Source organism: Gigantopelta aegis, chromosome 12, assembly GCF_016097555.1.
Source record: "Gigantopelta aegis isolate Gae_Host chromosome 12, Gae_host_genome, whole genome shotgun sequence".
Classification (NCBI taxonomy): domain Eukaryota; kingdom Metazoa; phylum Mollusca; class Gastropoda; order Neomphalida; family Peltospiridae; genus Gigantopelta; species Gigantopelta aegis.
The window spans coordinates 41,775,833-41,906,250 of record NC_054710.1 but is presented as its reverse complement, the minus strand read 5'-3'; the positions used below and the strand labels follow the sequence as shown (position 1 = coordinate 41,906,250).

General features: G+C 36.6%; 1 protein-coding gene across 1 annotated transcript; it reads left to right on the top strand.

The window, feature by feature from the left end:
• The first annotated feature begins 25,834 nt into the window (after positions 1-25,834).
• Positions 25,835-94,185, top strand: LOC121386055 (deleted in malignant brain tumors 1 protein-like). Its single transcript, XM_041516854.1, has 27 exons — positions 25,835-25,947; positions 36,591-36,747; positions 37,184-37,353; positions 37,892-38,036; positions 38,971-39,140; positions 45,240-45,384; positions 45,773-45,942; positions 49,478-49,634; positions 50,118-50,287; positions 53,819-53,963; positions 60,185-60,354; positions 68,083-68,227; positions 69,575-69,744; positions 76,826-76,982; positions 78,329-78,501; positions 79,417-79,677; positions 81,182-81,442; positions 86,993-87,253; positions 87,678-87,956; positions 88,939-89,244; positions 89,335-89,634; positions 89,926-90,048; positions 90,609-90,642; positions 91,410-91,468; positions 91,987-92,094; positions 92,662-92,780; positions 93,775-94,185. The coding sequence occupies exons 1-26, from the start codon at positions 25,866-25,868 to the stop codon at positions 92,751-92,753; spliced, it is 4,410 nt and encodes a 1,469-aa protein (XP_041372788.1). The 5' UTR covers positions 25,835-25,865; the 3' UTR covers positions 92,754-92,780; positions 93,775-94,185.
• Positions 94,186-130,418: the final 36,233 nt, after the last annotated feature.

The window sequence follows — 130,418 nt, the reverse complement described above, 5'->3', positions numbered from 1 at the left end:
GCGGTCACTTATAACAGGGAAAATGTTTTCCATATTTTGTCAGTGAGAAATATTCTGCATTGGTCTAACGAACAATACTAATGGACAATTTGACGCTTACAAACCAATGAGCTTGTCTGTACTAATATGATGTCATCACGATTTGGCAAACACAGAAAATGACGTCATGTAGTTTAAAGAGTTTGCATTTAGGCCTACAGCTCTCTGTTTTTGGTGTTAAACTTACAAAAAAAAGTAATTTTAATGCAATTCATTATAGATTTTGTAGCAGAATAGAAAAAAACTTTTGCTTTTGAAAATTATCTATGGACGTGATTAAATTACAAAGATATAGCAATTCTCAGAACTGTGCATAAATGGTTTGCATCGTTTCTATACAGGTTGGCCTTCGTGCATGTGAGTAACAAAATAAAGGCTTTTAAAGAAAACACAGCTGTGGTAATAAATGGAATAACAAACTCGGTACCAGTTAAAAGCTAAAGCTCGTGACAACTGAAAATTGTTTTACTCGGGACATACATTTGATATTAACTGGCAACTCGTTTATTATCCTCTATGTATGACGTAATATGTTTTTTCTTTCCCTTGACATGACGTCACTGACATAGGACCGAAGCAAAGGCAAATTTATTAGTAGGCCCTATTGTAGCCTTTGTTTTGAACATATTTTATTGTAATACAGGATACAATAAAAATAAAAAATAAATTGTTTGCTGTTAATTGTTGTTGCAAAACGTATGCATATGATTGACCGTTATAATTGTGAAGTGGTGTTTCAACCTCATATTTAATTATTTCGAGGAATTCGTCAGGATTAATTTTGGCCAAGAGCCACATTGATGGAGTAGGTCTACAACTTTTACTAACATATTTTCAATTATTGTTTTTATAAATACATAACATAATAATTTTTACAAAATGGTAAGCATTATTTTCGAGAGTTTTTCAAAATGTTGCGATATTTTAAAGCAGTTAATGTTGTTTAAAACTGCGTTTACAAAATCGATAGTCATTTTAATTTTATCTTCTTTATCAATTTTATTGTTCCAAAAAGTATGTTCTCAACAAAAATGGTGTACTTCAGATTGTGATACAACTATTTCTGCTGAACCTGTGTGTACCATTTTGGGAACACAGACTAGAATAGCAGAGAATAAGACACATGATTGAACTGACTGCTGCGATCGTTCAGGGACCGGACCTTACTCGGGGAGGGTGGGTTTTCATTGCTGCTAACGAAGTGTTAAAAATTATAATGGCACGAAATAATAATAAAATAAGAACACTAACATAATTTTGATCCGAAGTTGTTAATATTTTTGAAAATTATTTATGACAACGTTACAATATAATGGAAGGCGCGGAATTAATATACTAACGAAAACACCACACATGAGGCCAAGTGTCACCATATCAGACGGGTTTTTGGAATTTTGAATCATGGTTGCCCATGACAGCGTACATCTATCGTCCGATTTATCACGAAAATTAACCAATGGCAAAAAGGCTTATATGAGTTGTATTAGAATTCTGATTAGGGGTGTTCCGATAATCGATTATAATCGAAGATTGATCGGTTGGGGCTCGAATGATGTGATGATCGATTTTGAAATTCATAATCGATTGTCGCGGAAAATGTTAACCACAGTAAATATTTCCTTGCTCGTTGTCAGAAGTTGTATTCATCAAATCCAGTATTTGTGGGCTATTATTGTGTACGTGCCTTGATTTCTAAGCTTTTGAGGCTATGCCGCTATGTACTGGTAAATTCGTGTGTTCATTGCCATTTATTTTATTTATTTTCACATTTGCCATAAAGAATAAAACAAACACTGATTTAAAAAAAAAAAAAACATTTTTCTTTTTTTTTCATTAAATGTTTTTTATATATATATATATATATATATCTATTACATTCAAAACTTCTTATCATTCATTCACAAATGGGACCAAGAAAATATAAATTATTAGGCCTATCTAAGTACGAAACAAAAACTGGCTTGATTAAAGAGCAATGCCTACCACATACGGTGACAGCGAACTAAATCAAAACATGTCGAGCAGAATAAAATCGAAAAACGGATAAGTTGTCCACGGAGATTCTTGTTCGGTAAACCCTTATATTAACTGCTGATGGATCGAACACGTCCAGAGTCGACTATAAGCCTTCGCTCGAACTACATTATCGGTTCCATCGATTTTAATAACTATATTTCCCTCGAATTGGTGGTTATCCATCAAATATTAAAGGGTAAACCACCAAACAGGACCAGAAATTGCTGCACTTGCGCAGTTGCTTATTACAACCTTCGGATTAATTATATAGGCAGAACAAGTACAGATGAGTCGGGGAATCGCAACAATAGCCATGCAATCGTTTTGTTACCATACGTGTCATGTTGTTTCTTAAGCGGCTATCGGTAATGATATTTCAAGTACAGCTAGTGTTATGGTACCTGTGAGATGAACCGTGATACCAATCACGCAATTAGTGCACAATCAGGCCTTAGCAAAAAGCGTTACTTAAAACACGACTACATTTCTGGAAAGTGAACATTGCTGGGGGGTTTTGTTGTTGAAATGTTCAAATTGTTAGGTAATAAATTCATTTAAATACAGGTTACGAATTTGTCATTCATTTCATTCATTTAATTCATTTCAGTGCAATTACATGTATTACATAATCTGTACCTAATTCAACTTTCTAAATGATGCTACGGAAATGTCCGATGTTGACCGGGATTCAACTGTTAGTTTTACTTTAAGCAATTTCCTATGTTTTTCCTTGCATTTTGTTTCAGTTGTTCCTAACACAACTGTTGGTGAGAACATCATGTTATTTTTGATAGCACATAGTTGTTTACACAAGTACGTGTGTTAAACAATTTCAAGACATACGACTGGCTGCTCCTAGGTGATGACCAGGTCACCAATGTCACACGTCCAATAATAATTTAAAAATATATATAAAAACCGCGATGGAAATCAATTACACAGTGACGTATAGTTAACGTGACAATAATGTGTCTGTGACGCGTAAATCAGCTACAAGTGCATCGGCTGTAAATAACGTTTTAGTCGAAAAATATGTAAAAATTTGCTTAAAGGGACATACCCTAGTTTTTAAACACTAAGGTATATATTTTATACTATTAGAGCCGTTTTTGAAAACTGAAATTATAGTTTACTTATATTTTATTGTTTAGGTTATCCATTTCCGTACATTCGAAGTGTTTTTGGTCGTCCTGGTGTTCTTAATATCACAAAATGCATTTCTCATATTTTTAAAAACGCACGCGCATCTGAGAAGTAACAGTTATGGAGGGTATTTCACCATTTCAAAGTCTCAGACTCATGTTCCACTCACTTATAACTTTATACAAATGTGTTACAGGTTTGTAGATTAACTAAACTTAGTGTTAATTTTTACGGGTTGAAACTAGGGTATGTCTCTTTAAAACCTGTTTTTGGGTTGTTGTTGTTAGGATATGTAAGAAATAGAATAATACATTTGTGTCCGTTAGATACCATTTATCTCACAATTTGCTGTTTAAAAACGTATTAGTATCGCTTTCGCTCGTTAGATACATTCGTTATGAGATAAATGGTATCTAACGGCTACTCATGTATTGTTATCTATATAACAAACTACTTCAACAAAGTATCACTATAAAATGCTTAAGTGTAGCTTTTCAGTTGCTTACGGATATGGACCTATACTGACGAAATAAATCCATTATTCTATTTGAACTCTATATTTATGTTTTTGCTATATTGGTACCCAAAATATTCAACAAACCTGCAACAAAATTCACATCTGATGTAAAAGATATCTGTTTGGGAAATGTAACAACATTTAAAACTAAAAATTACTATTTCAGACATTTTAGATGATCATGATGATGAAATGTAAAGTAAAAGTAAAGTTTGTTTTATTTAACGACGCCGCTAGATCACATTGATTTTTTTTTTTTTAATCTTATCATCGGCTATTGGACGACAAACATATGGTCATTCTGACACTGTTTTTAGAGGAAACCCGCTGTCGCCACATAGGCTGCTGTTTTACTACAGACAACAAGGGATCTTTTATTATGGATCACTGGTCGGTGCAAGTGGTTTACTCCTACCGATTGAGCCTTGCGGAGTACTCACTCAGGGTTTGGTGTCGGTATCTGGATTAAAACTCCCATGGCTCGACGGATCCGAACCCAGTACCTACCAGCCTGTAGACCGATGACCTAACCACGACGCCACCGATGCCGGTTAAATGATGAAATATATACATATATATTGTAAAAATAGGTGCACAGTTCCGAATTTGTCCAATCCTCTCCAAGTTCCTATACATTCTAACTGATTGTATAATCGAAAGTCGATCGATTAGTACTAACCGATTACAACCGGTGATCGATGATGCAATTGCAACCGATTCCCAACACTAATTCTGATAAAGCAGGAATGTACAAGTCGTATGGGTGTTATTATGTAATAAAACAATTATTGACCATATCTTGGACAATATCAGGTTTTATGAACCGAAGAAATTGATAATGACCTCAGCCGTTGGCCTCGGTCAATATCAACTTTCTATTTCATGAGGTTTTACGAATACGAATACGATAGCTCCACCATTGTTTTAGAGCAAATTGCATAAATTGTGTTCAACGGTGCTGCGTTTGCACGTGCATACTCTAATATCTGTCATGTTTGATTCTGCCAACGCCAGGCCGGGAAGTGTTAGAATCCAGTCTCAGAGTGAACAACTTTCCGGAGTTTTCATCCCGTACTCGGAATTCCGGAATTGATGCTAAATATCCTGATTTTTTTTTTTTTAAATTCACTATAATTCTTATTACATTTTAAATTCTCAGAATTAAATATATGCAAAGGTTAAACATGATATTTTTCGCGCTGTTTAAATTATGTTTATGAAAATGGCGTTTTGGGGCGCTTTAAATTATTGATTTGAAAAGGGAGTCCACGCGCTTAAGCGCTTAAACGTGAAAATATCTAAAAATTCCGGAAAAATAGTTCTATTAGGTTGTCGCCCTGCGATCCGAGCTGAATGTTTTGCTCATTTGGAATTCCGATTAGGCCTATTCTGATTTTTAGAATTGCCCAAGTAGCGTACTCACTGTGTCCAAAACATGTGGTGTTGTAATTTTTGAAATAACAGTAATCTGATTTACAATAAATAAATAAATAAATTAATTCATTTTAAAAAACGAGATAACCAGGTTTTTAAAGTGTTTATCGTGCATTTCGCTTTGTTGTTGGGGAGCCTGTTTTGATATATGCAACGACTGTCCGACATCGTTGAAATTTACGGGCCTCGGTGGCATCGTGGTTAGGCCATCGGTCTACAGGCTGGTAGGTAATGGGTTCGGATCCCAGTCGAGGCATGGGATCCAGATACCGACTCCAAACCCTGAGTGAGTGCTCCGCAAGGCTCAATGGGTAGGTGTAAACCACTTGCACCGACCAGTGATCCATAACTGGTTCAACAAAGGCCATGGTTTGTGCTATCCTGCCTGTGGGAAGCGCAAATAAAAGATCCCTTGCTGCTAATCGGAAAGAGTAGCCCAGGTAGTGGCGACAGCGGGTTTCCTCTCACAATCTGTGTGGCCGTTAACCATATGTCTGACGCCATATAACCGTAAATAAAATGTGTTGAGTGCGTCGTTAAATAAAACATTTCAATTTCGTTGAAAATTGCATGGGGAAAGTAAATATTCGTCTTTCACATTCATAGGGACGACACTTTAGCAAGTCTATCTCAGGTCCGTATGAAGGATATCTGAAGTGTGTTTGTGTGTGTATATCTGAGAGGGGGGGGGGGGGGGTGCGCATTTTCTCTAGTGGGAGGCACAGGCAACATCTTAATCTTTATATGGAGTAGGGTGAAGACGGATCCCCCTTCCTCAGCCACCCCGGTTTCTATGGGCTTGTATATACACTTTGCGTGTTTTATAGATAAACTACTAAAGTGTCATGTTTGTCTGGGTTTTTTAATGGACACATTCATAGACGTCCTAAAAATTAAGCAAATAAATCAATATTGAACTCATAACACTGGGTTAACTAGGGGGGGGGGGGGCATGAAACCACCCCCATCTCCGATCACACCTTATTCCCACCTCACCTTTTATATTTGCCCGTCGACCCAAAACAAGACTCGAAGTTAGATGCTCCACCCATCCGCCCCCACTCCACCACACCCTATAAAATACTGGCTACGCCACTGACTCACAAACAAGGATTATTTGTTAATACCCTTTTTTTCTGTGATTTTAAAAGACTATAAACTGGAAATAAACTTCAAATTAAAGTTGTACTATTATCTGGTTATTGACATTACATGACTGTAATACTTTCTGGCAAAACTGTCTTCACATATACCGGTACTTGCCAAAAATGTATAGTCGTTATATGATTTAACGTACACGTCTTGGATGGAGTTTGTTTGTATAGTCATTAAAAGTATGACTGTATCTTATATTTCTTAACAATCAATTTTACCATTATGGCCATTCATTTACAAGAAAACTAATAAGACATGAACATATATACTAGTATATGCATGTTCCAAAAATTGTAATCCGTTAGCACTGCTTGTCGAGGACGCCATTTTGTAAACTGCCTTAAATTATCTTTAGCATTTTTATAAATAAGCACAACTAGCAAACATAAAAACCTATATGTTTTGATAAAACACTTAACAGTTTTTTTTTTTTTTATAAAGTTCTGGTTGTAATTATGTTGAGTTACCGAAATTTGTGACTTTGCTACTATTTATGGCTGATGCAACAATTCTTGACGTTTAAGCGTGAAACTTGTCTACAGTATTTTTTCGTGCTGGGGTGTCGTTAAACATTCATTCATTCGTTCATTCATTGCTACAGTATAGGCAATTTAGTACTCATTTGAAGGGTAGAAATAAAAATAAAAGCTAGCTATTTGCATAACAACTACCTCTTTATATACATTGATACACTTTAGAACCAAATTGCGTGTGCCCATTAAAGCCGAGTGTGCCAAGTACAATACATTAAATACATTGTGCACCACAGACCATACTGAAACATGCTTGTACTGCTTCTTCCTTACAAATGTGTGCATTGTTCTGGAGGTGCTGATAAAACAATACCTAATTGGTTGACCTGGAATATTAAACGTCACTTCTGTTTTAGATGCTATCCTAGTTCCTTGCCTTTTCTATAATTATATACCCGACTTTGACCAAGTACGTTTTCTAATTATTGTGTAGAATATCTACATTTTACATGTTATTGCATCTTTATAAAGCAGCGTAGACAGCCCTCTACATTAACTTTTCTGCCCAGGAACCAGATGGTGCCTACTTCTTGTTTTAGGCGTCAAATAGAAACATTAGGAGTAATTTTTTTATATACCGACAGCGTGTATATATATGTACGTATGTATGTATGTATGTATGTACAGGGCTGGCCATATCCAAACATTTTTAATTGCCCACCGGGCAAGTAACTAATATTTTACTTGCCCACAAAAACACATTAACTCGTCCTAAAATTTAAGCAGTTTAAATCAAAATTTAAACCGTATTAGTAAAAGAATTTCATATCATACAAAACATTTGTACGCTCTGTATTACTAAATATATGTTTATTTACCTTATTTTAGAATCATCATCGAAAATATGCTACTTTGTTTGTTTTGTTGTTGTTTTTGTTTGTTTGTTTGTTTGTTTTTGTTTTTGTTGTTTTGTTTTTTGTTTTGTTTGTTTTGTTTTGGGTCTTTTGTTTGTTTTTGTTTTGTTTTGTGTTGGGTTCTTTTTTTTTTTCTTTTTTTTTTCTTTTTTGGGGGGGGGGGGGGTTGGGGAGAGGTCATAACGGACGAGTGTACCAAAGAGATCTTTTATTTTTACATATTAAAAACAAAACAAAATCATGATGAATTTTACTTGTAGAATTCAGGGCATTGCCTGCTGCAGACTACGGAATTACAAAAATGGCAAGTGTAGGCAGTTCGTGTTCAGAAATGTTGGTGAAAATTTCGTGAAACACCTTTACAGTGACATATGAGACTGTAACGATGTCATCAATATCGACTCGCTGAGATTGCATAGGTTAAAATACCTGCAGTTTTCTGCCGTCTAATTTTTTGCTCATTTATGGAATACTCTTCAAAAGGGTTGGGTCGATATGACGTAATCTAACAACGTCATGGTATGCGTTAATTTTAATGCACTCATCATGACATCAGATTAATTACGTCACATATTTAGGTGGCTTCCGCCCCTCTTGAAGAGTATTCCATAAACAAGCAAAATGGCAGACGGCAGAAAACAGCATTGTTTTGCCCTATGCAATCTCAAATAAGTTGATATCGGTGACATCGTTACAGTCTTGTATCACTGTAATGTTTTTTGTAGGGTTTTTTCACTATCTGTGTTTGAACAAAGTGTAGGGACACTCTAACAGTAATTAAAGGTAGGAGAGTAATTTTAAATTTATCGTAGTCGTTAACTATTTGGTTCGGACTTTGGGGGCTAACACCCTATGACGTCATGCACCAAACTCGTTTTAGGGAGAAACACGTTATAGTAGCAGCAAACTCAGAACGCCCTCCTTAACTCACCTAAACAAACATCAATGTTTATCAGAAGCGCTAAAAGAATTAATTTGTTCCCGTATAATTCGGAGACCCACTTCAAGAACGACGCCATAACTCAAACAAGCAACAGGCAAGCTAAGGGACACAACTCTAAACGGATTATAGTCATTTTCTTGTCATCGATTTCGACCCATACTGGCGACAGATCACCAATACTTGGGACCGACACTCGATATTGGTACTGTCGTAACGACAAATCTTGCTAGCACTAGTAATGAAAATATACTCTGTTAAAAAAGAAACGCATAGGTGATAGGGAAAGAAGAAAAGTGTTTGCTTTTACAAAATATCGGGGGTTTTTTGGGGGGTTTTTTTGTGGGGGGGGAGGGGGGGGGGCGTTGTTTTTGGGGGGTGTTTTTGTTTTTTTGGGGGAGGGGGGTTGTACAACGTTGCTGAATGACCATGTTTGTTAATGTTCCTGGAATGGGACAGCATGCACAAATGCACCCTAAAACAAATTTAACGCACATTGCGTCACGTCCCTGATTTTTGCGCAATGTCCTGTAATAATATCCATCCCAGAACAGGGCCCGTATCATTTATATTGATGGGGCATTAATTGGGAACTTGCCCCTGAGCCACCCCGTGTTTGATGTGTGTTGGTTGGATGTGCACTACCGAATATTTGTTTATCATATGATAGACATTCTATGTTTAATTTCAGAATTGTGAGTCAAATCTGAATATTGTGCTCATCTCCGAATTTCGACATTAAATGGGGAGTCACGTTCAGATAGAATCTTGAGCCACCTCAGACTGTTCACATTTCCATAGAATATGCACAATAGGACGGATCAGTAGAATTTCATACACTTGCTCTGTTTAGTTTCAGAATTGTGTGACTACAAACGAGGGTGATGTAGTTATACTGTGTACGATATATGTGAATGGGGCGTTATCATGAAAGTTGCCCCTGAGCCACCCCGTGTTTGATATATATATATATATATATATATATATATATATATATATATGGGATAATTGTGCACTGCTGAACACCTCTTTATCATATGATAAAAATGTTTAGTTTCAGAATTGTGGTTAACTTTATTTTGCACTGTGTATCATTTATATTGATGGGACGTTACTTGGGAAGTTGACCCTGAGCCACCCCGTGTTTGATATGTGTTGGTTGGAGGTGCGCTACTGAAAACTTGGTTATCAAATGATAAACATTCGATGTTTAGTTTCATAACTGTGGGTCTAATCTGAATATTGTGCTCATCTTCGAATTTTGACATTTAACGGGGCGTTACGTTCAGATATAATCTTCAGCCACCCTAGACTCTTCACATTTCCATAGAACATGCAATAGAGGACGGATCTGTAGAACTTCATAAACTGTCTATGTTTAATTTCAGAATTGTGTGACTGTAAACGAGCGTGGTGTAGTTATACAGTGTACCATATATGTGGATGGGGCGTTACCGTGAAAGTTGCCCCTGAGATACCCGTGTTTGTTATATATGGGTTGAATGTGCACTGCTGAACACCTCTTTATCATAAGATACACATTCTATGTTTAGTTTCAGAATTTTGGTTACTTTTATTTATTACCATATATATTGTTCTGGTGTTACTTGGGAAGTTGCCCCTGAGCCACCCCGTGTTTATTATGTGTGGGTTGCATGTGCACTATTGAACACTTGTTTGTCACGTGATAAACATTCTATGTTTAATTTCAGAATGGTGGGTCTAATCTGAATATTGTTCTCATCTCCGAATTTCGACATTTAACGGGGCATCACATTCAGATATAATCTTGAACCATCCTAGACTCTTCATATTTCGATAGAACATGCACTAGAGGACGGATCTGCAGAATTTCATACACTTTCTACGTTTAGTTTCAGAATTGTGTGACTGTAAACGAACGTCGTGTAGTTATAATATGTACTATATATATATATATATATATATATATATATATATATGGATGGGGCGTTACCGTGAAAGATGACCCTGAGCCACCCTGTGTTTGTTATATATGGGTTGAATGTGCACTGCTCAACACTCGTTTATCATATGATAAACATTCTATTTTTAGTTTCAGAATTGTGGGTCTAATCTGAATATGGAGCTGATCTTCGAATTTCGACCTTTAACGGGGCGTCACGTCCCGACAGAGTCTTGAGCCACCCTAGACTCTTCACATTACCAAATAACGTGCACTATAGTATGGATCTGTAGAATTTCATGAACTTTCTATGTTTAGTTTCAGATCTGCGTGACTGGAAACGAGTATGGTGTTGTTATACTGTGTATCATATATATGGATGGAACGTTACCTCGGAAGTTGTCCCTAAGTCACCCCGTGTTTCTTATATATGGGTTGGATGTGCACTGCTGAACACTTGTTTATCATATGATAAACTTTCTATGTTTAGTTTCAGAATTGTTGGTAGCTTGATTTTACACTGTGTACCATATACAGTGATGGAGCGTTACTTGAGAAGTTGACCCTGAGCCACCCCGTGTTTGTTATATATGGGTTGGATGTGCACTACTGAACACTCGTTTATCATATGATACACATTCTATGTTTAGTTTCAGAATTGTGGGTATAATCTGAATATTGAGCTGATCTTCGAATTTCGACCTTTAACGGGGCGTCACGTTCTAATAGAGTCTTGAGCCACCCCGTGTTTGTTATATATGGGTTGAATGGGCACTGCTGGACACCTCTTTATCACATAATAGACATTCTTTGTTTAGTTTCAGAATTGTGGATAGCATTATTTTACACTGTGTACCATATATATTGATGGGGCGTTACGTTGGAAGTTACCACTAACCCGCCCCGTGTTTGCTATTTCTGGGTTGGACGTGTACTAGTGAACAGTTGTTTATCATACGATAAACATTTTATGTTTAGTTTGAGAATTGTGGATCTAATCTGAATATTCAGTTGGTCACCGAATTTCAATATTTAACGGTGCGTCAAGTTCATATAGTGTCATGAGCCACCTAGACTCTTCACATTTCTATAGAACATGCCATGTAGAATGTATATGCGGAATTCCATACAATTTCCATGTTTAGTGTCAGAATTGTGTGACTGTAAACGAGTGTTGTGTAGTTATTATGGGATGGGGCGTTACCTTGAACTTTGCCCCTGAGCCACCCCGTGTTTTTTTATTTATGCGTTGAATGGGCACTGCTGAACACTTCTTTATCATATAATAAATAGTCTATGTTTAGTTTGAGAATTGTGGGTCTAATCTGAATATTGAGCTGATCTGCGAATTTCAACATTTAACCGGGCGTTACGTCCAGATAATGTTTTGAGCCATCGTAGACTCTTCATATTTCCATACAACTGTCACTTGTGGATTGATCTGTAGAATTTCATAAACTTTCTATGTTTAGTTTCAGAATTGTATGACTGTAAACGAGTGTGGTGTAGTTATACAGTGTATCATACCTTGAAATTTGCCCCAGTGTTTGTTATACATGGGTTAAATGGGCACTTCTGAACACCTCTTTATCACATAATAAATATTCTATGTTTTGTTTCAGATTTTACACTGTGTCTTCCTACCCTCTTCTTCTATCTTTCCCATCAAATGCTAGTCCGGTTCCATCACAAGTAAACCATCAGCGAGTAGTTTTGGATTGGGGGGGGGGGGGGGGGGGGGGGGGTCATAGCAATTGTGTACTTGGAGCCGGTATTCTTTTGTCCGACTCCTTATTAAGTATGTGGTGCTGGGCATCCTCTTTAATAGTAATGTGTGTTTTATGAGCGTGCTGTATGAGTGTTGATCCTTACTTAATGTTTAGGTTGTACCTATTGTTCTAAGTCCCTGATCGTAAATCATCAACATACCTCAAAGAAAAAAACCTCCCCCACCCCCTTCTCTTGGATTTAAAGAAATACAAGGAGAGGGGGAGAATTTTACTAACCTAGCTAGCTACACGTGAAGGGTTTTACCCCTTGTATTTAAAAAAGGCTTCACTAAAAACGAAATGTGTTACTTTGAACCATGTGTATTGGTTAAGTATTAGCAATTGTATGCAATAGTGTCTATTACGTTTTTGAATTTTGTGCCCACTCCCAAAAAAGTTCCAAACGAATATACTAAATACTAGTCTGTCATATCTCTTGTACACGGGATACTCTATATCACGGAACACTGAGAAAAGGAGCATAAGAGAGAGAGAGAGAGAGAGAGAGAGAGAGAGAGAGAGAGAGAGAGAGAGAGAGAGAGAGAGAGAGAGAGAGAGAGAGAGAGCGTGTGTGGATAGACGTACTTTTATATTATTTTAGCCGTAGATATCTTGTTGATTGTAGATACACGGTTCGTTCATATTATGACAAGACTCAACTTTAGATTGCTGTAATGTGTGTGTATATATATATATATATATATATATATATATATATATATGTATGTATAGTTCTCCCTCCACTCTCTCTCTCCGTCCGTCCGTCCGTCCGTCCGTCCGTCCCTCCCTCCCTCCCTCCCTCCCTCCTCTCTCTCTCTCTCTCTCTCTCTCTCTCTCTCTCTCTCTCTCTCTCTCTCTCTCTCTCTCTCTCTCTCTCTCTCTCTCTATATATATATATATATATATATAATTATATATATAGCATGTTACAATGGCAGCAAACTCAGGATACATCTATATAATTCTAATTAGAGTAACAAAAGCTCTGTATGTTCGAGTTAACTTGGGTTTTTTTTTAGATATTTTGCTGTGGGTATTTTCACCCTTGCTGTTGTCCAGGTGTCAGGATGAACACAGGGTAACGGTTACTGTAGCACACCAATCTCACTAATCTCGAATATCCGCACCCAAAGACGGTCAAAGACGGTAAATTTTCCTTTGTTGAAGATCACTTTCTTCTGAACCTATGTATGTGTTTAATTAATATTTTATTTAGAACGTTCATATACAAGGCAGTGTTCTTTGTCTTATTTAGGTGGCTTGCTGCTGGTTTCATTGTTAGTATCCGAGGATTGTCCATGGGAGTTTACAGGTTCAAGTTCTGTTGACTCACACGTCTAGAATCCGTTTCACCTGTTGGAAGACAGTATCTTTGTCCTATTTAGGGGAATTTTCGGTGTTTTCATTGTTAGTTTTCTTGGGCTGTCCACGTAGGTTTCCAGTTTCCAGTTCATTTGGATTTCCACTGACACGTTTAGCATGCTGCTTAGCCTATTGGAAGAAGGAGATATATTGGTGCGATAGTAGTTTCTGCAATTACTGTTAAATATAAGGTTTACACGACTGGTTTTAAATCTAATTTGTTTAACAGTGGTCAGATTCAAGTGCTTCTGAACCAAATAAATGGCAATACTATAGGTAATGTAAACATTGCATTTAATTTACAATGTAAGACATGCTGTGCTTTTACAACCATGACCAAGTTATTTTTACCTTGTGCTTTCATCAAACACTGATGTTGCTTACTTCTTCTTTTTGCCTTGCAGCGTAAATATGATAATTAAGTGAGATTGTTGGAATAATTTTTGGCAAAGACAGCACTCAGATATTGTGTAACTCTTCTCAAAACAATTTTGTTTTATATTTGGCTATGAATCAATTTATTTTGTATTCTTAGACAATACATTTCAAACGCTAACGAAATTAATTTTTCATGTTTATTTTGTGCTGGATGATCTGTATTTTTGTGTTGGGGTGTCGTTCATTCTACCATTTAAAACAGCCAAGTTCAAATGCTTTACCATGAAACACACATCAATAGAAGGTGTTTTGTCATACAAACACAGTTAACATCAAGTGTTTTATGATGAGACTATCCGCAAATATACGTGTATTGTAACAACTATTTAAATGAGAGTTGTATACAAAATACTAGAGCTCTAACTTAAGAATTGTCACAGACAGCTTTAAAATGTTCTCAGCATTTCTGTCATAGATACAGCTCTCATATATTGCAATGTTTAGGCTAGCTACAGGAATTATAAATCAACTAATTAAGTAGTCAGACTGTAGAAAAGACAGTACAAATATGAACCCAACTAGTGATAATTCCATAAAGTCTACTTTCTGCTAATAATGTGTGCTCAAATGCTGAGTCACCTTACTATAGCAGTACTAATACACATTTTACCTTCTGTTAATATTACAAATCTTGATATATCTTGTGACTGTACAGCAAACACCGATTCACTGTTTACTGATATTACAAACATACATATTCATCAAAACTGACACTACTCTTCCAGATAAGAAGACATACAACAACCTTTGTTTTGGGGTCTTTTACCAATCAAGAATAGAACGTTTGGTAAATACTCAGGTCAGGTTATACTTTCTTTTTGAATAACCGAAAAAAAAATGAATTGTATACAATAGATTTCAGTTTTACAATTAATTACGAATATATGTCTTGGTTTAGGACACTTAGACACATTGTACATGATTAAATGAATGCCTAACAGTCGGTGCAGTATACATTCCACCTATCAGGTCCCCATATTGCAAACAAGACACATTTCACATTATGGATAAAAACAGATTACTAATTACACAGAAAAAACAGCCCATTATTACTACTAGGTGATTTCAGTGCTAAAATAAAATGTTCGCCTGATTACACTGTAATTAGTATAGACACAGATATGCTAAACAACATAGAAAATGATATGTTATATTCGTAATGACATATTCAAACATATAATCATATAGAATCATATAATGTACCTGTAGAGCAAACAAGCCGTGATTTAGGCAACGTAATAGTCAAAGAATTAAGCTTCTGGACCTACTGAAATCAAATAATATATATATATATATATATATATATATATATATATATATATATATATATATATATATATGGACTGGCAGATTGGGTAATGAGAAATATGTGTGAAAAGTCATTTACAAAGACAGTAGTGTGGTTGATTATGTTATTGGTACTCATCGTATATTTAAAATAAGAAAACATTTTCAAGTGTGTGAATTTCACCCACGGTTTTCAGATGTGTACTGTGGCATTATACTAAGCATAAACGTAAATAAACATGCTAATAGTAATTCTGATAATCAAATATCTCCCAAATATCTCCCACTAATAAGAAGCCAGGTGAATGGAAAGCCAAAAAGTCTACTGAATAAAAAAAAATAAAAAAATATCAGTCACAACTCACTTACAAACGTATCAACAACTCCGTCTCTTGACGTTTAAGCACGTGTCGATAATGCATGACAAGCAATGAAGCATCTAATTTAAGACTAGGCCATGCACTAACTCGCACAATCAACCGGCCTGTAAAACACAAAGGTATTCGAGCATTGTTCGAAATAGGTCGCATAGGTGTAGAGCTATCCCCGGAAAGTAAGATGAAGAGGGTGGGGTAGTGGGTGGGAGATGTAACTCGTATACAACTATATAAAAAAAATAAACTAAGACTATTATACACAACAAAAATGTTATAAGAAAACAGGCTGCCAAAAAGTTATATTGAAAAGCAAATGTATTATCTAAGAACAAACGATCCAAAAGCTTTTTATTAACTTCTTAAAGGACCAAACGAAGACAATAAAAACTTACCACCGTTAGACGATTTCTATATCTTTTTACAAAAGCTAAACAAAGGAGAATCAGATCAAAATGAAACAGAAATAAATTTAGATAACACAGATTTAGACAGAGAAATTGTTTTATACAAGAATAGAAGAAGGAGAAATAATAAAGGTTATAAAACAGTTGCAAAATGGAAAGGACACCTGGAATGGAGACACTGTGTCGCCTGTTCTCCTCCCTCTCTCTCTCTCTCTCTCTCTCTCTCTCTCTCTCTCTCTCTCTCTCTCTCTCTCTCTCTCTCTCTCTCTCTCTCTCTCTCTCTCTCTCTCTCTCTCTCTCTCTCTCTCTCTCTCTCTCTCTCTCTCTCTCTCTCTCTTTAAATGATTGAGAAATCCACTTGAACAAATCCATAACTGTAATGGAGTATCTCTGGCTACGGATGGCATAGAAACTTTTTTTGTGAAATGGCTCTGTACTTTGTATGTCTTTTATATGCCGACGATACTTCGCTTCTTGCAACAAATGTCTGCGATTTACAACAATCTCTAAATAATTACCTTTGCCCTGTATTGTAACAATGAAAACTTAAAGTCAATGCAAATCAAACTAAAAATATGTTTTAATGGAAGCGGAAATAGCTACAAGAAAAAGTTAAAGTTTTTTTTGTCTAACGACACCACTAGAGCACGTTCATTATTTAGTCATCGGCTATTAGATCGCAAATATTAGGTAATTCTGACACGTAGTCATCGGAGGAAACCCGCTATATTTTTCTTAATGCAGCAAGGGATCTTTTAAACGCACTTTCTCAAAGACAGGAAAGCACATACCACAGCCTTTGAACAATTGTTGTGCACTGGTTGGAACGAGAAACCCAATCAGTTGAATGGCCCACATTATATTAGCCAAACGTACGAAATCCTCGTTTTATTATATCAAGTAATGTTACATAACTCTTTTCTAAGTAGATATAATTATAAATGGATGCAACACGTGGAAGATATATTCAGTCACCTAGGTATGACTGATATATGGCTGTCAATGAGCTTGTCTTCAATAAATCAGCTTCTTAACCGTGTTAAATGAAGACAAATAATCAGTATTTACAAAATGAATCTTCATGCATCTGCATCATCAATAAGTAGAACATACGCTATACTTAAAGATAACCTTAATTTGGAAAACTATCTTATTTTATTGGCACAAAAATCGTTGATAACTTTACTCAAATTCAGAACATCCAATCATTGCCAACCAAATAAAGCAGGACGCTGGGACAACATTCCATTGGAATATGGAATAGACATGCTATGCAACGATATTATATTATTTTATGAAAAAACTTACATCACTACAAATATCACAAAACATTTATTGCCTATCTACGCATTTGTGGAATATATACACATAGAAAGTATCACCCTAAATAAACTCCTAATGCCAATGTACTAACGGCAATTTAACGGAATAAAACTATTTGAAAAACAAAACAAAACCGCACCAACATAAAGACGATGTTAGATCATCTGGTGTTAACGAAATTTCACCCCCGGTGTAAATGAAATATGTTCCTCGTATATGTGCGTGGCTACAGTCACTTGATTGAATCCGAATGAACAAAGCCGTATTCTATGAATATTTGAAACAAGAAAAAAACTAATCAATTGAATGGCTTCACCGAGGTGGTTCACTCGTACGACGGGAGCATCTCTCGCGAGCACTCAACTGACTGGGCTAAATCCAGTCTGTGAAAGTTATCAGTGATTCAGACTGATTTGTATTCGAATTATACAGCTTTACACAGATATCGTTCACTGTTTTAGTTGCCACCTCGCTATATAATCCAACTGCTTACTTACAGTGGAACACTTAGTATATATCAAAATTGCAGTAATGCATGTTGGACAAAGAAACATCTTGATGACATTTGAAGTTACTTGAAGAATTGTGCTTACAAACGTAAACACGTTTTTGACATATTTGAAAACGCCAAAACTTGGTCTAAAATGAACATCTCATTTATGATCATAGAAACGTGTCAGATCTGCCAGTATCCTGAAATACGACCATTAACTAAAGACGATGTCATCTTTGAAACAAGCCGCGAGATGACCAATGTGGTAAATATAGAATATTAAACGAGCTTGCCTGTCATACCTTTTTTATGAAATGAGTGAACAGGTTTGGTATCTGACGAACGAAAGCGAGTCGGATACCAACACTGTTCACGAGCTTCATAAAAATGGTATGTCTGGCAAGCTAGTTTAGTATTTTATTTATTACAAACCAACTGCAAACAATCCGCAACGCAGATGTAAGCAGATGTCGGTACCTACTACACGTTACTTTTCGGCGAAGCAAGTGATCTACGTCACACGCGCGTCCAGCCAATATTACACTAGTTAGATATTGAGTGATTGTTATGGCATGAGCAATATCTTACACTGGTGTGCAATAAAAAGGAATAGAGTGATCATTGCGCAAACAAAGAGTCCAACGATTGACAATATTGTGACTATTAAACTCAGATACACAGACTCATGCCCAAACAAGGTCGGGGGAGGGGGTGGGGGGGGGGGAGTAAAGTCTGAAGTAGACCTAAATGCGAATCTTGTGAAAACAACATACGGTACTGCAGTTTTCTAAATCCCAATATTTAACAGCTACGTTTCTTTTCTTTACTTTCATCCAAAGCAGATTTTTAATTTACACAGAACAATCAAAATAGTTTGCACATATTATTTAGCGAAAGAACGTAGGCATGGGTCCTTTTAACATGCATGATATTCATTTTATCATAACTTACAATTTGTGATTATATTTTCACTGAATTTGTTGCTACTAGTAATTTGGACTTTTGATTTTATAACGAGAAAGGTACAAAACACTCACATAGAACGTGCTTAACATCCACAGCCATTATTAAACATATATGTATAAATAGGGTGTATCGTCTGGGTTCAGTGTAAGTAAGTTAATGTAGCTGACAATAATCACCAAAACATCTAGGTCAGATATAGTTACTCGTGTGACTTTTCCTTTAGCATGATCAACATTATATGTAATTCTTCTATAGAAACACACACACACACACACACACACACACACACACACACACACACGCACGCAAACATACGCACACACGCACACACACATTTTATTTTATGTTATTGTATCAATGCGCAAATTGTAAAAAGGAAAACTCGTCTGCTATCTTTGTATTTTGGGTGCGGGACATAGCCCAGTGGTAAAGCGCTTGCTTGATGCGTGGTCTGTCTAGAATCGATCCCCGTCGATAGCCCATTGGGCTATTTCTCGGTCCACCCAGTGCACCACGACCGTGGCCAAGATATGTGTTATCCTGTCTGTGGGATGGTGCATATAAAATATCAATTGCTGCTAATGGGGCAATGTAGCGGGTTTCCTCTCTATGATTATATATCAGATTACCAAATATTTGACATCTAGTAGCCGATGATTAATAAATCAATGTGATTTAGTGGTGTCGTTAAACTTGTAAAACGATCTATTAACCAAGCTCACAAAAAGTCGGGCAAGCGTAATACCATGTCGCTCAAACATTTTATGCAAAAGAGTTTTTCAAAACTTCAGTGTTTGATATAAAATAAGCCTGAGTACTCTGCCGTTCGAAAGCGTTACGGCCATTTAAACGGTCATAATCGATCCCCGTCGGTGGGCCTATTGGCTATTTCTTGTTCCAGCCAGTTCACCAAGACTGGTATATCAAAGGCCGTGGTATGTACTACCCTGTCTGTGGGATGGTGCATATAAAAGATCCCTTGCTGCTAATCGAAAATAGTAGCCTATGAAGTGGCGACAGCGGGTTTCCTCTCTCATTATCTGTGTGGTCCTTAACCATATGTTTGACGCCATATAATTGTAAATAAAATGTGTTGAGTGCGTCGTTAAATAACAGACATTTCTTTCGATCTCAGTCGGAGATAACTCTGTAAAAAAAGCACCGGCTAGTCAAAGATCCCCGCTCTATCAATAGCCCTATGTTTGACGTTAAATACCATTACATTGACTATGTGAGAGTTCACCAATAACAAATATTTCACATGCTAACTATTAATAAACACACTGCAGGAAGAAACCCATCAGCACCCCTTTCAAGAATGTTCCGGTTAAATACGTCGGCGTTGAGGGGTTCCTTCCTGTAGTGTAATGTATTTCACGTCAAACATAGGATTGTTGTTGTATTAGAGCGCGAACATTTGTCTACCCAGTAGTAGGCAGATGCAGATATTCCGTATTTTTGTTATAAGAGTTATTCTCGCCCTGATAGCGATTACGACCCTCACAATGTCCACCCGATCCGCCTAATGTTAGCTGCTACTGCTAGCTCTCGAACAGCAGAGTACTCTGGCTAATATAAACGCAGCCGGTATATAGCGATACCGATCACAAGCCAATGAGTTGCGGTCACGATTGTGAAAAGTTATATTTTTAAATGTTATGGATATGAATATACCCAATGGTCTAGCAAATAAAGTTGAAGGACTTACAAGTGGAGTTAAGGACATGGAATAAATGACAAACATATAATGTCGAAGTACAAATGGATCGCGAGGCTGGTTTATGATACGGTGTGAAAACCAAACGAGAAATTACTCAAATCCACCGTGACGACATTCATCTTCATTTCAACTTATTTTCGTGCTTATATCCAATTAATGTTCAAGCTCACTTTCCTAGGCACACACCGTTGTTATCTGGGCTGTATGTCCATGCCAGTAGGTTAGTTGTTAGTGGTTAGTGAGAGAAAAGAGGGTGTAGTAGTCTTACACCTATCCATTGAGTCGTTAAAACTCACCCTGGGTGGGAGCCGGTATCGGACTGCGAACCATGTACCTACCAGCCTTATGTCCGATGGCTTAACCACGTCAACAAAGAATCGTACTCTGTTTTTGTGTCCGAGCAACCGGACTCACCTCCTAGTCCAGTGGCATCGTTCATCATGTATATTTTCAAGCTATAGCAGAGGGAATTTAAAAACAGATCCGTGACCAATTTACCGGGAGAAAGGTTTCAAGTTGTTTTTCATATTTTCAATGCCTTCTGAATAAAAGCAGTTGAGGTGAACCTCTCAAAAGAGTGGGATATCTACGCTAGGTGGCAACATCCAAAATGGCCGCTTGTCGTATTGAAATGCTTCTGATGCCCAAATGTATGTTTGCATGGTTTAAACATTCCATTTTACACACTAAAACAGTTCGAGATAATAAATGTAATTATTTCAGATTCTTCTGATGTCCAAAGATATGTTTTCAGAATCAAAGAATTCGATTTTACACACTAGGAGAGTGTGAGATAATAAATGGAATCATTTCAGATGATGATCCAAAATAGTTGCCGAATGGTGTGTTGTTTTGGGTTTTTTTTTTAATTTGTATACAACTGATCTGAAAAAGTTTTATTTCAGATGATAATCCAAAATAGTTGCCGAATGGTGTTATTTTTTTTATTTTTATTTTTTCCGTTATACATCTGATCTGAAAAAAGTTTCATATTCAGTTGCTCTGTTATTGTTATTTGTTTTCGACCTGATTTGAAGAGAAGGGAAAAGTGATGAAAATGAAACTTATCTAATAAATACTTAAGTCAATACATGGGCGTCGATCGGTGGGGTGCAGGGAGGACGCGTCCCCTCATCTATCAACGCCGGGGGACAATCTGTATAAGTGTCCCCTCCCCCACTTTTTCGTTTAGCAAAAGCAACAGCAACAACACCACCAACAAAAACAACAACAACAAAACAAATTTTATTTTTATTTTTTTAAATTAAACGTTTTACTACTAATGTGTAGCTTTAGGATTTTCATTGACATTCCTTTATATATATATATATATATATATATATATATATCACACACACACGCACACGCACACGCACACAAATACGTCCCCCCACTTTTAAAGCCGGATTGAAGCCCATGAGTCAATAAGTTAAATAATTAATCAAATACTTAATACTCAATACTTAAATAAGTCAGGATGACACTGTTCCTCTCGAGCTCTGAATGAATTGGACTAGCTTTCTTATTCTGCATCCTGTACCTTATAACGTGTTTCTCCTAAAACCACAGGTATTTAAACCAAAGACAAAACATGCATTAAAGATATTGTCCTGTGTTTGCTGCCATTGTAACATATTTTCGACTAACAGAGTATTTTTAGCAAATAAAATAACCTATTAAACATATATTCCTGCTTTAAATGACAATGTCTGTATATACAATGTGTCTTTTATTATCTTAAAGTGTATAGGTATCCCTGGCTATATTTTAACTCCAATAATGTTGTACGTATTACAAGACTTAGTTCAAAGTATGGAATTGCATCATCCATAATTTTTGTCAGTGATGCATTGTATTTAGAAAATATAGCCTCCACATGTCTATCATATATCTTTCTAATGCCCACAGGAGTCACTAGCCATGATCATCCTCATGGAACAACTTCTGTGCCAGAACGATATGGCGTTGTTTAAAATCGTCATACAAAAAGCATGCCTTAAGGTATCTTAGAAGTTGTGATATCAACATAGTGTAGCTTTTCCTTGTTTTGTTTAAATGAATAACAGAAGTCACAAGTTGGTTTCTAGGTGGTAATGTTTAACTCCAACATGTAATAATAATTTATGACTATAACAAAACTCTCTCTCGGATCTTCCAGTAGAATTTGTGCTTTGTTAGAGAATTTCAAGGCATGTGCATAGAAGCTGTTCTCCCCGAGTCTATATTTCATGGGTAAATTATCCTTATTTATAACACACATACTAAACACGTATCCATGCAATAATATATAGTTGTCATGGAGTACTCGTTCAGACTCCTGCAACACATATGCATATACATAATATACATACACATGCACATACACATACACATACACATACATACACATACACATATGTATCTAGTGTATTGTGTTATGGTTATCAGATATGGGGACTTCAAAAAGCAGAGGTAATTAAGACCATCAACTTGTCCCTCGACAAGTGTTATTGTGATGGATAATGCTAGTTATCATAATGTGCGTGAACCTGGATGCAACATGCCTACCATTACCAGCCGTAAGGCACAAATGCAGGATTATCTCACTTCATGTGATGCACCTTACAAGTCAACTGAAACTAAAGCGTAGCTCATGTAGAACATAAGGCAAAATAAAAAATCCATATCTAGTACAAAACGGACAGTATTGCTGCTAGGAATGGCCACGTTGTGTTACGTACACCAGTTAGGCACTGTTGCAACCCCTATTAAAATAATGAAATAAAAACGTTGATTACAGTAGGGGTTGCGATTGCACTGCAAGTGCAACGTTTATTGTAATCTGCACTAGCCGGTTACAATAGGGGTTGAAATTACAATAGGGGTTGCAACAAAGCACTCCGAGTTGATTCCTATCGAACTCATTTGGGGCAACTGCAAAGTATTCATTGCCAGTAACAATACTACATTAAAACTCTCGAATGTGAAGCAGTTAGTCTAGGCATCCTTGCTAGGATCACCCGAGCGGAATGACAAAAAGCTGAGGATCATGTTCTGTGGATTGAATCAGAATATCATCAGTGCCATGATATGCAACATGACAAAACGCAAAGGATCATGTTCTGTGGATTGAATCAGAATATCATCAGTGCCATTATGTGCAACCTCGCTAAAGTAGCACCAGAATTGAAAATGGTGGATTTTAGCAAACGTTTGAGACGATCCCTCACATATTGTAACAGCAATGAAATTGATACATATCGATCAAAATCTGATATAGTCTCTTCCAATAAAGTGCACAAATCACCTGTTTACTGACATATTTCTTTTAATTTTAAGAGTAAACACACCATGTGCATCAATACGAGCCCAAACAAGTAAATGCTAAATCAGGTAGGATATCATAAAATAGTTATTTACAAAATATTTACTTGTCAGTTTAATATGAAAGAAATAATCGACGAAAATAATTTTTATTCTATTTCCAACACTACTTTAGCAACGACCGTTCCGCTACGTAGTTAGCTTAAGTTAAAGTGACAGACCCTAGATTTTAAAAACTACGACATATTTTGCACTGTTAGAGCCATTTTTGATAATTCAAACTATGATATTACTTGTATTTTATTGTTTAGATTATCCATGTCCACACCTTCAAAGTGTTTCTGGTTATCATGGTGTTTGTATTACCACGAAATGCATTGTTTTTATATAATTCTAAAAATGCACGTACTTCTGAGAAGTAACAGTATTTCACCGTTTTAAAGTTACAGACTCTTTGTTGCACTCTATTGTAACTTTATCCAGGTGTGTTACAAATGTGTAGATGGACCAAACATAAAGTCCTTTTTCACAGGTTGAAACTAGGGTTTACGACTTTAAAGAGCGAAAATTTGATAAAAGATGTAATAATATGAAGTTCATTTAAAGACAAGCTACCCCATGCCACTATTTGCCCACAATTAAAACAAAAGCGACTAGACATAGTACTGAGTTCTTAATCGAGCATTTGGATGTCAGACTTAACACAAATTGACACATAATTATCTGCACACGCGCCTTACTCTAGCCGTATTGTCGCATATAAACATAAATATCTGCACACGCGCCTTACTCTAGCCGTATTGTCGCATATAAACATAATTATCTGCACACGCGCCTTACTCTAGCTGTATTGTCGCATATAAACATAATTATCTGCACACGCGCCTTACTCTAGCCGTATTGTCGCATATAAACATAATTATCTGCACACGCGCCTTACTCTAGCCGTATTGTCGCATATAAACATAATTATCTGCACACGCGCCTTACTCTAGCCGTATTGTCGCATATAAACATAAATATCTGCACACGCGCCTTACTCTAGCCGTATTGTCGCATATAAACATAATTATCTGCACACGCTTCTTACTCTAGCTGTATTGTCGCATATAAACATAATTATCTGCACACGCTTCTTACTCTAGCTGTATTGTCGCATATAAACATGAATTATCTGCACACGCTTCTTACTCTAGCCGTAGTGTCGCATATAAACATAAATATCTGCACACGCCCCTTACTCTAGCCGTAGTGTCGCATATAAATATATTTCTCTGCACACGTGCATTACTCTAGCCATATTGTCACATATAAACCTAATTATCTGCACACGCGCCTTACTCTAGTACTGTGGCATATAAACATAACACGGATGTAGCAGTGGCGCAGCTTGGTCTAAACTGGGGGGAGGTTGTACTTGGACACCTATATGGATAGCCTAATACTATACTGTAAAAGAAAACAAAAACAAAAACAAAAACCACCACCAACAACAACAAAACACAACAGCCTGGGTTCACATTCTCGGCACCGGCTCATACCCAGAGTGAGTTTGACGAATCGATAGGTATGTGTAAGACAACTACACTGATTTCTCTCGTACTAAACAGTAACCCAGTGTCGTGGACAGATAGCCCAGATACCTGGTATGTTCGCCCAAAACAGCGTGCTTGAACTTCAAATGTATATAAGCACGAAAATAACTATAAATGAAAACAAACACCGTAACCCCTAACCTCCGACCCGTCCCTGCGCCCCTGTAGAGAACACTCGAGCTGCGCAACACCAACAAGGAAGTAAAGGCAGAGAGACAGGAGTGTAACAGACTGGTTTAAAGGTCTAAACATCTCTTGTAACATGCGGCCAAAATGAATGTCGTATGTGGGGTACATCGACGGCAATATATGTATGTATGGACGTGTCTTCTAGTGGTATTGCCACTTAAAACAGGTAAGATAAAACCAATATATCTGGATGTTCAAAGTCTGTTTTACCACACAGCATACATATACTGCAAAGAACATGGGGGTTTTTTTTCTGTGTTTTTTTCTTTTTCCCTTCAGAATTGCTTATGTTTTTTATCACATAAATACAGACTGCACCATGCAGCGGCAGTGTACGTATCACCTTTCAGTCTCACTGTAAATCATTCCTAAACTTAATCAAGTGCGCAGGAAATAAGGCCGGAGAGGCAAGCATTAATACATATAGATGGTTTTCTCATGACGTCACCCAATTACCCCCGTTCCAACGGCAACATTGTAGCGTGTACTATACCAAATAAAATCCCATAGGCGACCATGTTAACGTTTGTGTTTAAAAACACTATATGCGTTATATCAACCAAACTATGACCCATAAATATCATTACTACAACCCATACCTCAAAGTATTAACTGAAGACAATGGCACCTTTCGTGGCTATTGTTTAGTATAAACAGATGTTTTTACAGCATCCCTAGTTTCGAACAAAATGTGTGTACGTTTTGTTACAGGTACCTCATACATATTTCAAGCACAAGGCTACTTAACACAGTGGTACTAGATGAAATCAAATTGCACAAAGTAATTTTTTTTCTCAAATGTAACTCTTTTTTTGTATGTGTTACAACAAACACTCTAAGACGATCCATTTAGCTTATACAAACGTAAATAATCACCCCCTCCATTACAGGCCTTCTAGGAACTTTGGCAGCCTAACATGATCTCATTCAAAATCAGATGTTGGAATTGTAGTCTTTCTCTAGATGTTAGTGGTGGTGTGTTTGTAACATGTACTTTGATACACAGAATATTAAGAAGTGGATTAAACATGCATTCTACGGTTATACTTAAAGACGTATTATGTCTTAAAAAGTAAGTATACTATATTAAAGGGACATTCCTGAGTTTGCTACAATTTGAAAGACGTTATCGACTAACAGAGACTTTTTAATTATAAACATAATTATCTGCAACGCGCATAACTCTAGCCGTATTGTCACATATAAACATAATTCTCTGCACACGCGCCTTATTCTAGCCGTATTGTCACATATAAACTTAATTCTAGCTGTATTGCCACATATAAACAAAACACGGATGGGGCAGGGGCGTAAGGTGGTCAGAGCCGGTGGGAGGGGTTCCTTTGGCACCTATATCAATAGCTTAATACTCCACCCCCTCCACATACACACACAACACAAAACCCCACACAAAAAACAAAAACAAACAAACAACTGGTTTAACATCCCAGTACCAGCAATCTGATTAAAATTAGCTCTACTGATCTACCAGTAGATCTAACAGCATTGCGTGGACTCCCATGTCCGGGTGACATTTCATCTATAAATAACAATTTAAATATCGACCAATTACACTTCGCCTTTTATAGTGTTATTCGGGAGCATACAAATTCTAAACAATATCGGCGGAGATTATTTATGCAATAGGCGAACTTGTTGGTCTATTTCAACATTGAAAAAACGGGGAAAAGTGAAGTAATAAACTCTGGATTGTATAGTAATATAAACTGATTTTATGGCTATACCATCACGGGTTTGTTGTTGGGTTTTTTGTCTCGAAACGCATTTTATATAAAATTTTATATTGAAATTAGTTTCCAGCATACTTCGTAATTCACCCGAATCAGTTCGTATATCCTCGGCGTAATCCCGAATGTTTTCATATTCTTTTCAAATCACTGGCATGATTTTGCAAGTAATGTTTTGATTGGTCGAATGAAAGGTCAACTGGACATGAGCTCCAACGGGCTGCTGTTAGATCCACATGTAATAGTGGAGCTAATTTTAATTAGATTGTGGTACCAGTTCTCTCACAAAGCGAGTTTTAACGACTCAGTGAGTAAGTGTAAGATCACTACACCGATTTCTCTCTCACTAACCATTGACAACTAACCATTAACCCACTGTCATGGATAGACCGCCCAGATAGTTGGTGTGTGTGTGCCCCAAAACAGCGTGCTTGAACTTTAAATGGATATAAGCACGAAAATAACCGTAGGCCCTAAATGAAAACAACCTCACACCACCACCTCCACCCCCACCCCCGACACCCCACCCCTACTTTCGTCCCTGTAGAGAATACTCGAGCAACACGGAAGTAAAGGCAGAGAGACAGGAGTGTAACAGATTGGTTTGAAGGTCTAAACATCTCTGGTAACATGCGGCCAAAATGAATGTCGTATGTGGGGTACATCGACGGCAATATCGGCCTCGGTGGCGTCGTGGTTAGGCCATCGGTCTACAGGCTGGTAGGTACTGGGTTCGGATCCCAGTCGAGGCATGGGATTTTTAATCCAGATACCGAATTCCAAACCCTGAGTGAGTGCTCCGCAAGGCTCAATGGATAGGTGTAAATCACTTGCACCGACCAGTGATCCATAACTGGTTCAACAAAGGCCATGGTTTGTGCTATCCTGCCTGTGGGAAGAGCAAATAAAAGATCCCGTGCTGCTAATCGGAAAGAGTAGCCCATGTAGTGGCTACAGCGGGTTTCCTTTCAAAAACTGTGTGGTCCTTAACCATATGTCTTACGTCATATAACCGTCAATAAAATGTGTTGAGTGCGTCGTTAAATAAAACATTTCTTTCTTTCTTTCTTTCGACGGCAATATGTGTATGTATGGACGTGTCTTCTTGTGGTATTGTCACTTAAAACAGGTAAGATAAAACCAAGATACTTGGCTTTTCAAAGTGGTTTACCACACTGCTTACATATACTGCGTCGAATGAAAATGTATTAGGCCAAACAAAATAAATGTCGATTTTGTTCCTTGCGAGTCAACGTGTTTTGGTTATTTTTGTTTCAGCGGTAGGACGTCGAATTTTGCCAGGGTTTTCTTTTTATAATGTAAAACCACATTTGGAGCCAAAGTGTCATCGCGCGTGAATTAGGACGTACATTCTGATTTCAATTTAAATGTGCACTTGTTTCGGTATTAAATATAACCACCATTTTTGTGCAATCCATGTTTAAAAAAGAAAAAAAAGAAACAAACAAACAAAGCCGCGTCATTTCTGGAACTCTGGTTTGGACAGAGACCAACTCCCCCCCCCCCCCCCCCCCACCCCCCACCCCCTCATTTTTTGCCTTACATTGGGCATGAATATAACAATGTATTTACTTCATATGTAACTATTTTATGAACACATTAAAAAGGCTTAAGAACCATATTACTAGTAACAAACAATAACAACTTTCAAGAAATCACTTTCTTACTTCTTTTTCCTTCTTCAAAAGCTGCTGTATGTACTGTCCTAACTATGGGAGAGTGCATATAAAAGATCTTCTGTTACATTATTTATAGAAATAGCCAGAGAAATAGCGAGAGAGAGAGAGAGAGAGAGAGAGAGAGAGAGAGAGAGAGAGAGAGAGAGAGAGAGAGAGAGAGAGAGAGAGAGAGAGAGAGAGAGAGAGAGAGAGAGGTTATTATTACCGGAGTGTTTTTCGGTATCGTCAATATCATATATTAGGAATAAAAATTGTATTATGCGAGCCTCTGGCGAGCATAATACATGTTTTTATTTGATGACTATGAATGCATATGTCAATTATCGAGTGTCACCCTAGTACTTTAGCTTAAATGTCAATAAACCTAGTACCGTGACCTCGATTAATTTACATCTAATTTGCAAATCTAAAAATATCACATACTATGATTACACTGAAAATATCACATATTATATGAGAGAGAGAAAGAGAGAGAGAGAGAGAGAGAGAGAGAGAGAGAGAGAGAGAGAGAGAGAGAGAGAGAGAGAGAGAGAGAGAGAGAGAGAGAGAGAGAGAGAGAGAGAGAGAGAGAGAGAGAGAGAGAGAGAGAGAGAGAATAATAAACGAGTTACCATTTATTATAAAATTTATGTCCCGAGTGAAATAATGTTCACTCGTCACGAACTTTAGTGACAAGTGAAACATATTTCACGAGGGACATAAATTTGATAGATAGATATATAGATGGATGGATGGATGGATGGATGGATGGATGGACAGATGGATGAATGAAAAATGCATGGGTGGACAGTAGAACGGATGGATGACTGAGTGGTAAATGGAGGGATCAGGGGCGTTCGGATTAGTACCAGTCGATGGAACACCGATGCGCTCTACGCTATATAGCCGATGTTCATCTCTCTCTCTCTCTCTCTCTCTCTCTCTCTCTCTCTCTCTCTCTCTCTCTCTCTCTCTCTCTCTCTCTCTCTAAATGAACACAAGCCATATAGTGTAGCGCGCATCGGTGTTCCATCGACTGGTACTAACCATACACCTATAACCACAGACCAGGACCCGAACGCCCGTGGGATGGACGGGCAGCGATATTGATGGATGGATGAATAGAGGGGCGGACAGGATATGCACGGACGGAGAGAGATGGAGGGGCAGGATGGAAGGATGGATGAATGGAAGAATGGATGGATGGATGGATGGATGGACGGAGAACGGCTGAATGAGTGATTACGTTTTGGGTTAAATGCAGTATCTACATTGGTTGTTTCCGATGTTAGTGTGGACCATTTCCGTCAATCACCAACCGGAAAGTGAGCACACACACGTCTTCAGTGTGGAGGAATCGTGCGTCGAGAGTTGTCCCATTGTTCTACGTAACCTATAGGAAGCAGCGCATCTCACTCACACTTTATTCAATCCGGTTTAAAATTGCATATCCATTCAAAATATTGTTGATGCAATATGTTCCCCGTTTCGGGGATGGTGTTGATTGCGTGCAACAATTGTGTGTGTGTCTCTGTGTTGGTGTTAATGCCACTAGAGACTGTGTCTCTTCCACTAGAGATTGTATTCCTCCAGATATTCCTATCTATCTATCCATCCATCTATGTATGTATGTATGTATGTATGTATGTATGTATGTATGTATGTATGTATGTATGTATGTATGTATATATATATATATATATATATATATATATATACACTTGTATCTATCTATCTATCTATCTATATATCTATATCTATATCTATATCTATATCTATATCTATATCTATATATAGTCAAACCTGTATATAACAGCCACCCAAGGGACATGACAAAAGTGGCCGTTATAGACAGGTGACCCTTATATACAGGTTCAAAATTAGAACCCATATATTAAAACATATCACAACTGTCGCATTTTTAAACTATTCCCACACTAGCTTGTTTATGTCATCATTGCCTGTTGTTTTCTTCTGCCTTGTTCTTTCAGCTGAAACATTATTGTCAAAATCGGCCAGAGCACCAGCTGTCCTTTTTAAAATAGAATTATCTGAGAACGCCCTACACCAAAATGATCGGCGATCTCTCGCACACTTAAATTGCCTTTCTCAGATTTGTTAATAACGTCGATTCTCTGTTCTAACTTTAAAGCAGTACGATTTTTCGGTGGCATTTTGCATGCAAACGTATTGGTTAATACATTTCGCAAAACATTGACATTGACTTGCTGCTGCTGCTGCTGATGATGATAACTAGTTTAACGTGCCCATATACCACTAGGGTTTCGAACACGCCCATCCCGAGTCCGACCTCCGATAAGATCGGTGGCCTGACTCGGGATGGGGGGGGGGGGGGGGGGGGGGCAGAATTTTGAAAATAGCTCGTGCAGTGTGCACAAGCGAAACAAACACGTCTTACCGCGTGGAGCCCCAGACTGGGAATCCATTGACTTGCAGAAAATATTGTGTTTAATTGAAGGTTATTACCCATGTGGCATGTTTAACTCATTTGTTTGTTTCATGTCACCGCTAATCCTTCAGTGGAGTATAACCGTTGATTACAGATGAATAAGATCATGAGTCATTAAATAATCCTAACACGTGGCATTTTTAATGACCGCCGCCTTCAGACACCTAACATAACACCTCATTTATTTTGTTTCTCAGAACAGAACAGAACTTTATTTCTCGCAGGCCGTTACACAACGGCATATGGGGAATATGAAATAACAATATTTCACAGTGACAAGATGGGTTTTACAGGAGATAATATATATGTATACAGTACAATGCATATATGTAATAAATTCACAATGTAATATGCAATGGTATTAACACAGCTATGTATGGTGTGGGACAATCATCATACTGCACATGCACAAAAATATACGCAAACACTCATACATATATACGTATACACATACACATACATATATATACATACACACACATACATATACATACATATACGCATACAAACACACACATACATGTACATATACCCACACACACATACATATTCGTAAACAAATAGATAATGGCAATAATGGATAGTGTATATATTTTCATTTGTAGGCAGCTGTAGTTTTAGGGTTTATGGAATTTGTTGATAATTTCTTAATATGTAAGTTTAATCGTAGAAATATTTTATTAGTCGGAAACATCTTACAATGCAGCAAACTCGGGAATGTCCCTTTAAGGGCACTTATTTTTTATTATTAGTCATCAAACGCTTATATTTCAGTATACTGGGTTTAATATAATAGTATGGCATTAACAATTAGTGACGTACATTTACGAAAAATGTGCAGGTGAATAAATAATGACATTCATCTCCTATGTCATTTGTATTACATAAGATGCATGTTCTGTGTTTCACTGGGGTGTTGTTCTAGCGCCCTGTTTCAATAGGCATATAATGGTTGGAGGTTCTAAATTTTAGTAAAGTAGTCCAGGACTTTTGTAGTAATAGGATTAGATATTTCTCTAAACTAAGGTTTTCTTTAAATATAGCGTACGTTTTACCTCTTGATGATGTAGATATATCACTATTCCATTGTTGTAGATATTGATAATTTTGTCTTAGCTTTACGTGGTCAAGAAGCAGCTTTATAGAAGAAAATTTCTGTGTCAGCCAAATATCGGTCATACCCAAGTTATTGAATATATCTTCCATATATTCCATCCATTTATAGTTATATCCATTTAGAATTGAGTCGTGTGACATTAATTCGTGCAGCAGAAATGTTGATTTCGTACGTTTACCTGATACAATTCGGGCCGAGAAACTTATAATTCTTTGTTGAGGTTAAGGGGTTTTCTTCCTAATTCTCCACATAGCATGAAAAGTGGGGTACCTTTTTGTAATATGAACATTTTCGACAATATCAGTATTTTCATAACCCCATATTTCGCATCCATATAAAAGAATCGGAAGTACAATTGAGTTAACTAGTTTTAGTTTACATTCCACTGAAAAGTTGTTATCTTTAGATTTTGATAGAACAAAGTACATTGCTTTTATTGCCTTTTGTTTTAGTATTTTTTTGGTTATATTAAATTTGTTTAGTTTTGTAAAAGTTAAGCCTAAGTATTTGTATTCTTTTACGTTTTCAAGTTCATGGTTTCCAAGTGTAAATACCTTCTTGTAATCGTTTCCATTACCATTAAACATAATTAGTTTAGTTTTATTTGCATTGACTTTTAGTTTCCATTTGTTACAATACGTGGAAAATACATTTAGTGATTGCTGCAAGTCAGAGGCATTAGTTGCGAGAAGCGCGGTATCGTGAGCATATAATAGGCATAAGAAGTGCAGGGTCAGATCACAAAAAGTTTCCATACCATATTTGTCTAAGGATACTCCATTACAATTTTGAAATTTTAATAAGTTTTCTAGATCATTTAAATAGAGAGAGAATAGGACTGGCGACAAATTTTCTCCTTGACGGACTCCGATGTTGCAAGGGAACTGTTCTGAGGTTCAAATGACTGTACAAATACATGATTTTATTCCTTGGTACATTTTTATTTTTTATTTTAAAGAATTTTCCATTTATGTTATTGTGTAATAGTTTTTGCCACAGACATGTTCTAGAAATTAAATCAAAGGCAATTTGGAAGTCAACAAAAGCACAGAATAGTTTCTTTTTTCTTTTCTTTAAAATTTCTGTCAGTGAATGTATATTAAATAGATGGTCTGTGTTGGAATAACCTTGTCGAAAAGCAGTTTGGGCTTCGTTCAATATGTCGTTTTCTTCAATAAATTTGTTTAATCGGTTATTTAAAATTGTTGTAAATAGTTTCGAAATGCAACATGGTAACGTTATTGGCCTATAGTTTTCTGGTAATAAGCGACTGCCTTTATTTTTGAAAATGGGCTTAATAACTCCAATTAGCCATTCGCTAGGATAAACTCCGTTTTCCAGGATTGTGTTGAACAAATTTACATAGACTGGCAACATCATGTCCGCAGTCGTTTTAACATATACATTGATGATGTTATCAATTCCTGGTGCCTTTCCATTTTTCAACTGTTTTATAGCCTTTATTATTTCTCCTTCTATCCTTTGATTTTAAAAAAAATTCTCCGTCTAAGTCTATACTATCTACATTTATTTATATTAATATATTAATTTAATATATAAAAATTATCTAGAGGTGGTACGTTTTTTCTTCGTTTGCTCGTTTGAGTAGTTTATAAAAGGCTTTAGGGTCGGTTGTTCTTAGTTGACGCATTTGGTTTTCTATATTAAATGTTTGGACTGACTGTTCTCTCAAAAGGAACTTTTTGTATGATTTACTTGCATTTATTAGTCTTATCTTATTTTCTACAGTTTTATACAAGTTATACGTTTTTTTTTGGCTTCATGGTACTTTCCGCATAGCGTACATATAATAGATTGTTCAGCTTCTGTGTTGTTTTATCGACACGTGCTTGGACGTCAACAGACTGATTACCAAGGATTGTTAATATGTTTGCAAGTGAGTCCCCATTGATTTTATTTTTGAATTCAGTAGACATTTCTGGCTTCGTTTTTGTAGGAGATGTTATAATTCCAACTGTATCATTATAGCATGTTTGTTTATTTATGTCTATGCTCAGTATTAGGCCGCAGTGAACATCTGAGAAAAGTGGGTCAAATGCACACACTTGAAAAACATTTTTTATTTTAAATATATGATGAGCGGCAATGGCATAATCTACAACACTACAGTCTTTACAAGTAACTTTCCCCACATGTTTATCATCACCCAATCTGCCATTCACTATATATAGATTGTGTGATTGACATAAATTCAATAGGTTAATACCATAACTATTTACTTTGCCTGAATCCTGGCTTGATCTCTCTATAGGTACATTATATGATTCTAATTTAAAGATGTCATTAAACAAATCCAACAAGTCATTTTCTATATTATTTAGCATGTCTGTGTCTGTGTCAATTATAGTGTAATCAGGAAATTTTTTTTGTTCTAGCATTAAAATCACCTAGTAGTAGTAATGGTCTATTTTTTTCTGTGTAGTTGGTAATTTCATTGTCTATGATGTCAAATGTATTTTCTTTATAGTATGGAGATCTTTTATAAGCACCATCCCACAGACAGGGTAATACATACCACGGCCTTTGATATACCAGTCGTGGTGCTCTGGCTGGAGCGAGAAATAGCCCAATGGGCCCACCGACGGGGATCGATCCCACACCGACCGCGCATCGAGGAGAAGGGGTGGGGTGGATATCATATGATGTCATCATGAGGTTAGGTTTGAAGTTACGTACTTATATGTAAACAAAAACCCCACCCAAATACAACAAGAAGAAGAAACCAACTATATATAATTTTTATTCATAAAATAAAACAGCCAGTGTTGCCATTTTATTTCTAAAACCTTTTTCTTCTTCTATATACAAGCATTTATTACCAAATGAAATAGATCAAAGATACAGACCCATAGCATATAGCCTATATAAGCCTTTGGAATAGGAACGATATAGGAACGATATCTGGAGTGTTGATGGGTGTTTGTACAGCCTCTAGTGGGGTGGCACAGGCTAGATGTTTTTTAAACAAAAACATCTGCTATTGCCAAACATTTGTTAATTTTGATATTTAATCTTTGAGAGAAAACCAACTACATGTTTCATTAGTAGCACATACCACGTCCTTTGCTATACCACTCGTGGTGCACCGACTTGAATGAACAATAGTACAATGAGCTCACCGACTGGGATCGATCCTAAAGGTACCACGCATCAGACGGGTGTTTCACCACTGAGCTACGGCCCACTCTAGACACCAGGGTCATTTAAATAGTATGTAACGTTCGAGGGGTGATGGGTGTATGTCCAAATGTTTGTAGCGTTACAGGGGGTGTATGTACTGAACAGCGTTACGTAAAACACTTTTTTATTACTAAAATATTTTGCTCGTTTTAATTATTATTATTATTATTATTATTATTATTATTATTATTATTATTATTTCATAAATGCTCAGCGACAGTGTTTAACATATTAACGTAGGTAGTAATAGGCTAATAGCTAGATGAAAACACACAATAATTATAAATACCTGTGTTAGTAAATCTAGCTTAACACGTATGTCCCAAATGCAATACACTGTATAATGTAATGTAATGTAATGTAATGTAATGTAATGTAATGTAAGTGTAATGTAATGTGATGTAATGTATAATGTAATGTAATGCAATGCAATGCAATATACTGTATAATGTAATGTAATGTAATGCAATGTAATATATAATGTAATGTAATGCAATGCAATGTAATGTATAATGTAATGTGATGTGATGTGATGTGATGTGATGCGATGCGATGCAATGCAATGCAATGTAATGCATTTGTTTTGATTTATAGCAGCTACATATTGGTCGCCAGTTCGTTTGGTAAATGGTACGACCAATTATCAAGGAAGAGTTGAAATCTACCACGAAGGTCAGTGGGGTTCAATATGTGATGATGATTTTGATACAAAAGATGCTCAGGTTGTCTGTCGCAGCTTAGGGTTCTTTAGGTATGTAATGTCATGTTGGTTTCTGTCTGTCTGCCAGTCGTTTCATTCACTGACTCAATCTCTCTCTCTATAGCTCTAGTTCTAAAACAATACACACAAGAAAACATACAGAAACAAACAAAAACCACAAACAAACCCCACCCAATAAAGACACAAACAATAAATAGGCTACCCCTCCCGCACACACACACCCGAACCCAACCACAAAACAATATCATTACCTTTAAAACAATTTAAACATAAACGAGTTGGGAAGTTTTTCTCTCTGTCAGATCAATGTGACAATGTCTCAGAGTTGGGAGTTAGTGAGCCCCTCTCCCTTTTTCCCCTACCTACCTGCTTCCGACGTGTTCGGAAATATCGATATTGACTGACATGCATACAGAAGTGGATGCTGGTGTGCAACCTTTGTTTATCGCTGTATGTTTGTTTTCAGCCCTCACGTCAGAGCTTACAGCAGTGCATACTTTGGACAAGGGAAAGACCCGATATGGTTGGATAACGTCAACTGTACGGGCAGCGAGCTCTACCTAGATCAATGCACCTCTAACGGCTGGGGCAAACACAACTGTGGCCACGGGGAGGACGTGGGTGTCAGCTGTCAATGTACGTGATTTGGTGTAGCTCAACAATTAGCTAACGATTCAGGGCCGTACCTATCGGAGTTGTGGTGGCAGACCCTCACACACTCAACAATCAAAATTTGCCCCTTTTTTTCTAGCCCGAGTACCCTGGCTGAAGATAGTTAGACGGACATTTGGACAGTTATTGACGCCAATGTATATAAATCTGCCCAATCGCTGCCTACCAAACGGTAGTCAAAGATTCCCACTCTAATACAACGACAATCCTATGTTTGACGTTAAATACCATGACACTGCTTATTTTCGAGTTCACTGATGGAAGGTTCTTCACATATTAATCACTAATACACACACTACAGCACCCAATTTCAATAATGTTCCGGTTAAATACGTATTTGTTAACAGGTTTCATCCTGTAGTGTGTGTGTGTGTGTGTGTGTGTGTGTGTGTGTGTGTGTGTGTGTGTGTGTGTGTTGTTTTAACAAAAAATTAAGTTGCAGTCATGTACAATGCTATGTAGATGATCTACTGCAACATCATATTACATTTATTAATTACAGTATTTGTGAGGTTAGTGGATGGATCAGGAATTCCAACACAGGGTCGAGTTGAGGTTCAGATCAATGGGACGTGGGGAACTGTGTGTGATGATGGATTCGACGAGAAGGACGCTGGGGTGGTCTGTGCCATGATGGGATTCAGTCGGTAAAACTGATTTAATTCATTGGATTCATACAGTAAAACGTTTTGCTGGGATTCAGTCAGTGAAACCGATTTAATTGTTATTCAGGCGGTAAAACTCATTGATGAACTTCAATCGTTAAAACTGATTTAACTGATTGGATTCGGGCAGTAAAACGTGTTGATGAGATTCAGTCGCTAAAGCCGATTTATGTGATATTTAAGCGGTAAAATCCATTGATCATTTAACTGAATGGATCCAATCGGTAAAACGTATAAATAAGTTAAATTTAACTCATTGGATTCAGGCGGTTTTGATGGGTCACTTAGTAAAACTGACTTGATTGATATTCAGGTAATAAAATTCATTTATGGGATTTAATCGGTAAAACTGATTTAATTAATTGGATTCAGACAGAAACATTGGTATTAAAAAGTAAAATGGATCTAATTGATATTTAGAAGGTAAACCTCTTTGATGGGATTCAGACGGTTAAACGCTTTGAGGGATTCAGTCAGATTTAGCTGATAGTAGTGTCCTTTTTTTCGAATTTTGTTTATTTGTTTTATAAAAAAAATAAAAAAAATAAAGTATTATTATTATTATTATTATTATTATTATTATATTAATTATTTTATTTCATTTTATTTTATTTTTTAAATATAATTACTGTGCAGATTATGATTAACATTCCTAAACATCACTTGCAAGAGGAATTAATGCATCTGAACGACAACACCGTAATACGTGATCATGGCCGTATCCCTGCACAATGCAGAGTCGAATGGGCATTTGTCAGAATAGTGGATGATTCCATAAATTGTCAATATGTAGTTCTTGTCTATAGGAGAACAGCCACTCATGAGGAGATCCGTTACTGGAGATTATTGACCCCTTTAATTGTTGGTATCTCTGGACTTGATGAAATTATGTCTGTATTACAAAGTTACATTGCAGTATTCAAGCTACTGTCTATGGGAGTGCACACTTTGGACAAGGCGCGGATCCAGTATGGATGGATGATCTCAAGTGTAGGGGAGACGAGCAGTACCTTGACCAGTGCTCTTTCCCTGGCTGGAAGGTAGAAAACTGTGGTCACTCGGAGGATGCCGGTGTCAGCTGTCAACGTATGTTACTTAGTCCTCAGTTTTGTTTCTTATACTCCGTACCAGCATTCACTAAATACTTTGTGTTTTAGCAAAATAGTGGTTTGTCCATGATTCTCTATCTAATGCGTCGTCTATAGGAACAGCCACTCCAGAGGAGATCCTTTACTGGAGATGTCTTTCCTCTTGCACAGCCACAATGAAGATTGCCACTTGCAGATTTGTTTACTAAAAAATAGCACCGGACAGATCCCATTGGAATAAGTACAGTTCAGACGATATGCACAAATGAATCACTGTCATAATACGCGTTCGCGAACGGTGAGAATATCCTGCCCCACCGGTGGCATCCATTATGAGCACTGCCATCTCAGTTGGCACATTAATATATGACTCACACCAGCTTGGAGAAAGTGCACTCCAGAGCTGCTACGTAGTAAGAGGAAGATTAAAGAGTGAATGAATGAATGAATGTTTAACGACAACCCAGAACGAAAAATACATCGGCTATTGGGTGTTAAACTATGGTAATGTAAATAAATAAAGTGATGATCAACATCAGTATAAAAATTCAACAGTTACATTAAAACACAGTGTAAATAAATGTGAAATAATACAAATAGATCAAATTCAAATTAAAATTTAGAGTGTAAAGAACTGTGCAATAATACAAATATCACAAATAGATCAAATTAATATTTAGAGTAAAAATTGTAGAACAAATTCTGGATGGAATTGAAATGATTCCATCACATTTCTCTGACCAAATATATCTGTTCGAGTTTCTTATAGATGCTTACATGCCACCAAAATGTGGCGCACCATCAAAGTACACTGACCGTGCTCACATTGAGGTAAATGATCTTTCTTTAAGATAAATGAATGGGTCAAATATGTATGACCGATGCGAGCACGACACAAAACTATTTCAACCTTCCTGCCCTGTCTATAGGAGGACTGCCACTCTCCCAAGACTGGCTTGATAGCACGAAGCTTGTTTGCAACCGCACCGTCCCAATCATGTTGCCAAGTCAAAAAGATACATTGGTTAATACTGTATTTAAAATCAGTATATGGCACACCAACCCTGGCATGAGACAAATCCAAAGCAGACTTGGCAGCTGAATCTGCCTTTTCATTAACCCTGATGCCAACATGACTGGGCTCCCAACAAAATACAATTTCTTTATTTGGCAATGGATAAAAAGACACACTTTCGTATCACCACCCAATTAAAGGATGGTCCAGCTTCATATTGCATAAAGCTTGGAGACACGAAAGTAAGTCGGTAAAAATAATAAATTTGGATCCAAGCGAATCTTTGATTTCATCTAAGGCTGCAATGACTGACCAAACTTCAGCACTAAAAACTGATGCTGAGTCAGGCAATATCATGAAAAGTATTGTGTCTGATGGAAAAACTGTAGCACAAACCACAGAATTCCCATCCCGTGATCCGTCTGTGTACACAGGAATGTAATCACGGTACTTGTTTTGAATTTCCATGAAAAATTGTTTGTACACAATAGCATCTGTACGATCGTTCTTCAGATGCACAATATCAAACACAATTTTAGGTGGTGTAATACACCAAGGTGGTAAAGCTAAACATGAAGGAGTTTCTAACGTGTCAGTTGTTGGAATGTTGGAAAGTGACCCCCCCCCCCCAAAAAAAAAAAACAAAAAAAACAAAAACAAACAACAACAACAAACAAAAAAAAAACAAAAACAAACCAACAACAACAACAACAACAACAAAAAAAAACCCAAAACAACCCAACAACAAACAAACAAACAAACAAAAACAAACAAACAAACAAATCGCTGAAGCGAAGACTAAATGTACAAATGCATCAAACAACTTCATATATTTGTTGTGAAACACTGCATCATGTGTAGGGTGCATACTGCAGAGAACGTTTTGCACGTCTAGCACCCAAACAAGGTTCGTGTGCATCAACGTACAAGCTCTCTACAGGAGATGTTCTAAATGCACCAAGACAAAGCCTAAGTCCCTGGTTGTGTAGATGATCTAGCATCTGCAAGTAAGACTTGCGTGCCGACTCATAAACAATGCATCTATAATCAAGTTTAGACCTCACAAGAAATCTATACAGACGGATCAGAACCTTTTTGTCTGCTCCCCATTCCGTATTACCAATAACTTTTAAAATATTAAGATCTTATAGGCCCTTCTTTTTAACATATTTAAGATGGGGCACAAAAGATAGCTTCCTGTCAAAGATAACCCCCAGAAATTTGGTCTCCTCCACAACTGGAACTGCATGTTTGTCCAAAAGTGGAGACGTCTTTTCTGGCAGATATGCATACACAACGTTTTTGCTTTTGAGAATCTAAAGCCATTGTCAGTTGCCCATTGATGAAGTTTATTCAAACAAAGCTGCAACTTACGTTCAATGATATTCATAATGGACGATCTATAACAAATCTGAAAATCATTGACATATAACCAGCAATCCACACCAGGTATTAAACACTGGGTGATGCAGTTAATTTTCACAGCAAATACAGTTACTGACAGGATACTACCATGAGGCACACCCATCTCCTGTGGGTGAATGTCAGACAAAGTCGACCCCACCCGGACTTTAAAAGATCTATCTTTAAAAATTGAGAAATAAAAACTGGAAGTCGACCTCTAAGGCCCATGCCATGGAGGTCTTTTAAAATCCCATACTTCCACGTGGTATTGTAAGCTTTCTCCAAATAAAAAAACACTGAAACCAAGTGCTGATTATGGATGAAAGCTTCCCTACAAAACGTTTCAAATCTAACAAGATCATCAACTGTGCCACGTCTAGATCTGAACCCACAATGCACGTTAGTAAGCAATTTGTGGGATTCAAAATACCAGACAAGTCTACGATTGAGCATTCGTTCCATGGTTTTACAAATGCAACTTGTCAAAGCGATAGGGCGATAACTAGCAGGATTGGTTGGATCTTTACCTGGCTTGGGAATAGGAATAATAATTGCTTTCCTCCAATCAGAAGGAAGTCACCAGAAACCCAGATGTTATTAAAAATATTCAAAAGAACCATCAAAGATGATGCAGGTAAATGTTTTAATAACTGATAATGAATTTCATCTGATCCTACTGAAGTATCATGGGCTCTACGAAGAGTATCCTGCAATTTCTCCATAGACAAATGCCTGTTGTATACTTCAGCATTTTCACATGAAAAAATTATGAACTGCCTTTCAGCTTTAGTTCTGACAGACGTAAAAGCATCTGTACTGAAAGCAGAAGATGAATTATGAGAAAAGGTGTCTGCCAATGCATTAGCAATGTCACGATGCGATGTAACATCCGTATCATTGACAGACAAATGATGCTATGTATTACCGGATTCTTTACCTTTGATTTTACGGATCCTATTCCAGACAGATTTCACTGATGTTTGTGAATTCAACTTGGAGACAAAGGTTATCCAAGATGTTTTCTTACTGTGTCTAATCTCTCTGCGAGCCTTAGCCTTAGCAATATGATAAGCATCCAGGTTATCTCCATAACGTTCACGTTTGAACCTCTCAAGGAACCTGTCTCGCTCTTTAAGTGCATCCTTGCACGTATCAGTAAACCATAGTTTATTGATAGGTTTTGGCACTGCAGTCGATCTACCTGAAGGATTCTGTAAATCCAAAGACACTTGGGTCATTGCGGTAGTTGTCATGTGTTTCTGAATAGCTTCTTGTTGTTTTTGAGCTGCCTTGTCAGCATGTTTTGCAGCTTTTTCAATATCTGAAAGCTTTTTATATTTTGCTTCATCATATCGCCACGTTCGGTCAGTATTGACAGCATATCGTGTGGAGACCTTGACTGCCACAGCATAGGACTTCCCTACTACGACAGATACTTCTGTCTCTACCAATTTCCTAGCCTCAGGAAATGACAAGTGTTTCTCAACTTTGACATGCTGCACCTTTTTTTTCCAATTTCCATTTTGCACATTCTCGCGAATATGCAAAATGGTTTCCCTTAGAGTTTACACAGACAATGTCCTTGGTACATGTCTTACTGTCGTGGTCAAATTGACCACAACGATCACATGTCAACTTGTTTTGACATGTAGTTTGGCCATGACCAATCTTTTGACAGTTAAAACATCGTAACGGATTTGGAACAAAAGGCACAACAGGTGTATGCAGATATCCAGCCTTAACAGACTCTGGAAGGGTAGGCTTCTCAAAGGTTAAAATCAAAGTCTTCGTCAGAACAAGTTCATTATTTCGGCGAATCCTGATTCTCCTCACTGTTGTCACACCCTGTGGTGTCAAGTTGTCAGTTATTTCCTCTTCACTGACGTCTTCCAAATATTTCGACCGAATATCTCCCTTAGAAGATTTCAGGGAGGAATGTGGCGATACGCTAATTGGTACATCACACAAGACTCTCGACTTAAGAAGACATCGAGAGTGGGTCCAAGTCGAACATTCTATCAGCAATGATCCATTTTTCATCTTTTAGCAGTCTTTGACTCGCCAGCTAAGACCCTTCTGAACAGCAAACGGTGACACTTTGCTCAACGATCCATCAACAGAGAAACTGATGACCAGGATTCAGAAGTTATTACTTTGGACTTCTTTGAAGTAACAATAGCCCTAGTTTCCTCATCAGAAGAGGAATCCGCAACCCCGGTGTGGACCCGTTTCAGGGGTTCCATCTGAAGTTTGGGAGTTATTTGTACCCATATTGTGAGTCATAAAGATTCATCATACATGCCCCCACCCACCACGGAGTACAACAAGAGGACATGAAGCTGCAGATAACCAGCAGACACTCATGCCAGGGATACATGGTTGATAATACTCAGGCAAAAAAAAAAATTATCACCCGATTGACCCCAGCCACCGCCCCAAGAGCAACAAATACAAATTATATATAAACTATGTTTGTTCTTGACAAAATTAACAAAACAAAGGTTGTTTACTCTAGAGCTTGGCATGCCCAGCCGATTAATCAGGTCGAGCCTCCCTGACCACCCGTCTGGCTGAACTCCAGACCAAAGTGGTGTGTTGCCAGAAAACATACCCGTAGATATGTCCCCAACTCAACCACCAGGATCCCATTATCCAGTATTACGGGATGCACCTCACGGCCGAAAACGTGCCCCAAAAGGGGAGCTGTGCTGTATTGGCCATTCTCAAAGAGAATGTTACACTTCTGCACCACGGTGAGGTCACAGCACGCGCAGGGGATTAAAGCGTGTTTAATTCAGGTGCGAACAATGTTGTATATGTGTTATTGCTATTTGTATTCAGTATTATAAAATCCGAATTCAAAACTTTAAAAGTCTACACTCAGAACTCTGATAACAACTTGAACCTTTAACGCCTACATATTTTATGAGTGTGACGTGTAAATACTCTTTTGTTATAAATGTTTGGAACGGACCACCTGATGTCACGTGACAGCTGTTAATGTTGAATCGGTTAATTTTTATAGAGAAAAATCAACAACTAAAGAAAAAATGTGACGGATAAAGCAGAACCACAAAATACGGATTTCCCCTATACCGTCTATTTTTTTTTTTATTTTTTTTTAAAGAGAGTTCGATTGTTATTACATAGTATTTTCTGTTAATGCAATTATTATTCGCTTGGAATTCTAGACATTGAACAGGATAATATCACGGTAACGCGCTAAGCCGTTCACACAGTGTAAGTGGGTCTGTCTTTCATTATTTACATGAACGTTAAACACATAATTACGTTCAATTCATAAATGAGTATAATTACAAACATTCCGCGTCATACGATTTACTCTATTCGAACGACGACGATGTCACTAAAAAACTGAATGTTATCCTTCGATAAGCACAAAACCGAAAAACAGGGCAAGACAAAAAAAAAACAGAAATTGATTTATTTATATATATGTTTAACTAAATAAGTCGTGTAGTTTGTAATTATAAGAATTCTTTGCCATTTTTGTGAGTGATCGCTTGCTAAACTGGTTAGAACGTTAGATAAATGCGATATGCTAGATAACACAGGAATGAATAGTCTAAAGTTCAATCAGTAGAACTGATACGTATGTACCCTGTTTTGGCATAACTGCATGCATATATCATTAATATGCAGATGTATTTATTTCAGTGCCTATACGATTAGTAAACGACGATGGAATTCCAACAAAAGGTCGAGTTGAAGTTAAAATGAATGGAACATGGGGGACTATCTGTGATGACGAATTTGATGACAAAGAAGCCAAAGTCATATGTGCCATGTTGGGGTTTAGTCGGTAAGCTAATATGTTGTTAAAACTGTTTTGCTTCTCTCAAAATCCCTTAATATACATCACATCCACCCCACCCTCGAAAAACAAACGAACAATAAAAAGCACAGCAAAATACCCCCCCCCCCCCCTCAAAAAAAAAGAGCAACAACCCACCACTAACAACGAAAGAACGAATATAAAAAACACAAACAAAACGACAAAAACAAAACATAAAAAAAACGAAAAAACAAAACAAACAAAACAAACAAAAAAACATTAAAAAAATACACCATCAAACAAACAAACAAACAAATAAAAACGTAACGTAAACAAACTTTTATTTTTTAAATTTTATTTTTGTCAGCAGCCGTGGAATTCTGTCTTTTAAATTGAGTATTACCTCTGTTTCTAGGTACAGTGCGAGTGCGCGTAACGGGACGTATTTCCATAGTGGGACGGGACCTATCTGGCTCGATGACCTGTCTTGTACCGGGACTGAGACCAGTTTAACAAAGTGCGGGCACAACGGCTGGGGCAAACACAACTGCGGCCACAAAGAAGACGCTGGTGTTATATGCGGAGGTACTATCTATAGCGTTGTTGTTCCTAATCGTCCAGTTTTAAAGGAATATATATATATATATATATATATATATATATATATATATATATATATATATATATATATATATTGGCGCAGCCAATTGTACCATCCCAGTATGTGTTGCTGGTCTGGGTATACATCTTTCCAACACATAAGGCTCATGTTTGAGTTTACTTCCCCTTTAACTGTTTATGTGGACCCACATTCTATTATTAGTAGTACCATACCTGTCCAACCGAAGGGGACTATAGGTTTCATATATGTCCTTCTGTCTGTCTGCCTGTCCGTCCGTCTGTCCCACATATAGTTTTCCGGATGTTTTTGTTTTTTTAGAATTCTTTGAGATATTGAGCTGAAAGTGTGTGTATAGATTTACTATGTACTGTTACAGATCAACTTTGATTTTCATGGCGATTTATTCACTTTTCACTGAGGTATGGACCTTGAATTTAGGATATACAAAAGAATTGTTAGGCCTGGTAGGGGACATGTGTTGCTTTTGCCTTAGAATACTTGTTTATTGTTTAGAAAGCCTATAGGAATAGGGGTTGGGGTCATTGGTGTTCGAACCAGTCATTTCGTATACTAATTGTGACGACCAGTCATTCCGCGTAATGCTAAAACAAAAATCTCCATTGATATATTTACATATCGTGAACTTGAAACTGTGGTCACCCCAAGATGATAGTTTTATTGAATATGTAACTGCATAAAAAGTATGATGTCTGTAATTTTCATATTTCGCACTACACAGATATTTGCCACATTCATTGGCAATTGTAGGCCCATATAATAGGTCAAATATTGTTAAAATAGATAGACGTTCAAAGTAGTAAGGAAAAAAAGATACGCCACTCCAAAAGCTACTTATTTATCTATCATTGTTTACGGCATGGCAGTTTTTACTAAAGAACCAAATAACAGAAACGTCAAGAAATAGCGTTGCAAGAAATCAGAAAATTGATTTCCTCCATAAAAAACAACATTTAAGGGCAATCTGTAAGTAAACGAAAGTAGATAAAGTGTCACTTAAAGTTACAGTGTCTGGTTACCATATAATAAAAGCATGCACAAATATGAAATACTAGTTCAACTGCACTTTTAAAAAATCCGTGCGTGTTCGCTATGAACAGAGAACGTCAAAAGTATAGGCTCGATTCGTCGCCTGTGCGGCCATTGCTCGGCAAACCACAAAAGACAGCCTGTTGTCAATTTCAGTTAACAGGTGCGTTTGCGGATTTGAAATTGTAGGGTTCATCTCAAAAAATGAAATAAGAATTCTTGCGCTGTAGGCCTACAAAGAACGTTCGGTTGAGGATACGTACTATTCTTTCGTTAAAACAGGTTTTGATCTTGACAACGTACTATCATTCGTATCTTTCTATTTAACTTTTGGAACTGTTTTTTTTTACCTTACAATGTTGAATCTGTTGCCATTTTAACAATATTTGGTCTACAATTTTCAATGAATGTGGCAATTGTTCACACAGTCAAATATTAAAATTACTGTCCCCACACTTTTTACACTGTTCCATATCATTTATCGTTTTTTGTTTCGTTTTTTGTGTGTTGTTTTTTTTTGCGGGGGAGAGGGCCGTTCTAGGTTTGTTTGTTGTTGTTGTTTGTCTGTTTTGTTGGGGGTTTTTTGGGGGGTGGGGGGGGGGGGGGGCGGAATTTAGCTTTTGACGTCGTAATTTCTTTTTTACTTACAATTTTGAGTACGTTGCTATTTTAACAGTATGTGGCCCATGGGTTTTAAATTTGTACCAAAAGTGGGAAATGTCCATATAATGATGAGTGTGAAATATCATCAATTACAGTCCAGATACTTTAAAATAATTATCGTGGGTTTTTGGGTTGGGTTGTTTTTCAATGGGCCACCTGATATCTAAACATACATACATACATCGAAACATATATCGATACATACGTACATCGATACATACATCGATACATACACACATACATACATACATACATACATACATACATACATACATACATACATACATACATACATACATACATACACACATACATACATACATACATACACACACATACATAAACCACCAAGAAGACTGCCTGTCCCAGACTAGTTTACTAAAACTAGCACCGGACAGAACTCATTAGAATAAGTACAGCTCTGATGACATGCACTCAAGAATAACTGTCGTAACAGTGATGAAATCAGGTGCTCCCGAAAGGTGAGTATATACCGGTGGCACTCTTCATGAGTACTTGTACCACCAAATATGTCGTCTGTCACTTCATCTAAAAACAGTGAAACAATAAGAAAAGTACAAGAGTTTCACCGGAGAGACGAAAACGTATGCACACTCATGAGACCAACTAAAAAGTCCGGTTTTAAGGTGTTTCCAGTTTAGAAAGGTATGTCTGGCACTAATCAGGGCCATAGCTGGCATGGGGTCAAGGAGGCAGTTCCCCCCCCCCCCCCCGAAAAAAATTCGGAAAGCATTATAGAAACTTAAAGAAAAGGAGTTTTAGATTATTAACTACTCAGTTGTGTCCCCCCCCCCCCCCCCCCCCCCCACACCCCCCCCCCCCCCCCCCACCCCCCCCCCCCCCCCCCCCCCCCCCCCCCCCCACCCACCCCCCCCCACCCCCACCCCCCCCCCCCCCCAACACAAAATCCTAGCTACGGCCCTGCTAATATTTATAAAAGGCACAATGAGAAACATTTTAGAAACCATCAGCATTGATAATAAATACATAGACAATAACTTACCAGTTACGAGGAATTACGGATTATCTGTCCTGGGTGAAATTAATATTGTCAGTCACGAGTTTTAGCGAGTGACTGACAACATTAATTTCACGAGGGATAGATAATCCGTAATTCCGAGTATCGAGTGGGTTATTGTATTTATTACCCATAGTGTAAATAGTTAGAAACTTGAACTTTAAAATTCTTACATGACACAAACTATATAATATACAAGACGTGATTCAAGTCTAAGGAAACTGAGGACGTCAAAGTACACAAATCAAATGTAAGCAAGAGAGATCACATTCGTAATGAACTGATGTTTCTTGTGGGAAGTGAATGAACAACAAAGAAATTAGTTTTCAGCATGTTTTACTGTTAACAAGAACAAATTGTTTAAACGATTTCGAGAAAAACTGAACACTGGTTCTAAATGTTTTGTAAAATTTCATCAACGACAGACGAGTCAAGGAAACCGATGATGTCACCAAACTAACGTCATGACGTCAGCGGGGAAAGATAGAAGCTATCGGAAAGATAGAAACTATATTCACCCGCATCTATCTGCCCATATGGGTAATAAATTACTATAAACGTCCCACTTATTAATTCAGTGTGGAGTATGTCGTAAGAGCATAATCCACCTGCAACAATCAAACGCCCTCCACAAATAAGTGGTGCCTTAAGAATTATATCTTTGGCTGGGAAAAAATGCTCAGTTATATACTTAAACCCTAGAACGCTTATGTACGAGTACCATTATTACTTTCGTGTTTAAATTACAGGATCAATAACTAAATCACCTTTGCGTTTGGTAAATGGCACCACCAGCTACGAAGGAAGAGTTGAAATATACCACAGTGGAAAATGGGGATCTATCTGTGATGACGACTTTGGCACGAAGGAAGCTCAGGTCGTCTGTCGCAGCTTAGGTTTTATCAGGTATGTAATAGTTTTTAACGTAAACGTTTTCCGTTCGAAGATCGTCGGCTTATTCGTCATATCTACATATACCCTCATCAATGAAAGTATGCTAGTTTTATATCAAATGTGTCATTGTTTTCCAGTTGGGTATCCCTAGTCCTGGAGAAGTCGATGTCCTAACTCTCACAAACCCCTAAGAACTAATATAACCGTGTATTAATAATCCTGTACAGACAGTTCAATTAGTCGAGTCGTGTGCCTGGGCGGCGTGTTTGATTAGGTACAAATCTGAAAACCAAAACTGTAAAATATGATCAGGGCCGTATCTCTGCAAAATGCAAAGTCGAATGTTCATTTGGCAACATAGTGCATGATTCCATGAATCTCTATCTAGAGCCTCATCCATGGGAGGACAGCCACTCTTAAACCACAGATCATACCTGAAAACCAATTCGCAATTGTCAGCTTTGGGTTGAGTTATCGTTGTTGTTTGTGTTATAGTTTCCAAGCGACATCGTATCACTCAGCCCAATTTGGAAAAGGCAAAGATCCGATTTGGCTTGATGACGTGGATTGCGATGGCGATGAGAAGTACCTCGACCAGTGTTCCAAAAACAGCTGGGGAAACAACAACTGCGGTCACAACGAGGATGTTGGCGTCAGTTGTCACCGTAAGACAACTTTTTCACTCTTTGTGAAAATGAGAGTAGTCCACAAATACCTCCCCCCCCCACCCATCTCTACATTTCTCTGTTCTGCTACCTCTTTCTACATTGCTATCTTCTCCTCTCTCTTCCTCTCTGCCTCTGTCTTTGTATCCCTCCCTCTCAATGTCTGGCTCTGGCTCTTCCCTCTTTTTTTTACTGTCTATCTCTTTCTCCCACGCTGCTCCCCCCCCTCCCTCTCTCTCTCTCTCTCTCTCTCTCTCTCTCTCTCTCTCTCTCTCTCTCTCTCTCTCTCTCTCTCTCTCTCTCTCTCTCTCTCTCTCTCTCTCTCTCTCTCTATATATATATATATATATATATATCCCTCTCTTTCTATTTCTTTGTATCGCTATCCAGTGCACCACGACTGGTATATCAAAGGCCGTGGTATGTGCTATCCTGTCAGTGGGATGGTGCATATAAAAGAGCATTTGCTACTAATGGAAAAATGTGGCAGATTTTCTCTTAGATTATATGTAAAAATTCTCTCTCTCTCTCTCTCTCTCTCTCTCTCTCTCTCTCTCTCTCTCTCTCTCTCTCTCTCTCTCTGTGTGTGTGTGTGTGTGTGTGTGTGTGTGTGTGTGTGTGTGTGTGAATATGCATGCACTAGAAAGAGAAAAAAGAAAGCACTATGCCAGTATGGTAGATATCCACTTCAGCCTATTTTTATGTGTAGAATTCTTAAATATTTATGTAAACCCATCCAGCTTCCACATTCCAGACTAAATTTTCAAACTGTCATATTCTAAAATCCCTGGATGATGGTGGTAACCGAAGGTAAACAAATGTTATTAAAACTTTAGAGTTTGCGTGGATAAGCCAGGATGTGCGTGATATCAATATTTTGTATGTATTTATTTATGCAAATAATGCTTGGCAATAATGGACACCTTGCATAAGTAGAAAATATATCTGAAATTAAAAAAGCGGAATGATTTTGACTCAGGACTAAATATGAAAACAATTAGTCGCGCGCGCGCACGCGCACACACACACACACACACACACACACACACACACACACACACCACACACACACACACACACACACACACACACACTGTTACAGACTTATAACAGAAAGGAGTAACACTAGCAAATATAGTTAGTTTTGGTCTTACGAGCGCCACCCAGTAAGACTGGGAATTAGATAAATGTAAAGTATAACAATCGATCACTTTTATCTTTCAATAAAGTCAAAACAAACAAGTATCAACATGTAACAATATTATTTAATTATAATAGTTAATAGTCACACACGTGACATTGCATCTCGGTGCAATTACATATTATATACCATAGCCTCTTTGGTAACACTTACATGTATTGGATATTTCGATTCAAAGTTCATTTCTTGGATAATTCACGTTTTCATCGTCACAGGCTCAAATCCCCTGGATACTGTCCTGTTATAGGGTTTGAATGTTCAATCAGACAGATTCATCTCTTCAACGACTTTCTTTAATCTCTTAGCATATCACTATTTTTGACGCCTGCATCTTGCAGCTCATCTCTAAAATCTGCAATCAGTATAGGTTGCAGAACAATATTCTTTCTCTCAGCTTTTAGCTGATAACGGCACTTGACGTCGGCTACACGGAGTGTCATCATCTGACGCATACTTGAAACACCTTCATCTTTATACTTTTAAACAGATGGTAGTAATGAATGTCTCTAGAGGACACATACTTTGGTAAGCCTTATCAATGCCATTTATCGGCTCTCGGGACCGCACTGCATTTCTCTACCGAAGTACTTGACACACGCTTGCTAATTGGTACATCCGGACCGTCCAAACTTCACTCATCGATGTTACATAATAGTGTTATCACTAGTTCACAGCATACCAGTATAATGTGTTACAAGGATGCTTAATAAAATACATTTTAAATATGTACAGTATACAAGGGCTACAAAGAGGCTTTATAATCAGACTAGTTATAGAAGAATATACGAATTATAGTTTTATTGCCATTATTAGTCAGACATACATCACACGCATACACACACACACACACACGCACACACACATACGTCTGTGCGCGCACACAAACACACACGCACATTCAAAACAACATCATTAAAAAATCAAAACAATAATGAAACAAAACAAAACAAAGCAAATTATCAATAAAACAAAACAAAGCAAAGCAAAACAAAACATAGCAAAACAGCCATATAGCAAACAAAAAAGAAGAAGAAAAGGACAGTGAGAAAGATATTTTATTTAAGTCTCAGCGTATGCACACAATGATAAAATGTAATATAAAATACAATATAAGCCATTCGTTATAGAACACATAAAAGGAAACATATAAATTAAATATACATATCCAAGTTAACAGTGCAATAGTGCCCAATGACGAATTAACATTAACAACAAGGCAGGATTAAAAACTAGATTCTTACTGGACCCTAAAAAACAAATACAAAACAATATTATTTAAAACATCATATTCTTTGTTAAAAAAAAGCTAAACATGTTTCATTAAAATGTAAGTGAGTGTACATTAACACACGATTTTATCTTAAACACAGTTATTGCTGCACATAGGACAGATTAGCTGCTAAACAGGAAGGTTTTCATATTGATAATGTCCCCTTTCGACACTTATCGGGGAAACCCCGATACTATATTTGAAGTAGGCATTTCTGTACTTATTTAACATGTTTACATTAACATAATGGTCTGTGCCATATCCCAAGCAATAACGTTACAACAGTATTGGAAATAGTATTAGCCCAAGAAATATATAGATCATTAGCATATCTATTTAAAACATTGGTAACAAATGAAATAGGTATTGGACTATTTACATCAAACGAATGACCTACGTTGTGATCCTTGAGGAAAAAAGATATTTGGTGTAATTTTGAGTTTTTACAATGACATGGTTGTCTGTTTTTCATTCCCTATAGACACGTTTCTATTCAACCAGTCATGATTCATATTAATGCCATTGCATGAGTGTAACGTCAGTGCGTGCATTCCCAAACCCAGAGAATACATGCAAGCTTTATTTTAAACTTTACTAATTACACTATACTACCTAGTTCCCCATATTGCAGCTCTGTATGTAATATTTAATATGAATAACTGTTTCATTATAAACCTGAAAGCTGCCTCTGGAATACCGTCCATTTCTTTACATTTGGTTAACTTATAACAAATTCCAATTCTTGTTTCTATGATAGAATTATGTGTTGTGGGGTGGTCAATAGTATCCTTCCTCTTATGAATCCATTGTTCTCAGACCACCAAGTAAGCCTGTTACTTAAAATATTACAGTACAGACAAACTGGACACAGACAAAACAACAACACAACAACAACAACAAATAAGCAACAACAACAAATAAACCCCGGTGAAACGAAAAAAGAAAGAAAGAAGCAAAACAGCAATGAAACAAACAAATAAATAAATTTAAAAAAAAAAAAAAGACTGTAATTACATGGTCTTGTATTAAATTACACCAAGGACTGATTATTGTATTTCAGTGCCCGTGCGATTAGTTAATGGATTAGGAATTCCCACACAGGGCCGAGTTGAGGTGCAATACAACGGAACATGGGGGACTGTCTGTGATGATGGTTTTGACGAGAAAGACGCTGCTGTAGTTTGCGGAATGATGGGGTTTAGTCGGTAAATATATAAATATCATGTTTAAATATTTATAAAAGAATATATGTTTTCGTTATTTCTAAAATTATTTATTTGTCACTTAATTATTTATTTTTGTATTAACTTATTTATTTATTTATGTATTTATTTATATATATTTAAATATTATTTTATTTATATATTTATGTATTTATTTATTTATTTATTTATTCACTCAGATTTATTTTTCTTGATTTCTCAATTGATTGATTCATCAACCTATTTTTTTCATTTATTTAGTATTTTATTTCTCAGAACGTAATTATTTTTGTGTTTGTTTGTTTGTGGTTTTGTTTTGTTTTCTTCACAAAAAAGTGTACATTTTTATATCTAGTTTGGTTAAGTCAATATATCCTGCAATCACTATATCTATCAAAATATGACTACACAAAATTATAGCTATTTGGGTCAGACCTATATTAACACTAGTTGTGATCAGCAAAGGAATGTTGTATTGTTCAAAGTGACTTACTAATGTATTTCCAGTTGGTAATTTTGAAGACAATTTTCGGTTAAATTTGTTTGAAAGAAATAAGTTATCATTTCAGAACTATTGTGTTTTAGTGTAAATATATTGTAGAGACAGGCTCTAACACATGGACCTATGGAAAGCAGTAAAGTTGTGATATAAACAGTTAATTGCAATAATGGTACTTTGTCAAATTGAATATAATGCATTTACATTGTATACATTTAACTGGTGGCTAGATGTTTTACCTGCAATACTGTTATCATCCTGTTTCATCTCTGTTGTAGGTATAATATATATATTATACAAAGTACATTCACACACCACACATATCTACATTTCATTCATAATGGTATGTGGATGTACTTTGTCAAATTGAATATAATGCATTTACATTGTATATATTTAAGCGGTGGTTAGACGTTTTAACTGCAATAATGTTATCATCCTCTTTCATCTCTGTAGGTATAATATTTATTTATTTATTTTATTTATACAAAAATAATCATACAATGAATAATATTAGTGAATAGACTCCACTTGTTTAGACTAAGGCAGATGATCTGTTGGTAGCTGTTTTTTATCTGTGTATTATTCATATGATGCATTTTGATATGGGCAGGTATATTAACACCAAGCTGTATTAATACCAAACTGTTAATCGGGGATTGAGTGGTTAACGTTGCGGACAGTCAATTGTTCTGCGAATCGATACAGTAAGTTCGAATCCTGCAAATTGCCTGTTTCTTAATATTTTGTTTCAAGACGTTGAGGTGTTTAAAATTGATCTTGATGTTTGTAAAACGCGTATTTTGTGTGTTTGACAGACTGAAAAAACAAGGCATGAACATTTTAACTGCAGCGGTTGCAAAATGAAGTACTAAGAGGCGGTGGAACTGTCAGAGTAGGAGTTGGGGGGTGGGGGGTGGGGGGGGGTATCGAGAGCTACAGGCACTCAGTAATGGGGGCACGGGGGGGGGGGGGCTCTATGGGCCGGAATCGGTTACTCCAGAAGTGTGCAATGTAGTCCACTAATAATGCATATAGTTGGTGAAATTGTTGGCCCAAGATTGGAAGTATGACTCACATTTCTATCCTTGAATGTGATTGGTCAGTGCAGGAATAAGCGATATCCACCTGTTACAAGCGTTCCATGTACATGGCGTTCTACCTTTATTTTTTTTAATTAACTTGCCGTGGGACCAGTGGATTTGAAAATTTACTGTTAATGGTGAAAAATTCACTTGCCCAATTTTAACTGTTTATAAAACAAAAAAACCCATTACATTGAAATAATTAACTTTTTAATATACATTTTGCATACTAAGATCATGTTCAATTTGTCAATTTACACAACATGCTCATTGGGCATATTTTATGGTATGTTTAGAAAAACATGAAAACAATTTTCATCAGTTTAGAATAAAGTTACTTATTAATATTTAAAAATAATTATTTCCACTAATACCACCTAAGTTATAAAAACTATCCATGTTACCTATTAGAACAATTAACGGCATTAAAAACAAATTAAAGGGACATTCCTGAGTTTGCTCCATTGTAAGATGTTTCCGACTAATAAAATATTTCTACGATTAAACTTATATATTAAATATATTTTCTTGTTTAGGATATCAGTGTTTGTATATTCAATGTGTTTCTGGTCGTCTTAATATTTCTAAGAAGCCCAAACTGGATTTTGTCTTCAAATAATTTCGTACGTACGACAAAAACAATATTTTAGAAAATAAAATGAAATTTAACCTAGTACCAATCTTAGAACGATAAGACGTACCTTTAATATACAGCCACTAATATTTTATGCAGAAAAATATATTTGATATGCAATTACAATCATTAAAAAGTATATGTTAGTCGATAACATCTTAAAAATTGCAGCAAACTCAGGAATGTCCCTTTAATATTTCAACTCTTATAAATGTGTACATATTTATTTACTTGTAAATGGGAATCAGTTTGTGATAGGGCTCACTGATACAACCATCATATTTAAACATTATTATACTAAATGTTTCCTAAACGAACTTAGGATTGATAATTCGAGTAGTGCTACATTTAAGACTAAGACCACTATGCTATCTGAAGAAGAAATATGCTGATCACGCGAATCTGTCCTTCGGACATTTGACTTGAGCTTAAAATCCGAAGACATGTAAATTCCTCTTATATATTAGATTCCAATACGTCATAAGAATTCACACAAGGAGAACTACATCGCGGAGTCCAGCAAATACACGACCAAATACTTGTCTCAAATACTGACAACTATCAAGGATGGCCCTTTTAGGTATTGCCAAAATGTCTTCGAGACAAGAAGTACTAATAACTTGTGTATTCTCGAGAGTTCCAAAGATTTACTTGAAATCATTCACACTCAGTCCAGATCAAGTTCACTAATATTAAATCATTTGACTTTTGAATATTATACACAACACTCTCCTTTGATAAACTGAAGGAAAATTTCCATTCCTTAATCAGCGGAACATTTCTTACAAAGAACGGTGAACGCAGATACATGTCCATTCTAATCTTCCATGGATCTGGACAGTTCGTAAAGACCGAGAGTGAATCCAGACTACAGTATACTCAGGCAGACATAAAACGTATAACTTTACTCTTCGCTACATTGACGATCTTATATCATTCAATAATCGCAGAATTACAGAGTGTTGCAAATAAAAACTAACACCTGAGGGTATTAGATAATTATATCAGTTTCACACCTCGATATATGCACAGAGATTCAAAGAGACATGGGTCTCCAAACTAAGCTGTATGAAAAAAGGGATGACTCAACTTTCCAAGTCAATTATCCCTTTTATGTCGAGCACTATACCTTCTGCTCCAGCTTTATGGTACCTACATACAACAAATTCCAAGATACCTTAGAACTTACTCATTGAATGCAGATATGAAACAATGCCATATCATTCTGGTATTAAAGTTGTTGTATCAGAGTTATGATGTCCAGGAACCTCTGAGGGCATCCAGTAAGGTTTATGGTAGACATTTGGAGGCTATCTCTCTACTAATTACGATACATCACTGACTAAAATTATTGCTGATGCTATTCCATATTTTGAACTTGTGCATACTAGTTCATCTCTTTGGTCAAACTCTGGCATTTTTGCATCGTTTTAGATGAAGTGACGGACTTAAATTTTAGGAGAGATGGAGGATTCGTCACGAGTATTTTTTAATATGGAAAATATCAACCGAGTCTATGTTAATTTGTATTTGTCGAGGCTCTGCCGAGACAAATGCCTATAAACTAGACGAGGTTGATATATTTAGTGAATTCCATTTATCCTATAACACTTCTAAAATAGTATTGTAATTCTATTTTTAGCAAATCACAGTACTAAAGTCGCCTCCATCGATAATATGACGTCATCATGTTTGGCACAAATTATTTTGACGTCACGCATTTTAATTAAATCTTATGAAAATTTTACGCTCAGGATACAGGTCTTGTTGACTTGTAAACAAATGTTATTATTATTATTATTATTATTATTATTATTTTCGTCGTCATTATTATTTTGATTGAAAACATATTTTATTTCATAAACAACAAAAGGATTGGGCACAACTTTGCCAATATACTAGGCCCTCTCCTATATAATACAGGGGTCGTGTTAAGAGGCGTCCATGCGTCCCTGAACGTATGGAAAGCAGGCTTGGACGCCTGCTCGTCACCGCACGTGATAATAAAACCGTCCCAGTTTATTTTCAAAGACACATTCCAGACGCATATTTATTTCATTATTTCATCATCACCACGTCCTTAGTGATCTGGACGCATGGAATCAGTTACTAAAGTCAAACTGTCCGTCACTCATAATCCCGACATGATCTCCGCTATCGTTCCCACTATAAACCTATTGTAAAAATGAATGAAAATCACTTTCTTCTCCTGATCGTTTGGTGGAATTGTGGGAATTGGAAGACGAGTCAATATTTTGAAAGGCATACAGGACGCTTCGGTTAATTATGGTATATTCTCTCAGGCCGAAACGCCATTGGAAATCCTCGTGTAGCCAATGTACGTCTCAATCAATGGGGTTTCCGTAAGCAGAACACGGGCTACGTTACTAACACTGTTAACAGTCGACGTGTACCCTACTATAGTGGAAAGATGACATGTCACAATAACTTAATAATTGCGGTCACTATACCAGCAAACTACATCATTATATCACTAAGCGTCTGAATATTGATATAGTTTAGGCATTGTGTGGAGTTGTTTAATTATTTATTTAAACCATTAACGCGACTATCGAAATTAAAGTCTACAAAATGACGTCATTATGACTTAGATTGGCCACACATATATTGGGCAATCGGAAATCCTCGTACCTTCTGTCGAAACAGAACCGAGTGTAGCTATACAGTATATTAACTTGTTTGAATATTCCTACAAGCGGAGATATTTTCCCTTACAAACAAAACAATCTAAATTAGATATGCATCATTAATTGTTTATTTTGACAACAAATAACTCAAGTATAGGCTAACAACATAATATCAATAAGATAACCAAGAGAGTAACAAGTATCGCATTCATATTTGGAAATTGGACTTGCCCGACATAAGATCTAGAAACAATCATGACCGCAAGTCTTTGGATGCACATTGAAATTTAGCTAAACTTGATAATAATGGCCATTGGCTGTCAAAAGCAAGAGGCAGTGAGCCACTTACATATGGCACCCACGTGTTTGGAGTGGCCCTATGGTGAATACTATGTACTGTGTACAGTTAATAGAAATATAGTGATGTAACTCAAGACTCAAAATAAGCGATTCATAACCTTTTTTTTTTTTTTTCAAAAATAAACATATCGTGTTCAGTACCAAAATAAAGGGTATTATATAAAAATATGGACTCATAGATTTTGATAATTGACTCGTGGAAATGAGCCACTTCAGGAGCAAATGAGTCAACTGGAAAAAAATGGACACCTGGGAAAAAATCCTTAATGCTACCCTTGTTATATGCATACAATACAATGGCCGCAATTACTTAATTATAATATAATAGTAATGTATAAAATTTGTATACAAATGTATTTTAATAGCAATCAAATTGAGGAAATTAGGGTATTTTGTAAATTTATTGGTTGTGCATATTGTAACGAATTACAAAGGACCTGCCTCTGTTGCTCATATGTTGTACATTAAAAAACAAATTAGTGAATAGTCCTTATAGTTGTTACCGGACTCGGTGGCGTCGTGGTACAGGCTGGTAGGTACTGGGTTCGGATCCCAGTTGAGGCATGGGATTTTAAATCCAGATACCGACTCCAAACCCTGAATGTGTGTTCCGCAAGGATCAATGGGTAGGTGTAAATCATTTGCACCGAGCAGTGATCCATAACTGGTTCAACAAAGGTCATGGTTTGTGCTATCCTGCCTGTGGGAAGTGCAAATAAAAGATCCCTTGCTGCTAATCAGAAAGAGTAGCCGATGTAGTGGGGACAGCGGGTTTCCTCACAAAATCTGTGTGGTCCTTAAGCATATGTCTGACGCCATATAAGTGTAAATAAAATGTGTTGAGTGCGTCGTTAAATAAAACATTTCTTTCTTTCTTTTTATTCTTGTTGTTACTATTATTAATTAATTAATTTACTTAGCCAATCTGTTCTATGTATCTGACTGCCTATATGTGTATCTGTATCCTGTTATTAAATTCATGTATTTATTCTGTACAGCTTTCAAGCAAGGTCTTACGGTAGTGCTAAATTTGGACAAGGCGCAGGACGCACGTGGATGGACAACATGAACTGTAAAGGGAATGAACTCTATCTCGACCAGTGCAAATTTAATGGTTGGGGGGATGAAAACTGTGGACATGGTGAAGATGTCGGTGTTAGTTGTAAATGTACGTTTATAGGCAAACATAAAACGTTACAAGTAGAATGTAATACATATATACATTCATACACATGTGTGTTTGTCTCTCCGTCTGTTTGCATTGCCTGTCTGCTTGTCTCTTGTTCTGTCTATCTGTCTATTTCCCTATACCCCTCTCTATCTATGTGTGTATGTATGTTATTTATCTATCTATCTATCTATCTATCTACATATCTATCTGTCTGTCCGTATGCATCTGTATCTGTATATCTCTATCTCTATCTCTCTATCTGTCTATGTGTATATAGTGTTCTAGTTAGGATTTGAGGAGGGCAGGGTGCTCACATATTATTAGGGCACTTTCTGCGGGAATAATTTGTTATCAAGGCAGTAATTTATATATCATAACTGACCCCCCCCCCCCCCCTCAAAAAACAAACAAACAAACAAACAAAACTAAACCTAACAAAATATGAAAATTATGGATTTAATGTTAATTAATAATATAGAGTTTATAAATAATGCAACAGTTGTATGGATACACTGCTGGACATACACTGACCAGTTTCATATTTAACATCTTTGGGCTTTTACATACACAATTAATTAACAAAATTATGGGGTATTTATATAAAAATTAGCACCATGCAACATCAATAGGGACAAACAACTGATCAGTTTATTTCAAAGATTGCAACATCTTCTGTTTTTTTACAGATAGGAACTTCTATGTTGTCGAATTTAGCAGTGTTTCAATGTGAATGAATTTCCAGTTAAGTTTTAATTTGGAGTAACTTGCTTACAGTTGGAACATTCAGTTTGCTCATTCTGTCTGTTTTTATCATTTTCATCTGAGAAATCACGCTTTCACACTTAGCACTGCTCAAAGGCAGAATCAATGCTACTGACACCAACTTGGCTAGCAGTGGATACATTGCCTGTAGTCTACTTTTATCAGGGCCCAAAAGCACTTTTCCAATCCCTGGGAGAGTCTTATCAAATGCGCTGGATGACATCAAGGAAAGAAAATTTGTCCACTCCATTAGAAGGTTCTCTTCAGGCATGTTGAAGTGAACAGCAAGAGCTTCCATCTCCATTTCCCCAAACAATGCAGGAACATCCTCATTCAGTGCAGACATCCAATATTGTCATAGAATTGACTGTATCGCTATTCTAAAATCTGAGAAAATAATACAAAATATTTACAACTTACAATACATGTTCAATTGAACTTATTTTTTTTTCTCTTTCATTTTAATGGAAACTTATAAAAAAAAAAAAGTTTTATGAAACCATAAAATAATTTGGCATGAAACAAAATAACGTAAAAACATACAGACCTTTTTGTTTGGAAGTATCTACTTAATAATAATGCAACACAATCTTTCTAAACTGGTGTTAACCAGGTTGGTCAATGAAGGGATCCTGACAGTGTTTGTCCACTATATATCATGATGCAGGTCACATCTGTCAGTCACTGTGTTCATTTTTCTGGTCCATGGCCCATCAGTTTCTTTCAGGTGCAGCATTATCTGCAGGGTGATGTCAGCTTTGCTCTTCATTGATCCTGTAAATATTAAAGTTAACATTAGACAAAATGAATTTGATTGGAATACAGAAGCTAAACGGTTACAAGGACTACTAAGAAAAAAAGTTTAATCAGTAATAATGGTATATTCAAATAAAATTACTTAAAGCAACTCACCAAGTCAAATGGAACATGGTTAATAATATAAGTCAATATAATAAAATACATTATAAATTACCAAAATTGACAACATGTTTCTGGAACAGCAGAGACAGTGAAGACAAATGCGGCATGACATCAGCCAACATGAGAAGTGTTCTAATAACCAAGGTGCTCGAGAAGTTCTTTATCAAAGCAGTAGCAGGAGCATCTTTCTTTGTCTCAACATGATTCTCCAGGTCTGCTACAATGAATCTAAAATTGCGTGCTACAGTGGATCTAAAATTACAAAGCTCAATTAAATATATGTAAATAGAGTTTAAACCAGAATGCATGTATGATTCAGATGATTGGCTTATTTAATTAGTGTTATCACAGGTATTAACAGGTAATAACAATGCAACTGTAAAGGCAGGAAAGGCAAGAAAGAAAGCAGACTATCAGATAATACTATAAAAACAAAACAAAGTACCTACTATTGCTTAAGAGAACGTAGTTGTTTTTAAAGTGTTGCTTTACATGTAGTGTTCTAGCTAGCAGTTATTTATTAGGAAGGCAAATTACTATATCAATATTGCTATAAAGAAATAGTACAATGTATTTTAGATTAAAATCATATAGTTAAATCAATTTACCTATAACATCTGACAATGGAAGCAACAGCTTGATCATGTGAAAGCCAACGGTGATGTTTTGCCTGCTTGAATTTTAAAGGTGGATCCTTGAAGCCTTCTTGAACAACTCTCAGTGATTCATTGTGTAATCAATTGTACTTGTAGTACTTGTGAACTGCTTCCAAACATTCATCCACTTTGTCTGAACTGAACTTTATTTACACTCAGGCCGTAGTCTACGGCATATGAGGATATATATACATACAGCAGAAGGACACGAGCTTTCTTAGAGTTCAATAATTTATAAAAATTATATATATTTGGTTTAGACTGACAGAAAGATGGTATAGGTAGTACTAAACCAAATAACTTCCGGCTGGGTCAAAGTTCGAGGTGTACCCAACATTTTATAGAGAGGTGAACACCACAAGTCCTGTGCATGGTTATAAATGTGAGTGTGTTGGTTGTAAAAAATAATGGTTTCATCTGGGTAAAAATCATATGCAATTTTATTTCATCTAGTACCAATATGTCAAGTAGCCTTGTGCTTGAAACGTATGGGGTACCTGTAAAAAAGTACTCGAATTTTGTGTGGAACTAGGGTAGTCATAGACGCTACCCGTTATCTCAGAAACGAGCAGCTTGACCCCCAATTTTTTCTGATTCACTTTAAGTGTGAGGGGTGGTAGTATTTATATCCGTGGCGTTTATGTCGATTGATATGCTGCAGGTAGGAGGTTTGGCCACATATGCTACTGTTGTCGTCTATGGGATTTGATTTGGTAGTATACACCCTAAATAACGCTTTCTTTCATTCTTGAAACATGTAAATATATAATGAAACTCATCTCCGATATCGTAATTATTACACATATTCTATTTTCTAGAGGTACATTTTTCCATCTGCCCGTTTCAATTGGAAGATTATGGTTTGATAATCTCAAGTGTAATGATGGACACCAATGTTTTCTCTCTATAATTGTGATGTATGTCTCAAATTCAACAGTATTTTAAAATAATTTATAATTTGAAGCTTTGGATGAATTATCAATATAAATATACCATGATTGTAAGTATTGATCCGAAAGGTTTGTATTAATATCCGTTTTCAACATGGAAGCACTAGTAATAGCTTTGCATTGTGATAACCATATATATGTACAACCAATACCATCTAAAACATATTTAACATACATAATCCATTTGTGATTATAAAAGTTATTATTAACATCATTCAGTAATAATGTGTACACCAATAATGACGACTTGGACTGTTTTCCAGTAATTAGTCGATACCAGAAAATGACCATTCTTATTTTTATGGTAATATATACCGGGTTCTCCATATAATATATGCATTGGTGTAGATTTTCTTACAGGTAATAACAATTTTATAAACTGGTTACATAATATTTCAGTTAATGAAAATTTTTCAAAACCCCATATTTCGCTGCCATATAATAGGACTGGTAAAACCATTCAGTCAAATAATTTTAGTTGGCACTGGATAGAAATATTATGACATCTGCCTTGTCGTACAATAAAAAAAAACCCATAGCATTTTGTGCTTGTGTATATAACATGTTTCTTGCCTTAGTAAATCTATTCGATTTGTGAAATATAATACCAAGATATTTATAACTTTCTACGTTATCAAGCTTTGATTTTCCAAGGTAAAACACCTTTTTGTAATCTTTCTTGTTCCCACTAAAGATTAAGACCTTTGTCTTGTTACAATTTACTGTTATTTTCCATTTCGTGCAATACGAATCAGAGAGTTTTGCATATCTTGGTAATGATCTGCAATGAGTACAGTGTCATCAGCATAGAGTAAAACAAAAAGAACAACTGACGTATGGATTAAAGAATCACTGAATAATTCGCCTATGCCTATGTCATGGCAGTCATTCATTTTACATGTATCTTCAATATCATTGAGAAACAAGGAAAATAACAAAGGGGATAATTTTTCACCTTGTCTTACACCAACACAGCAGGGAAAATAATCTGTCATAGAAGTATGTTCGCTGAGACAAGATTTGATATTCTGATACTTGAAAACATTTAGCATTTATACCATTTTTAAGTAATTTATCCCAAAAATCCAATTCTCCAAACTGAATGAAAAGCTTTGTTATAATCTTGTTAAAAAGTACAAAAAGTGTTTTCTTCCGTGCTTTCATCAGTTCTATTAGTCCATATAGTGTGAAGGCATGATCATTTGTTGAATAATCTTTCCTGAATCCTGCTGGAACTTCATTCGTTTCTATATACACTTTTAGTCTATTATTTAACACGGCAGTAAACAGTTTTCCAAGACAACTAAGTAGTGTAATAGGTCTATAATTTTCAGGATTATCTTTATCTCCACTTTTATAAATTGGCTTGATTATACCAACTAAACATGAGTCAGGGAAGATACCGTTTTCAAATACTAAATTAAAACGTTTGACATATACAGGACTCATACAGTCAATAGTTTGCTTAATATATTCATTAATTATGTTGTTGAGACCCGAAGCTTTGTTATTCTTAAGTTTTTTTAACAAATGTAAGTATTTCTTCTTGTAATATAGGGCTATCTAAGATACAGTTACTTTCTAAATCTTTAATAAAGTCTGGTTCGAGAGTTGTGTCAACATTGCTGTTTACTTCTTTAAAGTATTGGTAAAGTGTTTCTGCTGGCTTTAAGAGATTTGAAACTGTCACGAACCGCAAGAGCCAATATGTGATCTTTGCAGTGATTAGCTATCAATTCAGAGTTCAGCTACCTGAGGCGGGCTCCTACTCCCATTTTGTCCCTTTGCAAACTGATGCACCATCTGATGTCGGCGTGGACATCTGTTTTACCGAAATTCCTTTCGTTTTCAGGTCAGATTCAGTTATAGTTTCTCTTGTTCCATTTGGGATCTTTAAGTCATTTAAAAATGCTACTTTTGTTTGTCCTTCATCCACAATCTGGACACACATACCCAAGTGTTTTGAAACTGACACATCACATGCTTCAGCACACATTAAACCAAATGTAGGACTCTTTTTATCTTTTCAGTGACAATATATTTTAGAGATTCACTCATGATTGTAAAAAATTCCGAAACACTATCAGCACTAGTGTACTTTGCATTACCGGTGGCATTAAAAATGTCCAAAGTTTCCCCATCAGTCTTCTTAAACAGTTAATTCACCAAACAAGTTCAAAGATAAATTGTGGTGAATAATTAAAAGTAAGATAGTGAGTTAAGACTTTATTGATGCATGAAGTTTGGAATCCATCTTTTAGTGCCATCTTCCATGTCCAGTTGTTCAAAACGCTTTTTCCCATGAGATATCATAACAGGTTTTATGTTTTGATGAGTGTTTTTAAAAATTATTATTATTATTATTATTATTATTATTATTATTATTATTGTTATATTAATGTATTAATTTTCTTAAAGTGCAAATTCTATTCATAACTAAATCTATTGAAAGTTTAGAGAGATTTTTAGAATATATATTTTCTTTTGTTATGATGAATGCGTCTATCATTCTATAAAAGTAAATAAGTGCAATATAGTTATGTAGACCGGGAGGTCAGCCATGTTGAAACAACAACAAAACAAACACCCAACAATACTAACATTTAATTTTTAATAACAGTCTGTTTGCATCAAATATTTAAGAAAATGATTATTGTATGGTATATCGATCAGGAAGTCATATATTTCTGTAACTATACAAATATTAATTCAGCATTGGATGCCAACAGTCGGGGCAGGGCGGCACAAAATACGGGCAGGGCGCGCCGACCTCTTATTCACTGCTAGCTAGAACACATATAACATATATATGTATGTATGTATGTATGTGTGTATGTGTGTGTGTATGTCTGTATGTATGTATTTATGTATGATAATCATGATACTGTATGCATGTCTGTATATATATATATATATGTGTGTGTTTATTTTGTATATATATATATATACAAAACGCGATATATCCATTTTTAATTTTCAATAAAAATGGGGTTTTCAATTGGCGTATATCGCATTTTGATAAAAAAAAACGGGATTTACCCAATACAATTTCATAAGGATCAATCACGTTTTACAGCAAATCAGCGGGCCTACGATTAGCCCTTACTGACATACAATAATGGCTTTAACTAAAAAGTAGAAAGAAAATGGTTTATATCGCGTTTTGCGCCTGAACTCTTCAATTATATATATATATATATATATATATATATATGTCTGTCTACCTCTCTCTATCCATCCATATATATATATATATATATATATATATATATATATATATATATATATATATATATATATATATATATATATTTATATATTGTGCCCACGAAAGGCGTGCGCTACAACAGCTTGTTCTGAATGTGCACGTGAAGCCCTATGACCATAGCCATGACCACCCCGTTCACTTTAGATGAAAGTAAACTAGCAAGCTAACGCTCAACAAAACAACATAAGTATGTGATGTTTGTTTTGGAAGTAATTTTCAGATAACAAATTTTATTATATTAATTGACCATTGCAAGATACATATAGTTTTAACTGGTATAACCTGTCATTATAAATACAACATTAATTGTATCCTTATAATATGGCACTAAGCAAACTTGCAACACTGGTTATACTTTTGCACAGCTCTTTACACTATTTTAACGAACTTAATTTTAGATGTTTTTATATTGATGTTGATCATCAATTCATGTACCGGTCTCGGTGGCGTCGTGGTAGGCCATCGGTCTACAGGCTGGTAGGTACTGGGTTCGGATCCCAGTCGAGGCATGAAATTTTTAATCCACATACCGACTCCAAACCCTGAGTGAGTGCACCGCAAGGCTCAATGGGTAGGTGTAAACCACTTGCACCGACCAGTGATCCATAACTGGTTCAACAAAGGTCATGGTTTGTGCTATCCTGCCTGTGGGAAGCGCAAATAAAAGATCCCTTGCTGCTAATCTGAAGAGTAGCCCATGTAGTGGCGACAGCGGGTTTCCTCTCAAAATCTGTGTGGTCCTTAACTATATGTCTGACGCTATATAACAGTAAATAAAATGTGTTGAGTGCGTCGTTAAATAAAACATTTCTTTCTTTTTCTTTCTTTCAATTCATTTATATATTTATTATTGTTAAACAGCCAATAGCCGATAAATGTTTTGCGCTGGGGTGTCCTTAAGCATTCATTCATTCATTTATTCATTCACACACACACACACACACACACACACACACACGCACACGCGCGCACACACACACACACAGACACAAACACACACACACACACACACACACAAACACACACACATGTACATACAGTTGGCTGTTTTTCGATCTTTAAGTTTATCTGTCTGTCTGTATGTATGTTCATTAGTCTGCTCGTCTGCCTCTCTAGAGTGTGTTTTGCTCAATGTCAGAATAAATTCTGTTTTGTCATATTATTCTAGTGCCTGTACGACTCGTCGATGTACTAGGAATACCAACACAAGGTCGACTTGAGGTTAAAATGAACGGAACATGGGGAACTGTCTGTGATGATTCCTTTGATACGAAGGACGCTGGAGTCGTATGCGCAATGTTGGGGTTCAGTCGGTAAAAACCTACATATCAGTTTACTTCTGTTTGTTTCCGTTGAACTTCTAGATTATAAGTAAGTTCACATTCCCAATATTTGTCACATTCTGATCGATAAACCTCTACGTAAAACTTCGAAAATAGAGTAACAGAATTGGTTATGACGAAGAAATACTACATAACCTACTAATCGGTTATGCTGACTACAGCCTATCTTGAAGCTCAGGAAGATGTACCATCCGGGCAGCAATTGCTGATGGCAAGAAGCAAATATCTTAAGTCAAACTAATGAAGTAGATAAATGAAATAAAAAGCATAGTTCAACATGCATAATTTATGTCCTCTTATTTCCTTTACAGATCTATGTAGGTTTTGACAATTGATTTTTGTAGGACTTTTTAATATGATAATGGCGTGCGTGTGCAGGGATGGGGTCGTTAATGTTATTTAGTTTGGTGGTGTTAAAAAAACAAGACCTGTACTCCTTAGAAACCCAGTGTACGAAATACTGCGGTATGTATTATTCTGTCTGTGGGATGCTGCATATAAAATATCTGTTGTTGCTAATCATATCGGTTTCCTCTCTCTGTGTCTCTGTGGTCGTAACCCTATGTCAGATGACGTATAACCAAATTAAAAATTTGTTGTGCTTCGTTATATAAAAATTCCTTCCTTATGAAACGCGCCTTTATTTTCAACTCGTTTTCGATGTTGAAACCACGTTAGTGTGCCCACTGTGTTTAAGGTAGCTTGTGTTTACAATACTCCCACATGAACGATATGTAAAGGGTTTGTGGGATAGAGTATGCTGTATTGGGAGGGGTGGGGGGGGGGGGGGGGGACACACATTGTGGGTTTTTTAAGTTTATAGTAGGACTAAAAACAAGTTAAATATTTTGTAGCTCAGGTGAGGGACAAATTGCCCCGATTCCATCGGCAGGCATTCTGCCTTAAACTTATTTCAGATTACGTTGTAAAAATAAAACAGCCCCTACGTCTCTCCACTATATGGTTGTTGGTTTGAAATCGTTTGCATTTGCACACTCATTTCATGTAATTTATCACATTTTAAACAGCATCTGTCTCATAGTCTTACATAAATTTCTAAAATCGTTTCCCAAGATTTTAGGGCACCTAATTGTACCCTTCATAACCTCTGGCAGAAACCCTGTACAGGCCAGGAAACGTTGTATTTTACATTTTGCCTCATATTTATCTTTTTTATTTTATTTTATTTTATTTTATTTTATTTTATTTTTTTTTTATTTATTTATTTTATTTTATTTTATTTTATTTCATTTTATTTATTTATTATTATTATTATTATCATTATTATTATTAATATTATTTTTATTTATTTTTTAGTGTCGGTGCGTTATTGCGTAATGTTACTCGCTTTTCAAAAGGGACTGGACCAATATGGTTGGATGATGTAGCTTGTGTAGGACACGAAACCAGTATAACACAGTGCGGCCATCTTGGTTGGGGTAAACACAACTGCGGCCACGGAGAAGACATTGGCATCATATGTAAAGGTAGTATTGCCTGGCACATCCCTTCGAGTGCTGGTCCCGAACATATAAACTTGTTACAAAATCTCTTTAATTGTGTGACTGCATACATTTACAATGCTTAAACACCTGTTTAACAAAAACATGCTTCGCAAATTCGGCTTTTAGAGTCTAGACTCGGGACTAATATAGTCTGAGACTTTAACATCATGGCATCGCCATTCACATTTCATCTTTTTAACATTTTGAAATGGTTTTACCTAATCTGCTAGATAAATGCGTGTGACGTGATTGGAGATTTGTTTTTAGCTTTGAATCTGTTGTGTTATAAGCAACGGCCTTGTTCCCCAGTGTTGAGTTTTCCCACGAGAATGGCGAATACAGCACCAAATCATCAGTGTCTCTTGAACATTTTAAAATAAATTCCATAAGTGTTGATCTGGGATAGTAACAGACATATTTTCCATTCTATATAAGTGTTGTTAATTATTATTGATATCGTTTTTTTGTCTAATATGACCGGCCTCTGTGGCGTCGTGGTTAGGCCATCGGTCTACAGGCTGGTAGGCACTGGGTTCGGATCCCAGTCGAGTCATGGGATTTGTAATCCAGATACCGACTCCAAACCCTGAGTGAGTGCTCCGCAAGGCTCAATGGGTAGGTGTAAACCACTTGCACCGACCAGTGATCCATAACTGGTTCAACAAAGGCCATGGTTTGTGCTATCCTGCCTGTGGGAAGCGCAAATAAAAGATCCCTTGCTGCCTGTCGTAAAAGAGTAGCCTATGTGGCGATAGCGGTTTTTTTCCAAAAAAACCAGTGTCAGAATGACCATATGTTTGACGTCGAATAGCCGATGATAAGATTAAAAATCAATGTGCTCTAGTGGTGTCGTTAAATAAAACAAACTTTACTCTCTTTTTTTGTCTAATATATTCCACTTTCCATTACATAGTTATGCATAAAATCATTATCATCTAAAAAGTCTCACTGATTAATGTATTTCTATATCGATCCATCTTTTGCCAGTGAAGAGGTTTTATAATTAAACTCCATTTATTGGAATAACTATTGCATGGTCTTTAAAAAGAACATGCGACACATATTGAGGTTCTGTTTTGTATTTGCACATAGGCAAAATTTGTAACAGTCTTCTCACCAGTAACATGTTATAAATACCAGTAATCTTGGAAATCCTCAGGAATCGAAGCCAAAGATTATGTTAATTGGGTTTACGGAAATATCTGTGGAGCTGCTTGTCATGGGTACTGAAACAGGTCCTTTCTTGTGGGTGGCAGGTTGTCCTTGTGTGAGTATTCAGATTCATTAGCAGTTGCATGGAACCCGGGACCTCTTTTGTCGCACAAAATACTTAAATCCTATGTCTTTTTATCTTCGGAAATAGGTCACAATTAACATACTCCAACTGATGGGTACTAGACTTATTGAAGGCATAAGTGGTGTCGGAGCCTGAAAATGTATAGAACATTGGTAATGTTGTGGTCTCCCGCCATCATCGCTGATAATATACCACCAATATATTTTCTCCATGCGGGTAAAGGGTCACTATCTAGGTTCTGTGTGAATATAATTTAAAAACCCAACAAAAATTATATATGAATGAGATCCGAACCTGCAATTCACACATCATTTAAAAATAACATACCATTTTAATAAACATTTCGACAATATCCAAAAAGAATGAAGATATATTTAGTGATCTCAAAGTTTTATTATTATTATTTCTATCTTCCTTAAGGGAAATAACCACATCTGTACCTAATCACTAGCCGATGAAAGTAGTTGCGTTTTTGTTGTTTTATTTTGTTTCTGTTTTGTTTTGTTTGGGTTTGTGTTTTGAGGTTATTTTTGTTTTTTTATAAACGTGGTGTAAATATTATTTATAAGTCTGAACCACATTGTTAACAACTACGATAAATTACTCTCCTGCCTTTAATTACCGTTATATTTTCCATGCGATTTGTGCAGACATAGATTGTAAGATTGTGATATTGTAACCATGTCACCTTTATTGACTACGCTGAGTTCTCCTAGGACAATTATCATGTTACTATTCAAGAGGGGTGAAACGATATAACATAATCTAGCAACGTCATGACATGCGCTAAACCTAAGTTAAGCGAGGAATTGCGTGTTGTACTGGCTTTATGAAATGACTGTCGTTAAATTAGTATGTCTCACGCAAACGTAATAATGTCTTTATTATCCATATTATCCATATTAACCATATTATTATGATTGTGATTATTATTATTATTAAGATGATAATTATTATTATTATTATTATTATTTGTGTTTCACAATTTCTGCCTGGACAAAATGTAGGGGAAATGAAACTGTAATAAAGGTAGGAAAGTAAATATAATCTGGATCTAACACATGCGAGATAAATTAGCGCTACCAGTAACACAAAGCTGTTTCAAGTATCGGTGGTGATGAACAAAAGTCGACTTTACAGTGCAAACTAGTTGTATTCAAGGACACTAGTAACTCATTTAGGATTACGTATAATGCAGTTATAGATAAAATATTAGGGAACGGCCACACATAGTGTTTTTTTTGTTTTTTTTTAATATGAAGCAGCAGCAGCCCGCCATTTTGTTCGATTCCTGACAGTTTCCCACTGTTTTCTAAAAAAACAAATGTTTAGCTTTTGTAACGCCACATACATAACAATATTTTAAATCATGGTATAGGATGTTCAAATGAGCGATATGGAAGGTACACAACTTTTAAAATAACATTTAATAGAAATAGTTCAAACAAAGAATATATGACAGATTTTTTTCTTTATTTAATTTCTATGACTTTTTACTTTTGATGTCACCTAATTAAACCACATTAGTATTGCGGAGTCAACTGGGCAAATATTATTAGGTTCCCAAAGCGTTTCGGCTGGGAACCTATTGTTTCTGTTGGAATTATTATTACTACTATTTTTAAGTTGCCTATTATGTAATTTTATCAGAAAAATTATGGACTGATTCCGTGGACATTTTGTAGGTTATTAGATCCATAGGGGAACTGGATGTGTGTGTGTGTGTGTGTGTGTATATATATATATATATATGTGTGTGTGTGTGTGTGTGTGTGTCTGTGTGTGTGTGTGTGTATATATATATATATATGTGTGTGTGTGTGTGTGTGTATGTGTGTTTGTGTGTATGTGTGTGTGTGTGTGTGTGTGTGTGTGTGTGTGTGTGTGAGTGAAATTATTTATTAAAAACAATTCTTCAGCCATCTCTTTTGTTATTTTGTGATAAACTTTCTGGGCCCATACAGCTGAAATTTGGTAGGTAGTTAGGCCCACCAGAGGGATTAATTCTATTAAAATAGTTTTTATATATTATGTATATTGGCCTCTATCGCGACTTTTGCATTGTATGTAAGTTTTTGTGAAATTTACTGATAAACACTCGAAATTCTTGATTTAATTTCTGCTGCCCATCTGTATAAAAGTGTTAAAATATCGAATTAACCTGCTGCTTGCTTCTGTGGGAGCTGGAATTTCTAATGTTAAATGTGGCCCCTGTCACGAAGGTGGGTTTTTGTTTTCATTTGTAAAACACGAAAAGCAGTGTAAGTCCAGAAGTGTTTAAGTTACACAAATATTCTTTTAACTGTTGTAATACACGTAAAAACTCTTGAAATTCTAGATTTAATTTTTACTGCCAATCTACAGCAAAATGTCAAAATATTGAACTAATCTGCTTTTTGTTTCCAAAGGAATTGGGATTTCAAATGTTAAGTCCGGCCCCTTTGAGGCAGGGTTTTTAAATTTTATTTTTAAAACGCGAAAATTGGTGTAAGTCTAGAACTGAAGTAGTCATGTTATACCAATAATATGTTCTTCAGAGTGTAACAAACTATCTATTTACATTTTGTCTTTTTATTTTAATTTGTAAGATAGATTTTGCAAATAAAATGTGCACATATTTGAGCAGTTTGTATCTTTAAATCTATGAACTTATCATTTATAAATGTGGAAAATATGAACCAAGTGCAATGTTATTTGCTAATATGGCAAGACAAAATAAAATGGCCTAACCAAAATACATTATGCACGCGTGGCTACTTCAGTCAACTGGTCGAATACTGTTCAACACAGAGGTAGTGAACAATACACTTTTGTGTGTTAAGAGGTCAGCCATCGACATCTGGTTCTTTTCTTAAAGCAGCCGTATCATGTTGTATGTGTGGGTTTTGTAAAAAAAAAAGAAAGAAGAGTATTATTGTTGTTTGTAAATTAAATTCTGGACCGAATTTGCTGAAATTTAGGAGTTGGTTAGGTGACAGTGCGTGCTTGTATGTGGCTGGGGTGGGGGGTAATTATTGCTGTAATTACATAAAAGCAATTCTGAGTAACAAGTGGCAGTGTGTGTGTGTGTGTGTGTGTGTGTGTGTGTGTGTGTGTGTGTGTGTGTGTCACTTGGGGGAATTATTGTTATAACTACTGTATAATACTTTATTTTCGCGGGATCAAATTTTCGCGATTTAATGAAAATGAGTCAATTCGCGAACATTTATTTTCGCGAATCCCCCAACCCCTAAAAAAAAGAAAGAAAAAAGAAAAAGAAAAAAAATAGAAGTAGTAGTACTGATATCAATAATTTTGATTTGAAAACGGAACTTAGTTTTGCCGGTTCACCGGTCGTGAGGCTAATCTGTAGAACAAACCCCATAATATGCACACACGAGTAGGCCTACTGTACACAGTAGAGATCTGCTGTAATGAGTAACACCATAAAACAACAGTTTTCCTACTTGAACCAATCAAGACTTTTATTGTTTACAAGCTTATAAACTTAGAGAAGGTGCTGACCGTAGTTTTTCCTTAATTATCATAATTGTTGTAAAAACCGAAACCGAAAACAAAACGAAACGAAATTTGAAGGCACAAGCTACTAGTGCTCAGTAACTGAGTTTGATTGGTAACAATACTAGTAATAAATTGCCGTCAAAATAATAATTAAAAACGATTTGTGATTGGCTAACAGGCAAAATCTTTAGTGTAAAGTGCATTATGAATGTAGCGCTTACATTCATTTCGAAAATGTATCTGCATTGGTAAAGTTCTAAAATGTCGTTGTTAAAGTGGCTGAATATAGTTCAGAAACCAAAATTATCGGGTTTACCAAATCCTAAAGAATGTTTGTCTGCAGAACAAGCGATATCTTTTGAAGCTGCCAATAATGCCACCGAACAGGCAGAAACTAGTAGTAAAGTAAACCCAAGAAAACGTAAACGCGGCGATTACGGTCTATATGACGAACAAACCCGTGCTAAGATTGCCCGTTACGCAATCGACCACGGAGCAACAAGAGCGGCTCGCAAATTTACTGTTGATCTCGGTAAAAAAACTGAATGAAAGTACTATTAGAAGTTTAAAGGCATCTTACTTAAAAACGACACGGATTACTAGTACTAATGATGGCAGTTCGTTAAAGTCATTCCCGAAAGGTCAACGTGGACAGCCTCTTATGATTGGAAAGTACGACGAACTGGTGAAGGAGTAGGTGAGAAGTGTTAGGATGCACGGAGGTGTAATTAACACTGCCACCGTGACCGGCGCCGCGATCGGCATTGTGAAGAAACTTGAACCATCAAAGTTGCGTGAGTTCGGTGGGCCACTACAAATTACAAACACTTGGTCGAAATCGTGTTTATCCCGGATGGGCTATGTCAGGCGGAAAGGGACGAAAGGAGTAAAAAAAAGTGCCCGGTGATTTCGAAACGTTGAAATAACAATTCATCGAACGTGTGGAAAATGCTAAAAGTGAAAATAATATCCCTGATGAACTGATCATCAACTGGGACCAGACCGGCGTCAACCTTGTGCCTGGCGGTGACTGGACATTTGAGGAAAAAGGTGACCATCAGTGGGAAAGATGACAAGCGCCAGATTACCGTCCTACTGGCTGTCTCGATGGCTGGAGAACTCCTCCCACCACAAGTGATATATGGCGGAAAAACTGACAAGTGTCACCCAGTATAGAATTCCCGGAAGAATGGAATGTTACACACACAGAATCACACTGGAGTAATGAAAATTCCATGTTGGAATTCTCTGAGGAAATTGTAATTCCATACATGAACAAAATGAGAAAAAATCTCAAGATGGCAAATGATCAACGATGTATTGCTATCTTTGACGTGTACAAGGCACACCAGTGTAAGGCATTGCTCGACAAACTGAAAAAAGCACACATTCAGGTAGTGTTCGTTCCGGCTGCGTGCACCGATCAGCTACAACCTCTGGACTTGACATTCAACAAAAACTATAAGATGGAACTAAAAAGATGTTTCCAGGAGTGGTTCTCGGCTGAAATAGTGTCCCAGATGGAAGAACAGGAGGATAGCGGTTCAGAATCCTCAGTGGACAAAGTACACGTTGACTTACGTCTGAGTACGATTAAACCCATTCATGCCCAGTGGCTTATTCGAGCACATGATGCTATGAAAGGAAAAACGGATTTAATACGAACAGGCTTCAGACTTGCAGGCCTTTGTGACAAATAAAAATAACATTTTGAATCTGAACATCTATCAATAATATTTGTGATAAGCCTAGTCCGGATTTTTTCAATTCCACATTTTAACATGTGTAACTGTGTAACTTCCGTCGTTCAACACGTGTAGTCACTATCTGATGAACTGATCGCTACAACTTGTCAACTTGAAAACGGCATAAAGCTTTTTAATGTTAGTATTGTTTTATTATCATGTATGTATCGTGTTCTTGATTTAAAGTTTTAAGCAGATTTTGTGTTTTGTGTTGTTTTTTTCCGTGACAGGAGGGATATTGCATTGTTACCATTAGCCTCGATAATTAGAAACTAATGAGTTATAGTTGAACGAGACTATATTTGTTTAGTCGGCCTTTATTTTCACGTAGAATATATTTTCATGAATTTCATTAGTAGTAGTAGTAGTAGTAGTACTAGTTGTAGTTGTAGTTGTAGTTGTAGTTGTAGTTGTAGTTGTTGTTGTTGTTGTTGTTGTTGTTGTTGTTGTAGTATGAATGATTATGATTATTATGATTATTATGATCATTATTATTATTATTATTATTATTATTATATAGCAGATGGTATCATGTCACCAGTGCGGTTGGTTAGTGGATCCACCAAGTATGCAGGGCGAGTTGAAATATTCCATGAAGGTCGATGGGGTACTATCTGCGACGACAACTTTAATGCAACAGATGCTCGCGTTGTTTGTCGCAGTTTAGGATTCCTAAGGTTTGCACTGATATATTTCATTCATTTTATAGGAACCGCCCCAACCAGTATGTCATGACCAGTACAAATAAATTATCCCTTCATGCTTTTTCTTTACAAGTAACAGATGTCGCAGCAGCTGGTTTCCTCGCTTCAACTGTATCAACCACATGTCAAAATAAGCATTTGTTGACCATCAAATAGCCATGCTGAGGTGGTGAACAATTATCCCTTTCATTTTCTTTATAGAGTTAAAAAAAGAAGAAGTGTATTTGTTTGTTTAACGACACCACGAAAGCACATTGATTTATAAATCATTGGTTATTGGATGTCAAAGATTGCTAATTGTGGCATATATTCTGAGAGAACAAATCCACTACATTTTTTCATTTGACGCAAGGGATCTTTTATATGCACCATTCCACAGACAGGATGACACATACCAAGGCCTTTGGTATAACCAATGGGCCCACCGATAGGGATTGATCCTAAACCGACTGTGCATCATTCGAGTGATTTACCGGCCTCGGTGGCGTCGTGGTTAGGCCATCGGTCTACAGGCTGATAGCTACTGGGTTCGGATGCCAGTCGAGGCATGATATTTTTAATCCAGATACTGACTCCAAATCCTGAGTGAGTGCTCCGCAAGGCTCAATGGGTAGGTGTAAACCACTTGCACCGACCAGTGATCCATAACTGGTTCAACAAAGGCCATGGTTTGTGCTATCCTGCCTGTGGGAAGCGCAAATAAAAGATCCTTGCTGCCTGTCGTAAAAAGAGTAGCCTATGTGGCGACAGCGGGTTTCCTCTAAAAAAAGTGTCAACATGACCATATGTTTGACGTCCAATAGCCGATGATAAGATAAAAAATCAATGTGCTCTAGTGGCGTCGTTAAATAAAACAAACTTTACTTTTTAATTCGAGTGATTTACCACTGAGCTATGTCCCACCCTTATTATTATTATTATTATTGTTATTGTTGTTATAATCATCATCATCATCATCATCATCATTTTTCTCCTCCTACTACTACCAGTATTACTACTACTACTACTACTACTACTACTACTACTACTACTACTACTACTACTACTACTACTACTACTATTACTACTATTACTACCATTGTTATTAGTTCACAATAATCTGCACCATCATCAGTATTTTTTTATAATGTCCTCATTATTATTATTATTATTATTATTATTATTATTATTTTGTTCTTATTTTGTTATTATTATTAGTATTATTATTATTATTATTATTAGTAGTAGTAGTAGTAGTAGTAGTAGTAGTAGTAGTAGTAGTAGTAGTAGTAGTAGTAGTAGTAGTATGTTATTTTTTATTTTTTTCATTCGACTGATAGTTCTGGAGCCAGATCGTATGACGGATCCCATTTTGGACAAGGCGCAGAACCGACATGGCTCGACGACCTTGATTGTTTGGGAGATGAACACGGACTAGAACAGTGCTTGTATTATCGTAATTGGGGTCAAGAAAACTGCGGACATTCAGAAGATGTCGGCGTTGGTTGTCAAGGCAACGTCTTTTCATTAAAATACATTATTCTATAAAAGCTGCAGCCCGAAATTTACTGAGTCAAATTAAAAACTTGAATTTCTATTATTTAACATCTGCACTGAAGCTTCATTTGCATATATACGTTTTCCGTGCATGCATTTCGTGAATCTACACATCTGTGTCCGTGTGTTGATCGTTGTTGTATACCTGCAATACCCATGCACATACAACTATCAATGAAAGCATATTGACTGAAATGAATGTCCAAAGGACATGCTAAAACAAGATCAGTTTAGATTGTTGCCCATGTTGATGAACATACTTTCTTGCATATGACGTCATTTTATGTGGGATTTCATGCATCAAGGATGCGTGAAGTGATATGGCAGTTTGAACTGCTCGAAAAGTGATCCCAAATTCGCATACACTGAGCATGCATGGTTCGCCAATAGCATTGAAGCAGACACGGTAGACACATTATTTCGATAATTCGCGGATTGACGTATTCTCGGAAAACGTATATGTGGAAAACATAGTAACTTACCACATTATTCTGAATGAAAATGTCATTGGCGGGTGCACAGAGGTGTTACAGGAGTCCTAAAATGCTTCCAACTCCCAACTAAAGTGACCATTTACTTAATTTTTATTTTGTTTTTTCATACATCAGCCACTATATGTTACCCACAATTGCCCGAAAAACGCATCTCTGAGCATCTGTATTTCAGCATTTTCCATGGCTCATTCCCTCAATCCCCTGACAAATCTTGCTGTCTTTGAAAACACTGTTTATGTGCTTTCGACAAACTGAAACTGCTGTTTCCATAATTTTGTGACATCCCCTTTACAAAATCTGTCACTAAATTTGGCCCCCCTTCCCCGCAAGATACAGCCTCAAATTTGAAATGAAGAGAAGTTACCTTCTTTTTGTAGATGGACCTGCCTCTGTCACATTGAGCCCACAGCCGCCTAGTACTATAAAGGAAGGAGCTAGTATTAGCGTTAACTGTGGTGGTGAATGTTATCCGTCATGCTCGTTTTCCTGGAAGCGAGGCAATCAGCTGCTCTCATCATCATCTTCATTAACACTGAGAAACATCCACAGGAATCAGACTGGGAATGCATACACGTGCACTGTGACGAACTCTGCTATATCGAAATCTAGAAGTAAACAGTTCACGCTAAGAGTGCACCGTGAGTATGAGGCCTGCTATGTTGATTTGGATCACAGTTCTTGGTGCGTCAATGGGGGGGGGGGGGGGGGGGGGGGGGGGGGGGGGGGGGGGGGGGAGAGCATAAGCCATATTTTATCTTTATTATATGGAATATGACTAAAAACACGTTTATTTTGTTCTGGTGGTTGCCACAGCCTACAGGCTGGAAAAGCTTTGAATATGGTATATTATTTTGCTTGCCATTTTTTTTAATGGGACCTTTTCTTTTTTTGTGTTTGTGTCTAATTACGCTGGTAGTATCAGTAAAGATTCTTAGGAGTATGTATGCGTTACTGGATGGGTGAAGATATTTTATTATTACCGCTATGCACTCAAATATACGGGATCATATTTTCCCCCCATAATTTCACATTGTCCTTCTACAGCCACTTATTGTCCAGCGTAATAATTACGACGTTTGGTTGGTTGTTCGCCATGGCCGAAACTTCACTTTCATTCATTTAATGTTTCCATTCATGAGTTATATTACACATACGTTATACGATCTACAAAGATTTATAGAAATATTTTTAGTCCTTTGTTCAAAACATGAAATTGTATATTTGCATAAAAGCGATTTTAATAGTATAGGTAAATAATTATTTTCTAATGCAACCACAGTCGTATTAATTTATAGTGTAAACATTAGGCAGTAAAGTGAGCACCTTTATGCCATGACACCACTTAAATAATAAAATAAAGTGTGTAAAGTTATATGGCGTAATGCCTGGTGGCTTTGTGTAGACATCAGACAGGGGCGTAGGCTGGGGGGATCGGGGGATTCGGACGAACCCACCCTCCCCCGCTGAAGCAAATGGTCTACTTTCAGAGCTAAAACATACAGGTTTATACATATGCAGTTTCTAGCGGTGCAAAAACAAAATAGAAAAAGGGTCCACTTGGTTCATATTCATATTCAGGTCCAGATCACGCTACGGCTCTGTCAGAGGATTTTGTTTATAAAACCAGTGAAACGTAACAATGGGTAATAAAGAGAATAACCAACTCACTATGAGTAGTTACAAATTCCGTAATTCCTTGTAGCTCGTCAATTATTTTCTGAATCATTGTCTTTGAACTGGGTTTGTGATTTATAAGTCGTACGTCCACAGGTAAATATCTTTCCCTCGTAACATCTATTTCTTCAGATTCAACACCATTTAGTTTGGCATTATCTTTTAATCTTTCAAAATGTTTTTGAAAACAATAAACTTTCACGCATCGCCATTAAGCACTGCATTGATTATGGGTGCTTCATTCATCCACGACATCGCAACAGTTCAACTGATTGGTGTAGACTGTAGACAAATCCATGCAGGTTGGCTGTGTATGTAATTTGTGGGACGATTATTGTTTTAGTCCAATCGAGTCCTATGATGTGCTCACATTATTCACTTAAACAATCGGGAAATCATCAATGTAATAATCCACGGTTACCAGCGGGCTTTACATTTTGTATAATTTGCACAATGTGCTTTATTTAGATGGTCCGGATGCCATTACTTTAACTCCGCCCTCGGCTAACAATATTAAAGAAGGACAGAGATTGACTGTGAACTGTTTGGCTGTGTGTAGTCCAGCTTGTTCCTACGCCTGGACGTTAGGGACCCAGCGCATCACGGCAAGCTCAAAGTTGACACTGACCAACGTGAGCAGGAGTCAGAACGGGAATACGTACACATGCACAGCGAACAACACAGCTTTATCCAGATCTAGAAGTAAACAATTCCGTCTCAGAGTATACCGTGAGTACCATGTCTAATTGATTAGAAGATAGGTGGTATTATTTATATTAAATAAATCAGTCAGCCGATCAGTTAAGTGATCTCCAAATAGACGTCTAGCTAAATACAACTACAGATGGATATAGCTTATAACAGGAGACTGTAATTAATGTGAGTAACACCGCTTTAATTCAAATCTACAAGTAGACAGTTCCGTCTAGGAGTATACTGTGAGTACTATGTCTAATTGATTAGGAGATACGGTGTATTATGTATATAACATAAATCAATCAGCCAATCAGTTAAATGATCTCCAAATAGACTTCTAGCTAAATATAACGATGGATGGACATAGCTTATAATAGGTGAATGTAATTAATATGTGTAATCAGCGGTCAAATGCTGTAAGCGGACGCTTTTTTCTCTCCCAAACAGATTTTATTGTAAATGTACTCGAAATAACCGGTCACTCGTCTAATAGGGCCAGCAGCCACCTCACTTTGATACCAAATCACTAAAATAAATGTAGTAGTATTAAGCGGCCACAGTAAAAATAAGAGATAGTTTACCAACAGTGACACGGTGCAGCAAATAACAAATATTCAAACAATGAATAACTATATGATTTTCACACATTACGAGTTGACATAAAAATTATGAATTGACATAAAAATCATATTTAGAAAAACACACCACAAAGTGGTCTATTTATTATATACATCTTTCCCAATTTTCGCTTTTTATTAATATATTTCGGATATTTTATTCAAAATACATTACTATTAATATTTATGCAATGTCCCGGTGAAATATTTGCAGACAGTGTACTTGACCATGGAATTTCAAAAATAAATGTGAATCAAAATTGATTTTTATTTAATGACAATTAAATTAATAATTATTTAATACTACTGTGAAAGCATACCTAATTGTTAAAAGAAACCCCCTAAAAACAGGAAAACATGAATTAAACTTAAAAGTTAACTTACGTTCAATGACAGGACATTGTGTAACCATTATTCGATTTAGTACACAATCAGTTTTAGATATTTTACCGTCATTGCACTTCTTATGCATTGCTATTCATGTATTTGTTTAAATTACATATTTTTAGTTTTCAAATATTATCTAAACTAAATAATAATAACAATAATAATAATAATAATAATAATAAGATGATGAAGTGATACTGGCCTCAATAATAAAATAGTAATCGTTTCTATATTTTCACTAACTAAAATACAGTGACTATATGACTTTTCAATGAATACACGGTATTATGCTTTCTGTATATCTATATATTCCATAAATATGTCCATATGGAATATATATACAGTGAAACCCCTCTAAACCGGACACCCACGGGACCTAATAAAATGTCCAGTCTTCAGAGATGTCTAGTTTGCGGTGGACGCGTCGTTCATGATGATATCACCAACAGTTGATTTTCCTACACAAAAGTTTTCACTTAGTGACCTTAATATTGGCTTTGATAAGCTTTCAAGATTTTTTAATGATGTTGAGATAATCATCGAATGATAGTTAAACACAACAATGTTTCGCTGGACATTCCAACATCTTGGAAATGAAATGCCACTAACATCTATTCAACCACGCAAAGCCAGTTTCTCTTTATCTTGCTAAATAAATGTTTCTAAAAGAAAACAAAATTCAAACAATATGATGACAGTGGGTTACATCCATTGTTGTTCTGTCGATCTTTGAAGCAAACCATGAGATATGTTTGTCACGTCTACACCCTCTTCTCTCTCACTCACCCCTAACCGCTAACAACTAAGCCACTGTCCTGGACAGACAGCCCAGAAAGCTATGGTGTGTCTATGATAGCGTGCTTGAAACTTAATTGAATATAAGCACGAAAATAAGTTGAAATTGTTAAGGAACATATTTGTCAAGAGCTTTCAATGACAATCGACCGGCCTCTCTGGCGTCGTGGTTAGGCCATCGGTCTACAGGCTGGTAGGTACTGGGTTCGGATCCTAGTCGAGGCATGGGATTTTTAATCCAGATACCGACTCCAAACCCTGAGTGAGTGCTCAATGGGTAGGTGCAAACCACTTGCACCGACCAGTGATCCATAACTGGTTCAACAAAGGCCATGGTTTGTGCTATCCTGTCTGTGGCAAGCACAAATAAAAGATCCCTTTCTGCTAATCGGGAAGAGTAGCCCATGTAGTGGCGACAGCGGGTTACCTATCAAAATCTGTGTGGTCCAATGACATTCGTAATTTACAAACACATAACCCAAACCCAAACTCTACTAAATTAACATAGCCTCAAATAAACACAACTCATATCCTTAAATATGAAAGCTGTCAACAGATCTTTAATTGTTTAATTGTTATTTGCCAACTGTGCCCAGCCACGTGTAACGGTAATAACCTTCTGCTGGCTGCATTCCCAGTCTGGAGCTCGACGCGGTAAGACGTGTTTGTTTCGTTTGTGCACACAGCTCGTGCTTTCTTGTGCTCGACTTGGGGATCCTTCATTTCGTTGTTTTTGTCAGCGAAATGAAGTCTTCTACTAGGATGTATGCGGCCATTGAAACTGATTTAACGCTGGAACGTTTTCAGTTTCGACAACCTGCACCACCAGGTTGGATTCTTTTTTAGCGAGATTCCTTGCCTCCACGTCATTTCTCCGGCTGACTATGTCGACTTGTTTTTTCGTGACTCGTATGACGGCCATTCTGCAGAACTGCACGGTTGTTCACGTTTAGTCTCTACATGTCCGAGCCTGTCCTAGCAACACTGGAGGATTGACCGCCCCACTCTAAGAAGAAATAGGAAGCGGGGTCGGTCCCTACTACTCTTTTCTAGACTTTACTTTGCTTTATAGTGATACCATCACGTATCCTCCGGAGTCGGGCCCGTCCGCACCACTATACCAACCCATTACAACTGGACTAAACCCTAGTCTGAAACTCTCTCGTTTAGACGGATCCAGCTTCTCAAGATCTGTATTTCAGCACAGCACTACACCTTCAACGTCTAATGACTGTCAATCTAGGGGTTTTCTTGACAGGATGCAACCCATCTAATCCCTATAAGCTGTGCACCCAAATGACTTTAACGAGGCCACTCACGTGGACATATAGATCGGACTTTAAACGTTTAGATTTGCATTCAAAATTTTATGTCGAAATTACTTTCTTTTTTTAATATTATTAAATAGTCTGATCCTCTCTTCTTTGTCTTATTTATTTTTAGACTGTCCTTCTAAAATGCTCCAAATTATATAAATATTCGGCCGAGTAGTCAATTCTTTTTATTTTTGGCTTGTAACTTTTTATTTTTATTAATTTATTTTAATTCTCTCTTTTTTACTGATTGCTATTTTCAAAATTCTGCCCATTTTCAACTCTACCCTTGCCCCTCCCCCCATCCCGAGTCAGGCCATCGATCTTATCGGAAGTCGGACTCTGGATGGGCGTGTTTGAAACCCTTGTACTTTGTGGTATATGAGCACGTTAAAGTAGTTATCAATCAATCTGTTGGCTGACCCAAACATTTGCATATTACACTAGTGAAGTTCGTAGTCAGGTAAGTCCGTGTTTCAGAGCTACAATTTACACTAAAGGAACACTTTAGGACTGAATTATTCATCTGGTGTTCAGTTTAGAGAGGCTTTTGGCTTAGAGAGTTAAACTTTAGTGTTACAAGATGCGAAACTCATGGGATCGTGGAAAATGTCCGGTGTTCACCATTCCGTTCACTGTTTTATTATTATTTTTATTATTATTATTATTATTATTATTATTATTATTAGTGGTAGTAGTTGTTGTTGTTGTTGTTTTTGTTATTATTACTGTTATTATTGTTTTATTATTATTGCTATTGTTGTTTTTATTATTGTTATTATTATTTAAAACAATTATTAACCATAAATCTGTCTTATTGATGGTCCAGACCATATAACATTCCGTCCACCATCACCAGGGAATGCCAAAGAAGGAGATAATCTGACAATAAACTGTCTTGCGACTTGTAACCCACCGTGTTCCTTCTCCTGGACACGAGGAAATCAACTTATCAGTAAAACGTCACGGCTGTCTCTGACAAATATCAGTAGGAGTCAGAAAGGGTTTGATTACTCGTGCACGGCTGTTAGCAGTTTAACAAATACATCTAGACGTGACCAGTATCACATAGCAGTTTATTGTGAGTACTCTATTTAATTGTCTGCGTATTTGTTATATCATCCGTGTTGATGACAAATTAGGCACATATTGATTCATTAGCGGATTGGAAAAGTATTAGCACCTTTTCATAGCTTAATATGAATAACAGAACGGTTATCCATGATCAAAGCCATATCTCTGCACAATGCAGTCGAATGGGTTTTTTACAAAATAGTTGTTGATTCCACCTATTGCCTTGTCAGTAGAACAGACACTCCCGAGAAGATCCTTTACAGGGAAATGCAGCTTTCCTGCAACGCTCAGAGAGGACTGCTACTCTCAGACTAATCTACTAAATCAAAGCTATTACTGGACAGCAGCTCATTAGAATAAATAGTGTATTGGTGTATTTATGTATTTATATATTTTCCTGATGTAATTTATGAGCTAAAGTCAATAGAGAATGAATGAATAGGACTGCCATCACAGCTGTGAAACCTGTCATTTCATCACAAAAGGTGGAAGAGTTTCACCAAAGAGATGAAGAAGTTCAAAATACTATCCACCAATGTAAATTAAATGAAATGAAATAATTAAAAGAAATCTATAAGTTATCAAAAATAATGAAAGAATTATTAGTATTAAATTTGAAAAATAAATAAAGGAACAAACAAGTAAATAAATACATTCACATATAAATATAATCGGTTACAATCGGACAACTTCATTTAATTTCTGACTCTTTAAAAATGGCTATTATTAAAGGTCAAGGTATAGACATTGATAGTGAAGACTGCTTTTCAATAAAAATGTTTACGACTGGCTGCCCACCTGACTGCAGGTATAACGACTAACAAAACAAAAGAAAACACATGTCACTGTATTGTTGTCTGACTTTCACACCAAAGACTAAACATAAATGTATAGTCAAACGTTTCTTACTTAGAAATTCAGACCCGTGATAACACTGTACACGTTTTGAGAGGAAAGTAAGATTTTAATTTTAATATTTTTGCTTGGCACAGAATTAGGGAAGGGTGGCGATTACCATGGGTAGGGCGTCAATAAATGTGACATGGTGGCACAAAACGAGGGCAGGGTGCAGCGCCCATCAATTTATTGCTAGCTAGAACACAGTAGTATTGCTGTTATTAATAAAATAGTATTGTACTAATAATTATCAACATTTTGATCCTCATCCTCATCCTCATCCTCATTTTCTTTGTTAATTAATTATGACTATTCATATAATGTTTACTGCAATATATTATTATTATTATTATTATTATTATTATTATTATTGTGTTGTTGTTGTTGTTTTTGTTGTTGTTTATGTTTACTGATATTGTTATTATTAATGTTTTATTTGATATTGATTAGTATTATCATTTTGTTCGATTTGCTGTTAATTGCTGATTTAATGTTTTTAGATGGTCCAGATATGGTAAATGTAAATCAAAGTTCTCCAATAAAAATCCAGAAAGGCCATGACGTAGTAGTGTCATGTGACGCAGTTTGTAACCCACCTTGTAATTACAAGTGGATGTTTAAATCTCAGTTAAAATCAGGAAGTTCTCTGCTATCCTTGAAAGGAATACAGAGGTCAGACTCAGGTATCTACACCTGTACTGCTGTTAACACTCTCAATGCAATGAAGTCCGCAAGAAAGACAATCACTCTAGATGTGCATTGTGAGTAAACCAACAACAAACAAACAAACAAAGAAACAACACTCACACACACACACACACACACACACACACACACACACACACACACACACACACACACACACACACACACACACATAGACACACACACACACACATTCATATATGTAAACCTGATGTATATTCATTTGTCTGCTAATTTGTATTTGTTAATTTTTACATTAGTTTCATCTACTTATACATCTTATTTTTTATTTTATTATTATTATTATTATTATTATTATTATTATTATTATTGTATTGTTGTTGATGATTGTTCAGCTTGTAATCTCGAACATCATTGTACTACTGGTCGTTTACAATTATTAAAATGTTCAAGCACTGTCGTGAAAATATTGATAATTGAGAGTGGTATTTCATTTTTAAAATATATTTTACTTTCCAGACCATGCATCAATTACATCAGTGACTTTGAACTCGCAGGCTACGAATGTAACAGTAGATGAGTTAACCACTATGACTCTGAGATGTGAAGTTGACAGTAGCCCAGGATCTGACATCAAACTGTTGAACAACTCACATACTTTGCGTGAAGTGACACACTCTAAACAGGCTGAGTACACGTGGAACGAGGCCGGGTGTTTGGATACAGGGCTCTACACGTGTAAAGCTGGAAACAGCATCGATTCGTCAGTATCTAAAGATGTTGAGCTAGTAGTCCGATGTAAGATAGACATTAGATAATATTTTTAAAAATCAATTAAATGCAGCAGTATCATCAGTACCTCGCACGGCTTTTACAAGCCTGTGGGTGTTTATATCTTACTCTATGTAAAGATCAAAATCTGGCTTATATCCTCACTCGCCATAGACTGTGTCCTCCACTTTATCATGCCTATGGGGTCAATTCTATCCAGATTATTACCGCACATCAGTGTGTCATTCAACCAGACAAAAGACCCAATATCCAGTGTGTAGAAAATGAACAGGATGGACATCTTTCTTGTTAGCGGGGAAGATATGATTTACATTGACTGTGGGTACCCTTTTCTAACATTACACTCACTCCCTATAAATAAAATCCTCTAGCCACCCCTGTAAATATTGTGTTTTAATGAAAACATGTTACAATATAGCATAATCAACGTAGACGAGTCTGAACTGATCTTAATTACCATATCTCAAACGTCTAAAATATTTCAGACTTACCAAGCATAAATACAATGTCTTAGTTTCACCAAGCATAAATAAAATATTTCAGACTCACTAAGGGTAAATAAAATAGTTCAGGCTTAGCAGCAGTTAAAAGTTTCTTTTCTGTAATGACACCTCTATAGCACATTGATTTTTAATCATCTGCTATTGAATGTGAAACATTTGGTAATGTTTACAGTCTTTAGAGAAAAAACCTGCTATATTTTCCCTTTACTTGCAAGGATCTTTAATACGCACCATCCCACATACAGGATAGCACATACCACGGTCTTTGATATGCCAGTCGTGGTGCACTAGCTGGGACGATTCAGGCTCAGCAAGAGCATATAAAATATTTTAGGCTCACCAAGGATAAATAAAATAGTTTAGGCTCACCAAGCGTAAATACAATATTTCGGGCTCTAAATGAGTAAATAAATATCTTAGGCATATAAGCATGCAAAAGCATGTAAAATATTCTTGGCTCAACAAGTGTAAATAAAACTTTGCAGGTTCACCAAGGGTAGACCACCGTGTACCATTCCAGAAACAATTTGCCACAACAACTGGCAGCAATGTGACTCTGAACCTAGCCGTCATCACCAACCCGGTGGCAACATTCGCCTGGTACAAGCTGGAGGATGTTATGACAAGTAGACTTGGGTCTAGTAGTTCCGTCAATGCAACTGACGTATCTGCTGTAGGATATTTCACGCTGAATAATGTCCAGATGGAAGATTTTGGAATATATCAAGTGATCGTGTCGAACGGAGCACCAAGGACAGAGCTTCTAATAAGCTTCACCCTTACTGCAGCAGGTATTGGTATTTGTGTTCTGTTATACATCAAATAGTCATAGTTTAAAATATGCTCAGGTATTGAACAAACATTTATTTCATTTTCCTAAGGTCCCCCGAACATTCCCTCTGACATCACAACATGGAGCCGAGATTCAACATCAGTGGCAGTGTCCTGGATAGAAGCATTTAATGGAGGGTTTCCACAGACGTTTCTTGTACAATACCGACCAAATACAACATCCGAGTGGTCGAATTTCACCAGACAGGTTCCAGAGAGAGGTTTCCATGCAAACCACACCGCCGTATTATCAGACTTGCAACCCGGTACAAGTTATCTCGTGCGAGTTTTGGCCTCGAATATGGACGGTCACAAAGACTTCTCTCCTATGCTGAACATAACCACTGGTGGTATGTACACTACTTCTCCTATATCCATATAAGCAAACTAGCGACCCTTTCTCTGATTTGGTTTGCTTTTCTCATCCCAACAAGTGCCACATGACTGGTCTATCAAAGGCCACTGTATGTGTTGTCCTGCCTGAAAGTGAACGTATAAGATCCCTTGCTGCTAATGAGAAAATGTAGAGTTTCCATGAAGATTATTCCTCAGAATTACCAAATGTTTTACATCCAGTAGCCGAGTATTAATTAATATGCTCTAGAGGTGTTAAACAAAAGAAACTTTACTTTTATTTTCAGGAGTCACTGCTAAAAAGCACAGCTCGTTCAAGGTGGTGCTACACGGTATACTAATAGGGGTGTCAGCTGGCTTTTCTCTCCTTGTTGCTATCAGCATTTTGGTCTATTGCAAGAGAAATAAAGGTATGAGAGTTTGCAATATAATCACATAAATGTAAGCAAAACATTTAACAGGTTAATATGCAGTCTTCATTCATGGTGTGAGAGAGAGTCAACAACAGATTTTAGCCCCCCCCCCCCCCCCCCCCCCCCCACCCCCACCCCTCGCCGTCTATGACCTTCAAACAAGAAAGTACCATATTTCTCCGCCTATTGATCTATCACAGCTATTGGTAGAGTTCCTGATTTAAAGCCCTGAAAGTACTACTCAAAACAAGTTAAGAGTTATGCTCCTGTAGAAAATATATTGAAAAAAGAAGAAGATATGTTTGAGTGCGAGGGTGTGGGGAGGTCGAACCCCGAAACTCTCCTCTCCTGCACGTGTGCCTGTAACATATGATATTACATTATGAAAACCTATGGAAACAATTGTTTAGTATGGTATATGACAGCAGGCTGATCAGTTCACTTTAACTTTCGCTCCAATATATATGAGCTATAGAAGATGTACGATGTTGCCAATATGAAGATATCCAAGTATATCCCTAATGAAGTTTTGTCCATCCTGATATTTTATTTTCCAGCGCAAGCTAAACGAGAATGTTCAACTATTTCGAGGTAATAAATGCCATTATATTTAAGTGTACATTGACCATTGGCTCTAATTATCATCTCAATTCACCATTCCCCATCATAATCATTCACCCATCTCCATCATCACTACCATAGTCACTACTCACTAAGCACAACCATAATATTCACAATCGTCATGAACATCACCACTCATGAAGCACCATCATCGTTTTCGTCATCATGTCCATTCGCTGATCATCACCATCAATGGTTTCAGCAATTTAAAAATGAGACAATGATAAATTCAAATTACTTATATTAAGATGTATTAATATAGGTATTATTTTTTATTATTATTACTTTTTGTTTTGTTTTTAGTGTTGTCGTTTACTACTACAACTACTTCTTCTTCTACTACTACTACTACTACTACTACTACTACTACTACTACTACTACTACTACTACTACTACTACTACTACTATTATTATTATTACTATTAGCAGATCTCTATGTATTGTTATTATTATTATTATTACGCATTATTGTTTTTGTTGTTGTTATTGTTGTTGTTTACTACTACCTCTACTACTATTGCTACTGTTATTATTGTTATTGTTATTATTATGATTATGATTATTATGATTATTATTATTATTATTAGCAGCAACAACAGCAGTAGTAGTAGTAGGAGTGGTAGTAGTAGTAGTAGTGACAGTGGCAGTGGCAGTTGCACTTGTAGTTGCAGTTGCAGTTGCAGTTGCAGTTGTAGTTGTATTTGTAGTAGTAGTAAATTATATGATTTTCTTCCAGTCTGTCAAACACTAGAATACGGGAGTCGGACATATATCTCAAAGCACAATGTATGCAACGTAAGTATATTAATTAATCTAAGAAATTCACCAAGAACTTTATCATCCGCCTGTGCTGATTTATTTAATTTAATATGTGAAACCAAACATAACCACTAGACACACTTTAGAAAATATTCCCGTATCAATCAGTGCCCCACAACTGGTACATCAGAAGACGTTGCATGTTCACTCCTGTCTGTCGGAAAGTGCATATATAAGATGCCCTGTTGGAAATTTAAATATGAAATGGTTTTCTTCTGAAGACTTAGTTTTTATCACATTTAGAAGCCAATGATTAATCATTGGATGTGCTCAAGTGGAACTGTTAACAAATCAAACTTTAGAACATAATCATATTATTCCCTGACTTGGTACGTTGCACATATTCCAGTTTAATGCATCTATCTATAGTTCTCTCTCTTAGTGTTATGTCCCTTTCTCTATTTTCTCTTAATTTATTTAGCAAAACCTTGTACATAATTATAAATAAATGTGTCAGCCATTCCCATTTGTGCTTTTTTTATGTGTTTATCTAGGTTTCGAGATGGAGGGTTTACCAAATGTCTGTAACATCGATTCATCCCTTGAAGATAAAGACGAGTTGACGTATGATCAAATTCCGGTTTACGAAAACTTAAATCATGGTAATTCCATAATCTGTACTTGAAATATAGTGAGCTCTCCTAGTTATGGACACATTGGGAGAAGCTAATATGGCTGCAACAGCTTTCTTCTCTCTCTCTCTCTCTCTCTCTCTCTCTCTCTCTCTCTCTCTCTCTCTCTCTCTCTCTCTCTCTCTCTCTCTCTCTCTCTCTCTCTCTCTCTCTCTCTCTCTCTCTCTCTCTCTCTCTCTCTCTCTCTCTCTCTCAAATGAAAACAATATACATTTCATAATAATCAAATACTGTAGTTTGAAATGTTCTCAGGTATCTGTAGATGAATATTACTTTCATTTTCTCTGATTGATAGTAATATAATATGTAATAGTATAGCTGTTTAGTGTAGGTTTGTTTTCGTTATTTATATATTTATTTTGTTTTATTTATTTATTTATTTATTTAATTATTAATATTGCTTTTTTTCATTGTATTTACAAAGTAAAGAGCTCATGACGGTACAACGTTGAAGAAAAAATCACAATATTATTAATGTTAGTATTAATAAATTATATTTGCACGAGGAAATGCATTTTGTTGGTGCTACCATTCTAGGGAATGGAAAGGGGTGTTCTGATAAATGGATGAGTAGAGATTCCTCATTGGAATCATCAGAGGACGGTCATTATGAAGATCTAAGAATCTAGAAAACCCAGAGCTAATAGGCCTACAAGGTACGAGTCTTGCTTCTTTTAATATAGACGTTTGATATAATCTGAATGACAAAACCGTATTCTCTCCACAATGCAGGGTCGAATGAGTATTTGGCAAAATAACGATTGATTCTATGAATCTCTGTCTAGTGGCTCGTCTAATATATAAAACATGGACATAAGGCACGATACTCGTTGACAGTTCAACCATGATTCATGGTGAAAATTCAGTTTAACAGAAATTCAACTGAGCTTTATAATTTAAGTTAATGATTCAATTTTGATCTCCACTCTGTTGGACATGATCGGTTTTACACAAGACATTATTTCTGACATCATCTATCCACAGATTGTCGTATTAAAGCCACCAACAACACTACCCGTGGTATATAAGATTAAGCCATCAGACGTAAGGCTGGTCGGTATTAGATTTGCATTGCCCAATCGTCTACCACCCATAGCACGTTTTGACTACACAATGGTTTGGTGTAATGGCCGTAGCGACTTCTCTCTCACTTACCACCAACTCACTTTCCTGGACAGGCAGTTCAGATAACTGACATGCGTGTGCAGGAGAGTGTGCTTAAACCTTATAAGTATAAATGAGTGGATGAAGGAATCTTCCTTAACTGCTCTCACAAAGGTTTCAATAGTACAGGTTAAGCCATGGAGTTCACAGCTGATTGTACCAATGTATGTAGATCTCTGTTCTGACGATAACCCTGAGTAGCCCCAAAAGGACTGAAAGTTAATGTTTAACAATAAATAAACACAGCGCGAAACAAGAGAAGATAGCCAACATCAATACGAAATTGGTAGCATCGTTTTGGTGCGGAGGAATAAAAAATGTCTGTAACACGTAATCAAAGAGTAATACTTAACCAATATATGTTCCATTAAAGTACTCCCAATATAAAAAAGATGATTATTATGATGACAATAAAAAATAATATATCTAAATTTTCTATAATAATAATAATAATAATAATAATAATAAGTTCTTCATTTATTCCAGAATGTGCTGTACAATGAAGATGTATGTCTATCACAACAATGGAAGACAATAACATTTAATAACACATATTATTACACACCAGTGTTATATACTCTTCAAAAAAAGTAGAGGAACTCTATTAAGAATTTACAATTACCAAAATTGTAAGATATATTAGCTATGGGGAATGGTTATATGATAATAGTGAATTAATTGGGTAAACATTACAACCGGTAGTTCAGTATTACGATAGGTTTTTAAAACTTTTATGACCACCAAAAATCTTGAAGAAAGATTGGGGTCAGAACTGAAATTTGAAAGTTGACATTTTTTATCAGTAAATCGCAAATTCAAACGATAAAAATGAAAAAACAACAACAACAACAACTGTATGATCAACAGAATGAAAACGAGTTACAGAAATAGTGTTCCACAGTGATTAATAGACCTTCCTGGAAATGGTCAAAATCGAGAATGACACCCCAGGCACTTGTACGGGGCAACTGCGTGATGCATGTGCAAACTATGGAATGTGTTTCGGTGTGTTGATAAACTGACCTGAACGTTTACTAGGATGTATGTGGTAAAAACGTATATTCGATCTAATAGTTGATATTACATTAATATTTCAGGTTCCCCTACTTTTTTTAAGAGTATATATTGCTCATGTGATAACAATAAATCAGTATCTAACTAGTATATTATTGGCGTGATGTGGATTATTGGCGTGACGTTAATATTACGTAGATCACTTGCTGACCAAATTCGTAGAAACATAATGTGTAATAGGTCTCGACATCTGCTTACTTCTTGTTGCAGTTGGTTTGTAATAAATAAAATACTATACTAGCTTGCCTGTCATAACATGTTTATGAAACTCGTGAACAGTGTTGGTATCTGACTCGCTTTCGCTCCTCAGATACCAAAAGTGTTCACTGATTTCATGAAAATGACATGACAGGCAAGCTCGGTTAGTATTCTATATTTATTATTACTATGATGGAGCAGTGGAGATGTATTAGTTAACTGTTACTTGTGCTAACATAAGCAATTTCACGATATGTCTACTATTTCTGTTATTTTCATTTTCCTGCAGTGAGTAACAACCTCATTTTGTCTGTTGAAATATGACATTGATGGTTGTTACAGACATTCAATTCCAGTTTAGTTATGTTGTACATATTGTGCTTGTGCTGTTTTATTGCCCTGTCTAGTATACGACGATTTTTAAATGGTTTGAAATGTATATATCCTTTTAGAATAGTATAAGGTAGTGTAGTGTAGTGTGGTGTACTATAATATTTCACAGCATTGTATAGTAATGAGTATAGTACAGTGCAGTACAGTAGAGTACAGTGCAGTACAGTACAGCGTAGCATAGTGTAGTATAGCATAGTATGTTGTATAATATTCTAATCTAGTATAGTATTGTGCTCTATTAATATACAGTCTAGTCATCTACTTGCCTAATCTAGTGAAGTCTAGTTGAGTATGGTCCCGTATCATACACAGTAGTGGCAGTTCCAGGGTCAATGTCACGTGGCTGCCAAACCGGAACCACAGAGTCCTGGCAGCCACATAAAAAAAAATGTCTTAGATCTTTAAGGTCAAAGTTCGTGCTGTTTTAAAAATTAAAACTAAAACATTTTTCTCTCTGGATCTGTGATGAATGTTTATAACCGTGTCTCACGTGTCTCGTCTTCAACTTTAGGCTCTGAAGAAATAAAAGTAATACAAATAAAATATTCTTAAAAATGCTTTACTGAGATTGCTGCCATTGTGTGATGTTTTCCAACTAACATAAACTTTTAATGAATACAGCTTTTTTTAAAGACCAATGTCTGTATACCAAATCGAATGTTTTTCTGGTCATACTAATGAATTCCTGTTCCTATTCATAATATGACAGTATATTAGGCGATGAAATGCACTCTGGGGTGCTATATACAAACATTACAAAAACTAGAAATTTTGTTTATTCAGATATTGCTATTCTGTGCAACAAAGTGCATTTAATATGGAATGTAAGTCAAACAAAAGACTATTAGCAAGAACTAGATTGCACTTTGTTATGTGTTTTCCCTGAGGAAGTTTAAAATTTTGAACAAAATATTGGGGATTTTTTTTTTTAAAGATAATTGTAATATATTTAATAGGAACAGCAAAGAACGGATATTTATTATCTTTAATATATTTATGACATTACTTATTGAAATAGCTCAGTGCTGGCAAACTAAAGTAGTGTCGGGAATAGAATAAAAATGATTTTCATCAACTATTTCTTTCATATTAAACTGACATGTAAATATTTTGTAAATACTTATTTAATGATACTCTACCTAATTTAGCATTTACTCGTTTGGGCTCTCATTGATGTACAAAGTGGTGTTTACTCTTGAAATGAAAATAAAGATGTCAGTAAACAGGAGATCTGTGACCTTTATTGGAACAGACTATAAAAAAAGGTTTATGATATGTGTCAATTGCATTTACCATAAACAAACTGTTAATTTAAAACAGCAAGTTAACTGATTATTTTGAATTGCAGCATAAATTATTAATTATGACCAGCATATTTAGTGATATAAATTCAATATAAGCACATTAGAAATTTACCCAATCTTGCAACCACTTAAAGGTGCTATATAGAAGTTATATGTGAGTATCTGTTTGTGACAAAGATTATCCAATAAAAATGTATTTTCTACTAGTAGATAAAATTATTTCCTATAAACCGGCCTCGGTGGCGTTGTGGCAGGCCATCGGTCTACAGGCTGGTAGGTACTGGGTTCGGATCCCAGTCGAGGCATGGGATTTTTAATCCAGATACCGACTCCAAACCCTGAGTGAGTGCTCCGCAAGGCTCAATGGGTAGGTGTAAACCACTTGCACCGACCAGTGATCCATAACTGGTTCAACAAAGGCCATGGTTTGTGCTATCCTGCCTGTGGGAAGCGCAAATAAAAGATCCCTTGCTGCCTGTCGTAAAGAAGAGTAGCCTATGTGGCGACAGCGGGTTTCCTCTAAAAACAGTGTCAGAATGACCATATGTTTGACGTCCAATAGCCGATGATAAGATTAAAAATCAATGTGCTCTAGTGGCGTCGTTAAATAAAACAAACTTTACTTTTTTTTTTATTTCCTATAATTGTTTATGGGCATTTAGTTAAAGGTGTAGTCTTTAAATCTTAAAGCAAAATTTAATAAAAACTGTCATTATGCAACTTTGAGATAGCACCTTTAATACCGGTATAATAGATCACAAACTCTGAATGGTTCTTGACAGTTTTGCTCAAAAGTTGCTTATAATGTCTACAAACATTTTGTTTTGGAGAGGGATAGGGGTAAACTGTCATCAGAAACAGTCCCTCACATATTGTAACAACAATGAAATTGACATATGTTGTTCCAATAAAGTGCACAAATCACCTGTTTACCGACATCTTTATTTTAATTTCAAGAGTAAACACTACCTTGCACATCTATCGCTAAATAGATATTTACAAAATATTTACTTATCTGTTTAATATGTAAGAAATAATCAACGAAAATAATTTTTATTCTATTTCCGATAGTACTTTAGTTGGAAGTATACATTACCAAGAAAAAACAAAAACAAACATAATATGCATATGTCTTATATAAATATGATAATCATACATATGAGGAGACATAAATGTTTAAGTGAACGCTATAGAATTAAGCTACACCCGCACCCTCTCACCAACAAGAACAGAACAACAACAAAACAAACATAATACAGATACTAATTCAGCTTTTCTTCGTATGATAGTTTTGCATAATTTATTTAGCAAACCTTTGTACATAATGAATTAAAAATAAAGGTGTCAGTCATTCTCATTTGTTTTTGTTTTGTTTTGTTTAGCCCACAACTATTATCTGCACAACACATTGTTGTTGAGGTGTGTGCATGTAAGTATACATGGATACATTATGAATAGGTAAACATTTCTGTATGTCTGTGTGTATGTCTACGTATGTTATGTATGTATATATGTATGTATATATGTATGTATGTATGTCTGTATTTATGTATGTATGTATGTTATGTATATATGTATGTATGTATGTATGTATGTATGTATGTATGTATGTATGTCATGTTATGTATGTATGTATGTATGTATGAATGTATATGTATGTATGTATGTGCGTATGTATTTTACCGAATGTATCTCGGAGAATAACGTTATTACAAACAAACAAAAATTCTGCCAAAAAACAAGAACCAACAACACAAAAAAAAATCAAACATTACCATGAAGATTCATACTCCTACTACGTCGACGATAGACAAACATGCACCAAACTAAAAGCAGACATAAGATTAAGACTCCAGGTAATACACTCCCCAGAATCACTGGTAGTGGGCTGCCTTTTCTAGGAGCAGTTTCTGAAAGTGAATGTGCTTCATAATAAATATACAACTGAACATTTTTATAACTTTTTTATCGGTTACTCAAATAATGTGCCTACTTTAATTTGTGAGTGAAAAATTGTTCGTGATCGATGTCCAAATGGAACAAAAGTTCTCGCAGTTTCCTGAGGTTTGATATTTAAGCTGTTCAAAATGTGTCTGGAACCCTAGACCTCTGTTCAAAACAGGCCAGTCAGGAACACTGGCTCAGTTTTTCGATTGAAGACAGTTTCTTTGCACAAAGAATAACTGGTTTGGACACAGGTTTTCTAACTGATGAGGCCATCTTATAGATGTTCGTTTAATATGATTCTCGAAATTATGGAACAGATCTCGAAGACATGTTACGTTTTACAAATCTGTAATGATTACTTACCATAATCTGTGCCATTCTCCAACAAAAATGTGGGGGTTTTTGGAAATAATTTCTGTTTGGTTTGACTTAAAAAGAAAAGTGAAAGTGGTTTGGAAATAAAAAATATATTATTTTTCTGTGAAATTTAGAAAACAATCTGCTCAGAAATAAATAACTTGTAGTGAATTCCATAGTACGAAAAAGGTGTTCCCCATGCTACAGACTATAGATTTAGGTGTCTACAGGACATACCGTAGTACATGTAAAAATTAAGTCAATTTTAAAAACGAAATGAATACTGGTTATGTATCTAGTACTCACAAACACACATTCATAATCACGCACACACATTTGTATATATGCAGGCAAAAACATACAGCACACACACAGAAAGATATGTGTGTTCGCGCATACACACTCACAGGCATTGTGATAAATATATAACACAGAAAAAGTAATAAATACTGGTACCGGCTGCTAGAAGTGTGAAGTTCATCACAAGATCTAGTCTTGAACCTCCATTGGAAACCACAACCTGGTATATTCCAAAATCTCTGTGCTGAACGTCTGTTAATGTGAGATGTCCAACAGCAGATACATCAGAGGCATTGGAAATGCCAGAGCCAAGACTCTTCTTGTTCCCTTGGATTATTATATACCAGGCAAACGTTGGTGCCGGATTTGCAATCACTGGAGTTATGAGAGTTACTTTGGCGCCCACAGATAGTGTAAACTCTTTTTGAAAAGGAACTCGAGGGTTCAGTCTTGGAGAACCTGAAATAGTTCAGTGAGATGGGTCATCGTGGGTCATCTAGGACTGCCCTGTTTATATGTTACGTCAGGTATATACTAAGTAAAAACAGTCATTTGACAGGATATGCACCTACCTCTCTGACTCTCATAATATTTGAGAACCCTCAATCTTAACCACTCGGCAAATTTTTAAATTACAATGTAATTAATGATTCACTCCAGTACTAACAGATCACCGGCAGAAACGAGGCATTAGATAAAGATTCAACTACTATTTTGCCAAATGCCCAATAGATTCTGCATTGTGTAGAGACACGACATTGGTCATGTATTATGGTTTTGCCATTCAGATTAACTGGTAGGATTAGAGCCTACTGCACTAACCTATCTGGCATTTGACAGTCGAATAATATAATATAAAGTAACACGTAGTTAGGGATAATTTCTATAAACACCAGTGTTGTGCAGACAGTGCTTGCCTGTATAATGTACACCAAAGGAAAGCAGTGTGTATTCTATGATTCTATAACAGGGGCAATATACAGTGAAACCCCCTAACTCGGACATGCTTGGGACCAAGTAAAATGTCCAGTTTAAAGAGTTAATTTTTGTAATGATATTTAAAAGGAGATCGTGAACATCGTCCGTTTTTTTTTTTTAGAGAATTCCGGTTTACAGAGGGTCCGGTTTTGAGATGTTTCACTGTAGCTGGATGGCGTCGATAAATAAGAATCCTCACAATTAAAAACTTGACAAAGAATGTGGTGGGCAGCCACAACAAAATTAAATCCTCACCTAAGAAGTGGAATCTGTTTTTGAAAGGCACAATTAGAGGCCAGTTTGTTGGTGGTTTGAGATAAAGGTGATGCTAACTGATTAAGTGTTATTAATGGAAACCTATGAACATTGTTTAAGATTAAAAGGCATGTAGATAAATTACAAAGTAGGATTAACTTACATCTCACAACAAGCTGTACACTTTCATTGACAGCTGATTTGATGTTGTTTCCAGCTTCACACGTGTAGCGCCCTGTATCCAGACATCCAGCCTCGTTCCACGTGTACTCAGCCTGTTTAGAGTTTGTCACCTCACGCAGAGTCTGTGAGTTGTTCAACAGTTTGATGTGAGATCCTGGATTGCTGTCAACTTCACATCTCAGAGTCATAGGAGTCAACTCATCAACTGTAACTTTTGTAAACTGAGTGTTCAGAGTCAGAGATGTAATACGAGATTCTGTTGGAAAACGAGAATTCAGTGGAATTGTATGTCTTTCCAATATTTATTTGGTGTCACAAGAAGACCGCATCCAAATGATCGTATCAATCATATTAACAAGGAAATTGTTAATCATGTTCAAAAAAAAAATATCCTAGATAGATGCACACATACACATATATACGCACGTGTGCAGACATGCATTTTCATATATAAGCACACATATACTATTCATTGATACACTCAAATATATGTATATAGTTAAACATATGCAACGAGAACAGAAACAAAATAGTAACACATAATACAGACCTGTAGCTTTGGCAATAAGTGTGAAGTTCACCACAAGGTCTGGTCTTGAATCTCCATTGGTCACAAGGACCTGGTATATTCCATAATCTCCTTGCTGAATGTTCGTTACTGTGAAATTTCCAACAGCAGATACATCAGTCACATTGGAAATACCAGATCCAAGACTCGTCTTCTTCCCTTGGATCATTCTGTACCACGCAAACGTTGGTGCCGGATTTGCAATGACGGGAGTTGTAAATGTTGCATTACTACCCACAGATAGTATATAAACTTCCTTGAAACGAACTCGTGGATCCAGTCTTGGAGAACCTGAAATAGTCAAATAGGGTTTATTCCAAAGTGTTATAGCTTCATGTCATCGAATCATCATCAGTAAAAACAGTCACATGTGATCATTTTGACCTTGTGAGATCCAGTGATATTTGACAGTGGGTTTTTTTGTGTAACTGTTGACACAAAAGTGACTGCAAATCAAAGATAATGTTATGGATGTGATGGGCGTACTGTGGGTATCCCCCTCCACTACTTGAAACTATTCCAGATGGGGTTTTTGTTATTGCTGGCTTCCAAGGTTAATTTTACTTAACTTAGTTTTTAGGCAGTGTATAACTGGTTACTGTCTCATAATACCTAATTACGAATGGCGTATACTACGATACAAGATATGCGGAATGACCTCAGCCCCGTCTAAGAAGGGTAACCAGGATTATAGGGCACAATTATAAATTGATTTGTTGGTTGGTAGACGAATTGGGGCAATGCTAGCAGATTTATATTTGTTATAAATATATTAGTCTGATATTAAGATACGTGTGAATAACTCGCAAAGGACGAATTACTTACATCTTACAGTGAGCTGTATAATGTCCTTGACAGCTGACGAGATGTTGTTTCCCGCTTCACACATGTAGTGTCCAGCATCTAGACATCCAGCCTCGTTCCATGTATACTCGGCTAGTTTTGAGTTTGACACTTCACGCAGAGTCTGTGAGTTGTTCAACAGTTTGATATCAGATCCTGGTTTACTGGTAACATTACATCTTAGTGTCATATCAGTTAGCTCTTCAACTGTGATCTCTGTAGACTGTGAGTTCAAGGTCAGAGATGTGATACGCGATCCATCTAGATAAAACAAAAATTAATGAGAGTTAATTAATAATTGAGCTAAAATGAATTTAATACACTAAACGCACGTTTAATTGCATTGAGATGAACACTTATTAACGATGTTTTACTGGTCTGTGCCTTACAATTTTCTAACCTATTATGCACACGGACGTGAATTTACAAAAGATCCCTTGCCACTAGTAAACAAATGTGGAGAGTTTCCTCTGACTTCGTGTCACAAATAACAAACGTTTGTCATCCAATAGTCAATGATTTATAAATCAATGTGCTCTAGTGGCGTCTTTAAACAGAACAAACTTTAATAAACAAATTCTGGGCGTTATCTTTATCACTGATGTCCTGTACTCAATCTGAACGTCAAACCAGTTATCGGTTATCAAGACCTCATCTCTGCACAATATAGTACTGAAGACTTTTTTTTTTAAATAGTGGTTGCGTCCATGAATCTCTATCTAGTGCCTCTTCTAGAGGAGTCCAGCCACCATTTACTGGACAATACACCCTTTATGTACACTAAATTAATTTTGCAAGAAGACATTATTGCAATCATGTAACTTCAATATCCAAATAACCTTACAGATGAAGGAAGGAATAAAATGTTTTATTTAACGACACACTCAACACATTTTATTTACGGTTATATGGCGTTAGACATATGGTTAAGGACCACACAGATATTGGTTCAGTTAAGGTGATGAAATAGCTAGATTTGGTTTCCAACAATTAATGTAATTTTTAGTTGTTATCCATTTTTAGATAAATAAGGTCCTTAAATCCGTGACAGTATGCCTTTAATTTACATTATAAATAACATACATTACAAAGAAGAAATGATAAAAAAAAATCATCTACAATAGAGGTATATCATAATGTTATACTAAATTCCGTACTGCTTAAATTACTGTCAATCTTGTTTTTAACTGGTAACTAGTAATTATATTTGGTGTCAGATGTGTTTTATCACTCCTACTCTTTTTGGTAAATTGCATATTTTCCTATCTTACATTACTAAATAACTATCGAATTTATCATTGTGTTGGTTACCAGTTTACCTTCATGACCACATTGTTTGTTCCTTCAAAACAATAACACAGAAAAGTTTAAAGTTGTTCCTACACATACATAATTATACAGACATTGAATGATGATAATAAAACCTGATTCACATAAAACAACAATATATGTAACATATTTTTAATTATATAGCGTTTACCTTTTAGCAATTAATTTAGTAATGTGTCATGATATTTACTTGCTTTAGTTATTTTACGTCAGTATGTCATGTTTCAATCTATTCTTTATATAATAATATACATTTAAGTATCTACTCAGAAATAAATAGACTTGATAAAAAACAACAACAAAACAAAACAACATGAATAATGTACTTAAAAATGTAATGGAGCACTTTAAAATGCTCTAACAACCCAACATTACATCATTAACAAAACTGTCATATCCACAATGAAATCAGAACCTTTATCATGTTTCCTCAACATTAAATAATTAGAAACTGAACACAAAACTCAAGACAGAATATCAGATTACAAAAAACTGTTTAGAGCAAATGATATGCACAGCGCATGAATGCATGTGATATTGTTAAAAGCTTGTGCAAATAGTGAATGTGATTCAATCGAAGTGCATTTCTTAACAAGCTGTATTCAGTATAAAAACCTGAAATAAAGAAGCTGAAATGAATTAATAAATTTAAATGATTAAAATAATTGTTAAACATCATCTTGTTCACGCTCATCTGTAAATGATAATGATTTAATTAGTTACTGGAAACGTATTACAAACATTACAAAATATAAATTATAAATATATACACATAAACGTAGTTCTTCCCCCACACTAATAGATACCAAGATCTAATTTCAATAACTAATTCAATATGCATTCTCAGAGTCCTGCTAAAACTGTACATGTCACTTACAGGGCCCAACCAATGTTCGTAGTTCACGGGCCATAACTCTGTGACAAAAGAGTAAATCGACATAAAATTCAAGCGATCTGTATCAGAACATGATAAAGATCAACAGCGAATTTCAGCTCAATAGCTTGAGGCATTGAAGAATAAAGTCCGTGACAACTGTTTTCATACTTCCTAAGTTCAAGGGCCATAGCTCTGTCAAAAATAGGTACCTTGCCACAAAAGGTCAAACTTGATTTGTAACGGAACATGATAAAGCTATACAGAAATTCTTAGGCCAATATATCAAAGCATTGTGGAAAGAAATCCGTAAAACTATATGTGAGACAGACTGATGGACAGACATACGGACGGAGATAAAACCGGTTGGACCGGTTGAAACCCGCAGTCGCCACTTCATGGGCTACTCTTTTCGATTAGCAGCAAGGGATCTTCTATATGCACCATCCCACAGAGAGTATAGTGCATACCACGGCCTTTGTTACACCAGTCGTGGAGCACTGGCTGGACAAGAAATAGCGCAATGAGTCTACCGACGGGGATCAATCCTAGACCGACCACGCATCAAGCGAATGTTTTACCATTGGGCTACGTCCCGCCCCAAATTTGAAACAGATACAAATAAATACTTACACAGAATGTCCAGACGAATGGTCGTGTTAGCTGATTTATTTGTGTCTGTGTTCAGAACAATGCACTTGTAGATACCAGCATCTGTTCTACGCATGTTACCAAACTTTAGCTCCTGAGTGGTGGATTTCACGTGCGTCCCAAACAACCATTTGAAAGAGCATGACAGGTAACAGTCGCTTTTACACAACACAGCAAAGTCATCAAACTCCTTGAGAATCAGTGAAGAGTTCGTGCTCAGATGAACTGTTTCTGGTCCATCTGTAAATAGTAAAGGAATTATCCTGAGTATGTAGGCATTTCATCCTTTTTGTAACCAATAAACAGGTATTTCATGTTTCAGATATGAATATCTATATATTCTATGTATTTCTGGTCATAGGAATATTTGTAGTTGCTCATTATGGATTTTCGACTAAATGAATTTGTGCATTACAAACTATTTTGTTTACCTTCCACTTGTAAAACAAAATTTTAAATATTTGTTTGATAAAGAATTCCAAATGTATTTAAAATCATACATAATACTTATGTGTTAATGTATTTAAGTTCATACATAATACTTACGTGTTTATTACACAGACGTATTATATGTTTGTGTGTTAATTTACAGCAAGTGATACAGTCGTAATCACGGATAACGTCAGGGATATATATATATATATATATATATATATATATATATATATATATATATATATATATACATATTTCTATAACTCTAAATATTAGATAAGCTATTGGCTGAGAATATGTTTTAAAATCTACAAAGTCAGGACTGTTTCTTTTATGGTGAACAACTGGATCATAATAAACACGATACTCACAGTAGACTGTCATCTTGAACTGGTTACTTTGGGATTTGTTAGTAACAGTATTACTTGCTGTACAAGTATATGCTTTCCCTGTCTGACTCCTGCTGATATTTCCCAGTGTTAGCTGTGGCCCTAAGGCGATGATTTGACCGCCCAGCCGCCACGAGTAGGAACATGGTGGTATACACTTAGCAGTACAACTCACGTTCAGACTCGTTCCTTCCATCACCATTCCTGGTGACAATGGGTTCAACGTGATTGGTCCAGGACCATCTGGTGAAATGAAAACCATATCAGTATCATTATAAGAATATATATTCACTTCACTGCTGGATTCATTAGGGTATCTGGACAGCCCCACCCCCCCTTATGTCGACGTTCAGTGGGTTGATCAATAAAATCGAGACAAGGCAGTATTATTTAATAAAAGCTTTACTCCCTGCATTGAATGAATGGATGAATGAATGAATGTTTAACGACACCCCAACACGAAAAATACATCGGCTATTGGGTGTCAAACTATGGTAATGCAAATAAATAAAGTGATGATCAACATCAATATAAAAATTCAAGACTTAAACAAAAACAGTGTAAAGAACTGTGCAAAAACACAAATATCACAGAATTTTACGGATACTGAATTTAACTCAAAACTTCAATTTTGTGCTGTATTGGCCATTCTCAAAGAGAATGTTACACCCCTGCACCACGGTGAGGTTACAGCACACGCAGGGGTCCCTGCATTGAAGACATTTCATGGATGGGGGCACACGCCTCTGTTTATTGCACCATTCAGTGGTTTCCACAAATGTAAAAATCGCATAATTGCACAACGCTGAGATCAACGCTGAGAGAGAGAGAGAGAGAGAGAGAGAGAGAGAGAGAGAGAGAGAGAGAGAGAGAGAGAGAGAGAGAGAGAGAGAGAGAGAGAGAGAGAGAGAGAGAGAGAGAGAGAGAGAGCTACACCTAACTACCTTGGGGTGCTAGATCCCTGTTCTCACACATTATTGTTAGATTAGTTAAGTTGCAGTTAACTACTACTTATTGATTATTTTGCCAGAATGATCAAATGGAAATAGCACCTGAAGTGTTATTAAGCCTGCTTTGGACGATAATATCTATTAGCGACTTTAATATTTATATTATTTACCACATGTATGGTTTTCGGTTCCTCGCTAAATGCTAATCAAGGAACACAACCAAACGCTGCAAGCTTACCTGTCTGACACCTAACACCTGCATCCTCCGAGTGACTACAGTTAGATGAACGTGCATGTCTGCCTGGACATTGGAGGATGGACGTCTCCATTCCTGCACACCCTAACCCGGCAAGGTGGATGAATCCTGAACCTTTGCCAAACTCAGCACTCGTCACAACCTCAGCTCCATACCTGTGAAGAAAAGAGTACATGTCATGGACATCTAGTGGAAGCACGCAGGGCCATACCCAGTTTGGATGTTTCTTAGCTGTAGAAAACAAATCACGACACAGTAATAGAAAGTCAAATCAAGGAAGACGAAGAAAACATGCACCTTTTTTTTATTTCTTTACAGGTCCATATATTCTACTCAGTGAAACCAGAGTTTCGAGGCACAACGAAATATATTCATCTGTATAATATAGCAATACGGAATTGGATATGCCAACTGTTTTTACTGTTTTTATTAACTTCTTCCTAAAATTCAACTAACTAGTACATTTTACTTTACACACTGATAGATTTATAGATATACAATCTCAAATAGAAATATAATTGAATCTTGCACTCCACACCACTACTACACCCCCAAAAATAGAAGAACAAAAACACTAGAAAAAGGAAAACAAATATTAGAGAAATCTAACAGCATGTTTCCAAGACAGCACTAATTCTGAACACTTAAATCAAAACTGAATCCGAGTTAATCGTCCTTGGGAAAAATTGGAATAATGAAAAAATGTATTTGAACTTACCGGCTAAATCCCATCATTGAACAGATAACTGCAGCATCTCTCTCGTCAAACTGTTTATCACAAACAGTTCCCCACGTCCCGTTGATCTGAATCTCAACTCGACCTTGTGTTGCAATTCCTGATCCATTAACTAATCGTATGTTAACAACAGGAACTAAATGAATGACAAAAAAGAAGAATAAATTATTTAATGAATAAACACGAGTGTGTGTTAGTGTGCTTGTGTAATAAACAAATAAAGAATAAATACATAAATAAATTGGTGTCATTGAAAAACGTATCTAGTATACGTGAGGTTTTTAGGATGGTTACTATTAAAAAACAAACAATATATAAATGAGGGTCGTTTAAGACATGATCAGGGAGGGTGAACAGTTTTAGCGACAGTAGTAACCACTAACAGTAGCGGTAGCACCATCAATTATATAACTTGTTATAGGAGTAGCAGCAGTTGCAAAAGAAGCAAAGCAACAACAGTATCTACTAACAATAGTAAAAAACAAATGGTAGTCACCATAGCAACAACACCAGCAAATGCGTAGAAGTAGCATAGTTTGCTGTAGTGAAAGCAGTAGCCACAATAGTGGAAGTAGCAACATTTACAAGGACAATGGAGTAAGAGAGCTGTACAATAGCTTTACAATAGCAGTAACAATATTGATATAAATGGTAGCAGTAACCGTAGCAGCAGATCAGTACAAACATTAAGAGAAGTAATAGTAGAGAAAGCAATAGCAACAACAGCATGACGAAAATCGTACAGCGTATGCCCACCTGTCTGACAAATAACGCCTGCGTCATCAGTGTGACTACAGCTGCTTTGATTTACAGGTTTGTCTGGACACTGTAGGATGGATGATTCGGTGCCTGTACAGTTTAGTTCACCAAGGGCGATTGATCCGACGCCTTGGCCAAAGCCAGCATTCAAAACTGCCTGGGCTCTGCTTCTAGAGAAAATCAGATTGGGACCGTTCATATAAGGGTTTCCATTTGTCCCGTCTGGAACACAACCTCTCTGAGTATATGTTTGAAGATTGAACTTATTTGTAGAGACTATTATGCGTGTGTACAGCAATGAGCTTAAGAATAATTCCTAAATTACACAAGCTTGAAATCAATGTTTAGTTTTTTAATATGTGCAATACAGATTGTATTCCACACAGAAGAGAGACTACTATACGACATGGTGGTATAGTGCATTACTCAGTTACTTCACTAGAGCACGTTGACTAACTAATGACCAGCTATTGAATAAACATTATCAACAGTTCATCGTAAATCAAGTTTATCTGAATATAATGTGAGATTTAAGCCGATCATATTTTAACCATTGACTACAAACATATTTAAATGATAAACAATAAATAAATAATAAATAACAACATTTAACTAAAACAGACAAACCAAAACTTTTATAAAAATTACATTTGAATGTGATTATCGAAAAACAAGCTTTCAGCAAATAAAACATACAACATTACACACACATCAAACTGGATCTAAAGCCGGTATGAAGGTGGATATCTTGCTCAATAGTCAGGAAATATTTACCGACTGAATCCCATCATGACACAAACGACTGCAGCATCATTCTCGTCAAATCCTTCATCGCAGACAGTTCCCCATGTCCCGTTGATCTGAATCTCAACTCGACCTTGTGTTGGAATGCCTGATCCATTCACTAATCGTATATTACCGTTAGGTTCTGAAATCAAATCAAGTCTGATGGTAAAACCTTTTAAATTAGACATTTTAGCAATAATGAAAACTGGTTGCTTTATAGAAGAAACATGTTGTAACGCACACTAGGTAAGTTACAGCCCATCTGCGATCTTAAAATATCATTACTATTTTTTTTTATTATGTGACGTAGATAGCAAATACAACGTGTATATTCAAACGATATCGAATAATGACTTTCAAAGATAAGACAATTAATATTATCTCGCCTTCATGTAAAATTCTTTAATCTCATTGGTTGTTTGCCGTTGGACAAATCCCTTATACCCCTGTGGGCGGAGCCAAATTCTCTTATGCCCCGTCTGTAATTTCCAACAGTTTCCAGCCACCCCAGTTAATGTTAAAGCAATAATTATATTATAAATAACATTGATAATCAATCAAGTATACATAATTAATTTAATTTTTACTATAAAATACACTATTTCAATACTTTTAAAAGCTGCAATGTTGAACTCGGCCACCTAATTACGGTCGTGGTGTTATTGTATTAATACGCGATATTTTTGTTGTTTTTTATTTTTATTTTTTTTATTTTTTTACTACATACATTTCTGATAAAAAAAAAGTTTTTTTTTTTTATTATTATTAATATCTGTTTCAGAAATTTCGTATTACAAATATTTGAAGTTAAAAACTCGTTTATCGATGGAACTATTTTTTGTCACTGGCAAGTGGTTTCGTTCGCGTCCGCGTGGTACGGCTCCGTTAATAAATTGTTAACAATTATTGTCTGGCGTTATTTTGATTATTTGGCTATATGGTTTAACATGTCGGAAAGATAAATTCGTTGTAGAAGCATCTCTCGGGGTATATGGCTTTTTATGTACCCTCTGTGTGCTCTTTTACCCCCTCGACTTCGGCTCGGGGTAAAAGAACACACAGAGGGTACATAAAAAGCCATATACCCCTCGTGATGCTTCTACAACTTATATTGGTACTGCATTAAAAATAGATAAATAATAAATAGTTTTATCTACTTGGAAAAATAATATAAATATACCCGAGGATGTAGCTTTCAAGTTGATGGACTTTTCTCAATAGTTAAATATTGAAATAATGTCCAATGATGCAACTTTAATGTTTGTCTTGTACAGAGCAACCAACTGGAGATATGAAATTATTTGCACGGGACCAGTAGAATGCCAAGATAGATGCTATATAAGGGGGTGGGGATGTTATGAGTTTATGAGTTTTAATTCTTGCGTTGATATGTGATATGGAGCGACAGGCAAATATATAGTTGGGGAAAAGATGAATTGTGAATGGGGGGTAGCCCCAATGCACCCAAGCTATGCCAGTTAACATGACGAAAACACCTGAACGTTAAGTAAACATGGGTATGTAAATGAGTTCAGTAAGCTTTAATGATGTTATAATAATTATTCTGATGTGAGATTACATTTTCAAAATACCTTACCCATCTGACAGCGGACACTGGCGTCCTCTAGGTGACTACATTTCGTTATGTAACCAACTGGTTTGTCTACACACTGCATAATGGACGATTCCTGTCCTGAGCAAGGTAAATTAGTGAAATAGATAGGTCCTGAGCCATCATCAAATCGACCATTCATCAGAGCCTCGGCACCATTACTAGAAATAACAAAACACTTCCGAATTGTTTTATTGTGATACTGAAATAATAAAATAATTAAACATTTAGTACTGTAGACCAAAGTTTAGATAGCATTACCGTCTGGTGTGTGTGTCCGGAGGGTAAAGATAAAGAGAATAAAATTCAATTTGCTTATAACGACATATGTGAGGTAAACATAAAATATAATTTGGCTGAGTTTTGTTCATTCTAAAAATATGTATATGTGTTTTATTAAAAGGAATGTATTTGTGAAGTATAAATATATAATGTGGGACTGAATGTCAGTAACAGAAATAAATTTCGCAGATTATGGGTGAACAATGTGGTTGTAATCACTCCTTTCTATTTGTGTTGGTGTAACTCCTTTTCGCTTTCCATAAATATAGGGTAGATACGGATTTAAGGATGGTGACATGTATGACACAAACACACATACACAAACACATACACAAACACACACACACAAACACACACACACACACACACACACACACACACCTGGAGATGACACACCAACAGTGTTCCATAGTTCCCACATTTCACGTGCATTAAAGCAATGATACTTTTTATTATTATTAATGTTCAATTTTGTATTCAGAGCTTCAAACACATATATATTATTACAGTACACAATGAAACGTTACATTTTCTGTTAAAACACACATTTATTAATTAATACAAGAAAATATGTATTTATTAATTTTTTATCAATGAAAAACTTGTAAAATGGCTTTGTTACTTTCTCGTGTTTTTTTTGTGTTTTTTTAAGATTTTCATTCAAATTGTGTGTTTTATCTAATTTATTAAAATTGTGAAATCTTAGTGTGTGATTTCATTCATTTGGTATTGCATGAAAAAGTCCACAATACTGTAAATAATTTACATTCAGTTGATAAAAGTAAAAAAAATTTACCTTGATAATTTATCAGATCATTGACTAAATAGATGCCTTTTGTACACCAAGAATTGTAAAAAGGAACCTGACAATGATACTTTTGACTTTTCTTTGAAACTTAGTTACTGTATATTGCAATATGACCATGATGTTGTTTTTGTTTCGTTGGTTTGTTTTATCTTGTTTGTTTAATTTTTGTCTGTTGTGTTTTGCTTCTTTTTTTTCTTTTTATTAAGTGGATTGAAACACAGTGTGTATTGATATGCATGTGTCTCCATTAGAGTCCATTAGATTACCAAGGTAGAGTAGCCTGCCACTGACACAGAGGACGCCACTGTTCAAGAAGACCTTTTTCAAAATCTTTGTCCCCTCCCTTTAAGATCCGCCCTTATTAGATGTTTGAAGAAATAAAGGTACGTTTGCTCTTATGAGCTATTATTGGGGTTTATTGGATATCACTTTTAGAATTGACTTCGAATCTTTATTGGTTATCCAAGCTTCTATTTTGTATTTGGACACCCACACAAAATGGCACAATTTACCTTTAACCTTTTCGGCTTGCCCATCTAAGTTATTAACAACTATCGTTTGTTTAGTCTTTTGTTTTCATCTTTTTTTTGTGTTTTGTTTTGTTTTGATTTTCCCCATTTAGTTTGTTATATGATATATATGTGTGTGTGTGTGTGTGTGTGTGTGTGTGTGTGTGTGTGTGGTGTGTATATATATATATATATATATATATTGTTATTTATCAATTAGCCAATACTAAACAAAACTTAAAGCCATAGCTTGAAATCCCCCCCCCCCCCCCTCCCCACCCCTGTCATGGACAGAACTCTCTGGCGAAGTCAGAGGTTGTGCCCATGCCAGGCGTGCTTGAACAGTTTTCTGATGGAAGCATGCCAGATATTACCTACACATACACACACACACACACACACACACACACACACACACATAATGGTATTTTCTCGGAATTGAGATTTAACAAGTTACTAAGAAATTTCTCCAGGTTTCCCTTGTTCAACGATATCTCTCATTTTTGTTGACATCTAATATGCCGAGTTAAACTGTATGCTGAAGTGTCATTGAGTGAGAGAGGAACCTATTAACGGCGCCCTATCCTCCAAAGGTTCAGGCGCTTCTCTCTGTGAACAACTTCTCACGTCGCCAGTGACTGAGACTAGGATCTGTGGTGTCGTGAAACAAACATTATTTGTATTATATACCGGCTAAATCCCAACATGGAGCAGACAACTGCAGCATCTCTGTCGTCAAACTGGTCATCACAGACAGTTCCCCATGTCTCGTTGATCTGAATCTCAACTCGGCCTTGTGTGGGGATTCCACCACCATCTGCCAATCGTATGTTAGCTTTTGGCACTGAAGAGAACAGAAATAACAATAACAGTAGCAACAACAGCAACAGCAGCAGGAACCACAACTATTATTATTATTATTATTAGCATTAGCATTAGCATTAGCATTAGCATTAATATAAATATAAATGTAAATGTAAATATAATAACTGCTATGAAAGAATAATGATACAGATGGTGATAATGATGGTGATGGCGATGACGTTGATGGTGATGATGATTTTGATGACGATGACGACGATGATCATCACAATAATGGTGATGGTGATGATGATAATGACGTCGATGATGATGATGATTGACGGTGATGATGATGATATTAATATATAATTCTTATATAATTAAATGTATTGCATTTCTAGTTCTGGTAGCAATAGCAACAGCTGTATAATTGTTTTAGTAGTAGTAGTAGTAGTAGCAGTAGCAGTAGCAGCAGTATTAGTAGTAGCAGTAGCAGCAGTATTAGTAGTAGCAGTAGCAGTAGCAGTAGCAGTAGCAGCAGCAACAGCAGCAGCAGCAGCAGCAGTAATAGTACTAGTAGTAGTAGCAGCAGCAGCAGCAGCAGTAGTAGTAGCAGTAGCAGCAGCAACAGCAGCAGCAGCAGCAGTAATAGTACTAGTAGTAGCAGCAGCAGCAGCAGCAGTAGTAGTAGCAGTCGTAGTAGTAGTAGTAGTAGTAGTAGTAGTAGTAGTAGTAGTAGTAGTAGTAGTAGTAGCAGTAGCAGTAATATCATTATTAATACACACAAAACAGACTCACCTGTTTGACAGATAACCCCAGCGTCCTGTGAGTGAGCGCAGTTTGAACGGTTGATGTTTTGTCCTGCACACTGAAGAATGGAGACTTCATTACCTGTACACCTTAAATCGTCAAGAAAGACGAAACCATCACCTTCTCCAAATCCAGCGTCTATCACAGTCTGGGCTCCAAGCCTAAAAACAGAATACGTATTCGCGAATAGAGAGGGGATAACTTTATAAATTAATTATCTAAAGATGCATCTTTATTTCACAAACTCCCAGGGAGCCAGCCCACGAAACCCATTACAGATCTCACTCTCTATGCAAACTCAGACTTCGTCTTTTAATACTTTTGTGACACCTCCCCCCCCCCCCCCACACACACACGCCGAACCCTCTCCCTTGACATAATCCTAGATCTGCCTCATATACCATAGGAGTAACGTTAAATGAATGCAAGAGAGAAAGATGTTTTATTTAAAATAAATATTTAAAATACATACACTGAGTGCATTAAACATTGTAATAATATTTGTAGATTTGAAACTGAGTGTTTTCCAGTAGTTGCTACCATTTGAAATTGCTCCAAGCATATGTTTTTCTACATTTCAAATACTTTTATACAACACAGGAACCAAACAACATACCGACTGAATCCTAGCATGAAACAAATAACACCAGCATCTCTCTCGTCAAATCCGTAATCACAGACGGTCCCCCACGTTCCGTTAATCTGAACCTCAACTCGACCTTGTGTTGCGATTCCAGACGAATTGACTAATCGTACAGTATCCATGGGCACTGAAATAAAGTACAACTTGTTCACAAACATATCAGTTCCATGTTGAAGGTACTAGGTCCTCTAACAACAAGATGTGATGTCTATTAAAACTTGGTTTCTTGCATGAAGCGGTAATACCTTTGCATGTAAGAAACAAAGAAGGAAATGTTTTAACGATGCACTCAACACACTTTAACACTGAACATACGGTTAACGACCACCGAGGTACTAAAATAATAAACCCGCTGCCGCTACTCCATTGGCTACTCTTTCCGATTAACAGCAAGCGTTTTATATGCATCATCCCACACACAGAATAGTATATACCACGGCCTTTGTTACACCATTTCTGGAGCACTGGCTGGAACAAGAAATAGCCATATGAGTCTATCGATGGGGGATCCTAGACCAACCACACATCTTGTCTGTGGGATGCTGCATATAGAAGATCCCTAGCTGCTAATTGGTAAGCGTATCCCATTGCGTGGCAGCAGTGGGTTTCCTCTCTCATTTTCTGTGTGGTCTTTATCATTTTGTCCAACACCAATTAACAGTAAGTAAAACATGTTGAGTGCGTCACTAAATAAAACGTCCCTTCCTTCCTTACTTTCTCTCAGTGTCTTTCTCTTCTTTCTCAATCCCGCACCCGTTCCTTCTCTGTCTCTGTCATTAACTCTCGTATCCCTCTCTATATCGCTCCCTATCTATATCTCCCCCCCCTCCCCCCCCCTCTCTCTCTCTCTCTCTCTCTCTCTCTCTCTCTCTCACTCTCTCTCTCTCTCTCTCTCTCTCTCTCTCTCTCTCTCTCGCTCTCTCTCTCTCTTCACTCTCTTCTTTCTGTATGTCTCTTATGTGGCAATTCACATACATTCACAGCTTACGCCTACGTCCTCTTCATGACCACCACAGTTGTTTGACCCCCAAGGTTGGCGATGGGGACATTCTTCCAAGTTTGTTTCATATCCCCTACATCGAACATCATCGAGCCATATCTGTCCTGACCCTTGTCCAAAGTAAGATCTGCTGTATAACCAGCCTTCATTACTGAAAAGCCAGAGCAACGATGCCAGCAGAAGTCCATATTCCCAGCAATATATATATATATATATATATATATATATATATATATATATATATATATATATATATATATATATATATATATATATATATATATATATATATATAATCAAAACGATAGCAATGAAATGTTTATTTAATGGCAACTTATCCTATTGTAAATTTGGTTTTTAGTATATGGTTATTTTCAACACTGTCTAGAGAGGAGAGGAAACCACCCGCCACCTAATAAGCTGGTCATAGGCAGCACAGGACATACCAGGTCCTCTTAAGCATTGGTTGCGACAAGGAACATGTTGTGTCCTTCATGGGTAACCAACCATGCAAACCATTGTACCTCAAGCTAGTGCTTAGCCACTGAACTATATAGTTTTATGTAACAAATCACAACGTCAAAACCATTAGCCTCAATCATGAGCTTATATCTATGCACAATACAGAGTCGAAGGGGCATTTGCAAAATACTGATTGATTCCATGAATCTTTGTCTAGTGCCTCGTGTATAGGAATACAGCCACTCCAGAGGAGATCCCTTTCTGGACAATACATCATTTTCATTCCGCCAAAAACTTGATTGCCACTGCCAGACAAGTTTACTAAATTAAAACTAGCACAGGACAGAGCTCATTGGAATAAATATAGATGTGATGTCTTGCACTCATGAATCACGGTCGAAAGGTGAGCATATCCTTTGCCACCGGTGGCACCCGTCATGAGTACTGTCATTCCAGCTGTCAAATCCACTACTTCATCTAAAACTATGAAAAAAGTGTAATTTTCAGCAAAGATATTTTAAAACGTATAGAATAGCATCAGCTATCATTTTGCGTCTTCCATAAAACGTTTTGGACATCATATCCCGTGATATCAGAAGAAACAGAATCTTAGCAAAACAATAAAATCAGGAAGTGTTTTAAGCACTAAAGCCAGCTATATAACTCAACTACCTACCTGGCATTGGTCTGATGGTTTAACTATTATACTGATTTCCTGAATCTAGGTTTTTATTTCTTTTGCATTCTACTGACCTCACGTTTTATCATTGTGTTGAAGGGTGAGTCAAATCCACACTATATAATTCAATATTCACAATATTCAACAATATCAAAGGTTATTCCAGTGATACCTTCATATTATATTTTGGGGGTTTTAAATATTGTAAATGTTATGCAGGTAATATACAAACCTTTGGAAGCCTAAACTACGACAGACAACCTGAGCGCCCAGAATATCAAAATGATCATCACAGACTGAACCCCATTTTCCTTTATTAAAAATTTCAACTCTGCCTTTGTTGCTGTTAGGACCATCCACTAATCGCACTGGAGACTTGGATGTGATATCTTTAAGATAAAAAAATAATAATTAAGTTACATATCAAATAACTAGTTAATGACGTCGGATATTGGCTTTATCCTGTTACGGTAATAATGAGAAATTACCATTTGGCATGAACAGGATAAAGCCGATATCCGACGTCATTAGCCATTTATTATCTTTATCTTTACCATGAAATTAATATGTAAAGCTATTATTTCTGTTATTAATTTTTGCCACATTGTACGATGACTTCAAAAGTCATATCCTGCTACTATACGAATAAGATTTTCCTTTATCAGTCATCATATTCTGTCAACAGAAACGTTGGGTGCAGAATAAAATTTCATAATCATCATCATCATCACCAAGATCATGCACATCTTACGGCATTTGCCATAACACTGGTAGGTACTGGGTTCGTATGCCATCAAGAGCAGTTCAGTGGTGAGGAGCAATGAATGACTAAATGTTTAATGATACAGCAGCACAACAATTCACATCGGCTACTCGATGTCTGGAGAAGAACAACTCCACTACTCTGACTTCTCTGTCATTAACCACTTAGTCGAGAACAAGTTTACCAATTATCTGAATAGTTGTGTGCCCAGAACAGCGTGATAAAAACCTATTTGAATACAACAACGAAAATATTGATATGGAAGTGATCACTGCTATCTTACCCATCAAACAGCGAACCCCAGCATCCCGGGAGTGGTTACAGCTGGATCCACCCACAGACCCAACTGGACAGTCAGCGACTGACGACTCGTTACCGACACAAGCCAGATTTCCAAAATGGACGGGTCCTGATCCTTCTCCAAAACCAGCGCCCATCACAGCCACGGAGCCAGACCTGAATACAAATATGTGAACTAGATTGTCCTATAAACAGCTTTTCATGATATCTCAGTGAAAGGAAAGGATGTTTCAAACTAACGCTATTTGGTCGATCGAGAGAGAGAGAGAGAGAGAGAGAGAGAGAGAGAGAAAGAGAGAGAGAGAGAGAGAGAGAGAGAGAGAGAGAGAGAGAGAGAGAGAGAGAGAGAGGAGAGAGAGAGAGAGAGAGAGAGAGAGAGAGAGAGAGGGAGGGGGAAACCCTTTCTTCATTATCATCATCATCAACGTCATCTTTATTATTAAGTCCATTAAGGTTAATGATACAACTGATTAGTTCATTGTAAGCTATTATATTTGATATCAAACATCAGAAATATAGTCTTCATAGGAAGCCCACTACATGTTTTCCATAAACAGCAAGGGATCTTTCCCACAAATAGGATGGGACGGCGAACAAACCATGATTTTAACCACGAGATTTCCATCCCATGACCTTAGCACCCCAGAAGAACACTCTACAGGCTGAGCTAAATCACGCCATGTATAAAAAGAAATAAAATATTTTTTAAAAACTCAGTGTGTGTTTCCAAACTTATCACCCTTTAAGTCCATGCAATATAAAATGTAATCAATAACAGTCCTGTACCCAGTATATCCGAACATGGCGCAAATGACTGCAGCATCATTCTCGTCAAATCCTTCATCACAGACAGTTCCCCATGTCCCGTTGATCTGAATCTCAACTCGACCTTGTGTTGGATTGTCTGATCCATTCGATAATCGTATATTAATATTAGAAACTGAAATTACAAAGAAACAATTGTAATGACTACATCTACACCTTAATAATAATTCACAGGTCAACATGTTAACAAGACAAACGTACTGGGGGTACAGCAACTGTGCTCCCTGTCGACGGAGGAACATTCTGGCGAAGTCTTAAGTTTTTGTCCATGACAGTTTTGCTATGGAAGCTTGTCAAAAATGGTTGATGTGGAAAAAGACTTCATTGGTGATCAGAAGGCATTTTTCCTGAATTGTTTAAGTGTAGATTCCAGTTTTAGCCCTGAAATCAAATGTATGCAATTTCCTTAGACTTCTACTCCACCCACCATGATTTAAAGGGACATTCCTGAGTTTGCTGCCATTTTTAAGATGTTATCTACTAACAAAGACTTTTTGATAACTGTAATTACATATCAAATATATTTCCCTGCATAAAATATTAGTGGCTGTATATTAAACGTGTTTCTGATCGTTCTTATATATTTGTACCAGGTTAAATTTTATTTTATTTCCTAAAAACTATTTTTTTCGTACGTACGAAATTATTCGAAGACAAAATGATGAAAATCCAGTTTGGACTTCTTACAAATATTAAGACGACCAGAAACACATTGAGTATACAGACAATGATATTCTAAACAAGAAAATATATTTAATCGTAGAAATAGTCGGAAACATCTTAATTTTTTACAATGCCGCAAACTCGGGAATGTCCCTTTAACCAGAATCAGATCGTACTGTCCATCCCGATTTGAGGCTTATTTCGATAATGTCAATTAGCTATTGTTCTCAGCTAAAACGTCACAGACATAAACAGTTAAATATCTAAGCAATCCTAAGCAAAACATTCAAAACATCAGTGGTAAAAATATGATGGCTTATATTAGAGCAGCAGTTGTAATAATAATAGAAATAGTGGTAATAGTAGTAGTAGTAGTAGTAGTACTAGTACTAGTACTAGTACTAGTAGTAGTATTATTACTAGTAGTAGTAGTAGTAGTAGTAGTAGTAGTACTAGCACTAGTAGTAGTAGTAGTAGTGCTACTAATAGTAGTAGTAGTAGTAGTGCTATTAATAGTAGTAGTAGTAGTAGTAGTACTAGTAGTAGTAGTAGCAGCAGCAGTAGTAATAGTAGTACTAGTAGTAGCAGTAGTAGTAGTAGTAGTAGTAGTAGTACTAGTAGTAGCAGTAGTAGTAGTAGTAGTAGTAGTAGTAGTAGTAGTACTAGTAGTAGTACTAGTAGTAGTACTAGTAGTAGTAGTAGTTAGTAGTAGTAGTAGTAGTAGTACTAGTAGTAGTAGTAGCAGTAGTACTAGTAGTAGTAGTAGCAGCAGCAGCAGCAGCAGTAGTAGTAGTAGTAGCAGCAGTAGTACTAGTACTAGTAGCAGCAGCAGCAGCAGCAGCAGTAGTAGTAGTAGTAGCAGTAGTAGTAATAGTAGTAGTAGTACTAGTAGTAGTAGTAGTAGTAGTAGTAGTACTAGTAGTAGTAGTAGTAGTAGTAGTACTACTAGTAGTAGTACTAGTAGCAGTAGTAGTAGTAGCAGCAGCAGCAGTCGTAGTAGTAGTAGTAGTAGTAGTAGTAGTAGTAGTAGTAGTAGTAGTAAACTTGTGCATTAGTAGGGAGTGGCAGATCCATGGGTATGGATTTTGGCGGGAGGGTATAGCGACAGACATCTCAGGAATCTCGGATCCAATGCCGTCTCGCACCGGCATTGGAACCTCTGGTGGTTATACCTTTTTGACAGCGAACACCCACATCATCTTTGTGATCACAGAAACCTTCACCCACGTGTCCTCCTGTGCACTCTACAACAGAATTTTCAGTCCCTGTACAGGTTAAATATGCCAAATGGACTGGTCCTGAGCCTTGTCCAAAGCCCGCGTTTGGCACAATCTGAGCTCCGGTTCTAGAAAGAAGAAGAAAATATGTCCAAGTCCAAGGTGTTTTAAAACTATACTTTTTACAGTTATTGACATTTTTGGAACTGTAAATAAAGTCTGATTTTATCAGACGGAAAACTATGAGTTATCACGGAACTGTACAACGGATAACTCGAATATTTAAAAACACAAAGCCACCATAAATTAGCAGGTTTCGCACCAATACGAATGGTATTTGACATAACCGCTCGTACATCCGGACATCCACGCAAAGTTAAGTTCAATTAAACGTAGTTAAGAATGTGTGCTCTCACAACTTGTTTTAAAAACACGTTTTAAGCCTATACCAATCCCCATAAAAACATTTACAAACAAAATGAATGTAAACATTATTTTAAAAAGCATCTTGTCAAACTACCATCGAATGTGATAGGTTAAATCTTCTGTTGGACAAAGGAATGAAGGTAGCTGCTTGAACAACAATTGAACGTACAGCTCTATTTTAGTGTTTATTTATTAGATATCAATTACTACAATACCAATCAAGGTACCAAAATTGAAACAGAGTTTATGTTATAGAAAAATAATATATATGTGTTTTACCGACTGAAGCCCATCATGGCACAAATAACCGCGGCTTCCTTCTCGTCAAATCCACCATCACAGAGAGTCCCCCACTGGCCATTGATTTGAATTTCAACTCGACCTTGTGTTGGATTTCCTGACCCATTCGCTAAGCGTATCGGCACTGGAACTGAAAGATAATAAAATATTTACTAGTAGTAATACTAGATTTAGTTTTAGTAATAGTAGCATTAATTTTACTAATAGTAGAAGTATTATTATTATTATTTGTAGTAGTAGTAGTAGTAGTAATACTGGTAATAGTTATTGTTGTTCTTCTTCTTGTTGTTGATGCAGTTGCAGTACAGTTAGGTAGTAGTAGTGTTAGAAGTAGTAGTAGTAGAACTAGAAATAGTATTAGTAGCAGCAGTAGTAGTAGTAGTAAGTAGTAGTACTAGTCGTAGTGGTAGTAGTTGTAGTAGTAGTAGTAGTAGTAATAGTATATAGGATAAAGTAGTAGTAATAGTAGTAGTAGTAGTAATAAGTCGTTGTAGTAGCAGTAGTAGTAGTAGTAGTAGCAGCTGCAGCAGCATTAGTAGTAGTAGTAAGTAGTAGTAGTAGTAGTAGTAGTAGTAAGTAGTAGTAGTAGTAGTAGTAGTAGTAAGTAGTAGTAGTAGCAGCAGTAGTAGTAGTAGTTGTAGTGGTTAGTAGTAGTAGCAGTAGTAGCAGCAGCAGCAGCAGCAGCAGCAGTAGTAGAAGTAGAAGTAGTAGTAGTAGTAATAGTAGTAGTAGTAGTAGTAGTAGTAGTAGTAGTAGTAGTAGTAGTAGTAGTAGTAGTAGTAGTGGTAGTGGTAGTGGTAGTGGCAGTGGTAGTGGTGGTAGTAGTAGTAGTAGTAGTAGTAGTAGTAGTAGTAGTAGTAGTAGTAGTAGTAGTAGTAGTAGTAGTAGCATCATTAGCAGGTGTAGTGTGCTACAAATCTAAAAATCGGCACATAAACTCACCTAATTGGCAGATGACGCCAGCGTCCTGTGTGTGGTTACAGCTTGTTTCATTGACTGGTGTTCCTCCACACTCTATGATAGATGATTCAGACCCTGTGCAGTCTAGCTCGTCCAGGTAGACCGAGTTCCAGTCAGACCCAGGCCCAAAACCTCCACCCATCACTGCTTTAGCTTCAGTTCTAGAGGAAAAGATATACAAATTATAATTTGATCCAGGTCCAAAACCTCCACCCCTCACCGCTTTAGCTTCAGTTCTAGAAATTATAATCTGACTCGGGTCGAAAACCAGCCATATCTCTAGTTTTAGAAGAAAACGGATACAAGTTATAATCTGAACCGGGCCCAAAACCACCACCCATCACAGCTTTATCTTCAGTTCTGGAGGAAACCAAACAGAAATTATAATCTGACCCGGGTCCAAAATATTCACCCATCACAGCCTTAGCTTCAGTTCTAAAGAAAAACAGATACAAATTATAATCTGAACCTGGTCCAAAATAACCACCCATCACAGCCTTAGCATCAGTTCTAGAGGAAAATAAATATCAATTATTATAACACGTACGTCTATCTGGGCATGCGAGCGCGCGTGTGTTTGTATACTTCTTTGGGTCATAGAGCAGTCGAGAAGGAAGTTTGTATTACGGAATTAGTTCTATTGGGCGATTCATAAAAAAGCGTCCTGTTTTTTACAGTTAAATAACGTATGCAGTAGAGATTTTAAAATGTTGACTTAAATACAAAGCTTGTTTTTTAACTTGTGCATGGTGTATAATTTAATGTAAATAATGCTACATCCTTATAGAAAGTTATATACAGTAATATTCTACAAGATCAAAACGATGGCCGATACGTTCATTACCTTCTTCTACCGTAACCCTCGGTCACTTTCCTTACTTTAAAAAACAAACAAAACTATTCGCCATTTATAAAAGTGTTTTACAGTTCAATGTTCTGATGTGGATCAAGGTAGAGTCGAGGGGGTCCGGTCCCCACCGCCTCCCCACACTCCTCTACCCCCGCCTAGATCATGACAATTTTGTTTCAGTTATTTTAAAAAGCATTCACCTCTTATATATAATTTCCATTTAAATACTTGCACTTAGACACCATAAAAAACGTCGGAAGTTTGAGTTTTCAAAGCTTTCATTGCGACTTTCGTTTTACCTGCTGAAACCTAGCATTCCACAGATAACTGCGGCTTCCCTGTCGTCGAACTGGTGGTCGCAGACAGTTCCCCATCTCCCGTTGATCTGAACCTCAACTCGGCCTTGTGTTGGAATCCCCCCTCCGCTGGCTAGGCGAACATACACTGTTGGCACTAAAACACGTAACAGGCAAAACGTTAGAATGTAGTAGTAGAGAAAATACCAACTTTAAAGGGACATTCCTGGGTTTGCTGCAATGTTTAAGATGTTATCGACTAACAGATACTTTTTAACGATTGTAATTACATATCAAATACATTTTGTTGCATAATATATTAGTGGCTGTATATTAAACGTGTTTATGATCGTTGTAATATTTGTACTAGGTAAATTTCATTTTATTACCTAAAATATATTTTTACGAAATTATTTGAAAACAAAATCCAGTTTAGGCTTCTTACAAATATTAAGATAACCAGAAACGCATTGAATATACAGACACTGATATTCTAAACACGAAAATATATTTAATATGTAAGTTTAATCGTAGAAATATTTTATTAATCGGAAACACCTTACAATGCAGCAAACTCAGGAATGCCCCTTTAATGTATGTCAGTCACCTAGTCATAACCCATACACTAAATTAAGCAGTGCGAGTGTCCTCATCCCAATGTGAATCGCCAGGCCAACTCGTTTTTGCAGACTAATAAATAATAATAATAATAGTCATCATCATAATCATCATCATCGTCGCCGTCGTCGTCATCACTATCATCATCGTCGTCGTCATCGTCGTCGTCATCATCATCATCATCATCATCATCATCATCATCATCATCATCATCATAATAATAATAATAATAATAATAATAATAAAAGACTGTCCATTTAGTAAGCAGAATGACGTAGGACCATGGTTTTAACTAACGTACGTTGACAGTTAACCGTCGCTGCCTCATAGTGGTAACAGAGAGTTATACCCCAACCTCGAAATGAACACTGGTCCAGGTAGTGTTCAAAACCGTGGCAATCGACGAAATCCAGCCATGTAGGCCCGATACCTTCTTCAAACTTATACCGTCCCATTGGCTTTGCAGAAACACTGAAAAGCGAAGATTAGCAATTTAAAGTTAAGCAATTTTAGTTTCATGAACCATAGCAGAAACATTTGTAATACACGGAGCAGTAGTATATAAGAAAATGTTTATGTATATATTCCTCCTATGTCGTTGTGTAACGGCCCGAGTGTAAATAAAGTCTTGTTTTTCTTGTCTTGTCTTGTCTTGTCTTGTAGTAGTAGTATCAGCAGTAGTAGTAGTAGTATTGGTAGTAGTAGTAGTAGTAGTAGTTGTTGTAGTAGTAGTGGTGGTGGTAGTAGTAGTGGTAACTACTACTACTAGTAGTAGTGGTAATTGTGGTAGTAGTAGTAGTAGTAGTAGTAATAGTAGTACCGGTAGTAGCAGTAGTAGTAGTAGCAGCAGGTGAGAGAGAGACACAGATAGAGAGAGAGACAAGAGAGAGAGAGAGAGAGAGAGAGAGAGAGAGAGAGAGAGAGAGAGAGAGAGAGAGAGAGAGAGATACAGACAGACAGACAGACAGACAGACAGAGAAACAGACAGAGAGAGAGAAAAACAGACAGACAGAGAGACAGGCAGACAGAGAGAGACGGACACACACACAGACACACACACAGAGAGAGAGAGAGAGAGAGAGAGAGAGAGAGAGAGAGAGAGAGAGAGAGAGAGAGAGAGAGAGAGAGAGAGAGAGAGACAGACAGACAGACAGACAGACAGACAGAGATAGACAGAGAAAGAGACAGAGAGGGAGGACGGGATAGACAGACAGAGGGGGAGGTAGGGAGAGATAATGTGTCTGTTTGTGTGTTTTAGGTGCGTGCGTGCGTGCGTGCGTGTGTCTGTGTGTGTGTGTGTCTCTGTGTGTGTCTGTGTGTGTGTGTGTGTGTGTGTGTTGTGTATGTGTGTGTGTGTGTGCATGTGTGCAGATATAGTTGGGTTCTGGTTCAGGTTTTAAAGACCAATCGACCCTGTGACCCGGGCAAGCGTGCTAGATCCCGCCCCATTAAATACTTTCAGTTGTGACAAGCGAACCTGTTCTACAAACCTCTGGAATCCTAAACTGCGACACACGACTTGGGCGTCATTGGCATCAAACTGAGTGTCGCAGACTGAACCCCACTGTCCGTCGTGGAAGATTTCAACTCTTCCTTCGAAGGGAGTAGTGCCACCTACCAGGCGCACTGGCGACTTTTCCGCGGATCCTGGAAATCGTAATCAAATCACAATATCTTTGCTGGTCACAAAAACTTAAATACTCTTCCAAATCATTACACTGAACATCAGCAAATTTTCGTTTACTACCAAGGGAAATGCAGCTGTTTTGCTCTAAATTTGGGCTGCTGATTCCAAATCTGAAGTCAGAATTTAGCCAGCGCATGTGGTTTTCTACCTCTGTTAATGATATCATAAAAAAGAAAGAATTTAATTTTCAAACTGAGATGTGAAATTGTTTTGGTTATTCATCTTACTACTTTACCTTGGCAGACAAGGCTGACATCCTCGTCATGGTTACAGTTATTCTCCCCCCACCCCCGGAACGAGCACTGATCCAGGTATTGTTCATCTCCATTGCAGTTGACGTCATCGAGCCATATTGGTCCTGAACCGAATCCAAACTGAGCCTGGCCGTATGTCTTTGCGTTGAAACTGAAGAAAGCATTGCCACTTGGTTTAATGTTAAGAATATTATTTCATACACTGAACATTAAAATTAGTTTCGTGTTTATATTCAATTAAGATTCAAGCACGTTGCCCTAAGCACACACCTCAGCTATCTGGGCTGTTTGTTCAGGAGAGGGAGTTAGTGGTTAGTGAGCGAGAAGTGGGTGTAGTGGTCTGACACCTACCCAGTGATTCGTTAAAACTCGCTCTCGGTGTGAACCCAGTACCTACCAGCCATAAAAGTATCACTAATTAAAAGTCATATTTAGTAGTAGTGGTAGTAGTAGTACGTAGTAGTAGTAGTAGTAGTAGTAGTAGTAGTAGTAGTAGTAGTAGTAGTAGTAGTAGTGTAGCAGTTAATTTGCTTATGTATGTTGTCACGGAACATGCTCTTAAATTTGTTTCGCCTGTGGCGATTTTAATTGTGTTAGAGGGCCGTGTGCAGTTTATTGCCCGTAGCCCAGATGGGCAACTTGTTACGTAAGACTTCTGCGCGACCGTCCTCGATCGGACATTCCAATATGCACTTAGTCCAGCTGCGGAGGCCATGTGGCGAGTAGTTACGTAATATCTCCGGTAGTGCTGTTTATGGCCAGGAGATTGCTCGCGGTTGGCGACAGCCAGACTGACGATCAGAGAGAAATATACCGACTCTAGTAAATGTAGAATATGAGATGATATGTGAGGTACCGCCTTGTTCCCCCAGGCCAATTCTGATTTTGGAATAAATAGCTAGGATTTAGAGATATCTAGGAGAACGAATTAGGAAGCTTCCTGGGAACGTTAGTCCGTTTGGACTTTGGTAAATATCATTTCTGCTCTGTGTATAACCTTGATGCGATTGATGTGACTTTAAATATTTTAGTACTGTATTATACCAATATTCTTTAGACAGTGTCTTCGGTCATCTGACGAAGTAAATCGTAGACTTCTTGTTCTAACATTATATGAGTATTTGGTAATATAAAGCTTAGCCAGTCATCCTAGCGGACCTAGGTACACTGTAGGTTATTGTCTTTATTGTGATAAGTATTAATTCTGTGTCACAAGGTTACTGAATGAGTAGTTAGGGTTAATTAAAAATTAACCCGTTAGGAATAGAGCTGTAATTCCTTTATTAATTAAGTTCCCCTGGAAGCGTACCTAAATTATCACACGTTACTGAACGAGTAGTAAGGGTTAATTAAAAATTAACCAGTTAGGAATGGTGTTGTAATTCCTTTATTAATTAACTTCTCTTGTAAGCGTTTCTCAATTATCACACGTGTGAGTGTGGTGTAACGGTGAAGTGATTCGCATATTGTGTAACTAGACACCTAGAAATTAACTAATTAAGTGATCAGTTCTGGGTTGTTATTATTGCTGTTATTAATGAACTACTACGGCTGTACATTTGTCAGCGTAGATTAATACAGATTCCAAAGTGTATTGTGTTTTTGTTGTGTTTCTAGAGAACTAACGTGCTATAATAATATATACTTTATATAAGATCGTATCTCTGATCATACCTAGACGAGCCATACTAGGGTTTAACAGCCTGTTACAGAGAGATCTAATAGATATACAGTTAGGAGAGATATTTGATAATCGTGTTTTATTCAGTTACGGGAATTATAGAATCCCCGTGACAGGAGAAGAAAATTGGGGCGCTCGTCCCGGATCTGAAACGGGACATGCATATTTAAAAAAGTATTGTTTGTAAATGGGGGCTTTATAAATTATTTTTACAAATTAACCAGAAGTAGCACGTTGTTCACTAGAAAATTAATTAATAATAAGTGCGTCATATCTAAACATGGATAAGAATTTGCTGGATAGGCCTACGCTCAGTATAGTGGAGATTAAGCGAGCACGTAAGGCCGAGTTAGTTGAAATCGCGGGTGAGCGAGAAATTGATTTAACATCAGCTAAAACCTTAGGTGATATAAAGACAATTATTATCCAGGAAGTTTTTGGTGATAGGCCTGTTATGGAAGACAGTGAGATTGTTCCAGAGATAGAGATAAGTGACTTGAGTATGGGAACAACAGTTAGCTTTTAAAAAGCTTGAGTACGAAAAGAGAAGAACGTGCATTAGATAGAGAGAGAGAGAGAAGGGGAGAGAAGAGAGAGGATAGAGAGAGGGGATAGGAGGAGAGGGAGGGAGAGAGAAGAGAAGATAGAGATAGATAGAGAAAAGAAGATAGGGATAGAGAAGATAGAGAGAGGGAGGAGAGAGAGAGAGAGAGAGAAAGGGGGAAGAGAGAGAAATAGATAAGATAGACATAGCGATAGAGAAAAGAGAAGAGAGAGAGAGAGAGAGAGAGAGAGAGAGAGAGAGAGGGGGGGGGGGGTGAGAGAGAGAGAGAGAGAGAGAGAGAGAAGAGAGGGATAGAGAATTCCAGTTAGAAAAATTAAAAGTGGAACATGAGTTAAAAGTTGAATACTGAAGAAGTTAGACGTGAGGCAGGAAATGGTTTTAACATGTCGGAGGCTTATAGATCAGTGCCTGTATTTGACGATCAGGAGGTAGACATGTTCTTTCAACTTTTTGAACGGGCCGCTAAGCAGCTAAATTGGCCGGAGTCTAAGTGGACATTGTAGCCGTGTCTAAGTTTAAGGGGGGAAGGCTAGTATAGCTTATAATTCAATGAGATGATGAGCGAGCAAGTCAGTACGACTTAGTTAAGGCTGCAGTGTTGAGGGCTTATGAATTACGACCTGAGGATTATCGTTTACGGTATAGCGAGTTGAGAAAAACGCAGGGTCAGTGCTTTATAGTGAGTTTGTGGGCTAAGAAGGCAGGGATGTTTGATAAATGGGGTTGTTTCTCATCAGGTAGAGTCATATACCGAGTTACGGGAGTTGTTGATCTTACAGGACATTAAAAAATGGATTACCAGTTAGCTTACGTATTCATTTAGAGGATCGTGATGTCAAAAAGACAGAGGATGGCAGGCATAGTGGCAGATGATTACGTTGTTAATACACAAAAGCTCAGGCAGTACAGGGTAGCTCTTTACAACAGGGTGATAAGAAGATAAAATTTCAGCCAGGTTTTTCCCGGGAAAGTAACTATAGGGGAGAGTCATCTAGTTGGTCAGCTTAGTCAGGCCAGGAATGTACCTGGTGGGCAAAGTAAGGATAGACCTGCATATCAGCCAATGCACGAACTTTTCGTCCACATTGCAGTTACTGTAAAAAGGATAACCATCTTATCGGGGACTGTTTTAAAAGGAAACGCGATAATGCGCAAGTGGTCGGTTTAGTGAGGTCAGCTCCCGTTTAGCGAGAGAGTTAATGGTTAGTCCAATTGCAGAGAAAGTAAACCCGTATGTGTCCACTGGTATGGTTTGTTGATGTGAAACAAGAGTTGTGTCCTAAGGCAATATCAATCTATAGAGATACCGGGTGTTGTGTAGTCAGAGTTTGATCACGCAAGAGTGTTTAGCTGGTAGTGAAAATTCAGGACATAGGACGTAGTTTGGTTTTTTAACCTCGGTTACTGGAGAAAATATGGTTGTCAGGTTAAATAAGGTTTTCTTGTGTTCGAAGTTTGTGACTGGGGACCAGTCATTATGGGGGTTGTGAAGGACTTGCCTGTTGAAAACATAGGAGTTTTGTTGGGAAATGATTTGACTAGTCAGTGTTGTCAGCCGAAATGTGACCAACTGTTAATTAAAGACAGCACGTTACCAATAGAAGAGTGTTCTGAGGTTGATGAGATTAGATATCCTGCGTGTGTAAAAGACTAGGGCTATGGCCAGTAGGTTAGCACGGGACCTAGAGGATATTTTGATGATTTGTCTGATACGTGTGGAGCCATGAAATTGGAGTGGATGAGGTTATCAGTAAAATGGTAGATAAGTCAACTGACAGATTAAATGTGGTGGAACCTGTTGTTCTCCCGCAGAGGGGAATTGAACCAGTTGTCTTTGATAGAGGGGATTTACCTTGTAATAGACAAGAGTTAATTCTAGAGCAGGGGGCTGATCCAAAATTGTTGGCATTTCGCACTACCTTGTTAACTGTGGACAAGGGAGTATTAATAAATAAGAGAGTTAGAGATCGGAGGTTGCCGGCGACCGAACTAGCTAGGACGCAACTGAGCCATGCACTCAGAACAAAATAAAATCAGAGTTTGATAGGAAGGCTAGGAAGCAAACTGAGCCATGCTCAGAGCAAAAATAAAATCAGTGTTTGATAGGAAGACTAGGAGTCGGGAATTTAAACCAGGGGATAAAGTGCTGCTGTACCTTCCCATTAAACGGGGTTCTGTGCAGAACAGGTATTCGGGCCCTATGTTGTGCACAAACGAGTTAATGAGACAGGGTATGTGAGGAGATTTTTTTAAACACTCTCCTGATAGGGTTAGGAAAAGTAGGTATTGTCACATCAATTTGCTAAAAGGTTATTTTGACAGACTTGCCGATAGTTCCAGGGAGACCGGTCCAAATTGAGAGACACTCAATTTCCTGTGATGACGTCAAAGACTGCAGAGGTCAAGTTGGCCAACGGCCAGATTCTAGCAGACTTGAACCCCCAGCGAGCAAAGTTGACCACGTTGAAACAAAGACAATGTTTCCATTTGTCAGGACATTCCAACGGTTACCAACACCTTAAGCCAAGACGTGCGCTTGGAACCCAACGCTACA

Excerpts from the sequence above, each read along its gene's own strand:
- LOC121386055 (XM_041516854.1), top strand. The coding sequence starts at position 25,866 with ATGAATGTCGTATGTGGGGTACATCGACGGCAATATATGTATGTATGG. Across the intron at positions 25,948-36,590 it reads GGTATTGCCACTTAAAACAG|CAGCTACATATTGGTCGCCA; the intron begins GTAAGATAAAAC and ends TTTGATTTATAG. Across the intron at positions 38,037-38,970 it reads GCCATGATGGGATTCAGTCG|TATTCAAGCTACTGTCTATG; the intron begins GTAAAACTGATT and ends GTTACATTGCAG.